Source organism: Odontesthes bonariensis, chromosome 22 (assembly GCF_027942865.1).
Source record: "Odontesthes bonariensis isolate fOdoBon6 chromosome 22, fOdoBon6.hap1, whole genome shotgun sequence".
NCBI lineage: Eukaryota > Metazoa > Chordata > Actinopteri > Atheriniformes > Atherinopsidae > Odontesthes > Odontesthes bonariensis.
In genome coordinates, this window is record NC_134527.1 from 7659190 (window position 1) to 7803368 (window position 144179).

General features: G+C 39.4%; 1 protein-coding gene across 1 annotated transcript; it reads left to right on the top strand.

Annotated features, from left to right (window-relative positions):
* The first annotated feature begins 13645 nt into the window (after window positions 1–13645).
* Window positions 13646–121477, top strand: LOC142372884 (leucine-rich repeat transmembrane neuronal protein 4). The gene is made up of 3 exons (XM_075455886.1): window positions 13646–14536; window positions 23972–25533; window positions 116001–121477. Exons 1-3 carry the CDS (start codon window positions 14533–14535, stop codon window positions 116322–116324), a joined length of 1890 nt encoding a protein of 629 aa, XP_075312001.1. The 5' UTR covers window positions 13646–14532; the 3' UTR covers window positions 116325–121477.
* Window positions 121478–144179: the final 22702 nt, after the last annotated feature.

Consider the following 144179-nt stretch of genomic DNA (forward strand, 5'->3'; position numbering starts at 1 on the left):
TAGTTTGCATATTTGCATTTGACTTGACTACAGACTGCATTATATTTTGATGACTTATGGAGGGATGATGCATGTATAATTTTACAGATTGCTACAGAGCAATCAGTGTTTATTCTTACCAAGTTCCCTTTGGGAATATATTTTCCACAGCAAATCATTTCAAGCCATTTACGACGAGACATAAAGTCATGGCCAAAATGCATTCTTTTCAAAACTGCCGTTTTGTATTGCTCTTTTAATTAAGATTGATTTTTTTTTACTTTTTTGTGTGTGCATTTAAATCCCTGCATAAGTGGTTTAACCAATCTACAAAACATGCATATTATTAAACAGTCCCTGAAGTGTTCCTGTTTTGCAGAGTCAGAGAAGCCTTGGTGAATGTGTAGAATTCGTAAATATTTAGTTAATTAAAAGCACTGAAAGAAATGTCTCTTTCAGCACATGAACAACATTAATTTTTACAAAGAATGTGTATGAAAAGATTCTCTAGAGATAACTGTCTTGTCTGTCAGATTCAAGCCTGTAAAGTATGCATGCTATAATGCATTTATATGTATATTTACACGTTTGTTGCATCTACCTGCATTCAGTCACATTGATCATCTCATTAAAGCACAGTGGTCTGCAGGGAAGCCATAACCCCCGAGATTCATATAGATGGTAACTTTGTCACCTTCAGCGTAACCCCAAAACCAATCCAGCCTTCAAGACTCCCAGATCTCAGTCAGATTGAACTTCTGAACAGACCCAATCATTGTAATTCTCCTGGAAAATTACAGCTCTGAGACATAAGAGACATTTCTGTGTGCGTCTGGTCTGTTCTTGTGCTATTCCACAGAGGCCCAGCTAAGATATTAGCAGTCGATACTTGCTCTAAGCATATGAAACCATTGCAATTTATAGGTCTTGTTTTTGCTGATACAGCCTGCTGTCAAAATCATCAGCGTGTGCACACAAACACCGGTCCTTCTGGAGGCACGGAAATGCATACAGAGCAGACACACCACACAGCGCATGAATGAGTAAGGGGGAGAGTCTCCCTCTATTTCTTTCTCTCTGCCTCTTTTTCCCTGGCTGTTTATCTTTCGCTGTCTCTCCCACTCCCCAATACCTCATGCCATTCAGAGATTATCTTGTTTTCCTCCTCTTGCAAAAGCGGCAAACCCCATGAAGCTGGGATTTATGTTGGAAGCAGTCATTCACAACCATTCAGCTGTGTTTTTAAAAAATATTCTGTTGCTTCAAAGGATATAACTGTTATGTTGAATATTGCACGGTTGTAAGAGGGGCAGAGTTTTATATAAAAAAATATATATATTAGTGATTGAGAATATTCCACACATTGGACTAGCGTGTTGGACTAACTTTACAGTAGAATTGCATATTTCTTGCATAAAAAGTTGTCCTTATTTCTGCCAACCTGTGGCGTTACTGTGACAGTTTTGACTCAATGCATGTATATTTCTTCTTCTTTTCCTCTTAAAGGGGATAGAGAATCAAAATCGTCTTTTTCACGTTTTTGGTGTTAGTTCTGAGTCTCCCCGCTGTGGGGAGTACACACGAAATGCCAGCAAGTGCCAGAACCTCTGTTTCAAGTATTCCCCTTTTTTGAATATCCCCCAGAAAAAGTGCCAATCCGTTTTTGTGAAAAAGTGATGTCACTTTTTCAGCAATCGCCCCCCCCCTACACCCAAATCCACAGCCACCCCGTTTCAGACACGCCCCTTCGGCGAGAAACATGAACAGGTGAGCCTTCCAAGGCTGTGAAAGCGACTACGATCGTTACATATTCTTCCCCCGGAAAGCAATGTTCGCGATTAATGGCTTTTATTTATTTTTAACAGCATCCCCAGTACACAACCGCCGACTTTTCCTTTGCACTGCACATTTCACGGAGTACAGTTTCACAAACCTTGCACGATTCCGAGCAGGCTTCAGTCGGAATTTTGCTCAGTAGATGGTCAGTGCCGACAGGGACAGACAGACTGCAGCGAGGTGTGCACTCCGCTGAGAAGGTGATCGGCTGCAGCCTCCCATCTATCCATGACCTGCACGTCTCCAGGACTATGGGGCGAGCAGGTCGGATCACAGCTGACCCTTCTCTATTTGCACCACTCCCCTCGGGCAGGAGGCTTCGGTCCATTCGGACCAGAACCTCCCGTCACAAAAACAGTTTTTTCCCCCTTTGCAGATGGACTTATGAACACTTCATAATCACCTCATAACCTGCCCCAGTCACTTTACCATCATTAAAATTGCACTAATGAAGCTGCACTCTTGTTGCTCTGTATATACATTTTATATTAATATATTTTTATTCTTTATTTTTTATTATTATATCCTATGTTACATGTTTGCACCTTACGCCGCAGCAAATTCCTAGTTAGTGAACACTGTTCACTAACAATGGCAATAAAACAAATTCTGATTCTGATGAGCTTTCTTTTCAGTCAGTGTATTACTCTATAGCTCTGTTTTCAGTGAGAGCAAGGGCAGCCAATCAAGCAACGGCAACCGAATAGCGCCAACACCTACGTACATTTCATAATGAGGTTGCCAGATAAGCTCTGAAACGACGCCAATAAGGGCAAACGACGCATTCTAAACCCAGCATAGTAACAGCTGTTTCAGAGAGCCTTTTAAGGCTGAGTTATACTTCTTTTAACTGCCCTTGCGCTTGCGTCTTGCGCGTATGTTAATGGCTCGAGACGTTTATACTTCATTTTACTTTGTCGGCGGTTGCGTGTGCTGCGTGGCGATTCACCGCCAGGACAGTAGGTGGAGTAGCGGGTTTTTTCAATGACAAGCCTACTACGATGAAAGGAAATTCACCGCCAGGAGCTCTTTGGCAAGTCTCTCTTCCATAGATTCATGCTTCTTCTTCTTCTTGTAAATAGCCAGTATTTTGTCAGATTTTCAACACCTTGGGGGTCTAAACGACTACTTTCCCGCCTGAAAATGTTTCAAATGTTGCTAAAGTTATATATTTACAGTGTTTAGCCTATAGCTTAAGGGAAATCAGCTTTTCAGGCCGGCTGATTTCGGCTCGGGCAGGAGTGAAGTGCACTGTGTGTAAACGCTCTGCATTCTGTCAGATCGATCAAGTAGTAGGCGGTTTCGACCACAGCCAGTGGCTTGCGCTTGCGCTTGCGTCTTGCGTGAAGTTTAGAAAATTGAGATGACACGCAAGCAAGCAAGGGGGGGCTTGCAACCGCGCAAGGGCTTGCGTTGCTGCTTGCGTCTTGCGTTGCGTCTTGCGTTACCGACTATAAACCAGGCTTTAGGGAGGTTCTGAGCCATTAGGCTACAGACCCAACCAATTTTTTTTGGGCTACATATCACATCACAGAACAAGGATTAATGCCCCATTCAACTATTCTCTATCACCTTTAAGTTAGATTGTACCTGCCTCTTACATGTTCCAATATTATAGAAGCACTTATGTCCCTTTGGGTAGGCACCATTCTTTTAATTTCTAATTTAACCATGCCTCAGTGGATTTCCTTGTAAATCATATGTTTCTCATTTAAAAATGACAACTTTCAATTGGCCACAATGTGAATGCCAAAACCTTGATAGAGAGAGAGATAAAGTACAGGTGTGAGATCTTAAAGCTATCAAGGACTGATAAGTCAAACTGATAAACTCCACAGTCGTTCCTCCGGTGGCCCGATCTAACATACCTGTTTGTATCAAGTCACATTGTCAATAGCACACAGTGATTTGATCTCTGCCTCTGGGTCCTGTGATAATTACACTGCTATAGCATCAATGAGGATTTATTGGGCTTCCCTCCACAGTGCACAAAAGAGCTTGCCCTTAATCTTTGTGGGGCAAGATCCTTCGACTTTTTAGGGACGTGTGAAAAGCTCCATCGTTGCTTTATCCTCGACTGATCATTAGCGGAAATTAGCATGAGCTGGGATGAGGTGAGTGCAGGTGCTGCATGAGGAAAAACCAGAACAAGAGAAATACTTGCAAAGTTCATTCTCCTGGACAAATAGCCACATCATGACTGAGGGGCAAAGGACAGGGTAATCACCTGAGCATGGAAGGAAAGGTTTTCCTTTAACTGAACAAACTCATCCAAATTGATTTCACTTTTCACGTGAATGGAATAAAGTAACACTCACTCGTCTACACGGATAGCATTTCATTGGTCTGTGTCATGTGAAGCTAAGAGGACAAATACAGTTAAATAACTGCTCATACATCCAAGACTGGGATGGGAAAGCTTTTTTATTTTTTTATTTTTTGTGTTTTGACTGGAGATAAGCTGTACAAAATCAGGCAATGGTTTGTCAGATTGTGTTTCAACTTCCAATTGAATAATAGTGTGCTGACACACAGGGGAAAACTGCTGTACTACTGAAAGCAGAGTCACACAATCTAAGTATGTCATCCTTTTACATTTTAAAAATGCAGCTCATGAGGTTTTCCTTTTCACCGAAGCCATCCATGCTATTTATTCCTTTTGCCCCCAAGCATTTGAGAAATAGAGCCTAATGAAGCTGTACGTCTGTACATTGTTTAAAATGCTGTTTTCTTCTCATTTTACTTATTCTGTTGTGGAAAAATCCTTATCTGACATGCTTTTGCTTCACTGGTCACTAAGACACAAACAGAAAAAAGGAGCACCAGGTAAGAACGTGGCTCAAAATTAATGGTGATATTGCTATTTTAGAGTATGTTCGTCAAAGTAACTTTTACTTGCATAGAAGAGTTTACAGGTTAAAGGGTCTAATCGAATAGCCTGTCTTGCCTTAGAAGGTTAGTTACCAAGTCGAATGACCTAGAAGTACCTAATCAGCAGACATGATAAGAGAGAATCAAATTCTGTGAATGCAAAGGAAAGGATCCTCAGTGCTTTCTTTGTTATCTCCTTTAGCATACCGTAAGACACACTGAAACATAATTTAAGAAAGGAAAATTATGTAAATCTGTCCCACCATTTCCTGCAGCTGATATATTCACATCATGATATTTATTGTCCATACAGCCATACCAGTTGGAATTAGTGTGGAGACAATACATCTGAGGACAGGCGTGAAGTGAACGGCACAGGTGAAGAACATCTGATAACACATTTTGTGACTTACCTTTACTTTTTCATTTACCAACCATGGATGAAGTAATAATTAGAATTATTTTTACATAACAAAGCCTCAGTGAAACAAGACGACCATAGAGTGTCTTCAGTCAGGTTCTTCAGGTTCAGCTGCAGGACAGACGGCACAGGAGGTCATCCCTGCCTACAACAATAGCCACTGACTCTTTATAATTCAAATTAATTTCTTACTTATTCTTATCTTATTCTGCAAAGACAAATTTTCCCCTTTGTACCTTTCCTCAACCTCGTGATGCGTTCCAACAAAGTTTAGGAAGAGAGCACAGGAGCATTCAGGAGGTAATCTTTTCGACTATTCAAGCAAACCTTCAGTGTATGGCTAAAGGTCAAAATAGTCTCAAGGGTGTTGTGTTTTCAGTCAATACATGGTCCTCTTAAGCATGCTAAACTATCTATGTGCTTGTGTCTTTGTACATCTGTGTCTTATTCCCAAACCATCCAGATATAGGTCATAGGAGCCTGTATGTGGTGCCCTTGGCCTAAGCATATGAACTCTAAGGTCTGAACAAGGTGACTCCCACAGTGTGTAATTAAACAGCAAACTGCCTCACTAAACATGAAGCTGTCCTACTGAGCGCCTCCTCGCCCTGGCATCTGTTCCCGACACCAGGCCGGCTTCCTTTGCCCATTTTTCAAGTCTCTCTTCACACTGTCAAAGAAGTCAACAAACTAACAGAGGAGAAGAGGTGCTCCATGCCATCACACTGACAAGTTATAAGTCAGGAGCTCTGCGTGGAACTCACAAAAAGGATTTTGCTTCCCCTAAAGTGACACATTCAAAAGTGCCTCATTATACTGAACCTGCCACAACTCTGTGGTACCACTTATTAGACATCAGCAAAGAGCAGACTTTGAAGTTGAGGTTTAAGTATTCTTTGGGAAAAAATGTCGTGAAATGTCAAAGACAGCAACACGGAAATAGGAAGTGGTGTTCTCTTAGTTCTGTTAGCTCCACTGGTTCATGACATGTAAGCCATAATTCAACTTATAAATGACATCAACTTATAATATTGGGTGGACATATGAACATTTGAGTTTAGTTTAACCCAGTGTAGGCACGCGTTTTTTCTTCATACAAGAGCAGTCCTGCAGTGTAAATGTTTTTGTCAGTCTGTAGTTTGCCAATTGGAGCTGAAGTCATCATCTTTTGTTGGCAAAAGGATTTTCATAGACACTCATATTTCTCACTGTTTTTCCAGTGCAAGGAGTTTGAGTCAAACTTTGAATTATATCCTTTATTTATTTCATTGTATTTTCCTTCAGACAGATCAACAGTAAATAGATTTAGAACGACGGCGTGTGATGAAATTTTGGTAGGGATCATTATTTGGGAGCTTCCATGCTTCAGGGGGAAACCAGAAATAAAGCCTTTAAGAAAAATCTGACATATTCTGCATTCATCGATAGTTAATTAACCTCTACAGAAATCTTCTTTGAGGCCAAGCCAAAAAAAAAAAGTGCTGCACATGTGGCCTGCTCCAAGCATGCGGTGCCGACTTTGACACGACAGAAAAAGCCACAATGCGGGGTTTCAAAATCAAACACTCTCACACTCTGCTACAAGTAATGAAACCTTATATTTGTGTGGGTTTGAAAATGATTCCGTGCATTGGTGTTTAACCACAGTCACCCGTATGAAATAGCCTGAGACCATCTGCGATTTATGATTCGCTCCCAGCCTCTGGCAAGCCAGGCTGAATAATTTACATTGTGCTGCGGCGTACGTGCCCAGAATGTTTAATGCCAAAAATAGAGGAATGAGGGGAGAGAATAGGATGAGGGGACGGAGTCAAACGAGCCACCACTAAGGCTGGAAAGTGGCACAAAGTGGGTGGGTCGAGGGAAAGGGAGCGAGGACATGCTGAGTAATTGGCCAAATGTTGCTGAGTCACATGGAAGTCTTCTTGTGAGCCATACTAATCAGTGTGCCTCCAGTGTGTCACCAAGACATGATAAACACTGTATGCAGGACACTTCCCACTTCCTCTTTGCCATGAGAAAGTGATGTTTGCACTGAGTCTGTAATCAGTAGGTGAAAAGAAAACTAAAGTTGGTGGAAAGAATGGAAGCCATCTTTTTTTCCAGCAGCTGTCAAATTCTATTCATTCATGCTCAGATGAAAGTCGTAAATGGAAAACATCAAAAGAACAAATGGCTCCACAGTACATAAGCTTCGGAATAACAAATTAAGATGAGAAAGAGGAATGAAAAATAATGTGTTCTGGACTTTTCAGGATATCTGTATGGGGGTGTGGGTTTCAAAGAGTACATATTTGAAAAAAGGCCAGTTTTCTCCCTCTGTGCCTCCTGGCCATGAACCATGGATGGCTCCGACTCTCTCACAGGTGAATGCACCTTAACAAATGTTCAGCCCCACAGCTCTCCATTCTCCCAACGGCCCACCATAAACTGCAAGAGGAGGTGAAACCAAAAACATAATAACCCCTATTTTATACGGTTATAAGCATGCGCTCATTTGAAAAAAGGTCGCAAACACAAAGAGTCATTAACATTGCTAGAATTACAGAAAAATAATGACAATGGCTAAAACAAGGGACGCCATTTGTCACCGACATAAAAATGTGTCCTTGAGGATGCTTTTCTTGTGTCTTTGCTTGCTTACTTTTTGTGTTCAAACACAGATTGTGTTCTGCGATTATCTTCAACTGGTGCCAATCAGTCGACCTAATCACACTGGGAATTTAATGAAAGTGGAGGACCACAGGCAACACAAAGTTAAAGTGAGGCAGATAAGAAACTCCAGTGGCCTGTAATTGCACCTCATTGATCTGCAGAGTTTATAGATCCTTATCATCTCACATTATGTAAATTCTTCCTCTTTGCAATAGCATTAGTAGACACACTTGTGTCTATACTTATGACTGGAAATGGGTTTTTAAAGGTTACGTGCAAAGAGGCAAGAGTGGTAATTGAATCTTGATAAAAGACTGTACTTATTCAAATTATTATTTTCATTTTAAAAACTCTTTATTAACTTAATCCACTGCAAAACATGTCTGCCGTTTCAGTTTTTCTATGACAATTGAATTGAGTGTGGGTAGTTTGAGAAACCTTTCTCTTCTCTTCAAACACATCTCTTTTTAAATGTGCTTTATCCTAGAATTTTTTGTTCCATATCCCCTGAACTAAACTGGAAACTCTCTTGCTACCCATGTTCTACCCATGTGAGCTTATGTCCACAGAGACCCCATGGGCAGTTGACAGATGGCACGGTACTGCCAACACAGATGCCCACCTCTTATCTCCCACATCTTTGCCAAGATAAAACACACGAAGCAGGCATGGGATCAAACAGTTGGGGGAAACAAAATCTGAGGAAAATGAAAAAGCAAAAATATAGTATGTCTGACCAACAAAACTCCATAAGGTCTGTATTGTCATCCCAGACAGTGCGACACAACAGTACTTTGTACACTACATACCTCGTTTTTTTCAATTCAATGAAGATGTCAGACACCATATCAATGTGGATAAACTGATCTAATTGCACCGTTTTCAATTTCAGAAGTCTCGGGTGAATGAGGAGTATTAAAGTATTAGGTAGCCTAGCATAACTGGCAAAAAAAAAATCCCACAATTCCATTATTGGTTGTTCATTAAGTCATTCATAATTGAAATCTGCCGCAGAAACTGAAAAAGAAATATGAGCTGATACTTTAGAGTTGGCTCGAATTCTGTGGTCAATTACCCTTTACATTTTTCTTTTAATTATAAGGGTAGTTACATGAGCATTTAATGGAAAATCCAAAGCTGGTGTGTAGTTTAAGTGTTATTCGAACACTGCAGTTCAGCACTAACAGGTAAAAGAAACTGAAACCCTTTTTCCCTGATTACTTATTCTATACTATAAATTTAATGTATACTGTCTGACATAGTTAAATAAACACTTTTACATATCTAAAACCCAAGCCCAGGGTTGGTTTATAACATATTGTATAGAATTTGAGGGTACAAATTTGCAAAGGCACTGGCCAGGTTCTAAAACATTGACATAACACTTGAATTCCACTTCTCCCCTGTGCAACCAATACAGATACAAGTCCTGTTAATTGCTTGTTTGACATGTTTCAAGCAATTATTATGTCTGGTATTGTGTATATCCAAGCCCAGACACCTCAGCCCAAACCTGAGCTACAGTATGTGAAACACAGCACTCCAGATTGGAAACCAGCTTGGGGTAAAGGTTAATGGAAGCGACCTGCAAAACAGAGATTTGCACTAACCACATCTGCTGTGGAAACCTTGGCATCATTACATCCGTCTTCATTTATTCATTTTGTTTTAGAAAAAAAAAAGTTTCATTTTCACACCACTCAACATCCACCACATAAGCTGTTACTGGATATTTGTTTGATGATTCACAGTCTTGGGTGAACCTTAGGCACGCAGCGTCAGGCTGAAAATTGCCTTGAGGCAGGTTGAGATGATTCCGCCATGCTTAAGATCAGAGGAAATTAAAAAAGAAAAGAACACGAGAGAGAACAAGTCCCTGTCTAATGTGAACACGGGAACGACGGAGCAGAGCTGTCTCTCACCCTGGAGATAGCCAGAAAATAACTTGTGGTATCAGAATCTCTTAAACAGAACACATGCACCTGAAGGCCATCATTTTCACCTATTCAGGCTGGTCGTTAAACCACCCACTAAGGTTTCATCTGTCTTCGGAACTATTTTGTCAAATCCTTTCTTATTTTCGCTGTATTATGAGTTTTTTAACATTTGATGTGGAGTTTTTGTTTGTCAGAATGGTGCAGTGTTAGTAAAACAAGATAGATGGACATGCACACACTTATTTCTGTCTGACTCCACACAGACATACTTATGAAGCTGATCTCAAGCAATGAAAACAGGAAAAAAAAATCTGACATTTATGAGACTAACAGTGCAAAAATGTATTAAATATTTGTTAAACCGTATACAGACATTAATGTGTGTAGAATTTATAGATTCATTATATTTGTTACTAGGGCTGCACGATTATGGAAAAAATCATAATCACGATTATTTGGATCATAACTGAAATCACGATTATTAATCACGATTATGGAACAACGATAAACAACTGAATTTTACTGCACTTCTTTCCAAAAAAAACACAATTTTCAGTGCAGAATGTAATTTAAAATCACGAAATGAAATCTAGCTAAGAATGTACTATGTAAGGAATAAACAAAATAAAACTGAAATGCAATTATTATTGCATAAACGTTATAGCATGACGCTTGGTTATACAGATTAGTTGTGTTGCCTTGCGGTGCCGACACAACTCTTCCACAGTCTTTGCACAACACCTGCTTTTGTTGGACATCGCTAGCCCTGAATCCGAAGTAGCTCCACACAGCCGAAATTGAGCCCCTTCGAGGGACGAGCTCGTCCTTCTCACCAGAGAGACCGGCTGTGGGCTTACCTTCTGCCACAGCTTCAGCTTGGCTCTCGGTCATTTCAATCATCCTCACCACCAGTTTTGATTATTTAGAAATATTGTGGGTCATTTTATAACGATATGGGAAATTTAGTGTCTGAGTATTTGTAGGACTTGCGTTCCATTTGATTTCAACAGTTGTCTGAAAGACCTCTATCAGCACTGCCATTGAAATGACTGAAGTCCTCAGCAACAGCGACTTGAAAAACTTTTCCTCATTCGAATGTTGCTCGGCAACAGACACAGTTCCAGTTTGGGGAGTGTTTTGGTACATATTACTTTTAAAAAACTTTGTTTTGCTCCTGCAAGTCACAATTACTCATGACAGGGAACAGCTATGGTTGGTTACATAGTGTCAAAACAAAGATTTCCTAATCTTTTTTAAACAAGCACAAAGGAAGAGAGATTTTTATTACCTCAGAAAACCAACTACTTTTTTGCCTTCCACTTTTCTTTTTTTTTCCTGCAAGTGTTGAATAAACCAATGAGCAATTCATTGGTGGGGTAAAGAGATGGGGGTAAACCACACACTTATTTTTCTTTAGAGGAGACATCACTTCTGTCGCCCACAGGCTGGCATTGTCGGTATCTCCATAACTTCACAGGGTATTAATTGTTTCAGCGCCGTCAGCAGAATGGCCTCTGCTTGTTGAACTGAATCCAGAAGTAAAGTCATCTGCCAAATTGCACGGCAGCGGATACAGAGGCTGCCGCAGTGCAAGATGCTGAATTTTAAGATGGTTTTGGAGATTGTCTGGCTTCTTTAAAAGGTGCTGTGTAAATCGGTAGCCAGCACAGAGTGCAATGAATCGGGAGCCTGGTCAATACGCAGCGGGCAGGTGTATCACAGCTAATTACTAATTATCAAGAATGGCTTACTGTAAAAAAAAAAAAAAAAAAAAAAAAAAAATGGAAGGACGGAAGGAAAGAAAAAGAAATTGACCAAGCTGTCTGGGGAGTAACTCTCATTGGCATTTATATTAGACACTCTTAATGTTTGAGAATGCAGTTTATAAGCTGATCAAAAGAAGAGGGGTGTTTTTGGGGCTGTCATGTACTGTTAATTAGTGCAGGAAGGATTGCAGGAAATAACACCCCCTTCTAGATGAAAAAGCTTTTTGAAGAGACTTCCATTAAAAAAGTCCCACTTTCCACAGTAAAAGACACGTCATTATAATAGAATTTGCTTTTAGCGTATGAGGGATGGCCTCAATAACTTCCAAGGACAAAAAAAAAAGACTATGTGGATCGTGCCAAGCAACAAGTGTAATTCAGACTGGGTTTTGAAATAATGTGCTCCAGTTTTGATGTTGTTGCAGAGTTTATATAAAGATGTATGACAAACTAAAGGAGAAACAAGCAGAAGGTGTTTTGGAGAGGGGTAAGGTTCCTATGTGTCCCCTGAAAAGCTGCAACGCACCTTATAATACTATTCCTCCAAAGATATCCCCTTTTGCAGTGTTTCTGATGTTGGTGAGGATTAAACTCCACCACAAAAATCTAAATCTGTGTCCTGGTGAAAGCGAACGTTTGTCTATTCTCACAAAGTAACATGAATCAATGGTGTGTTTTGTCTGTTTTCATGTGTTTCACTGCACACCATACAGTGTGAAGAGTTGACATCTGCTGCCTGATGTCATGAAATAGCTTAATCATAATGTGCCAAGTTATGTCATCTGTTGTCACGATACATCCTTTTTAATTTCTCCTGTCATTTCATGCTATGTACAGTGAAAGGGATGATACCCGGCCCTGTATTTTGAGCCTTACCCCCACCATTTCCTGTGTCATTGTAATGGCTCAAAAAAACTTGAGATTTGTCTAAATAACACACAGAGGTGTTTGCCCTAAGTGGAGAGTTATTTATCCCACATTGTCGGTACATCGCAGAGACAGTATCATATGATTAATGTAATTTCCATTCTCATCGAACCATTCAGCATGACAACATCCCTTGTCTTTATATATTGTGGATCCAGGGATCTAAATGAAGATGCCCCTTTATTCACTAATTCTACTAAAACAGTTGCCAGCTAAACAACTTTGTAGCTGAAGCTCCTTCCATCTGTGCCCCAACTACAAATCATATTTCAAAGTCACTTAGATCTCCTCCATTTACCATCTTGATACAAAATCAGAATCAAGTCGGCCTGTTCAGCAATTTTCTACATGCCACACAGTTTAATTGGACCATACAATGCACCTGTGTGGGAGCATCTGCATTCATTGTGCCTCTCCACTCACTGATTTATTCCTTTTATTCTTCAATTTGTCACCCATCTGTAGCTATATCTGAAGAAAGGGACAACATGGATTAGTAAGCCAGAGCAGATGCAATGCACATTAAAAATTTAGCTGCCTATTTCATCCCTAAATACACCCAAGCTTAAAAGGCATCTGGGCTGACACAGAGGGGGGCATTGCATTTTCAAATACAAGTTAGTGCAGAATGTTAAGAAGCATTTTATTCCCCACTTTTCGATGAGGAGTTTGATGAGGAGAGCAGAAACTGAAAAAGCACAGAAACAAGGTATCAGCACTGGACAGTTCCAGGAGTATTCGTCGCACTAAAACTAACCAGTTCAGCACCATGGACAGCGCCCTGCAGCAGTGTGCGTTTGTTCACTCCATACGCAGCTTTATGGTGTGGTGGGTCAGACTTCTAGGCGTTTATTTGTCACTTGAGGAAAATAAATTCTAGTCTCTAACCACTAAGTTAACAATAACACCTTCAAGCCAAACCCAAACCATAACACAGACCTAAATGTAACCCTAAAACCACCCAAACATCCCCAAAGATTGTCCAAAATGCCCCCACGTTCCTCAAATATATTCAAAAATGCTCATCATAAAAGCGATCATAAACTAGTCAGAGAGGGGGATAGAGGCAGACAATATTAAGATCCTCTGGTATTCAAGACATTAGACACACGTGTCCTTTTCATTTTGAACAGCGATGATATTTCTTAGATATTTCCGCACACTCAAGCAGACAACGAGTCTGCTGAAACGTGGTTCTCTAACATGTGGGCGAGGATCCACGGTGGTTGCCTGTCATTCCATTTTGTCTAAGGGAACATTCCTTCAAACCATTCCACCATCACACTCAACTCATGACGCACCCGTGGACGAGCTCCTGGATCGTAGTCTCACCAGAAGAGGGCATTCCGATTCTGCCTGACAAAGTTGCTTTGACATGCAGACGTGATTAACAACAGCGTCACGTTGCATTTCAAACCGAACATCGGCGTGAACGAAAGGAACATTGGGATTAAAATGTGGCCGTTTGGATACCCATCCCATGACACTCGTTGACTGCGTGTCACAGAGACTTGGGGATAACCTGCTATTACTTTCCTTTGTGCGCCATGCGCGGATCGGACTGAGCATCCTTTAAGAACAGAAAACGAACAAGGGTGACTGGGAATCGTAAGGCTGCTTGACTTCAGTGGGAAATAACGTCCTTTCTTTTTTCTTTCCTTCTTTTTTTTTCTTCGCATCGAGCCGCCGCTTCTGTGAAGTTTTGTGGTCGGATTTTCGCGGAATCGCTTTGCGCATGCAAGACTGACATGACTTACTTGGATGTGGCTTCCTTACTGTCTGCGCCTACTGCAGTGCTCTTTTTGGCAGTTACTTGAAAAAAAAATAGAGCGACCCTTTGCTGCGAGGGCTTGGAAAAGGAGTTCTGAAGCCGGATTTGTACGCTTTTAATCTGGAGTTGGGAGTAAATGACATTCGCTCCGGTTGAGTTGTACGGTTATAGAAGCAAAACTAAACCGCATAACATATCCAGGTCTGGGAGAGTAAAGGGCAGGTGCGCTTTGGAGTCGGCGGCTGCGCGAAGAGACCGGACTAGTGGATTAGGACGATACCTGTCTGTGGAGAGCGCATCATGCGGACTCGGATGTCGCGCACCAGGAGCCATTAAAACCTGTAGGCTGGAGCTAACAGATAAGCCGATATGGGTAAGTTTGTGTTTCAGTCTTTAAGGGTAGCGTAGGCTGTTGCGAAAAATTCTCCACTTGACCCCCTTTTTTCTCATAATGCACCGCAAAACGTATTTTCCCTTCCGAGTGCCCAGAATGAGATGATTGCATTAAAAATAGACAAATCCTGAAATACGTTCCTGTGTGATCTTTTGAGCGTCTTAGTGTTTCTAATAAACTGGTTTGGAAAGCTTGAGGAATGTGACTGGAACCTGCCAGTCGCAGAGCTGCAATGTGCCCCCCCCCCCCGCCACCTCTAACACCCCCATTCGTTTCCTGGTAGCACGGTTTAGTAGAGACTCGGATAGTTATCATTTGTTTTTTTTCCAAGACTGCGCGATGAAAGATTCAACCCAGAAAACGCGACTAAAGCAACGAATCCTGTTTCATTAAATGAGGACCGTCGGTTGTTTTTCTTAGTTAGAGCGGCTGGGTTGATTGATATGGACCGGAATGCAAATGACCGTACATGTTGGAAGCCAGTCAACTTTATAAAGCGTGGTTCTGCATAATCATTTGCCATTTGTCCTCTCAGTATGCACGAATCCGGCTATCCAGTAGCATCCCGGTGCTAAAGCCTGACCCCCAAACTCTTCGGTCGTGGGGGGATTTTCTTCGTGGACTGATTTTCATCCCCGTCGTGTTCTGCACCTGCTATCAGGGGAGACTCCTCAAAAGCGAGCATTGAACTGTGCGCCTGTGTCCGTGCGTCTTAACGCATTTTGATATCACATTTATGTGTTCGACGCGCGTGCACGTTTTCCCCATCTTATTCTCACTTCTAATCAGAACTTAGCCTACCATTCCCCCACTCATCTGTTTCCCGCACGCGTGCGCACAGTCACCCACTCACGAGCCACTCCGCATGCTCCCTTTCATTTAGTGTGTAACCCTTTATCCCGCGAGCTCCTTCTGCACCTCTTGCTTTTCCTCCTGGTCCGACTTATTCTTCTTAGCCTTTCTTAACCCGCATGCACATAACCAAGTTCAATGGTGGTGCTGCGAGACCGCATGATATATCGACCCACTGTAGGTTACTGCACCACATCAATATGAACTACAACAGCACACAAAGCGGCTAAAAATCACAACTTTTGGCAATGTGTAGCCATGCATTTGCTAAAAATTATTTGATGTTTATGTGGCGTTGTCGTCTCTGTTTTTTTCCACCAATGTAGCTGGCTGGGAGCCTCTTCATTAACACCGTGCTTGACACTTATGTTTCATGGACCAAATCATTAGAGATCTGGCTCTCAGAAATAGAACAGTGGGTTGGAGGTGCAGTCTGCAGAGCTTTGAGAGGAAACTAGAGATCCAACTGGCATTCCACGCAACATCTTTGCATTTAAACAGCAAATTGGCTGTAACTGGAAGAATGTCTTCATGTCTTTGAAAATACAAATTAAAACAATTTTGGTTTTAATTTCCCACAGTGGCATTAAAATTCAAGAAATATTTTCAGTGGTTTGTCTGTAGGTTCAGCGTAGCTCAATAATGGCAACAGATGACATTCTTCTGGCCCTGCAGCGTCCAACAAGCAGCACTCTGCAAATGTCAGGTGAAGCAAGTGTACAGATGAGATCAACAGGCCCTGTGAGGGCAGTCTCTTGGCTTTTTTTATTTGTACATTTACCTATTTTGAAGAAGGAAACAAATTCATGCATTGTGAGAGACTTCAGAGAAGATATACATTATCTGCAGTGTTTGTGCCTTATTTTGGAGTACGGTGGTTGAGTACGCACAGAGTTGGAATTCAATTATTTCATGTATTTCAAGGTTTCTAGAAATATCCAATCACAGCAGTCTATTTATCACTCAGTGTATATTAAGCCTAGAGATTCATTTTTCCAAAAGCTATATTTACATGTTCTCAAAATACTCCTGATTTGTAACCACAATCATTTTAGTTACACAAATCTGGTGTATGTCACGTAGCAATATGTTTTTGTGTACCCTCGCCATAAGGAAAAATAACCAAATTGTATAGGAATTATGGCAGGCTTTAAAGATATAACAACATTACTTTTGAGGTAATTTGGGATTTTTTCACAAATGCAGTTGATAATCCTTTTCGATTTGTAGTTTCTTGAAACTCATAAGAATGAAAACATTTTAAATGCAACAGACATATCCAAATATTCACGCAATATGCTTGATACAAATATACTTTTACTTGTTGAATCTCACCCTTTACGATGGTAGCATTGGAGCATTGTGAGTGTGACACAAGGCATTTGGGATATTGCATGCAGAGAGGTCTATGGAAAAAGCAAAACATGAGAATTAATAAATACATTTCAAATAGCATCCTCAATTTTGCAAAAAAAATATATATTAATCACTCATAAAGGTTTTTAAAAAACTACTTTTCATGAGAAAGTTGATATATTTAATGTTATATTTAAATAATTAATATTTAATAACTTTAAATGTAGTACACATTTTATTAAAAAAAAAAGACTGGTAGTTTTCCAAAAAAATTAATCTGAAGACCTCTTCATTTTCTTGTCAGAAATGATCATGTAGTGTTTTTTCATTTTCCTGGAGGCTTTGCTTCTGGTTTGCAAACTATGAGCTCTGTTCATTACACTCATACGGAAACATTTATTTTTTCAGTCTTTAGAAACACTCCCCAAGTTTTCTTAAGATTCAATTGGCAATTACAGTGAAACATGGCTATGGTTTAATTGGGAAGTGTGTTGTGTGAGTAATGCATATTGCAAAGTGTTTGCCGACAGAGGTGTTCACACAACCCGTTCTGATGACAGAAAGGGAAATAGCCACACTGATCAACAGCAGTAAATGTCTTACACAGTTACGCAGTTACAAACGTTGACATGGTTATGGCTTGAACATTTTTATATTCATGCATTTTGATTCTTGTCATGTCATTGAATGCTGTCCTACAGAAAACAACATCCCAGGGTTTAAACATCATCTCATAATTCATAATTCACAAACATTGATTGTGACACCATTATATATATATATATAAAAATTGGACAAATGTACATGTTACATGTTCTGGATTTGATAGCTTGAAATCAGCCATATATTCCCAATCTGATTTCCCAGCCTTCTCCCTACCACTTGTCCCAACCCCTGTAATCAACAGAGGCATGGTGCTGATATATTTTTAGGCATTCAGTAGAAGTGGTCATCTAGCTCTTAAAACAATGTGTTTGGGGCCATTTAAATAGCAAGATAACCACTAACCCTCCATGTCCAAAAGACAAGGGTTTGAGCTTCAGGGCCAAGAGGAGAAATTGAGTTTGTACTTTTAGATTTTAGGATGAAAGTAATGTGAACTTTGTGAAACATGTTCCCTGTCTCATAAGTGGCAATAAAAGCCTGGTTGATGCACAGTTATGACTTTCTTTGCCTCCTCATTGACTGTAAAAGTAAGTAGTATGAGCCAGGCATCAATAAGACACTTAGGGTAAAGCCAGAACTCTCCCTTATTAGCATTAGCACCGGCAGATCTAGAGGTTGCTGTACTTCAAGTTGTAAGTACCTGGAACACAAGTGCTATTTTGCAGTTTTCTGCCAAGCTTATGTCAGTGTGTCTAGTTTTCAGCAGAATACATCCAGCCCACTCCAGTGCCATCTTTTCTTCTTCTTCATTTTTCTTTTTGTCTGCTGGAGAGTAGTGGGGTGCATTACAAACACCACCAGGAATGCAGGAATCACTTGCATTAAGAGCACTACCTTTTCTAACAGCGTTAATATGAGGTGGCGTTAATGTTGTAACATTGTCATATAACGCTTTTATTATCACATTACCTTTGACAGCCTTAATACTAAAGCATATTTGTGCACAAGATCCATGATATTCCCTACAGTGCTGTTCTAGCTAACCAGAGTAAGAAATACAAGACAAACAGCAACAGGGCAGAATGTTTTCCAACCATTGTTGAAATGGGTCTAGCTTGGCAGGCTTCACTATCATCACAAAGATAATTGGAGACTAATGAGTTGGCTTCGGCTGATTTGGGGGACATCCTTCCTTATGTGTTCGGCTGCTGTCCAGCCTCTGTGGAGTCAAGACTGAGACTGGTAGCAGTTTTGTCAATGACAGACTGCAAACAGCAATGAGGCACTCGTGTGTGCTCAAAGTGCACCAGTTAGTGAGTCCATTTGCCAAGTTATTAAGCTACATTTGGTTTTATTTTAGGTCAGCAGTAAAGTGCACTTACTCCCTCTATGTGTTAGGGTTGAGAGGCAGAAATAGCTATCTTCTCCTGCTGAGGACAGCAAGGCTGTCTGCTACAAAACAAAGCACTGCACACATGCCTTTAGACATGGTTTAACTTCTACATAAAAAATTAAAAAAAGATTTATCATCTATCTGCCTTGGATAGCCCCAAAATGTGACATAAAGATGATAAATACATTGATATATTTCCATATATGATACCAAAAAGTAGGCCAAAAGAAATATGCATAATAAAAGGTCGATTTAAAAGCAAGCAAGAAGGAAAAAACATTGGAGAAGAGTTCAAATGGAAATCAACAAGAGATACATGGGGACAGAGAATGCAGCTATGACCACTTACATAAAAACAGACGTCACATTATAGAAACATCCTCATGGCTACAAGGTTGAAGGGGTGAAAAATTCAGCGTGATGGATACCAAAGGAGAAACTCCATGTAGGAGATTTAGCAAAAGAACAGCAATGATGAGAGATGCATCAGGTAAGAGGTAATACAGACACAAACCCCTTGAGTGACACCTCAGAGGATAACTTGTGCTGCTTTGAGAATAAGATTAGAGGAAGAGTGGGGAAGGAGATGGCTTACAAAGGTATTAGTACATAGATCTCTCATTAAATCGCATACAGTGTCAGTAAGGGGGAGAGGCGTGTCTTGTGAAGCAACCTCTATCTCCAAAAGATGCTAGAATCACTCCTAATAACATAAGTATGTTCTACACATGGGAGAGTATTTTTTTTCTTTTTTCCCACAACATCTTGGAATAGAAGGACAGCATTTAGAATATATTCATGTCTAACAACCAAACATTTTATTCTCCAGTCAAACCTTTTTTTTTCTTTGAAAGCACCACACATCAGCATTGTTCTATTGCTCAGTTCTTCTGTTTTCTGTACCTACTTTTTCTATCAATTGTAAGCCTTTGAGGCAACAAATTGTCCCAATGCAGAAATGCTGCATCTTGCGATTACCGTCTCACTCTTTCTGCAGTGTGGAAGTTAAAGTTTTACAAAAGTGTGATCCAAGATGAAGAAATGTGATTGATGTAGCTGTTGGTATAATCAATAGCCAGCGCAAATCATCTGCACAGTACCATGGTTCCCTCCACCTGTAAGGAATGATGAAAGATTCCTCTGAAAAAACAAACAAGTGTTTCTCTCTCCATCACACCCTTAGACTCAGACAAATACACATACAATACCCATATGGGCTCAACAGATGCTTGGTGATGAGTGAAATGGCTGTATTCGATACCATATGCTGTATAATGCCTCTCAGCCACTCCATGTCAGACACTTATTGATTACAAATGCTCAAAGGATTATTGAAATTTTACAAATTTGAGGTCATGCTTAAGTGCCTCAACTGTGCAACAACTATCCCCAATGCCAAGTTTCAGGCTGAAATTCAGCGTCAGGGTAAGACATCTACATATGGCACATTCATTTTAATGAGGTGGTGGATTCACTGTGGCGCCTGCCAATGCATTATGCTTTTTGTAAGCTAATTAAAGGACCGACCACTTCTATCTAGACATATTAATCTTATCTCAGTCTGATGATGGTAATAAAGTCCATACTTGACGATATTGCCCTGAGAAACACACATAGGCAGCGCATCCCCTCATACTACCTCCTCAAGGGGAAATCAATGTATCTTAATGACAGATCATTAGTTGCTCTGTAAAGGGGAACCATTTTAATGGAAACAACTCAGTCTCACCTCAGAACAAGAGGTGAAGCAACCGGCTAGTTTTTCTTAGCTTTTCACACAGATATCCTCATTTTTCTATCTTCTTGAGGTCCTGCCAGACATAATGCATTCCCTTAGCCCATACCATCACAAGCAAACGCCCAAACCAACCCTAATTTTAAAAGATAGTTTTAACCCTAAAGAAAAAACAAACAAACATTTAAATCCATGGAATTCAGCACCTGAAATCTAATGAAAATAGACAAGCTGATTGAAATTGAACACACTGATAAAGAGGGCTGGCGCTTAACTGAGGATTAATCTGGAGCCACTGGAGCTGATTATGCAAAAGAGGAATGCTGCAAAAGCTCAACATAATGGTCAACACTGCACACCATCTTCATAATGTAGTGGTCAAACAACATAGTGTGTTCAGTCAAAGGCCTCCTACTGCAACAAAAAAAACAGTACAGAAGGTCATTCTTGCACACAGCAATTATTGAATCTTTACGCTGGAAAATCGATATCGCCTTTTGGGATTCAATTTGGGAAGCAGTTCAAGTATTGTGGGAACTGCCAGCTTATGTATCCCAGAAAAAAAGGCTATACACACACGCATTGTACATACGTAGCACACAAACAGAACTGGCGATCAAGTAGTTGTTTGCCACGCCAGAGAAGAGTTGTGTAATTCCACAGGGCTTATAGTGATTTTTTATTTGGAGCTCTGGAAAGCAGGAGTGATGATTCAGACTGAATCTCTTCTGCTTTGGTTTGGTTAAACATGAAATGGTTGGAGTGTAAATTGAAACGCCTCCGGGATTGTAGACACAACCATCAGTTCTTGAACATTTATTTTTCCCGTACAGAATAAAATCTCACTTTTATTACATATCTGCTCCTGCAATTGGTGCAATGATTGCCTTTGTAAGGGCTGAACATATTTTTGGATACAGATAAGTCTGAGTAAACTTGTGTGTCACGGTTTGGCAATGGAGACGAAGGAGAAGGACCCAGATGCAGACACGGGACAGGAGCCAGAAGGAAACTTAAAGGGTTTATCAATGACAATCACAGCCAGTGCTGGAGAACCACAAAACTAAACTAGAAAAACAACAAACACCTAAAGAAGAAACAACAAAAACTTCATTGTACAAAAACAAGGAAGCTGAATCTTAGAGACGGGGAAAATCATGGGTATTTTTGACAGAGGGATTGACAATGACTGAAAAGAACTGGTAGACTAAATACTGTGGGGGGAGTGATTAGTGAGTGGGCACAGCTGAGGATGATTGATACAGGTGAAGGGAGTGGAGCTGATGACTGGCAGGAGGGAACTGAGGAAAGGTGAGGAAATGTTAAGGCTAAACTAATAGGAGACTAAACAGACTAACTAGAAAAAAAAAATAAAATATGGATCGTGACACTGTGAGCTTCATTGATTGTCATTGTGTGTTTACTGTAAACATGCGCTGCAAATGATATCAGTCCAAACACATAATGACAAGTAATTTAGTGTAAGGAGTCCACAGGATGCGAAGTTTGCTTAAAAACCACATATTCAACAAAATATTTAGTCATACAAATTAATACAAAAAATAGATTGTATTCTGAAAAGATTTCTGGGACAAAAAGTTATTGTCACATCTTATCTATAGATTAAACTATTTGTAAGTATTACTACAGTTGCTTATTTCCAATAGAATCAAATGTTAAAAATAAAGAAATGACCTGTTAATACATATTAATTTTTCCTTTATTGAAGGGCAACTCCACTACATCCTACAAAAAGGTTACAATACAAAATATTGTAGTCGTAAACTATTTGGGCACTTTATTAAGGTCAGCATATTGATACTGTGCCAGACCTCCCTTTGGCATCAGTTAGTCATGGCCTACAAAAAGATTAATTATGTATTTTATTTTATGGACCTCAAAGAAAAACTTGCAACACTTAATTTTAGCAAAAATAGCCAACTGTAAGTTCATGGTATTAATCTCTTATCCAGCCACATACAATGGTGCAATGTTTGGTTAAGACTGCCTCTACCTGAAATCACCCCCAAAATCTACAACAATGTTAAAAGAATATGAAACCTTGAGCACTTTAAAAAATATATATTTTATCAAAAAAACGTAGATTTAATTTTACTCAAATGACTTTCATGTATAAAACCAACAGAGAAGTGATTAAGTATCATTGCAATTTGTTGTGTTGAAATATTACCATGGTAACCAGCAAAGTGGTGTCCAGTGAGGTGATTGTAAAAAGATTGTAATGTAGTCCTAATGATGATCATTTTCTAAGCCCAATCAAGTAATGTTATTACGTAAACCTAACCAGCAAGTGACAGTAGTGTTTCAGGAAGGTGTTACATTACTTACTGAAAGTGAAACATAAATGGAAAAAAAAACAGTTAAAGTGTCCCACCACTTTAAGCTCTGATGTGGAAATGTTTACATGAGTTTATTTACCCATTGCCAGCTCTAGGGGCAGTAGTTAGAGGATGGGTCGTTTTTAGGACTATTACTAACACACAATCTGTGTGGTCATTTCAATTTGAGGACTCTTTTATTAAATTCAGCTCTATTGATGACAAAGACTGTTGTAAGTCCACTGACTGACTGTCATGTTCATGCAAACAAGTGTGTAATGACTTATGCTCACTGTTAGATTTTATCGTTCTGGATGTATCTTCTTACAGATGCTAAAATGTGGCCTTAAAGGAATGCACATTGTCAACAAATATTTCGAGCCTCAAAAGGTATGAATTATTACATCATTGCTGTGATAGAAAAGGGGCCACCTAAAAATCTGGAACCAGGAAAGTATTATATCAAATTCAAAGATAAATCATATATGCAAACAACACATAAGCCTTGAAGAGGAAATCTGACAGCCTTGGATATAAGTATGTGTGTTTTAGTCAACAAGGGCAATGTCGTGTCCTTTCAGATGCACAGGCATTAATCGTTAGACTGCATAACAACATGAATATAAGTCTCAAAATGTACAAACGCAGATACTAGATGCTTCTCTCAGGACACCATTTCAGAAGTAAGTAAAACTGTCAAGATTGATGGGATAAAAACTCCTGCCTGTGTGAGCATGGATATAAATTCCATCCTTGATCTTCCTTCCATAGAACAGAAACAGAACGGGGAACTGGGAACACAGTGCCGCTACATCTAACTGTTCACTGGCTGCAGGCCTGGGCCAGGGAGGGAGCAGAGGTGGAGGACCCCTTTACTAACCACTTCTTTTATTAACACAGTTATTGGAGTTTTTTCTCAGCGTCGCCCTTACAGATTTCCAGAGGGAAACTGTAAGAGTTTTAGGTCCCAACGTGACCTAAAACTTATTTATTTTTGTGACTGAACAAAGACAAGTTAACAAATCGGGGTGTATAATATATTTGTTTATAAAAAGAGCCAATTTCAGCCAATTTGCTTTACATTTAACTCTGTTTTCTTTTGTTTCTCTCTTTCTCCTTTTCCCACACTGTAGGCTCTGCTCTGCGGCATCGCTGGCTAGTGGTCCAACTCTTGATGCAGGTGTGGCTGGCAGCAAATCCATCCCTGAGTGAGCGCCAGTGTCCCAAGAGTTGTCGTTGTGATGGAAAAATTGTCTACTGTGAGTCAAGCGCCTTTCGTGATGTCCCCAAGAACCTCTCAGGAGGCTGTGAGGGCCTCTCTTTACGGTACAACAGTCTCTCTGGTCTTCGTGCAGGCCAATTTGTAGGCCTCAACCACCTTATCTGGCTCTACTTGGACCATAATTACATTGCCTCTGTGGATGGAATGGCCTTCCAGGGGATCCGCAGGCTTAAAGAGCTCATCTTGAGCTCCAATAAGATCACATCACTCCACAACACCACATTCCACCCTGTCCCTAACTTACGTAATCTGGACTTGTCATACAACAAACTGCAAGCCCTGCAGCCTGGGCAGTTCCAGGGTTTACGGAAACTTCTCAGTCTTCATATACGCTCAAACTCCCTAAAAAGCATCCCAATGCGTCTGTTCCAAGATTGTAGAAACCTTGAGTTCCTTGATCTGGGTTACAACCGTCTGCGCAGTATCAGTCGGAATGCATTTTCAGGCCTTGTCAAACTCACTGAGCTGCATCTGGAACATAATCAGTTCTCAAAGATCAATTTCTCTCACTTTCCTCGCCTCTATAATTTGCGGGCTCTTTATCTGCAGTGGAATCGCATTCGCTCAATGAGCCAGGGCCTTACCTGGACCTGGGCCTCCATCCAGAAACTGGATCTGTCAGGGAATGAGCTGACAGAAGTAGATGCTGTGGTCTACCAATGCTTACCCAACCTGCAGACTCTCAACCTGGACTCCAACAAGTTGACCAATGTTTCTCAGGAGGTGGTTGATGCTTGGATCTCTCTGACTATGATAAGCTTAGCTGGAAATGTATGGGACTGTGGCCCCGGTATCTGTCCTCTGGTCACTTGGCTAAGAAACTTTAGAGGAGCAAAGGAGACCGCCATGATTTGCGCCTCCCCCAAGAAAGCCCAGGGTGAGAAGGTGAAGGATGCCGTTGAAGCCTTTGGTGTTTGTCAATCAAACCAAGTGACAACACTCACAGTGAGCATTCCTCCAAACCCATCCAGCATCCCTGTACAGACAGAGCATCGCCCAGCCATTCTGGCGTCACCAACAAGCTCTGGAAAGAGAGCTGAGGGATCCCTTAGGGGTCCCACTTCATCAGCAGTTACTCCACCTGTTGTTCTCCCCCCAGAACAAGACTTGGAACCCGTGTCCTTCCATAAGATTGTGGCCGGAAGTGTTGCCCTTTTTCTATCTGTTGCAATGATCCTGTTGGTAATCTACGTGTCCTGGAAGCGCTATCCTAGCAGCGTCAAGCAGCTGCAGGAGCACTCAGCAGCAGCACGCAAACGTCGCAAGAAACCCAGAGAGACAGAGCGCACCCTGAGCTCTCCCCTGCAGGAGTACTATGTGGACTACAAGCCCACCAATTCTGAGGCCATGGATGTGCTCGTGAATGGGAGTGGCCCATGCACCTATACCATCTCAGGCTCCCGAGAATGTGAGGTATGATCCACACCACCCTCACTCATCCTTGACAAAACTGTCCACAGTGAGCAGATCAGAGGTTATTATTTGCTCTGTTTTGATAAATATGTCTATTTGGATTATACAGCAGGTTGGATTATACTGTGTATCCATGGATTATTACTGAACAAAGTGGAGATGGTGTTGTCATGTGTGTAATGTGTGTAAAAATGTATGTTTAACAAGACATTACTTGTTTTCAGATGGGTGTTTGTATGTTATCTTAAACCCTAATCTCTGCTGAGATGCAAATGTTTGTTTTGCCGCAGAAATGTACAGAAACACAGATAAATATCTGTGATTATATATCCTATTATTTTTATAATCTTGAGTTCAGGCTATGTGGTGTGTAATGAGGCATTTGTGCTTGTTCAGGTAGTTTTGCCTTTTTCCTCACTCGTCACAAACTTTGCACTGTGTGTGCTTGCTCTGCTGCTATCTAGTTTTTGACGGGTAGTTCTGAGTGAAGAGAATAGCCGAATGTTCGGAAGATTCTCTTCTGGACAGTGGACGTGAATGCTAATAGAAACTCTAGTCACTGAACGGAGCTTCCTCTGAGCAAATGACTTCACACTCATCTTGACACAGCTATGACTCAAGATAGTTGTTGGAAAATCTCACCGTCCCCCAACAGCATTGCCTTTCTGCTTTGCATTCTTCATTATCCTTGTAGTTCCTCACTTGTTTACTCACTTGCCCATTTGATTAGTCATGCATAACCCAAAATTAATACTTTCACTCACCGTTTACACTTTTTTCACACAGGGATAGATTAGTTAAATATTTCTTTCAGAACAGTATTTACACACTACCTCAGGATGGGAATACCACTTTTTCACCTCCAGCTTACACTTGTTACACTCTTATCGTACCAGACATACTGTAAATAATGTTGGTTAATTTTTTTTTTTTCTGTTATAGTTATCCAATATTTTCTAAGCAATAAACAGTATAAAAACAGGTTCGGTAGAAATGTATTGCCAATTCATAACACTGACTCTAGGTGTCAGATGTTTCAGCATTTCGGTGGAATACAATTCTCATGTTTAAACAGCAAGGAGGTGGACTTGATCATCCACAATTTTACTTATTACTTATTTTACTGTTTATTATTTGAGTAGTCTAAAAAGGTGTGGGCTTAAAGGGGTATTTTTTAAAACAAAATATAAAATCAGACAATACTGTTTATATTGTGTTATTATTATTTCTTGTAAAGCCATGCCAGTGTTTTCTCCTCAGTCATGGCACAGCCACTCCCCTGTTTTGCCTCTGTGTTTGGTGGTGACACTGTAAGTTGATGAGTCACTTACAATTTCTTGTCATTGTTTGCCATTTAGCCACTTTAAAAGCATACTTTACACAGAAAGTAGCAAGAAATGTCAAAATGTGTTGAACAAGCTCTCTATCGTACCCCTGCTTCAGCCCCCCTGTCCGGTCCATAGATTCACAGATTCTCCCCCACATGCTTTCTTTCCAGGTCCCTGCTCGTAGCTTCAAGAATGCTTTGCGGTAATAAATGGGCATGTGTTTTGATGGGATGGCCTTCCATATTAGTTTCTGTTGTATCTGTTTGTGCTGATGGATAGGCTGTTTGCTCCATCAGCAGATCAGTTGAAAATGTGTTATGATTACCAAGAGATGTACATAAATTTAATTACAATCTAACTTTGAGATTGTTTTTTTCATCCAGCCCTAACTGATGATAATAAACATTTGTAGAAAATATCGTGATATATATTTTGCATTGCCATTTTGTCTAAAAATACCGAGACATAATTGCCCGGTGATGCTGTTGAACAGAGGGATGAGTTGAATTGTGGCACTGACACTAATAATATAAGCAATTTACTAGGTCATTTGCAAAGACACACAAGATAAATGCCCAATGAGTAATCTGATCAGTAGGAAATGGTGGTTATGCTATGCTAATCATAACAAAAACAATCACTTTGTTAATATTCACCTTTGCACTGGTCATTGAGCAGATTTTGTTGGTTAGTTCCTGTAAATTGTTTTTCTTGACAAACCAAATGACTCAGTAATCTCCTGATTTTTGCTGTTTGTCCAATGAGGGGACTCCCACATTTTGAGTCAGACAACATGCTATCAGTGTTTATTCGAAAATTCTTCATGTGAGCGGTGTGAAGAAAACAAACGAACACTGTTACAATAACAACACACAGGAGGAAATGACACAGTCACACAAGATGAAGGCAAAGAAAGGAAATCCATTGGTTGCCTTCCAGTCTGTCGCATAGGCGATAAAATGGCTGAATTTCATTCTTAACACTTATTTCATTCCTGATACTTGGTGCCAGTTGGATTGACTATTATCTGAAGCATATAGCAGCATCTTGGAAGCGTTGATATCTTTGAAAGGTATCTTACGCCTCCACTGTATGAAAGCTCCATGAAAAAGCCACACAGGATCTCTCAGGGTAAGTCAAAAACTAACTTAACCTTACCATTAAAATCACAGTAGCCTTTTATTTTGACTTCAGTGAACTTGGCAATTTTTCTGAAACTTCTTTTACCTTGTAAGCCAAAAAAGAACAGGAATCAACCCACCCTGATGAGGGCAAGGGCCAATTCTACATCACAGGTCTAGCAGAATGTAACAGCTTTGGGAATAACTGGTCCTGTGAATATTTCTAGTTCATTAGTGTGCAAGGATTTGAAAGGGCTGCCGTCAAATTTAAAAGAGAGAGCAAATATATATATAACAGGGACACATAGAGAAAATAAAGGAGGGTGATAAAGAGGAGACTAAAGTTAGTCTGGACTTTAATGTAAAAGATAATACCTTGCAGTAAAAAAAAATAAAACATATCACATCACATAGATCCTGGGCACATTCACCTTTTCCTCCATACACTGTGAATAAGATGTATACATATATAAAGTTGGCATTCAGTTACAATCTGCAATTTGCAAATTAATTGAAAATACCAGTGGGCCATTATTGTCAAAAAGATCACAACTTGACTAGTAAACTTTTAAAAAATGTAGCTGCCTGGAGTGAAAACTGTGTAAGCATGTGGAGGAAAGTGAATAGCGGCCGAGCATTAAGCAAAATCTAGCTGTTTCCCTGAGCCTCTTTTATATTCTCTGACTTCCCTTGACTTTCATGTTTTTTTTAGATATTCCTGAAAATACATCCTGTCATGCCTTATCTGTGCTTGTGTCTCATCTTAAGACTGTGTTGTGGGGAGACAGGAGCTATCAGTCAGCAGTCCAGAAAGTCCTGAGTTCATCACAGAAGGTGCTCCGGTCTTGTTTCTACATTTTGTTGCTTTCTCGTGGACATAAATCACCCGACAGAACGCAGCAGCACCTGCTGCACTCTGCACACTTCCTCTCCTCAGGCTTGAGAACGCAGCAGCTCCTCCATTCATCCCTGAGCAGGAATTGCTTATTGCCTCTTGTGTTACTCTTATAATTTCTTTCATTTGGATTCTGTTCCTCAATATATAGCAACCTCTTCACATGATTGTCCTTTATGATCTCCCAGGTCCACTTGGCATGAGTCAAGATATTGGCAACCCTTTTTACTGAACTGTGTAAAGATGGTGCAATCATCACCTCCCTGTCACTCAAACCAACCCACATTTTATTTTCTTCATTTTCATCTTGCTTTGATCTGTTCAATTCTATCTTTCTTCCTGATGTGTGCAGTGGACTTCACCCGATTTCGTGTCGAATGTCACCATTTTATGTGTCAGAATATCGTTTCATTACTCTTTCCACTTTTTTCTAATCAGTCTTGTAGCCTAGCAACAGCACATGGTAACATGTGTAATCTCTTTCTATGATTACTCTATTACCTATTTTCACTTTGCAAAATATCCATGTGTCTACCAACACTATCATCATCCTTGAACATATATCACCTCTCCTTCAGATCGGATTTGTGCCCCTTGGCAGTCTGAATTCAAGAAATCTTTACAGACATCAATTTTTGCAGTGGACACAAAATTGCCTGAATTTTCTTCTCTGGTATCGATTTTGATTCAACGCCAAGTCCACTTTGTCAGCTTAATTTAAGTCCTTCCTTAGCATAGCCAGGTTCGAAAGATTTTTCTTTGCCAGCAAGATTACCCTTTTGACTTTACCTCCTCATCATTTCCTCTGAAACACATTCCAAAACATAATATTACCTAATATTGTGTTGAATTTTTGGAAACCAATCTAAATCCAAAGTGTTTCATGATACGTTTTCGCAAGTTTTACCTCGAAACATTCTAATGTTGTGTCTTGAGAAATCAAATATATGTTTTAGTGTTTTTATTAGATTTTCGTTCTTGTACTGTACTTGACCTTTGCATTAGTAGGTCTCATGACAATAGGTCTATTTACACGTGCTTTTTAAGCTGGGATTAATGCGCCTTTGTTGTGCATCTCTGTTGTATGTGTCGTAAGTACAGAGCCAGAGAAGGAGTTAGTAACAGGCGAAATGGGCCGTATTCGTAAGCGCAAGCCAGCATAGTGGAAAACATCAGCCTAACCAGCGACGCTGTGGTCACTCAGCTGGTTCTGTGACACCAGCCTGATGTGTGTAAGTGCACACCGATGCAGGGCTGCGCAGCCTCTTGTATGGCATGTGTGAATTACCAGTGAGGGAAAGTGGTGGGTTACTGAGATGCACTTTTTGTGCCAAAAATCCCATTGTACACATCAGTGCAACAGATATGTGAAAAAGACTAAAGATACAAAAGGAATGTTTTTGGGCTTCTTCACGAATTTCACAGTTTGCCATTTCCTTGAAAACTTAAATTTAAAAACGCTGATCATTCCTCCTGCACAATTGTTTTGTACAAATCAAATGAAGCTGACTAACTACTGTAAGTTGTTTTTCCGGGGCAGTAGAACAGCCTAATAAAAAAATGAAATATGTAACTATGCAAGAGAAAATAGCAGAAGCTATAGAAGCTGTTTCAAGGGCACTTTAACATGAAGATATTACAGTGAAGTTTCCCCAATTCTATGCTTACACTGAGCATTAAGCATTGCTAATACTCTTGATCTGAAATCGTATGTTTAAATATGGAAATAATGCAAAAAAAAGCAATGTATAAAAGGTGCAGGACCAGAAATCTGAACTATGGCTAAATCCAGTTTCCAAATTCTTCTAATTATATCGACAAATATAAATCAAAGTTTAAAAAAGAAAGAAATCTTTATTTTCAAGGCTTTCAGGAACAACATGTAAAACCATCTAATATGTAAATAAGACAATTAATGAACCATGAAGAACTTTATTGTAAAATTTACTTGAATAAACAAGCTCTTATTTTCATACAACCTTTAATAGTACTATAATTCAAGGCTCTCACTGTTTGTGGACAGTTCCATGGACAGTGCACAAGAGTCAGGTGATTATGATATGTGTTGTATTTAGAAAAAGGAAGAACGAAAACTATTTTAACTTTCCTAAATGCCTGCAGTCTACATCCGTCATTCTTCGAATATTTGTGAAACAGGCGGTGGTCTTCAACCTCTGCTTGACTTTCCAGATAGCATCCTGGCAAATTGCAAAGAATATATGCCTCTTGGCAATGCCAAAGCAGTAACTAATGTAAGCATTAAAAATACATGTTTTTATTTATCAGACAAACGATTTGAAAAATGGCACTTTTTCCCTCTGGAATTGTGACATGCACTGTTCATGTCCATCTGACATTTTAAAGACAATTAATTTAAAAAAAAAGATTCCTTCTTCAACAAGAAATATTTTTTAATCATCTATTGCGGATGATTTTGACAGCATTGCTTGTACTTTCAATATATTGCTTGCTTAATAATTTGTCTTACACTAATTACTCTGAACTTTGGATTCCACCAGGTAGCCTACCAGGAACTACCAAAAAATTATTTTCACAAGAAACAAATATTACTGTAGTTGAAATATGTCTACACATAAATCTTTGCTGGCAGTGTCAGCAGGCAACGAGTTAAGCCATTCATGCCTCTCCAGAATATCTCCTTGTTTGGAAAAAGTAAAAAACAACATTTCCAAATAAGAGACTAAATATTTTGACCGTTTCCCTCACTGCCTGTCTATTTGTCCCTCCATTTCCCAAGGTCATGTTGTCAAATTGTTAACTGATCAAAAGAGTATTACGGAAGCTCTGGGTGGTTAGCCAAGGGCAAGTAAGCTATCTGTAATTCAGCGGGGAGGCTGAACATATCTATACTGTGTCTTTAGTCTACAATTAGCCATGTGGGAATCTTCAAACATGCACAGTGCATGAGAGAACATCTCTCTCATCCACTAATCCTGTCTGTTTCACACTCTGATTCCACGCTGCTGCTTTCTGCTCTGCTGTTTGATCCATGCTTAATGAGGATGTTAGATCACCAATACAGCAATTACATTACCTGGAGAAGAGGCAAGGCTCTTTTCTTCTCCTCAGTTTTGGCAAAACAGCCCAAGTGTATCGTTACTGCTAAGCTTCCTAAGGTGCGCTTCCTCTGTTATCTTTTCTTCTCTCCGGTGATTCTCATTTTAAAATCTTCTTCAATTTGAAGCTCATGTACTTGCCTTCTGTCGGCTCGCTTGGCAATTATAATTATTTCCCCCCTTCTGGTCTTTTTGGTTTCAAAGCCGTTTTTTAAAGCTGTGTTCATTTGTTATACAGAAGACTCCTGTTTGCTTTATTACATTGAATATGCTTCACGATCAACTGATGAAGTACTGCTACTCTAAACAGCAACTTCTACTGAGCCCAACATATGGAGGAAGCAAGTAGTATGACATTATGTCACTGCTTGTGAGAAAAGAAAAAAAAGTTTTCTGAGAGAGACAAAATGGTAATATTTTTGTGCCATGCCTGAAAGTGGACTGTGTTTGGTTTTCTTGTCATTTTTGACACACATGTTTTTCACATTTACAGAGGTAAATGTATGTTATATGAGATTTTTTTCAACAATGACGCATTTATCATACCTGTGATGACAAAAACTATCACTTTTGGAAAGACGGTCCACTAAAACTGGGGCAAGGTTGTAACAGAAATCATATCAAATCATCATCTTCATAAGTCACACACAGGCGCCGGCAAATTACACAGACCACACCTTATTCACATACCTGATGGTGATAAGGTGAAAAAAAAATCATAGTCACACAAAAGTTCACCTCAAATAAATAAATAGAAATTAAAAAAGAAGAAGAAACCTGGACATTTTGGACACATGGAAAAGGATATTTTGTGATATTCTTTTTTCTTGCTTGTCAAATATGTTTGGCTGGGGCATTACTGGGGTAGATCTGTTTTTGAGATAAATGTGTACATTAATGTTTATTTTGAGAATAACTTAGTGTGGCTTTTCTTCCTTATTTAAGATATTCTAATGGCTCTCATTTTTCTTCGCCCCAATGGTAGAATGTTATTTTTTTATTCACCATCAGATATGTGACTTGTTTGTGGCGTGTATAACAAACCAGTGCCCCAGAACTCTGAGTCCTGAAGGCTGAGAAGTCGATCAGTAATGTGTAGAGCAGGACGAGAGTGCAATACTATTTTCATATCCCTGTATGTAAGGACGTACGTATGTATGTGTGTATGACTTCATTTTGTTTTGGCATCATGTTAAACTATGTTGTAGGTAACAGACGTAAAATTATAACATTTTTAAATTCATCAATGTGCATGCTTTTCAATTTTACAAATTTTTAAAAACTACAAAAAATATTGTTCTTTTTTAGACTTCATGAATAATATATATAAGAGCATACAGTGACATCACCCATTGGCTTGTTGACTCACCCTTTTAAGGCTCAGTTTCAGCACTTTGGCTTTTGCCATCTTTTGAAACTGTGACCGAATTGTGTATGCCCATTTGGTTACAGCTTGTCAATGTAGCCCTGATCGCAAACTGTATATGTTTGCCTGTTGAATAAAACATGGAACCAGGAATAAAGTTTATTGAGAGGAATCTAGAATCATTTGCCCTGCAATGGATGCCACCCCTTGCTGGCAGATTTGAACCACAGAAGAGTGTGCCTCTTTAAATTCTATTTAAAAAGGCACACTTTGATTGTGAAAAAATTACCATTTCCAACAGACAAAATAGTTCATATGTAGATGGTGAAAAATATGTCAGTTGCACACAACTGCCAACCAGACAACTTGGGTCTGGCTCCTATCTGACTTAGTAAATCCTACATTTAGACATTCTGTTTTAAACACCATTTTCATTTTCACTCACCGATTATTTTTACATCTTTTTCTGTTTGTTTGATCATTTTCAGATGAGTTGGACAGCCATATCACCCTTAGCCTTTCACTTGGTAACAAATTTACTTCAGAAAGTGCAATGGATGAGTCATTCTTTCACCTGCATCTAAGCCTATTGTACTTATATGTGCAGACAAGCTGGAAAGTGCTGGAAAATGAACAAGAAGAACAAGAAGGCAACCAAGCCATCCATGTAATAGGCACTTTCAAGAAACTTTATTCAAATGTACGACCCACTAATGGTCGAAGGAAGCACTGCCATTGTAATTCTGTGGACTTTTCACCCCAAAAAATGATGTGTTTTTGAATAAACTGACAATGAGTCATATATAACTGGCCTGTCATCCTTGAACAACACTGCTGTCAGACAGAAATATCCAATCTTTCCAAAGGTAGTTTAGAATTTAGTTTTAATAGATTCTGTGACGTTCAATGACAGGACTCTTACTTGGAATTCATTACTGCACCTCTCAAGGAACTAGAGTCTTAATTCATTACTTCAAAAAAGAGTTTTTATAGCAATGTAGCTTTGTCCTAATTAGCTTACCACTGTAATTAAAAGACACTATCCAAAAAGAGAGGGTGAGAGCTTTGTCTTTGCACTTATGTGTGGGTGGACAAAGTATTAAGAGTCAAAAAAGATTGTTGGCTATTTTTTTCATCTGCTCTTCATTAAATAGTAATATTTCTGCTACATTACCTCGGAATCCAGGAAAAGTAGAAAAAGTTGTTTCTGTTGGGTAAACATGATTTTGTTTTTGAGAACCTTGTAAGGCTCTGCACTCTAGTGTATCCTCAGTACACCCTGTTTCCCATAACAACTCCTCTCAGTGATATGGGGATGTACGTACTGGGCTCGAATGGCAGTTTCCTGAATTTCCCATTCATTTTTTTTATACTCATTAGGATGTCAAAACTTTATTAAATCTTAAATCTTTATTAATTAAACTCCTAGCCTTTCGCTCTTTAAAATGAGGCCTTGTCCAACCATACGTTGATTTTGCCTTCTAAAAGTAATTGAAAGCAAAAGATTGGGTGATGAATTAAAAGAGAAAAGTGACAAACTATTTTCAAACTGCAGGTATAATCATAGAAACTGTAAGCTAATGGCCACACTTTCCCAAGTTGAGGACCCTGTGTGCCATTACTGGTTCTGACGGTATTTCAGTCAACCTGTCTCACGAATGCACCATGCAGAAAGGATAGAATGGTGCTCTGAGCTGAAGTGGAGTGAGAAAGTTAGGCAGGTGAACACCTGGCAGAGATGCACGTTCAACATGACAGAGCATTCGACAGGCATAAAGGAGAAGCAGTTAGAAAGCGAGAGTAATCGGGAAGTCATCCAGACTCCTCAGATTGGCAGGAGTCTGTCCACAAAGACACAGAGGCCTTCCTCCACAGTCAGCCGTCCACCCTCAAAAAGCTTAAAGCCTCTTGTTTGTTTTTTTCTTCTTTTGAAGCAAGATAATAAATCAGGGGCAACACTCAGTGGATTTGCAGTTCTCCCACGTGATCAGATCAATGTTGACGATGACTGACACCTAACAATGAAAGGGTGCTTTTGATCAAAGCTTGCTTGGTTAATTATGCAACTTAGACTAAAAAAGTACATCTACGACGAAAACACAACTGTAAGACTGAATTGGACCCAAGAAACCAGTGTAAATGACACTGAAGCTGTTTTAATCAATATCACAGAATTTCCAGTAAAGAATCAAACAACATCTTTACTTACTGTTATTACCAGGATTAAAGATAAATTGATTAAGAAAAACAATATGTGGGAATGTGAAAAAGAAAGTAAACCTTTCTTTTATGTATTTGAACATATTGCTAATGATCTGGCCAGGTAAAATTCTTCTCTCTAAATGAATTGGTCTTTTGTTACAGCAACAGGACCTGGGTACCTTGCAGTATTTCAGTTAATCACAAACTCCTCTGTATACCAAAGTCCTCTAGAGTCAAATGTAAGGCCATCTGTTCGTCAGCTAAAGCTAGTCTGAAATTGGGTCATGTAACAGGACAATGATCCCAAACCTACCAGTAAATATACAGGAGAATTACTGAAAAAGAAAAGCATCGAGGGTTGCAACGGTCCAGTCAAAGGCCAGACCTCAACCAGGTTGAAATGTTCTGGTGGAACCTAAAAGAGAGCTGTGGAACAATGTGAGAGACTGATAACATCGTGCAGAAAATGAAGTTAACCCTGCTAAAGGGGGTTCTACAACCAACTGAAGCATGGGGAGTTTGAAGTTTCTACCACACATTGCTTCTGCTACTCAGCCTTGGTTTTGTCAGATAAATAATGACACAGTCACTTGCTGTTCATCTGAGGCTCCATCTACCCAATTTTAAGACCTGGTAAACATCAACATTTTTTCAGTTTCTGATTAATCAATTAAAATCATGTCAGATACTTTACATAAATCTGCATTTACACATGTTACTGCAATTCTATTTGTACTTGTTACTAGGCCATCAACACACATATATATATATATATATATATATATATATATATGAGTAGATATGTGTAGATATATATATAGACGTGCTGCATCTTCTCATGCCGGCATACAAAGTAACTGTCATCTCTCCAACAGGGCTATTCTCAGAGGTCTCATTCCATTGTGTATCCTATTTCTTTTAAAGTCCTTTGCTCTGCTGTGTCAAGCACATTATTTTTAGTTAATTACCTGTCTCTGACAGCCTCCAACATCCCACTCACTGTGGACTCAACGCATGAGCTTGATGCAGGTTGCCTTCTGCTGCAGGAAAATGCATACCGCTCATGATTGATGACTTCTTTTCTCAGCAGCTTCACTTTAGTATTCTGCTCTCACATGTCTAAGCTGTGAAGGAAATTATATGAACACATGTTCTGAGAATAAGTCCTGTTGGATTGTTCACTTTCCGACCTGCCGGGATGAAAAAAGAATGACATCATGTGGCATTTGTGAAAAGAGGATGGCAGAGGGCGAAAGTGTCCATTGCATAATTTCTCTCCAATACACATACTCTGCTTGAGCAAAATCTGCTTTACAGTGCAACAATGCTTGTGTAGCAAAATAACATATAATTTGAGGCGGTCTTTAACTGTAAAATATAATGGTCCCTCTTATTGATCGGATTAGCTGGGTAATAAAAGCACTGTATTGACAAAACTGACAATGGATACGTTGGGGATTGATTGTGCCATGAGGCTAGTGAGACTACTTAGGGACCAGGGCCCTGCTCTGTATTCATTGACTATCTCATGAAATGTGAAAATGATCTCAGATAATGATCATAAAATGAGGAGAAAACCCACCTGAGCCTTGTGTCTTCTGTCCAAAATGGAATCTGATATTTCACTTTTCAAAAACCTTAGACATAGTTTACTGATTATGTTATGTAGTGTTTTTAGTCAATTTAAAGTTCTCTGTTTGTAATGTATTTAATTATTTTCTTTGTTTGTTTTTTGAGAAAAAAAGGAGGTAAGAACCGCCTGCGCTTTGATATGTCTGTTGCTGCTTTTTCAACAGTATTCATTAACCTCTTTGCTGGTCCCCATCTCTGTTAATAGTTTTGGGGAATTAGGGCAAGGTCTGAGCAGGCTTGTGGCTACATTAGTTTAAAAAATCACCCACAACAAAACTTCTAGTATCTGTCAGATTGTCAGAAGTCAAGATACTTTGTTGGTTGTGTGACTGACATAAAAGAATGAAAGAAATAAAATAATAACTTTGGCGCTACCGTTGTTCCTTTAAAAGGACATTTAGGGGTTAGAGTGACTGGAAATTATGCATATACCCTCTTTTAATGTCAGGCTGTAGTACCTTTTACCAAAAATTATACATTTTTTGAAATTCCATTCAGGGAGATGCCAAAGTGCCAGTAATTTGTGCAGTGGTTCTGAATGAATCAGACTCTATAAGAGAGTTGTAGTGAGTGGACTGGACCTTAACTTCATCATAACTCACGGTGAAAGAATGTGTGTTTTCTGGAAAAACAAAATCAATTTGAGCTATTGAGCTGTTGGTTGGAATATTGAAAAAAAACAGATTTATCCATCATGAAAACAGCAAATGGATTAAGGCTAGTCCAAGAAAAGATTCTCTATTATAATTAATTCATTCACTTTACCTGTTGTGCAGCCTCCCAGATACAGTTATGCTTTTTTACTGCCATGTTGCCTCTGATTATGACCATTAAAAACTAGTCAGTCTGAATGGACAGGGTCAGTGCCCTCTGACTCATCATCAAATACAATAATCTTGATGCACTCACTATGTGACGGAAACATTTGAATTGGGATGTATCCCAAAGTGCATGATAGTCAAGGAAAAAAAGAACATTTTCATCATATTCTGCTTCAACTCATTTCAAATCTACTGAACAGTTCATTTCCTCTGCAAATACATACCTGATCAGCCTGAAGCCCTTTTATATTTAAAGAAAGATTCCAATATTTAACATTGTGCTATTTTTAGAGATCCATTACTGGAGTAGCTGTGTACTCAACCCGTGAAAATGAATTTCTGCATTCCCATGTATTTTAAGTAATGAACTAGTCACAAATTAAACAGTTAAGCAGATTTTTTTTCGCCTCTTTTTAATCAAGGTAGGTGGATTTTTTTTTTTTTTTCAATCTCCTCATAATAAGGGCCAGTGCATGGCAGTAATCAGCATCAGGCTAACCAGATTTGCGTCAACAAATTGATGTTTTGGACCTATGACGGTTCTAGTAGATGGAGGTTGAATAATCTGCACTGTGTGCATAAGTGCTTGAGTGAGATTAAAATAGTTTGGCGTCAATCAGGTTATCCATTCAGCCATGGATTAAATCACCTGCAGAAAGGATAAAAGTACAGAGCAATGAAGTGAATCATGGCAAATAAAGGAAAGGTACAATGACACACACTCCCATGCTACTGAGAGATTCACTCTATATCGCAGACTTCTTTCTTTACTTTTTTTTCCCCAATGGAACATTTTACGCTGTCACCTAAAATTTATCAGGTCAGCCGCAGAGGAAGGTTTGCCACAGAAAGGGTAGAGAAAAGCAATGGAAAATTACAAGCTGAGTCAAAAGATGGGAGTAGACAAAAGGAAAGAGGAGAGAGAAATGGGTAGGTGGACCAAGAGTGATGTAGGGCTTAAGGATTGAGAAAAATTGATAGCTGGAAGGGAGAACGGAGAGCGCACACACAGATACGCTCTCGGCTCTCTCTGACCTGAGAGGCACAGCCTGTTTGATTTAATGCCAATCAGAGTTTTTAATGTCTGTGCAGCGCCTCATAATTTATTAGGATTATCATAAACTTGTGCTGGGAGAAGGAGCGGGGCACTTGTGCCTCCCTCTCAGAATGAATTACTTGCTGCAAGCTGGGGCGTCAATCAGGTCAGAAATGGTGAAACCAGCTTCTCCCACTTTGTTTTTCTCCAGCCTCTCCATGCACCCCATAACAGCTAGAAACCACAATAAATATTCATCCCATCATATTCTACCCGACAAGGATCCAGTAATATTGGGTGGTGGAGAGCTTAAGGCAGGTTTTAATTATTTTCTGGCTTGGAGGATGTGCCCCTGTCATCATCCTCGAGGAGAGGAGAATTTTGTGGCTGCAGGAATGGGTGTATCGCTGTCAGTACTGAATGAATAATTCCACAGCAGCACCCCAACACCACTCCCTTACTGAACCCCATATTGATTCAATAAGATCTTTTGTCATTTTTGTGGCTGCTGGGCTCCCAGCTTAATTTTAAGGCTTTGTAAAGGGGACACTTGTCTCTTTTTTTAAACTTGAAATTGAAATGAACACTGACACTGATCTCCCATCATCTGCTAAGCCTTTTCACTCTATTTCAATCACGCAGAAGATGGAAAGAGGCATTGAAGGTATTGGGTTGGATTAGATGGTAAAGCTTTGTTGTATATATCCAAGACTGTGAACTCACCATGATGAGCTCGTATGCTGGTCTTGAATAAACCCACTTAGGACAAGAAACGGGTAAATAGGAAGAGAAACAGAGTTTCTCGCGGTTGTGATCTATACCGTTTTTTTCCCCACTTTTTTAAACTTTTTAAAGATGTTCAATAACAATCCTGTCCTTGTTATTTGACACAACTGAATGACACATTGATTTTCAAAAAAAAAAAATTCAAGTTCATGTCTTTATACTGAATGTATGAGTATTTCCACCAGAATATCAAAATATCTACACATAATAGCCACAGCAATTAGACTCTTTACGGTTATATTGAGGCACCGTCCGGGTAACCTTAAACAGGGTTTTTCTGCTCAAACCTGGATGGAGCCTGATCACGAACCTTGGTTTGTGGTAAGAACCACTTGATTTGTATAATAATCAACCACCCCAACGTCCTCCTGCTGATCCAGTTCAATAATGTGGCACCCATTAGAACTCTTATGAATCTAAATCAGTCAGCATTTAAGACTTAATGTAACCGAAAGCAAGTGACTGTTCATATGTTAAAATTGAATTGCTAAAATCAAATTGATGTTCACATGCACATCACACTTCAGTCTGTGACAGCCCGGTTTCACAAGAAGGAGTTCTTCATCGTCTTCTGGTTCGTCCAAAAATAGTTTGGGCATCATGATGCAAACCTATTACCATGTAATTATTTATATATATGTCTAACCGAGAGTATTTCATCCCTGACCCTAATCATATTTAATCCTCATTTTAAATTAGAAAATTGTGGGATTTCTGTGATCACTTTACTGTGTTCTTGAAATAGATGCAGCTTAAGTTTTGGTTTATCAGCACCTCAACCTCCTATGTCTCCATACTTCTTCCCAAATGACATCCACTTTCCACCTCTCAAAAGTTTTCATTCGGCCGCAAACACTAATAAAGAAGAAGGAGGTGATGATCAAGGTCCGAATCCACAGACCATGATGCAGTTAATTCATGCAATTAATTGCTGTGTCAAGACTTGTCCTACTTTTTTCACATTGTGCTTTTCTACCTCCCTTCCATCCATATTCCTCTAAGTGTTCACTCATGAATGGTTACGGTTAAGCAAGCAAAGTTCTGCAGTGCATTGGGCAACCTAACAACATAAGCTCGGTATTTGAAAACATAGGTCCTTCAATCATACAATCTGTTACCCCTTGGCCTTTTTAACCAAATATTGCCAGTAACGCATCAACCACATGTTCAAGTGCAGTATATGGAAGCAAGATTATGTCTCTTCTTTTTGGGTATCAATTGGATTTGGCAAATTTACAGTTTAGGTTTAAAACCCATGGTGGCATGCACTGATCATGGAAACACACATTCCAATGAATGAATGGAAAATCTGAGGAACAATAGAAGGGCTGGCTTTTGGGAGTTGGTTTGTGTCCTGTGCTACCATGAAGCTCAGTGGGAGTATGAGGCATACAGACTGGAAGCCTAATTAATCCAGCCTTCCTTAATTAGTCCCCCTCCCGTCCATTACGCTCTCGCCAATCTTCAGATGCTTACTTTCCCTCCTCTTCTCTTGTCTTTCTAACATGTGTCCTTCTTTCTCTTCCATCATATTTATTTGTCTCTTTCTCCTATTCTCTTCTGTGCTGTCTGGTTTGCCATCTTTTCAGGCTTGACTGAATGATGACAATATGTTCCAAGGTGATAAACAAGCACATGGTGCTGGAAAGGGCAGCTTAGGCAAAGCTATGGATTTCTCTGTTGTTACTTGTCCTGCCACTGGAGAACTAGACAAAAGCCCAGCTGTAGGCGGCAGAGAGTGCCTGTACCACATCGCCTTTAGAAATATGTCGCGTCTCACAATGCAGGTGGCCACAGTGTGGTGGGATGGCACGATGCCCCAAGCACTGCATCTCCTTCTTATAGATCATGACAGTAATCTGCAGACACTGGATGCATCCATCATGGCTGGATACCAGGCCACAGCAGCAACTGTAAGAAGTGCCAAAGATGCTGACTTTAGTCTAATGCTGGGCTATGAGGCCCAACCCACTCGTTCTGTGCACAGAATAATGAGGGGGTAATTCCACTAGTGTCCATGACCATTCAAAATGACTGCACCGTGAATACTGATCAAGACCAACTGTTGACTTTCTCACGCGCCACACTGAGTCCATATATGAGCTGCATGATTAACTCATCAGAGTTTGTTTGTCCATTTTGTTTGAAAGATAAATAAACTTTAAGGTAGAGATTAGTTAGGAAGCCTCATTTAGCCTTTTTATGATCAGAACACATTCAAGTCATTGACTTGCAGTGGAAATTTTGGTTGCATGATTTTTACCTTTCAATGCAGAAATTGTAAATGCACACATATATGACAGATCACAGCCTTATGATAATGAGCCTAAAAGCCTAAAAAAAGACCGAGAATGAATAAAAATCAAGAAAAATAATGTCCTTCATACAGAAAATACTTAGTGAGGTGAGGATAATGGTCTGAGACCGATGTGTACTGGTGAGTTAGTGACATTAGCTAATGATTGCTACTGTTGTTTTTCACAGTACTGTAAAGTTTACCATCACACATCAGTGTGTAAAAAATATAGGTGGTGGTTGGTAACTGGAAAATTAAACAGGACTAAAAACAGAACCTAATGCTAATGCTAGTAATAAAAAGGGGCTGTCATGTTGTATATTGTATTACAAAGCAAAGCTTCTTTTTATGATGCTTCTTTTTATGATTTTATGATCCTGCTCAGAGATGCCTGAGCAGGAAAAGGTGCACAAGTCAAGAGAGAATTGAAAGACAAACTATAATACCCGAAAACAAGACTTGCATCGTAAAGTTCGGTTCTATGTTGGACTGTATCTCAGCACCCTGTCTATGTGGATCAAACCAGAGTTCTGTCAGCTGATGCAGATAAAGACATTGAATAGAAACAGCTGAACAATGTGAACAGCTATTTGCAATCAGTCTCACATGATTCTGTCAACTTCTACATTCAGTCTGGTAACTCCATAAAATTGCTGGGTTAATGTCTAAAATGAGCAGCATTCACAGTTAAGTTGGTTGTTACAGCTGCATCAGTTAAGTCTCTCTTCACCTGAACAAAGCAAATCCAACCAGGCATGCTTGCTACTTAGCTCATTTAGGTTACAAAAACTATCGACATTTTCTTTATTTGTAACACTTCAAACACATTTCCGTAAAGATTGCAGGTTGTCCTGCACTTTGTTACAGGACAGTCTCAACAAGATAAAGTACAACATAATGTCATCCACTGGAAAGCATATTAGTCACAAGTTAATTAAGTAATGTTTGATGGAATTTAACAGTGCACATGCATCTTCAGAGTCAGTTCATTCACCACATTTACTCCATCAGGTGCATTAAACAGCTGGTGAAAAATGATGGGATACAAAGTGATAATTACTTGAATCAGATCTGTCTAACTTCCAATGGACCATAATGTGATAAATATCTTGAGGGATGATTCTTCATCTTTTCCCCTTCTATGCCTGTGAAGATGGGCTATCAAGGTCATCTCGTATCCTTGCTGCACTTGCACTCGACACAAGCTCATATTTTCTTATTCCTCTTCTCGACATCTTTCATTGTCAGCCCACTCTCTCTTCAGTGAATTTTTCTTCTTATAATTCTTCCTTCCAAAGGAAGTACGACACATTTTGAAAAAGACAGGTTGAGGAGAAGTTACCAAGCCACCGCCCCACCCCCGTATATTGCTTCAAATGTCAAACCTTAGTTATGATTGCGTTTGCCGTATTAGATGAGGCTATGGCTGGCATTCTGCAGTGAACTTGCTTTCAAACGAGAAAAAGAATCCTTCTGGTTATTTCAGATGCCATGTTATTTTCTAAGGTTTCAGGTGGAACCTTAGACTTTTATGAGTGATGGATGAGAGTTTTCAGCAGTGTGGTTTGTCCTGGTTTACTGTAGCGTACTGAAGACCACAGCCTCAGAAAACCATGGATAGGGAGAATCCTTTAAGGAATAAATGAGGCCAAAAAAGGTACATTTTGCAGCTTATTGTATGGTTTATCTGTCAAAGCCATTTGGTCTGTTTCTCACTACTTACCTGTAATCCTAGGCTACTTCAAGGCTGTAAAGGACTAAGATCAGGGAGCAGTGACTCGCCACTATACTGCAGTCTGCGAGCTTTACCACCACAGTCCTTGAGCAGTTGGCATAAATCTGTTTAGTCTGCTCCATTTTAGTTCCTTTCTCCCACAATTTTTCCTTTGCCGTTATGATTCACTGGCTTGAATCTTCTCTTTGAGAATATTTTTTGGCGCATTTTTCTTTCTTTTTCTTCTCTCTCTCTTTTTTAAGTCTATTCAGCGTGGCCCATTTCTTCCAAGTGTGTTTTTGGTTCTCTCTATGTCTGTATTTCTTTAGCTTTCTGTTTCCCAGGGCCTCTTTGGCATAATTTGCATGGCCTAGTTTCTGCAGCATGTGGTTTGGTAAATACCCAGAAGTAGACACTTGAGCAGTAAACACTCCCCTTGCTGTGGTCAACAGTGGGCTTTCCAGAATTAACTGTTTCACTTAAGGCTTAATCTGTACAATGCCTGTTAACTGTCATTACCAACAACTGAACACCTCTGCAGGGTCAAAAAAGTTCACGTGAGAGACACAGTAAAGTAAATATATCAGTTCAGGCTTTTGTATGTTTTTCAGTAATATCTAGTCTATATTCACATATTAATAATCCATCCATCCATCCATTTTCTATACCCGCTTAATCCAATCCCCTGTCGGGTTGCAGGGGGCTGGAGCCTATCCCAGCGGTCATCGGGCGATAGGTAGGGTACACCCTGAACAGGTCGCCAGTCCATCACAGGCCACACAAAGACAAACGAGACACACAACCACACACACGCTCACACTTACTCCTAGGGACAATTTTAGAGACCATATTAATGATACTGCCATTTATTTAATTTAGATATCCACCTTTCACAGTACAGAGGCTGACACTGAAGAGTGTAAAACCTACGTTTGTCTTTTGTATAAGCAAGAATTTCTTAAATAATAGTGAGTGAACTTAGTTTTCCATGATGGATAAAGCCAGTTTTTTAAAAATATATATATTAAAAAAGGTCATTAATCTCGTAAATTCCAGCAAAAATAGAACAATATTGTGAACTTCAATCCAAATCCAAATCCAAAACTAACACCAAACACTTCAGTGCGAGATCACTGGCCTAATGGCCAGAACACACTGGTAGTGTACTGCTGTCGCAATATTGGCCACATCTGACCATTCAGATTAAGGGCTGTGGGAAAGTTCTCAGTTGTAGTTTTCATTTCTTAATAATAAGTCAAAAAATGGATGTTATGAGCAACGAAATTATGTCACGCAAGCAGCAAATTACATATTTTGGTAAGACACCGTATATAAGTTGTTTTCTCACTTAAAATAACCTATTTTTACGATAACATTCAGATATTTCATATCCAACTATTCAAGTGACACAGGAGGGTGCCTTCTGGTGTTGTCAGCAAGTGTGCATAGTTGTACTATTCATTAACATTACATACGTTACATTTGTATAACATAACAAAATGATTACTATTAAACATTTTATATGTAAGTTCAGATGTTAGTTTAAACTTCTGTGAGGGATCACACTATTTAAACTGAGTGACCTAACTCAAGAGACACATTTCTTGGGGTTTATTGATAGGTTTGTAAGTTAATTTGGAACCTCAGTTTTTAATCTCTCCTCAACAATTTTATAAATATGTTTAAGAAAGAAAACAGCAAAAGCAACATAGCAGATAAGCCACTTGGGGACAGGAGCGCAGATGTACATGCATTGATTGATTGGAAATTGTACTTGAAAGTATAACATTGTTGAGAGGTTATCTGGGTGCCAGATAATGAGGGCTCGGATTCGGCCAGCCGTTGCAGATTTTTTCAATCACAAAATAATAGGAGGTTATGTTTTTATGTGCGTCATATAGCAGCAGTGTGTTCATTCCATGGCGATGCTCAGTTTTTGCTTTGAGGTAGTATTGATGCTGTGACCATTTTGACCACCAAGTTTGAAGAAGATAAGGTCAACAGGGTGGAAGCAGCATATCATAAAGGAGTAGAAATTTAACTTCCGGTAACCACCAGGGGCACTGTGTTGTTTTCTCATTATTGGCAAAATTAATTGTTTTAGACAGGAGACAAAGCATGGGTCTCCTGGATGAAAATGTCATACCACTGTCACTCCTGAACTGGACTTTGTTGACCTTTGAAGCTTGTAACAATACCCCCCCCCCCTTCCTCTTGCATCCATGTATGAAGAAACACAATATAAAAAGAAATGGTATGATATGGTAGAGTAAACTCAAAAGCTGTTGACTTACTTCTAGCACCCTATACTGCCGTCCCTTTCAGACACGAAGCAGCTGCATGTACTCAAGCTAAGTCAACTATGACTCTTTTACTTGAGAGGAACCAGCATTCCTGCTGGCAAATCCATTGTTTCCTTTCACATGTTTATAACGAAGTTAAACTTACTCAAAACACATAAAAATATGAGCGTATGAGAAGATTTTTAGCCTCATACACTGATTCTCCAAATCCTTTCTATACATTTCAGTGCTCAGCACGTCTTCTCCTTTTGATAAAAACACACACACATACACGTGTATGTATGTAAATATAACTACTTTCAGCCCATGTGCCATCCTATATATACGTACATTCAAAAGTATCAGATGCATAATTTCATTGCGACTCATCAGCAACGTTCATACATTTGCATGCATCTGCTCAGCATGTGGAGAAAAAAAAGATCTCAGAAAGCTAATCTCACAACATTTGCAAGGCTTTCTGGGACACCAAAGCCCCAGGAGGAAGTTGTTCACTATAAACAACTTCTCTGAGTTTGTGTTGGGGAGTCTTAAAGTGAACAGAAGATACACATTGAGGTTTGACTTCCTAAGATGGGAGCAACAAATAAAAGAAAGGAAATGGATGAGAGACATGGTAGGCTGAGCTGGGTTCATATATAACAGCTGACTGGTGGAGAATGAGAATTGCCCATTTTTCATTCCACCTGTCGTTGTAAAATAAGTGCCTGTCACAATGAGGGCAATGTCACCAGGACAGTGGATGTTTCCATGACAACAGAGTTGCTTTTTTCTCTCCTTTTGATTTGTGAGGATGTGTTGTAAAGAATATATAGTCTTTAAGGAAGTTCATGTATGCACTACACAAGACAAAAATGAGAGGAATGCTTACTTGTTTTGTTCATGCTTTGTGAACGATAATGTATCTTTCATCTCTTCCTGTGAGCTGCTGTTTGACTTTGCCTATATCAAGCTGGGCCTTCGATCGCCACTTTGCTTGTTCCTCATAAAACACTGGCAGCAGAAGTAAATTTATAGTCGGTAATTTCATGGTGCCTCTAATGTCCTACCTCCGGGTTTAATATCTTTGCTAAAGTCAAAACAATCAAGTTGTCATTCCCACATTCTCAGACTTTTGCCAAGTGTGTTTGGGAAGCACTTAAAAAATGCATTTGATTTCCCAGTTTGTCCAAAAGAAGAAAAAATAAACAAGTTAATATGTCAAAGTTCTATAAAAAAAAAGAAAACCAGCAATCCAATCTTTGATGTTTTTTGTGCTATTTATTGAATCCCTGTATTCCAGGATAAGGCGCTGCTCCATCTGACACATAGCTGCCATTCATCTAAGTGGTTACGAGAGTTTTGGGCTGAAAGAATAATATCTTATACCCTCTTATCATTGCTAAGAAAGTGTATCGAAGGTCAGTCCAGTCAAATCAAATGGTTTCCCCTCTCAACTTCCACTGTATTTGACCGCACAGATGGTGTTACCTTTATATGCCCATATGCTGCTATCCATCTGAGACATGTTCAAGTGGTGTCTGATATCTCTGAGGCCAATTTCTTAAAATGTCATCGGATAGTCCTAAAAATCTGTCTTTAAACTGTAATCTGGTCATGATGTAGGTCAAAGAATGGGCTTTCTTTTGTGATTTGCATCAGGTAACTCTTTAAATGGGGTCCATTATGCATGACCTTTCATTTGAAAGGTAGTTGGAGGGGATAACTGACTCAGAAACCATCATACCGTAGGTTTTTTGTGTTCAGTGTTCTAGTGGACGTCGCTTGTACACATTCAGACTGATGTAGAGAGAAGAACAGTGTCCTAGCAAAATCACAGGCCACTTTTCTATTGTCACGCAGTTGGAGAATGATGAGGCCAATCTGTACCATGCAGGGAGAGACAGTCCCCTGTAGGCTTACAGATTATGTGGCAGTGCATTTATGTTAGGTTCCCCCATATCTCATTTTAGAAGCTGCAGGTGGGCTTTTTTCTAGAGCACAGATTCGAACGCTTCCTCTAGCCCTCCTTGGCAAGGTACAAGTAGACCTGCAGTAGCATACATTGTTTTTAAGCTGTACTTGCTTTGGGTAAAGCCATTGTAGCAAAGGTCCATTTCACCTTCAGTGAAGCAGATTATTATGTGCTACATCAATTTATTGCCATTTGTTGCAGAGTCATTTCTGGAGTAACACATATATTTATTTTCTATAGTAAATAGCATTAGTAAATGTCACTGAGTCTATCAAATAATGGTGAATTTAATGGTATGAATCCAGGGATGAATGATATCTCATAGCTCTAACTCCTCAGACATCTTAGACTCAGGTTCAGTGACTGTGGAAAAGTAGATGCTTGGGAAATGGAGAATTCACGTTCCACTCTCACAAAAATGTTTATATCCTGTCCCATCCCAATAAAATGTAAAAATACCTTCATATCCATTAAAAATAGAAAGGATTTTGTATTTATTTTATTCTGCCATGAGCGGCCAAAGTTCGGATATCCTCCCTGTGAACCTGCATTGGTTCTTCCTTGGTCGTTTGGATTCATCCAGCAGTCCAAAGGAACACATGACACTTTGGGCTCTGCACCAGACCTCTTACCCAGTTGTCAGATAGAATCATATTCAAGATAAAGAAGGAATAGTAAAATAATGGGGGAATGCCACTGACTTTTCCAAGATGATTTAATTCTTGTTCCTCTACTACAACAAATGGTCTTCAGGCTTGGCTGTACATGTGAGTAGTTGTGTTAGTTAGTTGACATATAACCCCCACTGGCATCTTTGTTGTTTAAAGCTTCAGACTTGACCGGAGGCTCTGTCAGAGTAATACACAAATAAATGTCAACACTGTCTCAGCTAAATCTAACCATACCTCCAATGGTGATTGAATGTGGATTCAATTATTCAAATAATCATAATCATAGTAATTTGTAGTCTTTTTTTTTTTTTTTTACACGAGAGTTTGATTAACATTTTGAAAAAGATTTTAGTATACAAGTTGGTTTTGATGTGTAGTCCCCCATGCTTATCATTTCAAACACACAAAGAGAACATATATATTATTCACCAACAAATTGTACATTGAATGAATGGCGAAGGTTTTTAGCATTCTTTACCAAGAAAATTGACAAGAGACCTTTTCCACAAAAGCCAAACTAGAGTTGAAATAAGACAAAAGCATTAGTCATTCCTAAAATCAATATACTATTTGATCCTTTATTGATCATTTTCTATTTTCATCATTATATCTATGGATTTCTATTTGAAGGAACATTAATTCTATTTGATTACAGAGATTTTAAATGCCCATAGTGCTTCTTCTACTCATTCATCAACATGGATTCTCAATGCAAATGGCAGACTTGTGTCTTTCTGCACCAATACGTAGAGGTCATCTGACTCTGTTGAGTCCAACCATCCATCATCCATCCATTCATGCATCTATCAGTCCATGGATCCATCCATCTATTCATCCATCCATCCATGTTGGTGCTTATCTGAGACCACGTGAGGGGGTCTACAGTTTGTGCAGGGATCCCCAGACATCCCACTCCACACCAAACTTTTTCAGCTCTTAAGGGAAGACACAAAGGTGTTCCCAAGCCAGCAGAGAGGTATAATCTCATCAGTGAGTCCCCCGGAATGCCCTGAGGGCCTCCCCCAGTGCATGGAGTGCATATAAAAAAATCTATTTAAGAGTTTTAGATTATAAACACTGTGAATTTACTGAACTTTAGAGATTGTGATCATGCAGTCCATAACAATTTGACATTTTGTTTACGGAATATGAGACTTCTAGCAGTAGTTAAAGCAACAGCATGTGACGTGTCAAATCAATTTTTACATTTGAGAGACAGTGGCATAGTACAAAGAATGCATTATAGTCCCAACCATGATGTTGTTGTTTTTTTTAAAACCCAAATCAATTAGTTTTGTTTTCTAATCCTATGCATATTATATTATTACCTAACAGGAAAGACACAATGGTGTAGTGGAGTAAGTATAACTCCTGAAGAGGATTGTGGCTTGTTCAGGGAAACATTTGGGAAAGAGATTCGCTCAGATGTGGAAAAACTAATAGGACTCAAATGTGTACCTCATGCCTCCTAGGTCTTATTAAAAAATATTAGCAAAATACCTTTTTTGCCATTTTCATTGGAGGACTTATTGAAACTTTTAATATAGTGACTTAGTTTCTGCTTGGACATGAATTAAAGTGTTCATAACATCCCCTCCAAATATGACACAAACATAAAAAGAGGTTTGACATCACATGACTTGAAAATAACTGTGTTTTTGGAATCCTGGTTGCTTATTCATCTATATTTTGTCAAAACTGTTCATTACAGTTCTAGTCACACTCTTTTTGTCAATGGTGGGTTTACCCAAACGTTGTTATGCAATGCCAAACAGGTTAATTCACTATATAAAGTCACTTGGCTGTCATAAGACAAAAATACTAAGTATATTACCTTTCCATCTCCTACACGGCAAGTCATGCTTGTTAGATTCCGCCTCGAGCGGAGTTGTCACATCGAGGGGTCAGAGTTGAAACACAACTCTTAATGACTCACAGCAGACAGCATTTGACTGTGGTCCATCAGTTCAGCATGATGCAAATACACTGGAAGTGTGCATTGATTTTCTCATCATGTCAAGACCATTCAGCAGTTCAGAATCCTTTCCCAGTCTCTCCCAATTAGCTTTCAGCCTGGAAAACACTGTCGATCCCCATCTTCCCATCTGCCAGTCAGTGGCTTCTTTTTACTGAAGGAGAGACGTAGGAAAGCGGAAGAAGGGAAGGAAATGAGGGAAAGAGCAAGTGGGCAATGGATAATTCTGTGTTTGGCTGTTACAGGCGAGAAGGCTTGGCAGATCTGTCCAGAGCTATAGCCAGTAGGGATGGCTTCGAAACGGAAGGACTCCCTGAGAGAGAGATACTGTTGTTTGTATGATAGAGAGAGGCACAATTCCCACTCACTCTCTCTGCTACCATTTAACAATGAAAACAGAGGACTTCTTCTCTGTATAGCATTTGCCAGGGAGGGATGCAGATTTCTCATTTCTCCCTCCGTTTTATAAGTCTCAGTTTCTGCCTATCTTCCAATCTCCCCTTGGGATGGAGCAATCACTGCATGCGTTGCTCTGAAGGTTAGAGAATCGGGTCTAGATAATGGCCTGTCTAAGAAGACTTCAGCTGAATCTTTCACTCTCCCAAAAGGCTTTGGAACTCGGAGTCTGCCGAGCTAGATTCTGCGTGATTGGTGCCTCATCATTCTCCTGTTTTTTTCAGGTCCTTCCCCTTAAACAGACAATACTTCCCCTCCAAACTGAAATGAGTGACAGGACATGGCTTCACAATTCCCTTCACAGTAAACAGCATCCTCATATCTTCAGCTGCCAAAAAATGGCCACATTCAACAATTTAATTTTGGGAGCTAGAATGAGAAATCTATTCACAGCAAATGTAGCTAAAAATAGCCCTGTCAGTCAAACTTAATTTGAATTTAAACATTCTCTTCATGGGGTCTTTTGTCTCACTCTATAGCAGAATAGAGTGTGATTTTATTTGCATGGAAAACTGTTATATCCCACTGACTATTAGTGGTTTCATCATCAGGAACTGGCTCCTTGCTCATGACAAGGTTTTGTCCACATACATATAAATGAGAGTCCATGCTGTTGTTGCAGCTTTGTTGTCCTCACTCTTCTCACTCATTGATATTCCTCTTCACTCTTTGTCATGATGGGTGGTGTATTATTTAAACAGCAGGGAAGCAGCTGGATTTTTGAGTTTGTCGGAAACCTGCTGAGAGCTGCCCACTAGTGGGGAAGAAATTAAATACATACCACTGCTTTGTAACCTCATCAGCCAGTGCAAAACAGCCGATAAGAACCTTTCTTTAATGGAAAAAAAAAAGAAAATGCATGTACACGCACTGATGGTGAAACATGGTTGGACACACACACACAAACACTCCTATTAATGCATCCTCACACAGCAGGACATGCAGACACACATTGTAGAAGCGGAGCTGTCCGCCCCTGCACACATACAGATAAAGTTGCCATTGCTGCGGGCTGCAGGCCGATAAATTTCTCCCCACATTCTTTTATGGGTTGTGCTTTTTATTTTGCTGCTGGGGTTTTATCTGGGGGCAGCAGTAACTGAATCCACATATTCTGGCCCTGGCACAGCCAGGACTTCCCCCATAGTGCATTGGTTCCTACATGAGAAATTAGCTTTTTGATGAAACGTCCCACCATTCTCAGACCTGATGGAACACTACTATGGCCTTGCCTAAAATAAATGACCCAGCTGGGCCCAGGCATCAGCTGATATACTAGTGAGCAAGCAGTGAGAAATGTGGAGTAAGACCAGGGGATTGAGCCAGAATTAATAGGATATAATCTGTGAGGAAAAACAGAGAGGATCTTCTATTACAGAGTCGATGTTTGGCACAAACCCTTTTGTATCTCACCAATCTCTCTGGCAGATACAGTACATATCACCTTGCATGAATGCAGGCATACTTGTGGGTCAGTATCATGTGTTTAAGGGGGTAGAGTGGGATAAAAAAAGATAAATAGCAACAACCGCAAGATCCAACAACAACAGCAGCAGTAGTAGCGTTGACAGCGGCTGTAGTGTTGTGGCAAAAACCCAATGTTGAGGCCCGAGAGGAGCAGAGTCTGTATAAGGGAGTGTTCGTATGACTCATTGGTGGGCTGTAATGTCCACAGATGGCCATTAGCAAGATATGAGGTAAACAGGGTAAGCCTGAGGTCCCCAGCGCCTTAGAGGTGTACACTGCTCAGTTATGACAGGCTCAGACTTGATGTGCATCTAACGAGCCCCCTGGTAAATTGTGCTTGTGAGAGGAGCATCACCCCCATGCACCTGCCAGAGGAAATTCTTACATGGTCACTGCTGGCAGAAGCCACAATGCTGGGATCATTTACTCACCTGAACATCCAGAGTACACTATCAAACTATTTCCTTATTTTGTGTCTGTGCCCACATCTAAAACATCACAAATCAACGTAGAGTGTACCTTGTAGTGTGAAATATTTTAATGGCTGGTTCTTCACAGCACTGCCGCTGACAGAGACACCACAAACTTTGACAAATGTAGTTAGTGTCTAAGATAAGCTGTAAACATTAGCTGGTAGCTTTTTTTCCATGTCATCTTAGAAAATTCTTACCTATGGGGAATGTCAAGGTATGCTGTGATGAAAAATGGGAACGCCACATCCATTTTGAAATGCTTTCACGTTACTTTTGCCTACAGTGTATTGGTAATTTCAATGTCTTTGTTAGAACTGCTTGAGAAACCCCCAGAACATGCTTTCCCATCTGCACATCAATTGTTTTTTAACCATTTACCTCTTAATTATCACCAAGATACAACATCCTGCATTCTACCCCAAGTGTGACTTGGGTGTGTTGGGAGGTGACGGTCAAACCAAAGGCACCCAAAGATCAAAGCCCCTTTCCTTGCCTCCTGAGGGGCGTTTCCTCAGGTATAAATGTTTTAGTCTCCCCATTGTTTGGGGTCTTTCTTCACCGTAACCGCTGAAATGTGACTGATCTTTTCTTTGCAGAGAAAATAAAACTGCAAAAGAACGGCAAAAAGAAGTCTCAATATTTCATTTTTCATCAGAAGTAACAGGAAGGAAAAACTTCCACGACACCATATAAAGTCCAAGACTGAAATTCAGCTTGCACCTGTAATCCCTACTGAGTTTAGTGTTCATCTCAAATTTAACGCACAATGGTTAGTTTTCCCTGACTGGCTAAAAAAAAAATTTTTTTACAGATTTCCACTGATAAAAAGGAATTCACTGAAACATTTATTGAAAGTAACACAATTAGCTGATGAAAGTAGCAAAATGGCTGCTCCTATGAAGATCTCAAAGCTGGATTGTCATTCTACAGCATTTCTCATATGATACAGAAACACAAGAATAATCCAGATTTTCCATAATACTCGAATCTGTAATGAAATCTCAATAAATTATTGTGCAAGGAAAGTACCAAACAGCTAATAAGTTTGCTTTTGAATTTTGACTATGGCTGGCTGTATTTTCATAATTCAGCATTTTAATAGCAGTCCCTCTCCTCTCACTCTTCCTTCTCCTTGCTATCTGTTGCTGTATAAGGAGAGAGTCGCTGCTGCTCAGCTTTTTTATGGTCTCAGCGGGCTCTTATCCCCAGGAGTATTCTGTATTATTGCAGAGGAGGCTCTAAACCCCCTTCCATCTGGGGAGTGGGTGTTCAAATGCTTGAAGGAGTTCAGGGGAATTTGCTGCAACCTCTGTCATTTGTGATGCATCCCACAATTCCTCCTCTCGCCTCACCTGTCTTTTACAGAGAGTTTTTTTGACGTGTTCAACTGTGGCCGAGCTGGACAAACTCCAGCATTTTTTCCAGACACATTCTAGAATAGTTAGATAATACAGATGGATGGAGAAGTGGCTGAAAAAAGTTGGTGAAAGGGTTCTAGATGATTTGTGTATATATGTCCACACTTATTACTTAATGTCACGTACTACTATCAGTAGCCTCAAGTTCATGTAACTGAGATGTGAATCTACCACTGACACTTTCTGTATGCCTAGGTCACATGACTTTTATGAGTACAAACTCACGTAAATTTGGATAGAACCTCACACTGTTAGCACTATTCTAATCTTTGTCAAACAGTTGGTGGAGCAATGTATTATTGATAGGCCAAGGACAAATCTGACCAGAAAGTGAGATGTTACAAGTCCAAGGAAACAGAACTCAGTGCATTCCGGTGTGCTACCTCTTTCTCTTAGCAGTTTAGATATATGAAAGAAGGTATGTGTGTTCATCTTCTTATATTTAGGTCTGCAGTGTATGTAAATAATCACTAAATGTAAATCTAGAAATATCTGTGTATACAGTAGCACTGTGCACAAGAGCCATGACAAGAATTGTATTTGTTGAAGAAACAAACATGACTCGGGTTTAAGACAATTAAAGTCTCCTGTTCAGAACGTGACTTTTTACTGTTTATACTATTTTACATGTAGGTTTCTTAATTAAACACACTGTACATTTACATGACAATTGGGGATAAGAAAAAGAAAACATTTTTGCTTTTATCCAAATAAAACAAAACTATTAAAATACATGTTAACATGTTAGTCTTACCAAAATTAGACAAAATTGGAGAAATATATGCAGTTTTTGCTTTTTATACATTCAATGAGACTTAAATTTCCATGGTTCTCCTTGCGAGCTGCATACTTCCCTTTAGTACAGAAAAGAAGAAGCCATTAATGACAGACACAAATTACCACAGGGGACAGCATGCATTTTTTGTAAAGACAGAAAAGCGTGAGCATATATTAAATCCCTAGTAAAATTGCTCTCTTTCAGCTATATTTTAGTGTCTTTTGCCAGTCTGTATCAGAAATTGTAACCAAAAAACAACCAATAAAAACTAGGTCACAACACATGGTTGCACTTCTTCTTGAAAAAAAAGAACAAAAAAAACACCCTATGCTCTAATCAATTCCTCATAAAAAATATATATTATCACCACAGCAACATCCGACAAAATCATCAGTTATTAAAGTAACCTTAAGACAACGACTGTGCAGTGAATTTCGCTGTAGTTAGGTGCTTCTTCCATGGAGAAAATTAGAGGCGGCAGAATGTCTTGAACTTTTTTATTCCACAATCTGGAAATAACTGTAACAGTGCTGACTGTTTACTTAGTTAGTTTTTAAAAAAATAATCACGGCCTGCCTTAAAACAGACAGAAGCAGATTGGTAGAAAGTGTAAGGAAACCAGAAAAACCAGGCAGCAATGTTAATGAATTAAAACTCAAATAAAAAGGCCAGTTAGTACAGAGCCCCCTAGGGGACAAGGGGGCAAGAAAAAAAGGACAGACTTTTTAGGAACATTTCTTTTCTTTTTACATGAGTATACTTAACCTTGTTTGGACCTTGTGCAGGATCAAACCATCCTTTTTTCTTGAAGTCCTCCTTAAAGACAAGTATAGCATAGCAAGACTCTTTCCAAGTTTAGACACAAAATTTTTTATAGTGTCCTTTCCTGTTGCCAAAACAAGAAAATCTGGTCCATGAATAGCTACAATGTGGTCTGGGCGTCCTTTGTGGTCCTTTATGGTGCATCAGGCTGGTGATGGAGCGGCTTTGCTCAGCTCAGCAGGTTTCTGTTGGAGCTGGATACCACGCACATAAACAACTTGAAACCCATGGCACGGCTGGAGAAAATGGATCCCATAAAAACAGCACAATCTGACTGTAAATGAGCAAAGGAGCAGACTGACGAGTGTAGAATGGAGTTGCCCGGGTTAGGAAAGAAGTCAATAGGCCTCACACCAGAAGCTCTAATTCAACATCTCCAATCATTCACACTGCCTTGAGCCACAGCAGGGGTATTATGGGATCCTTCAGGAATTTTTTTTTTTTCTCATCGACTCTCTCTGAGACTGACAGCTATCTACATTTACTGACACTGAGGTTACTATGGAGCCCGCAGAGAGATGGGAGGGGGTGCCAAGCTAATTGACTGCCTTCCAGCTGGTTGATGGCTGGCTTCGGAAGAAACGGCTTGCCTGCAGCCCAACACCATTTTTCTCTTTGCAGTGTGGAAATCATGAGCGGTGGAATGTGTTGGCAGAGATATGTGAAATCGGTTCGTCAGTTCTCTCTTTGTCTTTTCCATAAACATGTGGCTGTGGATGTGTGAGTCACTGTCACCACCACCCTGGGAGTCGGGAGTTTTTGTTGCTATTATAAATACTGTCTCCATGCTCCAAATGCAGAAATTAGAATTAGATGGAAATGAGGGGGTCCACTAAATAAAGCATTTCTGACATTGAATTATGGAAAAAAAGGAGATGTATACCTACAGCAAAACACCATGATCTACTAGCCTTTTTAACACAACAGAAGAGTTTGAAATGATAAGTGCCCATTATTTGCTTCAGCCTACTACATTTTTCTTTTAACTTTTTACCTTTTCGTTTACACTGTGATTATTTAGAATAGATATTGCACAAAGCTGTTACCAAAGTAGATGACACACTATGGTCATCAGGAAAGCCTTGAAAGAATTTTAGCACATTTGAAGAATAAATACATTTCTCGTTAGTTTAAATAACAAAACGATTATATTTTATGTTGAACATGTGAAGGGTTAACTTCATTGTGACTTTTTAATGTTCTGCCACACTTTCATAGCCTTCATTTGACAACATAACTCAGGAGAACAACAGGACCCAAACAATTCTTGTCTCTATCGATTTGAATTTTGAAAAAAGTACTTCTTTGCAGACTAAATTTCTATGTCTCCCAAATAATGAACATTTTAAAACTGTTCCCAAGGATATTACTCGGGCTACCATCAAAATGCCAACAGAATTACAAATTTGTCATTGTTGTCCCAGTCACATCATAAACAAACATTTCGGGAGGTTCATTCAATTTGCTGCTAGACACAACAATAAAGAAAGAATAGACAGGCTCTTATAATTCCACAGTAATAATGTTATAGTTTTTAGAACAAGCAAAGCTTATTTGCTGTACTCGTCTTCTCAGTTATCTTTTGGATGAACTTTGAAACAAACTTATTGAGTCTGGAGATGAAAGCAACAGCACAGTTTCAATATATTTTAAATATCCCCTTGAGTAATGCTGATAAACAATATCTGATACAAACTTAATATCCATTTCAATTTGCAGTATATACACACACAGTGTTTGCACTGAAGTCATCCTATTGATTTAATATACGCTGCCTGAACTGGAAAAATGGCATCCACTGAAACCAATACACACTGGGTTGTATTTGGAATCGATTTTGTAAGAAGAAACAGTGAAATGTTTCAGTGCAGTCCAACAATGGAATATTTAGGACAAATTAATACTTTGATTCAGCTATGGCTGTGGAAGATTAACTGTTAAGGTGAAGGCTTGATGAACCGTCTTAGTCATCTTGAATGCCATCCACATAACATTCCAACTACCAAGCTAGAAGGAGAGAGGACCATTTGGATGGGCCATCCAATTTTCTGCTTCAGTTGATGTCGGGGGGGGGGGGGGGGGGGGGGGGTTCAACTATATGTTTGGACAGATATGATAGATATTGTCACAACACTTGGGTGCCTTAGCTTGAAACGATAGATAGATAGATAGATAGATAGATAGATAGATAGATAGATAGATAGATAGATAGATAGATAGATAGATAGATAGATAGATACTCATGTCTCACTTTTAAAAAACTGTCCACATCTCACTATAATTTAGGGACCATCCATCCATCCATTTTCTATACACGTTGAATCCATCCACACACTGGAGCCTATCCCAGCGGTCATCGGGCGAGAGGCACAGGTGGACAGGTCCAGTTTAGAGTTTTATATCTTGCTATTTAGCTTAATCGCAATCACTGACTGAAAAAAGTATGTTTGTGATTATGTACTTGCTTGGCCCACTGGCAACAATGAGTTTTTGCTTCAATGCTAAACTGCTGTGTTGAATTTGGCCAACTTTATCAGCTGGCTGGAATTGTCAAACTTTTAGATGTGTTGTCAGATTAATTCATGATAACAAATTGATTGTCCTAGTTTGATCATGATACGGCCACATATCTCACACCCTGAAATCATTTTAGAAGGGCAAATGTCCAAACTAAAATAGACATTATTTGAAATGTAGAAATCAGCTTAGAAGTGAGAAATTCTTCCTGTTTATGAACTATGTACCTTTTCTGGCTGTCAACACAAGCAGTGAGAGTATTATTACAAACACTGTCAGTACATTCCATTTCAGTTCTCCCTTTCCCATAATTGAAAGGAAAGTAAGCTTTGAAGCTTTATTTCTCCTTGTAATTGGTAGTAACTGTACAAAGACTTCTTCTTCTACTTCTTCTTGTTTATTGTTGTTGCTCTCAAACTTAAAATATCATACCCCAGTGAAATGTGAAGGTAGTAAAGTAACAAAAAAAAAATATATGTACATACACATACATATGTAATTTAAACCCTCGAAATTTTCCTCAAAAGCTAAATCTATCCTCAGTGGTTTGAACCTTCTTTGAAGCATATGTATCCAATCACCCCAATTCCTTGATAAGGTTTCTCTCAAGACCTGTTGGTTTCTTTACACATGACTTAGAAAGCATTACAGTAAATGAAAACGGACATTCATCTGGACACTTCAAAGGCAGTTTATTGCAACTCTAATTTCATACCAATAAATTACATTGTAATTGCACCACTGCTTAAAAAACGGATTATTGTAAAAAGCTTAACAAGAATTTAATTGAAGAAAATACACTTCAAAGAAAGCAAGGTAAGATGGGAATTCGAGAGTCCATCAGTGATGACATTTCCATCTGACAGCAAAAAAATTAAGACCAGCTACTTTAGATGCTAATTCAACAGCTTACTGCATGATTTCCCTTTCTCAGTAAAGCTTTATTCCTGCCATAAAGCTGTCGCTCTGGCTTCACATGCCACTTTCATACATGCCACAGTACAGAGGTGCACAGTAGTCCTCTCCCCCCAACTGAGAGGAACAGCAACCTTCATTATGCTCAGTTTTAATCACTTAATCCATGGTTGGATACAGAAGTAAACAAATAAAAGCACATCTAAGTAAATGAACAGTTGGGGTCGTTGTGTAATAGCTCGTAAATCTTTCTGAGTTCGTAATGAGCTCCTTTCTCCTCTGGGCTCAACTGCGAGAAATCAGCGCTTCACACACGAGTGAGAGCGCTGTGCAAGAAGACTCCCACTCTAAATATACCACTGAGAGACTTGGGGGAAAATTGGATTGTTTGTTTGTGGAAGTTGTATTAATCCATGCAAGGATCTTGCACTCATTTCGATGAACAAGGAACACCTCAAGAAAACAGCACTGAACTGTACTGGCGCCATATATAGCACAACAGTTCATTCCTGAAAGCTACAGTATAATAACATCCATAATAGGGGTTTTATAACGTTTGTGTGAGGAGATTCTGCTGTGAAATGTGTTTCAATTTTAGCATTAGATACAGTACCTAACAGTTAGATGAGATGACCATCCTTTTCCCTGTATCCAAGCAACAAGAAAACCACATAACTTGTCTCTTCCTCTCTTTCTTTCTCTCTCGCCAACTCTTTCTCTTTCGCTTCAGGGAGCACACAGTCTTACCTCTAGAATTAAAGGCTAACAAAGAATGTTTTTGTATCTAAATTTGTGCAAATTTAATCGGACTTCCTCCTTAAACTCAAAATGATGTACAGGTGGAATATAGCTACATCATGCACTGAGTAGGGTTTGTGTTTTATGGCTCTCCTTGAGGAGTGATAAAATGTTTACCAGTGGGTGAGGAGCAAATAGGGCCAAGGTGGGAGGGAGCCATGCGATGTGTGGGAGGACTGCCTCACAAGTAACAAAACAGGAATGGGGAGGAAGGAGGAGGAGGACGACCAGATATAGGTGGAGTTGGATGTCATCAAGGCTCAACCCCTAACGAGCTAAGGCATGTGTCATTAGAACACTGTGCCTTTCTTTATGTCTGAATCTATATAATAATGCGTGCCATGTTTTTGTTCTGTGTCAACGGACTGATTTGCTATTTATCCTCCTTTAAATTTTTTTCTGTTTTCTGCCCACCAGTCTTCGATTTAGAATAATTTCCAGGCATCACACTTACATAACCTTCATTTATCCTGTGATGTCTGGCATTCAGCGCTGATGCTTTGAAATTGAGTTGCCACAGAAACAGGACTAGATTTCTACTGCCGTGGAAAAAAAAAATGACAGCCTCAAGAAATAATTGGTTTTACAGACACAAGGGGCTACTAATTGTTCTGATCATTCTGATTAATTCCTCCATTGCCAGTTTTACAGTAAGAAGGTATCATTTATTTGAAAATATCATCATACTGTATTTCATGTGATAAAATTGTGATTTTTACCCTTTCATTATGCAAATATGTATATGATTTCTCTATAATTAGCCCTTAAGGATCTGCCTCCTCTGATAAGTCTTAATTAACTACAAATCTTGATTATCTTTTCAATCCCTCCATTATTCTTTCTTTGCATTTTCTTGTTTGTTTTTTTCAGCCCACTCTTGATCTGGTAAATCTAGAAATACGCACAAACCATTTTTTTCTCGACAGTTAAATTTAAATATTTTGAAAAAGTATTATTTTATGCAAAAAGCATCGTTGTGTCTTTTTCAGAAAGGGAGGGGTTGTCAGACATGGAGCGAAAAAAGGGAGTTCAAATAAGCAATAGTCTGTGAAAGGGTGGGATTTAAGGAAAGCCATAATGTTTTCCTAACCTTAACCATGGTGTTTTTGATGTCTAAACCTAACCAACCAGTCAGTCAAAGCTGACATTGAATAATAACAAAAGTAGCTTACAATGTACACCGATAACATGACTGAACAGCATCAACCATTTAAGATATTTAAATGAGTGGTTGCTGTTGGATGAACCAGTATCACTGCTAGTTATGCATTAAGAACTAAAGGAGGATATCGCTAAGAAACTTTGTGTTTGTAGTCTCTGCAGTAAATAAGTGCACAACCTGCGCAATACTGTTATCATGCCTTTACACATTTCAAATTCTTTTTGCTTTGACAATATACAAAATGAGCTATGTTATATAAAACTGCTCAACTGTTGAGAAAAATTAACTGAAATGTCTACAGCTCACAAGGTCGAGCGTTCGCCCCATGTGCAGACGCTGAAGTTCTTGCTGTAACCAAGCTTTAATAGTGTGTAAGATAATCACAACCTTTTTAATAGTACAAACGTGTTGATTTTAGATACGATTTTGAAGTTAATGTGGCAGCATTGCAAACACCAACCAATTTTTTTTGCCCTACCGTTGATAAACAAGGATGTTTTCCATTTCTTTTGGGTATCAAGGAATCATGGTTATCCAGCTTTTCAAGCTGGGAGTTGTAGGAAATTTTGACATTTAGATGGCCACTACTCTTTGATCACCAGTAGAAAAAGGGGACCTCGTTCCTGTGAAATGGAGAGGTAGGAACACGTGTCAGTTGTGTAGCTCCACATCATGCAGTATCAGTAAGTTGCGCAATTTTTTTGTATTTCTGCGAGACCTGCCATAGGATCCATACTTTAGCATTGTCTAGCAATGCCTACACCACGCTTAAGACAACCCAGACTCTTTTCGTGTGTCGTTCTACGATGGTGGAATGACCTACCGAGCGCTTCCAGAACTGGGGCGCCCTTGAATATCTTCAAGAAACTCTTGAAGGCCCAGCTCTTCAGAGAACATCTCCTATCCTAGCACTTACCCTGTACTTCCCTACCCCCTCTACTGCACTTTATCTTTCTGTACTTCCCTCTCTACACTGTCACCTCTGTCAGAGTCTGACTAGTGTTTTCGTTCTATCTAGCTTATTGTTCTTGTTAGCTTTGATGTTAGCTGTAATGTTATATTTTTCATTTGTAAGTCGCTTTGGATAAAAGCGTCTGCTAAATGTGTCTGCTAAATGAATAAACATAAACAAAATAGATGGATCAGCAACACAAATGAGCAAAAAGGTCCAAAGTACTTCAATAAACTACTTCACTATTTGTTTGCTATATTATTTCAAGCAGTTTTAACTTGAGGCTGCACGGTGATGTGGTGGTTAGCACCATCACCTCACAGCAAGAAGGTTCCAGGTTCAACTCTCAGCTGGGGCCTTTCTGTGTGGAGTTTGCATGTTCTCCCCATTTAAGTGTGGGTTCTCTCCGGGTACTCCGGAGAGAACCCACGCTAATTGGTGTCTCTAAATTGTCCCTAGGAGTGAGTGTGAGCGTGTATGGTTGTTTGTCTCGTTTGTCTCTGTGTGGCCCTGTGATGGACTAGCGGCCTGTCCAGGGTGTACCCCGCCTCTCGCCCTTTGACTGCTGGGATAGGCTCCAGCCCCCCCGTGACCCAACCGACGGATTCAGTGGTATAGAAAATGGGTGGAAAAAAAAAAAATGGATGGACAGTTTTAACTTGGTTTCTGTGGACTCAGGAAACAGGCAACACCTTTTTCCATCAAAAAAGCTGTTATGATTAAGTAGATAGAAAACAGTTGCCAATCTACACATCTATTTGAACAAAAATTTTGTTACAACCATTTTCTTAGGTTAGATACAAAATGCTTAATGTATCACTATCTTTATCAGCTAGTTACTGACTTTGTGTGGTTGTGGAGATGTTGTGCAAAGTGGGCGTATTAAAACTTTTTTCCCCAACATAAAAAAAGAAAGAAATTAGCAGTCCACTTAAGCAGGCTTGATGAAATGAAAACATAAAATACATAATAAGTTTCTTCACACAAAAGGAAATTACACTTGGAACTTTTGTTTTCTTTTTTAAACAAGACATTTTTTTTTATGCTCAAGATTTTCCCATAGTACGCTGCATACTTTTCACCCGCACTTACTTGTCCTTCCCGACCTCAGCAAAGCACTAAGGTAGCACAGGAGTTTGCCACAGAGAGATTAAACTCTGACTGTGGCTGATAGTTCCAAATGATGGATGTGGCCCACAGGTGACAATTCATGCTGACACCTCTGGTGACAAAGCCATGCTTTATAGCGACCGACAGACTCCTACCTTCAGCCCTGCCCCTCCGCAGATGTAGCTTGATATCCGCTGCAGTGTGAAAATCACTTGTGCCACAATGCATGCGATTTCTTGCAAGGACACAATTGAGAAGTGCTACTTTGTAAAGGTAAAGTTGGGTCTTTTCTAAAAATACCCTACACCCAGCGACGCATGACCCATGGTTTGCTTCAGTCTGTGTGCCTGGTGGGCACAGGTACTAATTAGAAAAGGTAGAATTACTGGGCCAGTTGTTAATCATATCTACCCTGCACTCCATCTCTGGGCTTTTAAAATGTGTGTGTGAATCGGTGGGGCATGTGTTTGTGTAGGTTTGCATATGCACATAACGATAGAGTTTAAACAGCATCTTGGTACACACATATACAGAAATACACACACACGCACTTTATGATACCTGGTTTTCCACTTAACTTACATTACAGTGTCAGCAAATTGTAAGACATAGGTTGCAAAAAGACAAAGAGAACAGACGGATGCTACACTTAGCCAACCTTCCCCAGAAAAATTTAGTCTATCATTGATTCCACGACCTTGTTTTAACCCCTAAAATATCCCTTCAATAAGTTAACCCCGAAGGGAGAAACACGTCAACACCATCAAAACCTTGTCTACCTCAATTGTTTTGTCTTTTTCTCTTTGTTTCATGCAAAACCACACTCACACACAAATTATTAGAGGGCATGCAGAGACCTGAGTGAGGAAGATAAGCTAAGACTCCCATATAAGTACCTCTCCATCCATTAAGATAGGGATTATAGCTTCAAAGCTAATTGTTTTTTTTTTTCTATCATTCTTATTCTTTTCACGGAGAACATGCAGGAAACGAAGAAGCAGGAACCTTTCTTTTCAATTTCCTTCCAAATAAATTCCCCTCGCTTTCATCCCTTGTCCTAATATAACAGCAAATTAAAATTCATTGAATTTCAACATGTTCATTAGGCTATGAAGGTGAGCTCTGTGAGAGGAGGTGGTGCTTTAAAGGTACTTTAAAGTACCCTGTCTCCCCCTGTATAAGTGAATGACAAATGGAGTCTCAGAACTGAATGCAGAGCAAAAGTGGAAGAACTGGTGGAGGCTTTCTATTTGCCAAATGATTTTGCCTTAATACACCTAATACAACGTACTATGCTAGTACATTTACTCCACTAGCTAACTGGCAGTCCTTCTGACACACAACTGACATCCATTACATATTTTAGATAATAATTCTTGCTATACTCGTAAGTTTCTGGACCTAATAGTAAAATAGATGTAGATGACTCATAGAAATTAAATATTAACCCTAACTTCCTTCCTTAGACAGCCCTTAAGTAGGGAAAAAAAATGTTCCCCATAAGAAACAACGTATGATCAAAGTGTTTTTTCCAGTGCTTTAGTTTGTATAGTATGTCCATCTTTTATAGCTATATCAAGGTAATAATACAAACATGTAATGTTTAACCTGTAAAACACAGATATGTAAAATGGGTATAAGTCAAGCTTTTTATTGAAAGAATGTTGGCGTACAGTGACAGTAATAGTGGATGTGGGGCGGGGGTTACACGTATTTACTGTGTAATGCTTGCTCGTGCTCTATCAATTGACTTTCTTTGTCTATGTGCTCTTGGGTTTGCTTTTCGGCCTCATTATCCTTAAATCATTTGCAGAGGAAAATTGGGGTTGAGGGCCGTCTCTTAAAAATCAGTCAGATGTTCAATGATTTTTTTATCTCTTCCTCTTTAGTTTTTTTTATATCAGAACAGGACAATGTAGTTCAATCACAGTTGTAGATGCGCAATATTTTAACAAAATCTACAATGTTAATTCATGTAAATCAGCTGAAAAGTTTTTAGGTACCCTATACACACCTGTTGTTCCTAAAATTCATATTTGTAAAAGATCTAGTTTCATTTCCATCCAGCTGTTTTTCTGCTTATTTTGAATTTGCACATAAAAGCCGGTGGAACACAGCGTAGCGGTGCTGTTGTTTGCATTATTGCCTCACAGCACAAAGTTTCCTGAAATGAGCTGTGCCTGTTTAGGATCTCTCCAGGTGCTCTGGCTTTCTTTCAAAGTACAAAGTACATACATATTTGATGAACTGGTTAACAGTATTTATACATGTATATGATGCAAATGTAACTAACTTCAAAGGAGACAGAGGTCTCGATTTCCACGGTCCTCTGTATTCACTGTCAGAAAGCATTCCATTATGTTGGTTAGTTCATTTTGTTTTCCTTAATTTGAGGCCTGAATCGTGCTCTTTCAGTTGTGTCATCTCTCCACATCCTCTTCCTCTGCAGTTTCAGCCGGATAATTAAAACTCTCTACTGCTTAACTTAATGAACCAACCTTTGATAATCACTAAATAGATGTGATAAGGGCTCGGACAAGCTGAAGATAATGGATGGATGGATGTGAAAGGAAACGCGGCAATATTTGCTTTTCATGTTGCAGATTTTTTGAAAAATTTGTTAAATTCTATGATATTGCTGTTGATACAAATGACACACGTAAAAAAAAAGATAGCATGTTTACAGGTGCCATTTCAGTGGGTCGTCATGAAAGTCCGAAACGAGACATTTGTATTTTTTTATTCAATTAATCAAATTTGATCGATATTGAATTACAATAGAATCAGAATTGAACAACAGCGCTGGTAATATGGAAGCAGCATCAGTCATTTGGATAGATCAGGTCAGCTTTCATGATCTCCCTTATAAAAAAGAAAGGGTGGGTTCATTTGGCATATGCTCTGCTTTTATGTCTCATTGTTAATAAGACTGCATGCAACTCTGATTACTGCCCTGTTGAAAGTATGTGATCTCTACTTTACTCAACGACTGGGATCACGATTGTTACAGCCAAGTGACCAGCCTACACACAATATGTTCGGTTGCTGTCGGATCACAGCAAAGGATGTCTGAAAGAGGCTTAAGATAGACATGCTATGACTTAACCAGTGTAGGAGGTTGTTTTTAATGATGTAACCTGCAGTGACTCCACTTTTGTCTTTTGAGACTAAAATTTCGAAAAGCTAACTAAAAACACAACACAGAAGAGAGATAGACAGGGTGGATAGAGGAAACAACGGAGTTCATCAGGTCTTGGCCTACCGTGAATGTTGGAGGAGTTGTGTGTGTGTGCGTGTGAAGGTTAGGTGTGTGTGAACGTGCGTATGTGTGCTGGGGTTGGAGGGTGATGAGAAAAATCAAGGACAGCCGCCTGTGCCTCCCCTAACTCTGTTAGGCCAGACTGGCATTTTAATAAGGGTTGGTGAATACCACTGCTTCATCCCCCGGGGGAAGCCGAACACCCACATTCACACATCTTCTGCCACATGCGTGCAAATTATACGGAGGAAGGTGGAGGCACAAATCATTTGTAGTCATGTATGAATGCTAATGTAACCAGAACGATGCTGTGTATATATAAACGCCTCCGTGTGTACACTTTACAAAGATATAAAGACACACCGGTGAATGTGTTGCAGATATTAAATTACCTCAAAAGTAAATCTATATATGGTAAATTAAGGGGCTGGCAGAGATAGCCACCAGCGAAGCCCTTGCCCACATTGTAATGCCATTACTGTCCAAGCTAGTGCAGCGGGGGCGGGCCATGCGAATACAAGTGAGCTTTCACATTCTCACATGTCAAGCGCAGAGCCGACTGATGATGAGATTTTGGAGGGAAAAGTGAGAAGGCAGCGGCGGTGAAACACAGCACATGGCTTATATCAGTGACTGTTGTGTGACATGCCCTCGGAAAAGGTGGTGCGTCAGGCAAGGAGACTCATCTGGGGGGTGTAATCCAGACCGATGAATGCTGCCTTACATTGACCAATGCAGATGAAAGCAGAATCATGTTCACACACACCAATCCCGCTTCTGATATTGATCTGGCGTGTGGATGTAGTGGAGATGCTGGCTTGCTGTGATGCTCTCATTGGGTTACTGCTGTCACACTCTTTAGGCTCTGAGCCAATCTGCATGGAGGCCAGGACCAGGACCTGATTTAATCAAGCGGAAAATGTACTTAGTGTCATCTGCCACTTTTAGAGAACAGATAACATTTTTAGATCGCATTTTTTTTCTAATGAGAATATGATGTCGATAGGGCAACTTGAAAATGACATTTTCAAGTTGTTTGAAACTAATATGTTGACCTTTAAAGTTGACAAGTGTGTAATGTGGTCTCGTACACTCAGCTCTGTCTCTATTTTCCTGAGATTCCTTTTCACGCAGCAGGCAGAGCAGCTTGCGAGAGGGATCAGAGTGGTTGTGATACCACTCGCCCTTTTAAGCAAGGGGGATGAAACACAGCAACGTCCGGATTGAAGATAAATCCACTCCAATTAGCTTTTGCTTCAGTCCCTATTGTAGTCTCTGCATCTATGGTTATTCTTCCTGTCATTTTTTTTCCTTTACCAGTCCAGCAGGAAATATATAACACTGATAACTTTACACAATAAGCCATGTAAAAAAAAGCTTAATTTTCAACTAAAAGGTTCTTTCAAGACATTGTTATTTTGTTGTGCCTAAAACAAAATAAGTGTGTGAATTGCTTTCAGTCAAGCAGGGACAGGCATGAAACACTCAATAATTGCACACACTACAAAAATTCAATAAATATTAACTCTCTCAGTAAGACAGTACCGCATTCAGCTTCTTTGCTTGAACATATTCATGTTCAATTTCTGATTAAAAGAGATGGAAGCACCACTGTCAGCACTTTCTTTCCCAGCATGCTTGATATTAATGCCTGTGTTTGGTCCTTAGATACACACCTATGCATAACCCCAACACATACAGGCTCTGGCTCATCCCCTTACATTATTGGAATTGCCCAATGGGCATTGACAGCAGGAGTTTAATGAATTAAAGTGGACATAGCTGACTCAGTTTAATCGATAACTGGTCCCCAGCGGAGCCCTCTGCTCTGAGCTCCAGAGACAGCCAAGAAGGCCAGCTAGAAAGACGGAGACACAGCGACAAAGAGAGCATGAGTGAAAAATAAAATAGGGGGCAGAGAGGAACATTCAAAGGAAAAAAGAGGAGGGACTAATCCTCAAGAGACAGATGATGTGAAGGGAAAGAACCAGGGACGGAGATGAATACAAAAATGGATGACGGCAACGAGTGAAATCCAGCCAATGAAAGGGTTAAGTGTTTTGCAGTTCTTCACACTAATGGCCCCTGAGGCTTCTCCTCAGGAGGGTAAGTTTGTACTATATCCCTCAAAATCCTTTGAGATACACACTTGATTCCTGCCCCCCCACCTTTTTTTCTTTTTCTGTAAAACCTCAACAGCAGCTTGTTTGTGCTTCACAGCTCAACAAACAAACTGGGACTTTATCACACATGTGGCCTCATTCAGTCCAGCTTACACGGGAAAAACATTCATCTTGCACTTCATTGCAGCACTGAATTCATAACTGTTTGGGCCTGAGCATTAAACACTTTGCACTGGTTTGTTCTAACAAGCAGCCGTGCATGGAGAACGAGTGAGTTTTGTTTTGTGTAAGAAAGAGATTAAACAAAAGTGTTGACCTGGAAAAAAGGAATTACATAAGCTAGAATGCAAACCACCTTACAAGGCTGAATGATCAGTCTCTGGGTGCATGCAGGTTTATATTAAGGATTCTAATCCCCTACCATTAAAAGGATTTTGTGCGTTATGTGACTTGCTGGTGCACTTCACAGAATCAGGACATTGTAACCGTTTTAACGTGAAAAAATAAAATAAATTTTAGCTTTTGATGGCCTTCAGATCATTTTTGACATTCCTCAAAATGCTTGTGACCAAATGTGTCTTTTTGCTGGCTTGTGCAGGTAAAAAAGCATGCAGTGTGTTAGAGCTTGTTTGCCACGTGTAATGGAGTGAAACCATTAATATAGTCAGCCATTTTAATAAAAATAACTAATTTAACCAGCTAAGTGACTCAAGCTAAAACTACATGACCTATATGCAAGCTCTTTGGTGTTTATTGTCCACCAGTTTAGTGAATTCAACTGTCACCCAAAGTCTAAAGACAGTTATTGCAGATTTTCGCAAACATTTCTTGAGTCATCCAAACTCAGGGTTGTTGATGTTAGTTGCATAATTCAAGAACTCTTTAGGTTACAGGTTAGCCATTATCATGTTACCTAACATGGTCTATGCTTGCATGTGTTCCAACTCTCCAAATATTATAATCAGTCTCAGTTTCAAACATGGATTTGATGACAGGGAAGATTGATATTAGGGCTGAATACAACAGATAAATGAAGACCAGCAAAAAGCTTCATAGCTTAAGAGGGAAAGTTGCAGGCTAATTTATCTTTCTTTTAATTTAAAGGAGCGCCAGCGCATGAAGCTGTACAAAAACTTTGATCAGCACTGTCTGTGAAAAAGTGAAAAATGTCCGTGTACCGCTCTTAAATTTGGTAACAAATGATTGCCAGTGTCTTTGCTCGTTCTATGCAGGTCGTCTCCATTCAATTAGAATTTCTCTTAACTCATATTCTTTTATTTTTTGTTTTAGTTTATCACGGGCCCTGTGCTCGCTTCTTATATTTTTCTGCCTTGACAAGGAACGGTTTCGCCTGTCATGTCAAACTTGTGACTGACTGTGTGATGGATGGTATTCTGGTTAGAGCTCTGCTCTGTTTAAGGCACACAGTGGGGCAGAAGCATCCTGCCACCTCCCACATTACCTGTCACGCACCGCACCCCGCTCACGTCACACTGTATTACTGAGATTTCTCTCACTGCTTCTCTGTTTTCACAGCAACCTTGTTCTAGCTCTCCAACCATTTGTTGGCTTTTCACTCTCTTGAGGCATTATTAGTCTTGTGCTCTGCATCTGGCTGCAGCAGACGGTTAAATTCTTTCCAAATTTGCCACCATTTTGTTATGGAGTAATATTTTGCGATAACACAGTCTCCTCCATTTAACCTGTAAGCTGTCTTGTGTTAAGTCAAAGAGTTTGTACATTATATTTTTCCTCAGATTAGAATTCCTCCACATTACAACTATCTTTCAATAAAAGCAATGTTCAGTGTTGCCCTTTTACTTTTTATCATTTTCCATTAGGCTCTCTCCTCCTCCTGCCGAATTATTTCTTTGCTTTAGCTCTTAGCTCTTCCAACTAATCATAGTGTGCATGAATAGACAAAGTGTTGAAATTTAGTTATGCTAACAAGAAGCAGGGCACATGCAGCCTTCTCCGCTCTGGTAATGGGTCCTTGACTGATTGGCAGGCCTATTCTCTGCTCCTCCTGAGTGACAAGTCTGCAGTCGCTGGTGCAACGTAGGAAATGAGAGTGGAATTACAATAGCAGCCATGTCACCTCCTGAGGGGACAGGAGAAAGGAAAATACAATCACAGTCCCCATCAAACAGACACACATACACACACAAAGTTGCAGCCTCCATTTAGAAAACACACATACGTGCCCACACACACCTTGGCTCTGGCAATGTTTTTCCCTCCCATTATACTGGCTTGTACTTGAGTTTAACATTTCATCCACCCCCGCTGTTTAGGCAATGAAAATGAGTGAAAAGCTGCATGTTTTTGGACCTATCATATATCATGCTGGTTTAAGTTTTACAAGCCTTTCCAAAGCAAAGTTTAAATCCAACGTGACAAAATTAAGTTAATCGATTTCCAACATATTTATATATTTCTGCATGCTCAAGTGGCATACAGAAATAAATGCATGGTCATGAATAATATAAGTTTCTTTTTTTTTTTGAGGAAGTGACAGTGTGACTAAAGGGGAAGCTCATTTATTTATCCCCGTCCAGCTGAGGGGAAATGTGTAGCAATGCGCTTTTCAAAGTGTTGACTGTGAAAACATTCTGAATAATTTCGACTGTCCCGAGGATTTGTTTAAAAAAAACTGAGAAAAGGACTTTCTTTTTGTGTCTGCACAGGCATAAAAACAAGAAACATGGAATGAAAAGTAGTCATAGTCAATCCTTGCAGGAGAGAGTGATGTGTGTTTACGCCACACAAGAAAATGAAAAATTAAATCATCATTTCTACCTTTCAGTGTATTTTAATCCCTGTAAGCAGTTAAGACAAAACATAATAAGAGACTTTGACTGAAGCTTCAACCGCTATCCCAGATTTGTGCCCTTCGTCCAGTTCATGCAGTAATTTCAACATGTGCATTACTTCGCCTGTGTCATTAGCAGGTCTGCTTAATACGATGCTTGAGTAGATTAAACTTTAAGTGGGAACAGTTTATATTAAAAGCTTTTCTATTATGTCTGCTTTTACTTGGAGGGGGCCACCCGCCTGGTTTCTGTACTGCATTTACTGTCGTTCCTCTGTCTCTCTGCCTTTACTGCCTATGGTGCGAGTGGGGGTGTTTATGAGTTTATAAAGGCTCATGATGCATCATCATGCTTTTATAAATTGCAAAAACTCAGACTGCACTCCCTTCCTTCTTGCTCCCCAACATCAAACCCCATCCCCCCATCCCCTAACCATCCCAGCACACTCATTTAACCTTGTTAAAGCCTTTAAACTGGGCCGCTCATGGGCTGTTACATGCCACAGTAATCACTAACAGGGGATTCATTCCTGTCGCTTTTAAAGAGGGAGATGTTCACATCAGCCATATACAGTGTAATTTACAGACACCAAGCTGGAGATGTTTAGAGGAAGAGGAGTAGCTATTGTTGCAATGTTACTTTAAGATGTGGCCTTGGGGGCAGAGATAAAGACAAGAGGCAGGGCAGTTAGCGCTGAGAAAGAACATAGGGGCCTTTCGTTGCATGGTAGGTCAAAACAAGGCAAAGGGTTTCAGGGCTGTATGTGCTCAGCAGAGCCAGCATTGGGGGCAGAAAGACAGATCCATGTCTTCAGTGTTAAGCAGCAGCTGGGTGGACGCACAGCCGCCATAATGAACCCTATTGAAGGTGAGCAGGGTCCAGGTGGCCAGCCTTTCAAAGATGGACAAAAGGTAATCAGCCTCGTGCCCCCTTTGTATGTGTGGGTGTGTGTGACTTTGTGTGCAGTGAAAAGGGGATAAGTCAGAGAATAGAATGGTATATGGCATTGAGAATTGCTTTCAGGGGAGCAGGACTCATGCTGTGTAGATGGACTCGTATCATAACCTCAGCAGACATCTATTGGAAAATCCCCCTTGAATTTGTTGTGGTTAGAATAAAGTCTCAGTGTCAAGCACAAGACCAGTCAATAATTCTCTAATGTAAATTGATAGTTTTGAGTGTATTGCCTCTCATGCTGTCATGGGCTTCTGAAATTGTTTTTCTCTGAGCTATAGGTTTCCAATCCAGAAGTTAATAATACTTGTATTTTATTCCTCCAACTGCAGCCATATGTACTCACTGTATGTTTCAAACTGGGCTCATGGGTGTACCTGTTTGAATGAATTACAGCCGCTGCAATATTGCACTGTTAAGAGGCGTCATGTGGGGAAAAAAATGGTGATTGTTTCCTTCCCAGAGATGTTCTCTACCACCACAGCATGAGGCCCACTCTGTAGATAAACCACCAGATGTGTTAGAGCCATAGATTTGGCTACAAATCTCCTTAACTGCGGCTCAACCCACAGATGACAGAAGGAATATATTGTCAAAGCACTGTTTGTGACAGCGCCCTAAGATTTTTGTGCTCCTAACCACTACCAATGGCGATGGTTTTTTCCTTTACACATCTCCACCCCTTAATTTCACATCTCCTTCATAGGTTTTCTTTTATAGGGTTCAGCTTCTGTGCCATGTGGCAGTATTTCAAAATGTGGTTTGCTAGTGCTAATATATTTAGTATCAGTGGCTAATTAAAACTGCAAGATCCCTTTGGTACTTCTGTTCCTCTATTATTAAGCAGGGCCTTCTTGAAGTGATTGCGTGTCATTAAGTGCTGATCAAAGGATGCTCATTGGTCAATGCTGGTAAATGGTGTTGAGCAGTATCCAGTGGACTGGAATTCAAAGACAATCTGTCCACAACAATCACAGTATTCCTTTTCTTTTTTTTTAATTGGTCTTTTTTCTGCCGTTGCAACTTCTGATGTGCTCTTTGCTGTCCTTTGCGTGCAGGTTGTTGCTGTGCATCCTTACATATCGAAAATGGGTCGAAAATGGGCAATTCATAACTTTTTTATCAAATTCTACGGTGGACAGGAAGCATCTAGTTGTGTTGATTTGCTCGAAACTGATGGGAAATTGAAGCATGTTTCAATGCATATTTCAGTATAAGCCTGGGCTCTAGACAAGCCATCGTAGCACCTAGACTCTTTTACTAAAGAGCCATAGAGTTGTAATACATGCAGAATATGATTTGATATTTGCTGAAAAGGGCCTTCACTCAAAAAGATACTGTTGCCTTCATTGATGAGTAATTTACCCAAGCCATATGTACTAATGCCTCAAATATAATCAGGGATACTGGCTTTGGAGTGTGCACCAATAACAGATTCCATTATTTTGCCTGGTTGATGCAATGTACATTATTTCCAAAAATGATTTAACATTTTCCTTCATTAGATGGTTTTCTACTTTGCCCAGATCCTTAAATAGATCTTGTCAAAAACAGTATACAGAAGCCCTTGAAATAATAATAATAATAATAATAATAATAATAAGCCATCAGTTACTATCACTTTTGATTTCATTATTAGATATGATGAACCATAGTTTACGAATGTCCTAGATCTGTTTTTGTCTTGAGAAATATATTAACGTGTTGAGCCACTGTGTTAGCCTCGGGAACTCTGGGATGCTCTTTTTTACCACCAGCCATATTGCTGACCTGTAGCAAATTAACTTAATAATTAATATTGTTCCACCACATCTTTTTGTTGGTTCGTTTATAACCCAACACAACTTCTTTTCAGGCTTTTGTTGACCATGTTCCAACTTTATTTGAAACACATTGATGACATCAAAATACAAACTATATAAAATATAGCACATATTCTTTTCTAATACTATGAAATGTCTCCATTTTAACATCTGGTATTTTGTCACTGTGCTAATTCAAGTGCAATATTAAGTTTAAATGATAGACTTCCACACATTTCTTTACATTTTCCACAGCATCCCAACTTTTTTGGGAAACAGGGTTGTGTATAAAAGTTTCAGTCTAAAGATCATTTAGAGGGTACTTAGTTTGATGTACTTTACTAAACCATAAAAAAACTAAGCAAGTTATGTAAAGGTTTACAGACTCCATGAATTTTATTACACTAGTGATGATTCTTTTATTAAAACTTAATGGACTTGGCTGGTACAGGCAAATCTCAAAGGCTTTTCTGTATCTACAGATATTCTTTCTTAACTCTTCTTTTTTTTTCTCCATTGCTACATCCCTGGTTTCACTCTGAATTTCTGCTTTACAGACTTCAATTTTTTTCCCCCATTTCATTTCTCTATGCAAGTGCTTTGTTGTTTGTCCCCATATAATGTCTAAAAGGCAGCATTTCGGGTTCTATTGTATAAAGCATTGGTGTGCAATGCTGAACTAATGGCTTTTAAGATGTCAAAGGGAAATGTAGCGCACAGAAAAAGAAAACTCCTAGGCCTGTGTGGGTTTCATCTAAAATTGGTTCCCGTGCACTGTACACATGGTCGGCCACCATCTATTCAACAAAACACAGCTGTCTCTCAATCTCAAAGAATGGGTAACAGCAGCAGGCACCAATGACAATTCAAGTGGATAGATATAAATCCATTAATGTTCACACTGCTTTGTGAACTTGTTCTTGCATCTCACTGTCTGTGTTTTTGCTCGACACTATATTTTACACTTGGCATTTGCACTCTCTGGCATGTTAAAAGTGGATTTCTGACCAAGAAAATGTGGCAATAGGATTGATCCATTCCCATTATTTCCATGGCCAGCTTTGCAGGTAAACAAAGAAATAATGCTCCTATTTGTTTTAACCGTAACACATCCACCCACTTATGTAATGCCTCTTTGCTCTGGCAATCTTTAACAGGGCAAATAAAGGACTGTGTTAGTTTTATCAGCACTGGAATGCACCCTCTGAAGGTTTCCTCTCAGGAAATGGAGAAGGAAGTGAGGGGTTGTGCACCGTCAGTTATCAGATATACAGTAGTTGCTCTGGGATATTGCTCCCTGATAGATTCTGAATGAGACATCTGCCAGAATACTTGGAGACGAGTCATTTCTCGCGTAAGTGCTCCACAGAAGCACCGACACCATTTCATTCCAAGATTGGAAACCATAGTAGTTGCATTTGTCCTGTTTCTTATCTGTGAAACATAGTGACATTGCATATAACACACCTTCATTTAAAGAGCCATGTAGGTTAAGAGATATGTAATCAACAGAGGAGAGGACAAGAGGGCAACACTGCTTAATCCACAACACTTGCATCAACACATTTGACAGGTGCTAAAATGAGACATAAGGGCCTGTAAAGCCAGTATATGGAGAGCAGGGAAGCTGAGAAATTGCAGATTCTGAGAGAAAAACACGGAGATGCTGCTCTTTCAGGCCTTAACCCTGACGGCATCACGATCTGCCATTTGTCTTAATGGATGGGGCAGTCCTTAATTATTTCCAGTGGAGACTGAATGATTTGTATTTCAGTCAATAAGCTATATGTCTTTTATTCATCTATTGTCAATGATTTTACTGAGTGCCACTCAAATGTTTTATCTGCATATTTAATTTGTCAACAACATAATAAAGTGGAGCATTTTCTCACTATCTTCTCTTTGACTATCATTAGAGTACAAAATAATTGCATTGTTACTATTGCTGGTGGTGTAATTGGTTTTATCACATGATCTATATTTTTTCAAAGATAGATGTCCTTCAGTCTTTGAAGCTCTGCTTCTCACCCCACTGTTCTTTGTTATGTTTGTTTGCCTCGTACATTGGTGAAATCTTTCCTGAAGCTCTTTTGTCTCAATCTCTTTCTCATTCTGTCCCAAGACAGTGGGGCTCTAAATAGATTTACCTTTCCCCATAGCAAAGTCCTTTCTGCATGTTTCCCTCCCCAATCAAGCCTTTCATCCCCGACTCTTTCTTCCTAACTTGAAGCTAAACTAAAGAGACAGAAAGATTCAAGGTGTCATGCAAATAACAGTTCCCCTCTCGCTTCTCAAAGCTGCCCTCAAGTTTGTTTCCAACTATATTCCTGGGCCTTTCATATTGTTTTATCTGTCTGTTCAGTTTATCTATTTCATTAGAAAACAGCGGAAAAAAAGAAAAGCATCCTGAAATATAAAAAAGGAAAAGAACTGCATGCATTCTCTGAAAATGTGTAAAAAGAATAGCCTGCTCAAAAATGTTTTTGCATGTTCTGCCATCATTAGTGCCTTACAAAGCCGACAGTGTTACCTTTCTATACATAGCATTGAAATCTTGAAGCCATTCGACAGCAAACAATGTAGAACTGTCCTCCAAAACCTCCACAAATCAATCTTCACAGCGATTACCGCAAGAACTGGCTCTTAAGTGCTTGTGACAGCCAACATGAAACACTGAGACAGATGTCATAAGTTATTGTCGTTGGCAGTCAAGATGCATTATGCAACTTTAATGATGACTTTCATCAAGCTTCACAAAGCCCCGTCAACTCCAAACGAGGATGTTGGGGCGTTCTGTGTGATTTCTCTACAGCTGCAACCCTCAGCTGCAACTAAGAGTGTGGCTCCCAAAAGACTAGGGAGCATGGCCTCGAGCCACCTTGAACCACACTGCTGCTCCTCAAATAACTCAAATGGAGGTCATTTGGCAGAATGAAGTTACCGTATGCACAATGAATGAACTCAGTCGGCAGCAATGGCCCGACTAGTCTGAGAGCATAAATGAAGTCTGGGTCATCAAACAAACCCAATTTTCCGAAAAGATGCGATACTTTTGAAAATATAATAAAAACTTTAATTTGTTATGTGTTAATTAATTTGAACCTTTATTTCGCTGGCACAATTCTAAATAAATGATTTTCAGTGTTCACTGACCAGCTTAATTGTCTTTATAAAATGTTATAAAATCTCAAATTTGATGCCAAAAAAACAAACAAAACAAAAAAACACTGGATTAGAGTTATGTTCACCGTTGTGTGCACCCTCCCTTTCAATTGCTTGTTTTAATTGTCTGGAAAGGGAATTGATGGTACAGTTTTGCAAGGGGGATCTGTATCCATTCTTGCTGAACACACTGTTTCAACTGCTCATCAGTCTGTGGTTGTTGTCTGATTGTCCTGCTCATAATGTGTCAATGCTCACATTTTCAGTTGCAGTCAGCTATGGACTGGAGGGCCTGAGGGCTTAAATTTCATGTACATCCTATAATGATCACCATCCCTGGCCTTTATACTGTAAGATGTCTCGAGACTCCAGGAATATTTTCACTATGCTCTATTACTTTTGAAAGATCAACCTTCTTTGCAACCTGTCATTGAGAATTCCAATTTAAAAATGAATTGGTGATTCTCTGACCAAGTTTGGCACAAAGTGGTGAGCCACAACCCAACTTTGCTTGGTAAGACTAACTAACTCCAGTTACCACAACTTCTCCATTGGACTTGCAAGTCCTATTCTCTCACACTACCCCAGCCTACAGATGCATAGAGCCACAAAAACCCACTCATCTAGGGAAGGTTTCCTTTTGTTTTTAGTCAGCCAAAGAGACACCATCCCTTCCGTAACTCTTTAGGCTGCTGATAATGGTTGTCACTCCTGCCAAGTCACTGAGAGAAAGGGGGGGTAAGGTGAGCAGTGATGGTATGGATGTCCTTTGGGATAATCTGTTTTCTGAACTGAAGCAACAAAGAAAAAAGAAAAAAGTAATTTGCGAAAGACAAGTGTGCCGTTTTAATGAATGGGAATTGCAGATGAAAGACTGGCATGCAAACACATAGACTGCCTGAATTATTTCATTAGAAAACAGTCAATGTTCATTTGGGCCTTAATTAGCTCCCCTCTCCCTGAGACATACTGGCCCTATTGAAAGTCAAATTGCAAGAGATTGTGTTTACCTTTTTTTAGTCATATCTATTTGGAATTCTTCCCTCATCTCATGTCCCGCGTTCTTTCTTTTATCCCTCCTCAAAACCCTCGTGCATCTCATGAATAAACCAACAGACTGGCTGAGGGTTGATTCATAAGAGCAGGATCTGCAATTATTGTGAGGTGCATCTCTCTGAAGTATGGATAGGGGCAATAGCACAGGCATTTCATAGTGGTGTGTTCTCTGATGTTCATCTGTTTGCTGACTTTTAAGCCTAACAGTCCTGGGTCATTTTATCCTTTCAGACTATTTCAGTGTTCAGAGATTTATTTCAGAGTTTACAAAAAAAAGATCACTAAAGTCATCGTTTTACAGTTGTTAACAGTGTTATTAATGGTTTTAATCTGTCTAAAAACGAAGAGGCCTGACATTATGCTGCCATCATGATCCTTGGAATCGTTTGCCTGAGGGCAGCACATAGTACTTGCTGTGCAACAGAGGTTTTGCAGTATTATAGTGTGCCCTCCAGTGCAGTTTTGTGTGGTAAACATATAATGCATTGCTTCAGAGTAGCATTTTTTATCTTTCTTTCAAAGTGGGTGGCATTGCCTTTACTGCTATGCTAGATGACATGTGCTGGTCTCAGAGCTCACCAAATAATGATTCCTCTCTCAAAGTACCCTTGACTGATTGCATCCGGTTGTAAAGTAAGTCAGCCTGTTGAAATCAAGTGATTGTAACAAGCTGCTGTTAGCTTGTTTCCTGGATTTAAAAAAAAAAAAAAAAAAAAAAAAACTAAAAAAAACATCAATCTTGGTCGATTTCTGACTCTTACCATATTTATGTGAGAAGCAACACAGAGTATAATACTATAATTTTATGTTTTTAGCAGCCCTGGGTGCATAATCCAACGTTGACATTTTGTATTTCTTGAAGTAGCAACAGCAACATTCAAAGATGCCATGCCTTATCCTGTTCAAAAATGAGTTGCATTAACCAGCTAACCACTGGGTGCAATAGATGGTACACGTAGCACTTTCAATATCAGGATTCGAGTTTGACATATGTAAATGTTTTTTTACTACTAGGTTACATTCAATCAATAAGATGATTATAAAAAATTTGTGAATTCCTGATTGGGTTTAGGCAGCAGCATCACTTGGTTGGGATTATGAAACCGAACTGATGTGGTTGGAGTCACGATTGAGGATGAAATACATTCTTTTTACAATGTCTCCATCACTTATGAACGCCATTGTTGCTGGTCACCTGTGCAACACACCAACACGTTACAACAACAGTTTGTTTGCATTGATCTTTGGTTAGGTTTAGGTAAGATAACTGGTTAACTTTAGGCACCAAAATGGCTTGGTTATGCTTAAGAAAAGACTGGTTTGTCATGAAATACAGTCCCTCAAAACCTTAACAATTCCTCACCAGTGTCACTAACTGATGAGGTAGGAAATAAATGGGGTTCTTTTAGAGATGCTGAGATATAATGATGTGACATATATCCAGCATTTCTTAAAAAAAATTCTGGGCGAGTGGGCTGCAAAAATGAAAAGGATCGTATAGCACTGCTTACTTTTCTTTAGACCATTTCATTACCAAAGGGCCTGTGCATTTTGTGAGTGCTTGTAACAGCAGTTTTGTTTTCTTTATTGTTTACTCTGGAGGCCGCTCTGATGAAAAAGTCAGCCTACATGATCCAATAGGAGCACACTCACCCTGGCAGTCATGCGCACAATCAGAGTGTACTGGCACCGCCTGTAGCAGTAATGACTTAATATCAGTCGTCCTGCCGCAGAGCAGATGAGAGCACAGGTGTGCCGATTTCCTCTGTCATATGGCACTGCAGGGCCCACACACACCATTATCCATTAGTTAACCCCCCATCGGGTCATTAATATACACATCGACATTAACACACGCATGCACACACAGACACACATACATGTTTATACGATAAGACAGACAGCATGCACATTTCTGTTGTTTTTGTCAACTTTCTCTCTGCTCCCTTGGTCTCAATCTCCCTGCCTCCCACACTAATGCGTGACTACATAACCACATTGTCTTGTACAAACACAGCAGGGGAGGAAGACGGGAAGCGAATGTTGATGAGTTTTGATATGAACATGGTTTGGTTAGAAAAACTTCCAAAGCCAACTCAGCTGCCCAAAGCAAGGAAGACAAACCCAGCTACCATCACAGAGGCACTAGTATGGCTGTCAACAGGTCAGGCCACATCACTGTCACTGACTTTGTTCTCCCTAACTGTTGCAACATTTACACTTAAGACCAAGCCAAAATTAGTTTCATGTTATGTCTGCTATTTTCCAATCTGCACAACCCTAGATCTTAGAGAATGATTCCTGAACTCAATATGAGTCTATCGCCTGCACCAACTACACCAAGTCAAATTCCTTCAAAGTGCAAACCTACTTGGCTATAAACTTGATTCTGATTCTAATTTAAACTATTTATGTCTATAATGACTTGAGGCACTTGTTGATAGTTTTTTTTAGCATTATACATTAGAATTAATTTTACATTGTGTTAGCATAATTGATTAGAAAAGTTTAAAATGTGTGTTAAAGAGTTTAAAGCATCAGGGATTGTGTTGTTGTTTTGACACAGTTGCATGAGAGATGGAGATGTGAACAAAGTACACGGTGTAATAGAACATAATCTTATTACACCCAGAAATATATGACTCGAGAATTACAACAACAAAAATGCGTCAAAACTGGGATGTGTTATTTGAGTAATTATGGAGCTTGATATATATTTCTCCTCCGGTGCTGCACCTCGTGAAAGCAGCAACAGTGGTTGGTCTCTGATGATGCTGTGGAATGACTGTTTGAAACCAAAACATGTCCCGTATGATACTCAAAAATAAATAAAGAGATCAAATATACGAGTGTGCTTCTGCGCTCACAGGTGACAAATCCCTAAAGTCAACCCAAGACAGAGCTGAAAATATGAGAAGCTTAAAAGATAAAGAAATAAAAAAAAATAAAAATTCAGGCAAATCATGTGGAGCTCATCAAGTGAAAACTGTACTTGTTGATTCAAGTGCTTATAATTGGTTTTCACTATTGTAAAATTACGATAAATTAAACAGGGAAGCACAGATTAATATTTTGACACAAGTCTGTATCACATGCACATAAAAGGAGCATGCATCTGTTCCAAGAACATGAATTCTTTGTTTCTGTCCCTGATTTTCTTTTAACATTCCAGTTAAAGATTTTTTCAGGATATTTTAGAATGACTCTGAAGTAATCGTTTAGTAATCAACAGATCTTAGCCCGTCACAAGCAGAGACTCAGCCAATGAGTCAAATATATGCTGAAGCAGAAACTTTACTTATTTTTTTTAAGGTTGATAGGTCCACTGGATGTTAAAAATAGGAACAGCAAATTTAACCCTGTACTCTGCCAGTGTTTTTCCTCTCTTCCCATGTATATTACACAAAACTTTGACTTGAAACTCAATCCCCTTACCTCTCTGAGACAAAGCAGCAACATGCTGGCTGAACATTTTCCACAGTTTTGGGCCATTCATTTAGAGGCCTGCTCTTTGAGCTGGCTGCAGTGCTGTCTGTCTGTGTGTGTCTGTGTGAGTGTAGACGACCGCTCTGTAACTGACACGTGTTGCGATGCTGCCTGTGTTGTTTCCAGACAAAATAAAGATTTTTCTCAAATACTTTTACTGACTTTGTTCTACCTATCAGTTGCATCATTTGCACTTAAGACCAAGCCAAAATTTCATGTTATGTCTGCTGTTTTCCAATCTGCACATACCTCGATCTTAGAGTCATATTGCGTTCAGGAATCATTCTATATGTGTTGTGATGCGGCATGTGTTGTTTTCAGACTAAATAAAGACTTTTCTCAAATTGAACAGTACAGCAGCATACAGTTTTCAGATGGAAATAATATTAACATTTAATAAGCAACTCCTAAAACACCTGATTCTTGGCAAAAATCTAAAAATTCCAAATAGAAGTATTATTTAAATGGTCAAAAGAAACCTTATTTATATCCTAAAACCTGTGAGGGTGAAAAACATGAACAAGTCCTTCCTACTGATCTGTGCAAGTACTGGTACTCAAACAGTATCTTTTAATTTTGCTAACCTTATGACATGTTCAGTATCTCATGACTTTACAGAAACGTGAGTCACACCATTCGTAGCAGAGCTGAGTGGCTTGTGGGTGTAGAACCAGAAAAGAGCGAGAAAAGTCTATTAATTCATTTATCAAACAGTTTATTTGTCAAGAAAACATTTTGATAAATAATTTGTTAATAATTATTAATTGATGATAATTTTGATAAATTTGATTAATTTTATTTGTCAAGATGCACATTGAGAAGTAGCCACATTTGCTTTGTATTCAGGAGGACAAACCTGTTTTCATAAAAGTTGGGACACTTTGTGAATCATTTAAACCTAGTTGGACAGATAAGACTGACAACATATTAAATGCTTTAAATAAGAATGATTAATACTTCAAATGCTTTGAATAAGAATAACTATTTAGAACATTTAAGCTCTATTTCTTTGTCTCAGAATATGTATCATTTTTAGAGAATGGCTGTACAGACCTGCAACCAGTTTCAGAGGCTAGACTTGGTGTATTCTTTACCCCATTTAGAATCACACAACCTTTCTATTCTTTTGTTGTTCCATCTTTTTTTTTTTTCACGAAAGTGCTGCATCAAATTCAAATTCAAATTGAGAAAGAAAGTGCAACGTATGATTTAAAATATCAACAATTGCAACTCTTCACAGAAAAGGGTTGTGGAATATCTTTTTCCAATTTAACAAAAAAGAGATTCAGGGTAGCTTTATTTCTAAACACAAATTTTATCTATTTTTGTGTTGAGATGATGGAATAGTTGATCGAGTTATCATACAAATTAGCAAGAATGATTATCTGAAAATACATGATTTTTAACATTTATGTGAGATGGACAAGGCAATGGCAAGATTGTCTTGGTTCACTGTTGGGCTACACTCCCTCCAGCGAGGGTACTGGGACCAAGTTCATTTGGATTTCTTCCTTTCTTTTTTACCCATTTGGTAGATATATATATATAGATATATAAAAAGAATCAGGCTCAGCAGTTATGACATATTGTACCTGCTTCTCTCAAGGACTTGCAGGAGGAGATATATTTAGTCTACCCACCATAACCAACCCATATTTGTTAAAGACAGAGCTGCCACAACTGAGATTGACATTTAATGAAAATTAGCTTTAGGGTTTCAAACTTAAACCTAACTTTAGATTCATGCTTGAGAACTTCTTTTAAAAACCTTTCTATATCTTTGTCTCTTTGGATTTTATTTGTCAACTGTAAATAACCACACAGATCTTATATTTCCTTGAAGGAAAATGATTGAGACAGTCTGTTTTCTCAGGGTGTAATAAGATTGACTCAGATGGCACATCTGCTTCATCAGGCTAATTGCCCTTTCGGCAACAGAGGGATTTGTAGGAGCCCAGGGGACATCAATGACAAGCATCGTCTGCTCATCCCTATATCCTCTGCCTCTTTAACATCCGCTCTTATAAAAACACTGGTCTGGCTTAATTGACTTGGCCCCAGCCAGAGTAGCTCTTTCATAATAGTGAAACTTAAGCTGCTTGTGAGTGTCATGAGGCAAGCCAACAAGGCCCGGAAAGTGCTCTGTGACATCTTCAGTCCCCTGAGCCGGTGTTGTTCCTCCACGAGCACCACTGGATGAGAATGGGACATTTGGATGATTAAAGAGATTTTGTGGTACACTATGTCATGTTCTTCTAATCACTCAGATGATGGATTAGGGGTGTGCCCTGTCATACCTCGCTAATCTAGCCCCAGTGACTTGATGCCCAGACCCTTCCCAGGGGCCTCCGCTGCCCTTGAGGAGAAACAATCTCAATCCTGAATACTTTAGCCACTCAGACAGGCTCTTTTCTCTCTTCCCCTTGTGTTTTGTCCAAATATCACTATTCAATGTATCACTATTGATTGATTTTTATTTATTTGTTTATTTTGCCATTTAGTCATTTATTATTATTTAGTTAGTTGGTAGTATTATTATTGTTGTTTTATTGTTGTTAATTCAATCATTGTAAATATTTCAAAAATGTTGAGCTACTTGACGAATTTGAATTTCCCCCATTGGGGGATAAATAAAGTATTTTTCTATTCTTTTATTCTATTCTATTCTATTCTTATCCGTTAGAAAGCTGGGAATTAATATTCATATTAGTTTTTTTTAACCCATCACATTTATCCATCTGTCATAATACACTTTCTTACCGAACACCATTAACTTGGCTGGAGTGTCTCACAGGACTTTAAATTTCTAAAGCAGGAAGATGTTGAAATTAATAAGCTGAAATAGACAGATGTGAGCCTTGGCCTGTGCCTTTTAAATGACAGTCATTGCTTTTTGACAGGTTTCATAAGGAGAAAGAAAGAGTACAAGGGGGAAAGAGAAATAGAATATGGACTGAGGGGATGAGGCCGCCGAATAGCTTTAGACTACCGCTGCTCCTAACAATAGCCCTGTCATCTCTCTCCGAGAGCAGATGCCCAGGTTCCTGGTGGCATCTCCAGAGAGAATGTCACGGGAGAAATGAATCTCCCAGCCAATTTATATGAGGAAGGTGAGCATTTTTTTTTTTTTTACTACCTCTCCATAGTAAGGGCAAGAGGGGGAGATCACTGACAGCTCAGAGTGGAAATTGTCTTTCTTCTTTCCTAGTTGACATGGCATTTTCATTCAGTGGGCCTCCAGAATGCACTCTTGTGCAACGTGGGGGTGAAAGAGAGTCAAAAACAGTCCATGTGAAACTCCCCTGGCAGCAGGGTGGTAAAAAGTGAGAAAGCCCATCTGAACAGAAAGTTTTTTCTTTCTTTCTTTTTTTTTTTGCAAATATAATAGTAGAGACACGCTGTAAACACTTATGCAAGTGGCGGAAAGAGCACATTACATTTTTGTCCATATTACGCAACTCTGCAGAACACATAATGTGGCATTTACCTCAAGCCAGGAACAAAAAAAACAATTTGGCATGCAGCCAACATCAATGACATTTGGAAAAAAATCATTGGCAGCTGACTTGTTTCTGAGTTAAAACACTTACTTGGTTGATGCAGGTTTAACTGCCTTAGTCGTGCCTACAATCGAAAGATACACAGTATCAGATGAGAAGAGTACATTGAATTCAGCTCAAGTGCAATATATTCATGGTTCATTTCATGCTAAATATGTTTAACAGATTTGAAAAGTGACGAGAGAAGCAAGAATCCTTCAATGGAATAAAAAGCAGAAGTACAGATGACAAAAATACAATGTGGATTCAGATGAAAATGACACTTTAGAAAAGCTATGCATTTAAAAACACCCATAGCAGCAAAATACTTTGTAACAAGCCTAAAAGTTTACAGAAATGCTAGCACGTCGGTGTGGCTGTGCTACGCGGTAGTTTAATATTAGTTTAATATGTTGACTTGCAAACTTTTATTTATGATCATTTAACGCACAGTGCAGTTACGTTTAAGGCGCAAATATCCTCATAAAGGAAGGTAACGTAGAGGTTAAGTCATCCATGAGATGTCAAGACATTTCACTCAAATGTCAGTCTCTTGACAGAGGAACGACAGATGATTACGAGAGTTTCAGTCATTTGGCTTTTCTTGGCATTTCCAAGTTATTTCAGTCTTGATGAGATCCATGGAAGCAGTTAAAAAGTAAAAAACACATGGCTAGTATAGAAACTGATAGTTCCCGCTTACAACAATGGAGGTTTCTTACAATATAGAAGCCCGTTGTGGATATAGATTTGTTTTCATTTAGTACTTAGATGTCAACAATTGGACTGGCGGCCTGTCCAGGGTGTACCCCGCCTCTCGCCCATTGACTGCTGGGATAGGCTCCAGCCCCCCCGCGACCTGACCGATGGATTCAGCGGTATAGATAATGGATGGATGGATGGATGGATGTCAACAATTTACATTCAATAGACAGTGATCAGAGCACCCTCAGTTTAGAGAATCAGGAAGGAATTCTGAAGGAGAGTCAAGCTAAAAGCTATCACCTTAAACAACAAAAACATCAAAAAATTTCACAGCGGTTCAAGCAAACACTATAATGTATTAAATTCTACTCAATGTCACTATTTCCTCAACTGAGAAATGCCTATGCTTCTCTGCAACTTAGCATGTGCAGTATCCTGCCACTGATCAGCTGTGACTCAAAATTCTGTTAGTTTCATTCTAAAATGCCAACTAAGAGAGTAAAAGTTTGTGAAAAATGTGTAAAAGCACAATAACTGGTGGCTGATCGGTGGCAGGATAGAATTAAAAAGTTGAGTGATCAGAGGCTTGATGTTTCTTCAGCCAGTATTTTTCTTGGACCATAAAGGTGGAGTAAGACTCCATTAAAGCAAGTGGTAAACTATTACAGTAGTCATTTTCTGTTACTAAGTGGACAGCCTTCTTCTGTGGCATCATTTTGAGTATCTGTTAGCTTAGCTCCTCAGTCACAATTCCGCCCCAATTCTCCATATTGAAAACGCACCAATCTAATCTTAGAATCTTTGGAAATATTTAAACTTACCTAAGCTTTTCTCTAAAATACTGCATCCGTCTTTGTGAATTTGTGTGTGCATATGTTTATGGTGATGTTTCAGTGTGCGTCAATGTGTTTTCATGTAGAGTAAACCAGGTGGACAGCCTTGAATTGTTCCGGCGGGACTCTTACTACAGAGGTCAGCAGCTACATTTGTTCAGTGATGACCAGATTTTGCACTTAAAAGCATATATCTCAGGTTTCTCCGGTCAGTGCACTGAAGGTATTTTTCGACAAGTCACTACATGAATATGCAGATGTAGGTAGAAATTTTAATGAGAGAAAGTGCTTCCTCATCTGCCTTAGAGATGACTCAGGGTCAGTCCCTGATGCAAAAGGATGCAGTGAGTGGGGGGGAAAAAAAGCTGTTTTTACAATTTCCTCACAGGAAACAATGAAAATGTTGCAGGGCCTCACTTACATTCAGGAAAAGTTAGGCATAACCTCGGAAAAATCATTCATCATTGCGGCACTTAAAGCGTTCAAGTGAGAGGCTGGTGCGGAGGAGGTTTTACATCCATCGTGCTCCGTCTGTCCTGCTCGGTGGAGTGTCCTGGCCTGATGGGAATTTGCCCACTAGTGTCGCATAACAGTTCAAATCAGGGATCTGCAGTGCCTGCTGATTGTTGGGAAGAGTTCAAATCTATTTCTCTCTGTTATGGTGCATTTAGGGATGTCAGCTATACCTATAAGTAACTAAGCCTGCCAAGGTATTACTGGAATAGCCTGTTCTCTTACTGTTTTAATGAGACCAGCCTATGAACAGGCACATCACCTCCACTTTCTTGCCACGAGGACACTCATTTGTATGTGCATAAAACATAAGGTGGCATGGAGATGTACAAATGGTATGCTGTCCCTCCATGCAAGGTTCTGTTATTATCTACATATCCTTTGCTTCTCTGTAAATTGATTCAATATAGACCATTTAAGTGTATATTAAGTTACATTTTGTCTGCCTCTTTCACCTTCTGAGACTGTCCCTTTCCAACTGATTAGAGGTTCTCTTTTTCTGTTGAACATTGTGGCTAAATTTTCAAAGTGAGCTGGACGCCTTCAAATTTGAATATGTAGTACTGCCAGTTCATCATTCGGCATTTCTTTCCTTGATGTACACACGTAGTGGTAAATTTGCATGTTGCAAACAAGCAACAACCTCAATCGAACATCAAAGCGTGTAGCAGAACCTATAAAGGACGTGAACATTTTTTATCCCGCTCCACAGCCAGCGTTTGCTTTCTTCATTCTTGGTCTGTGAAGAAACATGGCTGAGCTACACTGCAAGTACAGAAAGACTGTTCTTATCATTTTGTAATACTGCACAAAAACTTTAAAAACTCAAGTACTGGCATCTTTTCTATGAGAAAAAAGACAGAAGACACAAAGGTAAGCGATACTCCTATAAGGCTGACTTACTCGAAGTATACATACATGTATTATCTAGTAACATTCTGTGGCCCAAAGATTCCTGTTTAATGAGTTGCTGCTTTGGCATAGTCTGAAACTGCAGGAGGCAGTTTCTTGGACCCTGTAGGGACATGAAGTATCTACGCCAAACTCGCTTTCTGCACTGGACCATTTCTACGTTGAGAGAGGAAACAAGTCTTTAGAGACATCTTAAAAATGGCAAAAACAGTAACTTTATTATTCCTAATATAAACAATTTAAGCATCCACATTGATGAGCAATTACTATCTGTAAACGGTGACAACAAGTACGTGCTATGCACTGCATCTGTACCCGGGCCTCAAAATCGATCATGATGAAATGTTACTGCTGTAGGTTGCACAGAGAAAGAAGGATGGTACATTTTAGTCATACTTGTGTATGAGTCAGCATCTGCTTTGCAATAAAAATGATCTGCCCTGAGACCTTGTCTTTAGGTTATGCAAAGGGCACACAGCTATAGATATAACAGGGTCAGTCTGGGGTTCAGTGTCTTGCCCAAGGACACTTCGACATGTGGTATAGCTCGGGGATAGGATCACAGAGTTTTCAGTTGCAGGACAACCACTCGACCCACGAAGCCACAGGCGCCTCTGGCAACTGTCAATGATGTGGAGAGGCATGTATTTTTGTTTTCATTGAGGCTTTTTCTCTTCCATATTCACACAATGCTTCAAACATGGAATCTACTGTCAATCTCCATCCGATAGTGGAGTAATTTTATAGACTAAGCACATTAAATGTAGCAAATCTGCCATGTGCTACATTCTCAGCTCTGCTTTTTCCAGCTCGCTATTTTGACATAACTGTCACTTACTTTCAGGTCACATCATGCATGGCAGAGCAATTTGTTCTAATTTTAAAAAGTATATTGTTTGTGTGGCAGTGAAATGCTCACTATGTCGAACCATCGTCAATACTGTTGTAGGGCAATACATTTTATCCAGTATATGTATGTAAGAGATGTGTAAGAGAACATGTCCATCTCTGAATGATTGTTTATGAGAATTTCCCATTATGTGTGTTTGGCTGTGTAAGTGTGGACGTACATTCTGGGACCAAGCTCAGCTCTGGACATGCCAGCGGGCGGCTCAGGTGATAGGATACACCGTTGCTGTCGGCCATCCTTCTGAGATAATGTCGTAATGGAGTAGGGGAAACGGAGGCGAGCAGGGGAGGCATTGGCAGGGGGGGGTACAGCTGGCAGCTTCGTTTCCTGTCAGCGCAAATTTTCTCCCACATCAATAATAAGCACCGCAGCCAAGCCATGAGCGCTATGGCTCAGTAGGCCTATGACTGTATTCTCATGTGTCCTCTCGGTCTCCCTCCCTTGTCCTCCACCATGTAATTCCCCCTCTCTTGATTTACCTGTCACAATTTATCTTTATTCCGTCTCCTTCACTTTTGTTTTTTCTTGTTACTCCACATGTCAATCTCTTCCTCTCACAGAAATCCATTTGTCCTAATTTCTGTTGATACTCTGACATGACTTTACACGCTAAATGAAACAGCAAGCCAGGGAGATCTGCTGTGTCTCAAAGGTTTCCAAGCTGCCTGTATGCATTCTTTCAGTAAATATTGTAATAGTTCAAGGCAAAAACAATAAAGCTTCCATTAACCCACAGACTATGTGACCCATGTTTATATGCAGCTATGCAGGCACCATCTAAGTGGAAAACACAACCGAAGTGGAGAAAATGACTAAGAATACCCAAAAGCCATTAATAAAATGATCCATTTTTGTTTGGATTTAAATGTTCTTGCTTTTGGCGTGCTCATCTAATCTGCAATACTCTTGGTTTCCTAATGTAATTTAGCTCAGTTTACTTCAGCCTTGGAAAATATATGCTGCGTGGTAAAATTTAAAGAATGGGGGGGGGACTTTTAAGTTATGTACAACAGCATTATTGCTCTGAAAATGATTCGTATAACTACAGGCTGAGCATATGACAGGGTAGTTAAACGTAGAGGGTTGGCAAATGCGATTGGTGACACGTTGCGGCACTTAGGACCAACGAGTGGAATGAGTGACACTAAAATGCAGCTCAAGACTTCATTTACACAGATCAAAACACAATGGAATACCATAATAGCTGTGTGACACAGAGAAGGAACTAAAATAAATAAATAATAACAGAAAACACAAATGTTAGGTTTGTGTGATCTAATTTTCTATAGTTCATCACTGTGTGAGAACCATGAATGCTGTCAGTGTAATTTATTTATTTAATTCATTGAGTTTTGTGTGCATCTGTTTATGCAAAGCTCTCTGAGGTCATTCCAACAACCTATTTTCTTTTACAACCATTCTGTTGTAGATTTGCTGTTGTGTCTGGGATCGTATCCTGTTTTATAACCTAATTTTGACTGAGCTTTAGCTATCAGACAGATGGCCTCACATTTGACCCTTGAATACTGTGGTCTACACAGAAATTTGGGGTTGACACAATGAGTGGAAGGTCCCCTGGTCCTTTGGCTACAAAACAAGCCTAAATCACTACCCCTCCACTGTCATGCTTTACAGTTGGTGGTTGTGCTGATGTGCTGCTTTTGGTTTTCACTTGTCTCATCTGTCCAAATGACACATTTCAAAAAGGCTTGTGGCTTGTTCAAATCTGGCTTTTGCAAAGCTAAGCAAAGAGCCATGTTCTTTTTAGAAAGAAGAGGCTTTCTCCTGGCAACCCTTCTAAAAAAGCCGTACTTATGCCATCTTTAACCCTTTCAAGATTTATGGGCAACAACAGACGCGTCTGAGCTCAATGCTGATGTCGTTCCTCTTTGGCATTGTGTTAATACACCTGGACGCTTTAGACCAGCAAACTGTCAAAACTTCTAATTTCTTTTCCTACTTCTTCTACTTTCAGTAGAAGCAGTAAGTATTTACTCTTTTTTTTTTACACACCGATTCTGAATTTAGCTAGGTTTTGATCAAACAAAATAACAGCAGTGTCATATGCCATGCGTTGTTGCATGCTAAGATTTGCATTATGCACAAGTCAGCAGAGGAAGAATGTCTTCCACTCCACATCAGCATTTTAATCTGAGTTAATGAATGGCCAGGAATGCTACTCCAAACCCAGATCCCTTTCATCAGCAACCTGGTTTCAGGCACTGATTATTCAATCATTTAGGCAGTGTTGACACATTGTTAGAGTCATTGTTGTAGCTTCATTACACATCATTCTCACTTTTTTTGCAACATGCAATATGTTTCCACTTTGTTGAGTGTGTAATCTGTAGAAGTGTTTAAATTCTTTATTATTGAGCTGTCAGTGCAAAGCATGCTGAAACCTGATTTCCAAAGCACTTCATGTACATGAACTCTTCATGATTACTGTTAGCCTTACACAATGAGAAAGTTATCAATATTTAGTTTTAAACTGTATTTAGTAACCTCATAGCACAGCTCATTGTTAATGAATACTGGGAGAATTATAAAGTACTGTCAGAAGTCTGTTTGCCTGTAATACGTAGGCCTCCATTCCAGAGTAATTCCTTGCTCTGAAAAATTACCCCATTAAGTTGTTTGTATATGCAGGTAATAAAGACATATAGTTAGGTTCAAATGAGATGTAACATCTATAAATTTAGATGAATCTATCCAAAACATGGGTTTTAACCCTAAGCAAGTAGTTTTAGTTTCTAATCCTAAAACAAATAATGGTATTGCCTGGACCCAATCGGCAAAAGTGTTTTAACAATGTGTTGCCAAGGTTGACTGATTAAAGCAATACTCCGGAGTAGATTCAACCTGGGTTCATTTGAACCGTGATATCCAGCCAAGTAGCCCACCCGCAGTTTTTTCGATATTGGCTGAACATCAGCTGAGTTACTGAGTTATCCCGAATAGCTTCATACAAGGGTTAATGGATCCTGGCAGTATCTCCAAAATTACCACACTAAAATCACATGCCATGACACCAAACTTCTACAGTAGTACAAATATGGCCTGTACACAAAACAAAACGATGCATTTGGAAGTTTGAAAATAGTCCAGGAGTTTATTATTATCAACACAAGCCTGATAGCTTTTCTGCTGCTAAAGCTGCGTCGACGTCACTTCTGGGAGCTGGGAGCTTCAAAGTAAGATGAGGGTTGGTCTACTACTGTAGACAACAAAGCAAGGCTGCTCAATTTCTCCATTGATAAAATAATTTCACAACTCTACAACATAAAAATTCATAAAAAAACATGTAGAATATAGCATATATTTTGTTGTCTACAGTAATAGATCAACCCTCATCTTACTTTGAAGCTCCCAGCTCCCTGAAGTGACGTCGACGCAGCTTTAGCAGCAGAAAAGCTATCAGGCTTGTGTTGATAATAATAAACTCCTGGACTATTTTCAAACTTCCAAATGCATTGTTTTGTGAGTAGGCTACAGACCATATTTGTACTACTGTAGAAGTTTGGTGTCATGGCATGTGATTTTAGTGTGGTAATTTTGGAGATACTGCCAGGATCCATTAACCCTTGTACGAAGCTATTCGGGATAACTCAGTAACTCAGCTGATGTTCAGCCAATATCGAAAAAACTGCGGGTGGGCTACTTGGCTGGATATCACGGTTCAAATGACCCCAGGTTGAATCTCCTCCGGAGTATCGGTTTAAATATATAGAGCCAATAATTTAGAGGACACCCATGTGTTCTTTTTCGTTTTTTAAGGTTATGAACAAAAAAACATTTTTAGAGGGCTTGTTAATTCCATACATATTTCATTCCTGTTGATGCACATGCACCTGGATAAATTGCCATTGTATGCAATGTGAAGACCAAAACTCCTAGTTTTACTCCAGTAAATACTAATTTCACATCTTCACTACCATTATTGAGAATTGATAGCGATCAGATGATCTGAGATGTAATGTTCTATTTGTCATCTAATCTGCCTCTTGTAATAAAACAAAGCATCGTAATACAAAGGCTTAATGTCTCATATCAAACTTAGCTAACTCTAGCATCTAGAATCACAACGCAGGGCTTGCTTTGCATATACAGTGTTATAATGACAACTGCTCCAGGGTGCCTCATTCTGTGATTCCAAATCGCATTTTCACAGCTAAAGATGACATAAATCAACACAGTAAGATGGCATTACAAGTCCTCATAACCATTTTGCGTTTTTTATCCCCTAAGACATTCAAATGAACTTAATGCTTTCCAGCATCACTGAGACTTGTGTAAATTTGGAAAAATTTGAAAGAAAAGTAATATAGTATACGAAACGTGTGCATTTTCCGTGGTCTGTTGTTTCTCCGACGTCAGAGGAATAAAATACTGAGGATTAATTGAGTTGAGTGTGCATCCGACACTTTTTGAGATGTGCCGGGAGAAATTGCCAAGGAAACAGACATTTTAATGTCCTGGACATGACCACACAATCTGACCACTTAGCAGAGAGTCAGAGGAAGGTGATTCTTGGCTCCCTCTCCTCCCTGTAATTCAGTTACCACTAGCCTGTCATTTAGTTCAGACAGACTGGCTGGGCTTTAAAAGTAAGGAGGAAACTGCAATTACCCTGAGAAAAATGCACTAAAAAGGCAGAAGCCATCAGGCTGCTTTCATGTCTACGCCAACATGCATCACTGAGGCTGAAGAAAGTGTCCTCAATCCTTTGTTTCCTTTTTGTTTTCTCCACACAGTGCAACGTGCTGAATTTTGAAGGCTTTTAGATATGATAAGATCATCTTTCAACATCATCAGTAGACAGCATGTCATGTACACCAGACTGCGCCACATCAAATACAGCCCATATCTGGCATTTGATAAGGAGCTGATTCCCATACAGAGATGTGTCTACCCGTTGGCAGAAATCTGACGCACTCTGTCCAGTTGATGATGGTGTCTGAGCAGATTTATCTTTGGAGCTTTTGCATCACATAATGGACCTTTATAACTTCTGGGTTGTGTTTCAGTTTGTTTCACTTCAGTTTTGTATTTTATTCAGATCAGTGTTTAATCAATGCTGACAAACTTACACTGCTGTCACATAAAGGTATTAATTCTTAAAGACTAATAAGCTGTCTAAAAGTATGCATCTTATCACTATTAAACAGAAACACACAAGTATCACATACATTGACACTTTGTTTAACGTCAATGATGTTCAATGAGAACCAAAAAATTATTAAGGTAACAATTTACATAAAGTGAGTCATCTTAAGCTGGAATTTCTGTCACCCATCACAGACACATTGTACTTCCATATGTTGATCTTGTTTCTCACATTTTTGCCTGATCGCTGTCATTTCAGCAAACTCAACATCTGCAATCAGATTGAGCACATTAGATTCCTTTACGGCAACAATGCAGAGTTATATTTAATGACTTTTTTTACTACATAGAAACAATCTACAGACCACATAAAATTATGCCCTGTCACACAACAACCAGCCCAGTCTCGTGTAATCGGCACGAATTGAGGGTGTAGTAATTTTATGATGGTAATGCCAATTCCTATTGTTTAGGATAGGGGAGTGTTCATGCAGTGCCAAACTGACATTACCGTTTACTACCTCTTTCCTCATTATTAACATTTTTGGAGCCTTTGAAATGTAGTACTAATTCATCATTTTTGATCATGCATAACAGTTCAACTATAAAAAAAATGAAGGCATGTTAATGATTTTAAAATATAGATTTTGGCATGCAATAACTTTTTAGCCCAGGAAATATGGTAATTTTGTTAAATAGCCAAATTTTGCAAGGTGGGCCAATATAGCCATTACATTCTGGTGGGAGATTGCAATGTAAAAACCATTTCGCTTTAAAGCAGCCTGACACATAACATACGTAGCTACAGTAAAAGATGCAACTGAGTGAAAAGTAAATGATCCCAATGACAGTGAAGCATTTTAGTCAGGCTTCCGCAAACACCCATCCAGACTTATGGGGTGTAATTAACCTTAAATTCTACAATGGTAACTGCCACTGGAATTAAAACAAGGTCAGAAACAAGAATGGGCTTGAAACAACCCTACCTGAAACAAGCCCCTAAGGCTTCAACAATACCAAAATGTTAACACAGAAATAACTTTGTCTCTTTTTTTCCAGCTCTTTAAAGGACACTCCAATATTAAACATCAGCTGCATTTAGTATCCCAGTATTACAAGATCTTGCCTAAAGACACATGTGGCTCTATAAGTAAATTTTTTTATTTCTCTAATCTCGATAAACAATTAGCTTGACAAAATTCTATGGCAGAGGGATAACTAACTTAGCCGAGATCCTTAAGGCCCATGAGTACTTAGCTCCAGATTTCTGTCATCTCTGTCGACCCTTTTGAAAAATGTGCTGTTCCTACAGAGTTGAAAATTAATGTGGGGAATGTTCGTTTCAAAATTCATGGACTAGCAGGTCAGATCTTTTACATCTTTCAGCTTTAAATTCTGTTGAGGTTAATGCCGAGATACAAATCAAGCCTGCCTGCTTGGTTTGTGTTTTTTTGATTTATGTGCCAGTCATTAAAATGTAAGTTTGAATGGAGCGAGGGAAAAATGTTTGGGATATAAACTAATCAGAAAACATGTAGTATAACAGAACAGACATTTACAATAATACACTGTATGAATCTGTATTAGAAATAACAACAATGCAATACAAAACACCTGTACAGTTTGGCTGAGTGAATGACTGGGCGAGTATTGGCAAGCCGTCTACCACAATTAGCCAGATGGACTCAAGAGTACTACTTTGGACAGACTGGGCTTGAAGAATTCAGGCAAGCTACACCTCAACAATGTATTGTTTCCAAGCACAAAAGGTACGACAAGGTTTACTCACTGCAGTCTTTATTATATCTGATGTTTCTCAGCAATATGTCAGATGTGTCTGCAGTCTGCCAGCTCATTAGGCAGCTAGTCAGTAGAGGATTGGCTTGTCAGGTTTGTCCCGAATTTCTCTGAATTGAGAAAATTAAATCATGACAACAATTTACCTCAAGACAAAGCATCGACAATGCTGTCAACACAAAACGTAATGGCAGCTTTTTTTTTTTATTTTTGTGTTACAAGGTTTGAGGTTCACTTCTAACAAGCAGGCACAAAATACTTATATGGCACATTTGAACAGCAAAGAAAAAAAATTCAAAACAAAATAAGGTTGCCCGCTTGAGCAACTTAAGGGAGTTCAGTTAGACTCACTAATATGAATTGGTTTTAATTAAATTCCCTTCAAATCACATCGAGGATGAGATGATGACCGCAAACTTCATCATTAAAGTTTTCTAAGCACTCTCCGTTGACTTCCCTCCATTACTTGTTCAGTTGTGCATCCGAAAGGAAAAGAACAAGATGACAAAGGTAGGCACAGATGAGAGAAAGAGGGAAAAAGCAAGATGATGTATGAGAACAACTTGAGGGCGTAGGAGTGGCAGTGACAGCGAGCCTGACAGTGCATGGAAACATATCACGGCAGGCTTGGATAGACTTCTGGTCATAGTGTGTCAGACTGGGGTGTTTTGCTGTTAGAAATTCTGTCAGGTTTGGACTCCCCCCGGATCCCCGTTGCTGGTTGTGTAACCTCATCTGTTGAACGAAGTGCTTTAAAATCCTGTAGAGCCCCTGCCTAAAACTCTGCACGTGGTACCTTTACGTTTTGCAGGAAAAAGCATAATTCTAAAAATAATAACAATTAAAAGTGATGTGGGCTTAAGAGGATCAACACAAAGAAATGGTTTGTGATTTTTTTTTTCCATGTCAACTATATACTGATTTTGCATACACAGTTGGAAAAATGAAGTAGGCTTGGGAATCAAAACCTGCTGCAGTTGGAGCTCGTCCATGCTGCCACTGGGCAAGAGGCGTGGTACACACTGGACAGGCCACCAGTCAATCACAGGACCAATACAGCGACAAATGAGACGAACAAGCATACATGCTAACAATCACTCCTGTGATCAATTTAAAACGACCAATCAATCTAACATGCGAGATTTGAGACTGTGGGAGGAAGTCGAAGTACCCAGAGAGAACCCATGCATGCATAGGGAGAACACAGATACACACAAAATGGCCCTAGCTGAGATTCAAACCAAGAACTTCTTGCCACCACACCACTGTGCAGCCATTTTTGGTGATGAAACTGGTGAGAATTTGAATCAGCAATAAAAATTGGAATTAATAATAATCAAATGATTCCTAACTTTATATTTTAGGGCTTGTCCCTGCATGCATTAGGCCAAAGACTTGATGTTTTTCTTGTTTTCACATAAATTCAGTGTAAATCTACAGATTGTTCTACAGATTGTTATATATAATCAGTTCTTCAAAACGTATGGGGTTTTTTTTCTCCTGAATTTGTAACTTACAGCATTTTCTCCAATTTGATCTAGTTTTCATGTGCAGCTGCATCTAGAAATTTGTATTTGTTCAAACTGAGATGATCGTATTTAGATGCAAAACATTTTTTTGTAACAATTGCTAGTAACTTCCTGTCAATATGATTTTTTTTCCATTAACAATGGCAATTGCACTGTATGTGGATTTGTGTTGATGGACAGCACATTCTGTGTGTGGATGTGCAAGTGTATGAGAGGGGTAGTGATAATCTTAAATGGGAATGGGGCTCTGATGGGGGTTCTGCAGTAATTTTACTCAAGGCAATTTAACATCAATGTTGTTGCTACATTACAATAGCAATCAACAAGAGCCACCTGATAATATAGTTATCTGGGATGCAGGGATTCAAACTGTTTTAATTACCATTTGCCAAATACAAGTCTTACTGTGGTGAAATCAGTCCTGTCAGTCAGTGACAGCTTGCAGTGTGCATTACAAGTTTAAAAACATGCTTTAGTATCAGTCCCCATTCAACTGAGAGGCATCTTGGATAACCTAGAAAAGAAAATTCCAGTTTGATTCAAGGCCTTAGGATTTTTCAACACGTTGAAGTTGGGGTTTGAAACGATAACAATCCAATTGAAGGATGACCACTCCTGACTAACAGCGTATCCATACACAGCCTCTTTGCCAAGGACAGACATGTCTTGGTCTTGGTCTCAAATGTACACAGCGAGCAGAAACACCAAATGTAGAGTTTCAGTGCAGAGAAATTTTAATTCCAACAGCTACAGCAGCTGCAAGTAACCAGGAATACGAGCTAATCAAAACTTAAACACTGAGATGGATTTTCTGTTTGTCACGTTGGAGAAAAAACCTGAAGATATAAGGCTGAATGGCAAATGACTGATGGGACACAATGAAATGTGGGTCATCCTATTCTTACAATGTTTTTTAGGCCAGTCAGTTGATGATGTCGGTAGATAAATAAATACAAACACAGACAGGCTGAGTTATAATTATAGTCTCCTATGAACTTACATTTCTTATATAAAAGCTAATAAATACAGGTGAATCAAGCATCAGAGTTCACTTTTAGTCAAAAAATTGTAAATTGATAAAAGAGCTTGTTTACAACAAATTCCAAGACTTCAAAATGACTACATCTCAGTTCTATTTGCACAGCTCCTGATTAAAATTCAGACAGATACGTCATAGCTACAAAGGAACTGTCAGGTCAGACTTTCTCTGTGGAAAAGATTTTTTTCTTCAGTGATTTGCTCTTCCGCAAATGTATGCTAAACTGCCCCCCAGGGATCGCCTGTAGCGACCTGGATTTGTTTTTTTCAGATTTTTTTCCTTTGGCTAATTACCTTTACAGATGAAAACATACGCCTCCTCATTAATTCTACATTCCATCGTAATTACTGTCAAATAAGTTATTAAATTGAATAAATTAAAATAAATAAATAATTGTTATTAGTTTGATTTAAAGTAGTGGCTGACCAACCCTCATGCATGCTTGTGCCCTTATTTGCACGGAACAACTATTTACTGTGAACTTGTAGTAATTTACTGGATTTAGAAGGTATAGAAAATGGATGAAATTGATCTTTTTGAACAATTACACACGATTAAAAGCAGTGTTTTACCGTAGTTTTACATGCATTTGGACTATGTGAGGAACCCTGAGCTCATGCAGAAAAAAAAATTAAAATCAACACCCAGCAGCTAAAATAAATAAAATAAAAAAATAAAGTTTAAAAAGGCTTCTGCTGCACAATTTTCTCTCACTGACTCAAGACGGTCTGCTGTTTCCATTAAAGGTAAATGATAGTAAATGACTGTAGGCTATGACATCATCTTAAATTGTTGTAACTTGTTTCTCCAAGAGTGAGTTGCAGTTGTACAGCACAATGAAAATCATTCTACCAGTGGTAAATATGCTGCATTTAGCATTCTCACTCTAACCCCTTGCAATTTTCTAATCGTACTGCCGTGAACTTTAACATTTAAGATGCCTTTGTCCTCCTCTGTTATTTTTCCTGTTCCTACACGATCAAAGTAGCCATCTCATGGCTTGGTCTCTCACAAAGCAGGCCTTCAGAAACATATGAATGAGCTAGAAGGAACATTTTGTGAAGCAATTATTAAAACAAACCAGCATTTCACACTTTTTTTTATTCTAAATAGAAAGCGTTGATTTGAAAAGCTGGCACTGTGTTGACCTATTTTCAAATCAAAGAAGAAAAAGAACAATTTTTGACCTTTTATTTTCTTTTAAAACAGCCAGAAAAGGCGAAGAAATGTAAGGAGAGGCAAGAGAGAAAAGAAGAGAAAGTGATTAACAATGCCTTAAGCAGCTTTGAGATGTTTTGCATTTTGTTTTGTTTTTTGCATCAGTGAATATCCTACTTTGTAAAAAGGCCAACTGTGTCCAACTGTTGTTGCTGCTGGGTGTAGTAAGGCAAGATAGGAAGCCGATAGGGAAGGTCTGCATATCAGTTCTGGCTGCTGCCCAGCTCCCTTTGACATGTCTTATTAGTCAGGTCTTTAAAAGCCTCGGCCTGCTTTCCTCGGCACACTCCTCCCCAATATCCCTGATTAAAGTGCGACTGACGCTCCCAGTGCAGAGCCAAGTTGGCCACACAGCGTTTATGTTGGGTCATGCTCATTACTCAGACACACCGCCTGTGCCTCCATGACTGCAAGCCGAATAATGCAAAACGTCACCAACCAAGAGCTTTGGGAACTTTGAATTCGTAATGGGACAGCAGAAATGAAACTACAAATTGTTCTCCGTTGAAAGAGCCCGTCGTTCCGACTTCTTAATAAGCATTTGGACACTCTTCAATGTGTGCAGGAGATTTACAGAATGAATGGAGCTGGAAGCAATTGAGGATTGTTTGTTAGGCCATGAAATAACATCAGTGTCTCCTGACTTTGATCATTTGCATGTATATAGATATCATAAAATAAAATGCCACAGATGGGTTTAGCTGCTTACAGTTCCTGCTATGAGATTATCCCATTACACCAGCCAGATTTAATGTCACTCTCTCTGTCATGTGTTGGGCATCCAGTTGAACACTTACTTCACTGAATCACTTAGCCGTCTGCAATAAATGAATATAGAACTAGAGTGAACATTATGATTAGTAATTTTGATGTTTAATTTCCGCTGATTACAAGGGTCAGTTCATGGTTTCTATGACGTAAATATCAAAATCTATGAGAGTCAATTGGAACCCCTCCACCTGCAGCCTATAATTTTAACTCTACAGGCTTGCCGACTGCATATGATCCTGTGCCAAAGTCAGGAGAGCAAAAAGAGTAGTTTAGTGTAACTTTAGTGCTGTGAGCCTGCAGTGAAAACAGAGTGTGCGGGGAAATTTGCCATGAACCGCACATCATTAAGAGAGTAGATCTTTACTGACACACATAAGACTGTGCTTTTTTTAATTCACCTTTTCTTGTTGCTCTCCCAGAACAGCAGCTTTCTATTGCTGACGTAAAAAAAATGCAGAGGAACTCATCCATAATTTGTTTCGTGACTGGAACCGAGTGCTCAGAATAATTAAAGGTTTGCGGACACTGTCGAACGGCGTTAATACTTGCTCAGTTTTTGCCAAGCCACAAGTCAAGATTTCAGCCATAGGTGGTGGGTGAAACGAAACAGTGAATAAAAGAAAATCAACAAATGAATAGTGGTCCTATAAATGACAATGCTTTTTTTTCCACCATGAGCTTTAACATGACTTCTGGAACCATTTTTTGTCTTTTCAGAAGAGATGGGTCCTGGTAAGATAGAAAATAGATTGTGCACATGATTATACATTAACATGACCAGTAAGTGAGGCTAAAAGAAACTGAAAAAACTGTGTTGGAGATTAAAAGGATAATATACGACTTTAGGAAACTACTGGCTATGGTGCTTGAGCAGCAGGAACTCAGACCAAAACACACAGAGCCAATACTGAAAGGGAAACCTCTATAAACAGCTTATCATCCTCTGTTTCGGATAGAGCAGACCAATATGGACTACAGAGCTGCCTACAGAGCCCACCTAGTGCCAGCTGCAAAAGAAAGTAGAGCTTGTGGATATCCGTTCTCTAAGTTTATATCCTGTGTCCTTGACTTTAGCAAACCATGAATACATTTTTGTAAATTGCACCCAAGGAAAGATTTATTTTTGTTGGAGAATGTGGAAACCCAGCAGGGTGCGCTGTTTGTAAAACCTTGAGTACAATTTAGAAAGAGAAGAGGATTCCATGGAGTTGTTTTTTTCTACCTCAAGTACTCGGACGTCTCCGTAGAGGTCGTCTTCTTCTAACTGAACAATATTGTTTGTTAGTAAAGCAAAAGCTACGTTCTGACACAGTTTTGTGTGTACAATAATGGAGTATGCTATTCCGGCTTTAAAACATGAGACAGAAATACGACATTTAAGGCTGAGTTATACTTCTTTTAACTGCCCTTGCGCTTGCGTCTTGCGCTTGTGTTAATGGCTCGAGACGTTTATGCTTCATTTAGCTTTGCCGGCGCTTGCGTGTGCTGCGTGGCGATTCACCGCCAGGACAGTAGGTGGAGTAGCGGGTTTTTTCAATGACAAACCTACTATGATGAAAGGAAATTCACCGCCAGGACCTCTTCGAGTGGTTTCATGCTTCTTCTTCTTGTAAATAGCAGGTATTTTGTCAGATTTTCAACACCTTGGGGGTCTAAACGACTACTTTCTCGCCTGAAAATGTTTCAAATGTTGCTAAAGTTATATATTTACAGAGTTTATAGCTTAAGGGAAATCAGCTTTTCAGGCTGGCTGATTTCGGCTCGGGCAGGAGTGAAGTGCACTGTGTGTAAACGCTCTGCATACTGTCAGATCGATGAGTATGCCGTTTTCAAGTAGTAGGCGGTTTCGAACACAGCCAGTGGCTTGCGCTTGCGTCTTGCGTAAAGTTTAGAAAATTGAGGTGACACACGCAAGCACGCAAGGGGGGGCTTGCAACCGCGCAAGGGCTTGCGTTGCGTCTTGCGTCGCGTCTTGCGTTACCGAAACCAGGCTTTACAGAGAGAGACAGATAATCTGATAAAATCCTCATTACACCACCATTTCTTTACATTGTTTTCTACTGTGTGAAGGTTTACCATACCGTTTATTACCGCTGTAAAACATCAATAATTGTAGAAAACATTGGTTGGTTCAGGAGACAAACACATTTTGACACCCCCTTTAAAGCGGCAGTCGGCAACTTTTTTTTAGTCATATTAGCTTGAACTGTCATGGGATTCTGGAAGTAGAATATTAAATAGGCTGTTTAGGAAAAATAACGAAATCTGTAGCTCTCTCTGAAGCCTGTAATCATGCTTGCAAAAACCGAGCGCTCCCGGCTGTTTTTAACCAATCAAGTTAGGGTGGAGGAATCCTACCTGTCAATCACAGCTTGTGCACATGCTGCTGAGCGTGAGTCTGCCCCAGCTTGTGTGCGCTCACACTGGTGTGAACTCACGTGCACAACCTCGTCCACAGAGGGGGAGGGGTTTGGGGGGCAATTCGGAGCTTGTTAGAGGTTGGGGTAGGGACCTGAAAGTTGTGTCAGTTCGAATTTTCCGACTTTAGACTCGTAATTTTGAAAACTTGCCGACTGCAGCTTTAAGACTTTTTGGCCAAATGCTTTTTTTGTGACAGTTTCACAAAATCACATAAAATTGAATTCAAATGTTGTTCATTTTCTTGTCCCAACCAAAAAAAAAGACACATTTACGCCATAGTAAGCCATAGACTGCGTTTCATTTTAGCCTCACAAGACTGCGTTGTGAAGTAAATGTAGCACAAGGATGAATTGATATCTTTGCATCTATGGTTACTGCTCTTTACTTACGTTTCATTGAGACGTTTTTCACTTTCGGGACAATTGAGTGTAAGTAGAAGTAGAACAAATGTAATATATTCTCAAGAGATAAAGCATATCGTAGTCAATTCAGTATCGGTGTGTTTGTGCTGCCGGTCATGCAAAATAAACTATAGAACTTCTACAAAGTGAAGAAGAAACTGATAAACTGCGAAACAATTGTAGAGTAACTGTCAGTAGAAGCCCCGATTTCAACAACAAAAAAAAGGGAGACTACATGAGACCAAAATAATTTGGACCTTCACCGAGTTGATTCTGAACACTGAAAGCTCTTTCTCATTTTCACGATTCCACTGATTCTCAGCCTCCGCCTTCATTACTCGTTATAATTGTGTATTGTTCCGCGCGTATGTGTGAAAGCAAACCAGGGCGAGGAACATGTTGAGCATTGAGTAACATTTCATGGCCCATTTGCTGCAGCCTGCAGAAGCTCCTTTACTGAACGTGGCGTAGTATGGGAGGTGGTTGTGATGAGCCGACAGTGCGCACCCATCGGTGTGTGAAGGGGCCCTCGATCCAATGCTCTACTTCTCTGCCTTTCCCCAGCTTTCTCCCTCACTTTTCTCTTTTTAAAACAGCTTACCGAGCAGAGTTGTGTATGAGTTTGTATAAGCTCGTCCGTCAGCAGTGTCAGACCTGTAATCAAGAGTCACTGCACATAAAGGGGCCTCCAGTCATTAAGGAATTAGTGGGAGGCTAACAGCTTGTTTAGAGATTCAATTAGTTTAGAATGTGGACATGTGGGCTCATTTTCTCATGCAGTTCTAAGAGGAAATATCACGTGGTACACTCTACGTTTGAAGCCAGTTGACCCTTTATGACTCTTAAATTCCTGGAAGTGGATCTTGATAAACAGCAGTTTGAGCAGCTTCTGTAATGTGACGTATTTTTCTGAATTGAAATTAAATATGAGGGCTTTCATTTAGGAAATTTTGGTAAAATTTCTTAAGAGATTACATATGCTGTAATATGATACGATACATATGACAGCAAAAAAAACAATAAAAAAAAAACATGTCATGTCATGTTAAAACAATTTGTCTTTAGTAAGCAGTTTTCACTAGATAACAATGGATTGACCAGAGATGGCCATCGGTGAAGTGAAAGCTGATTTTGAGAAGTTTGCATTTCTTGTTTGTGACATGCTGGATCAAGCAAACTTGAATTGTCAATATACTGGGAACATTGACAGACTGCAATTAAGCCAATAGATTAACGCTCCACTTGCAAATTTAAGTGACTTGGAAATTGTTGCCACAAAGATTTTGTCAAAAATCTCAGGGAAGACATGCAAAGAGCAATGGTATTGAATCCTGTGATGGCAAATAAAAGGTTTTATCTGCGGAAGTCTACATTTTTTCCATATTTTTCAATTGTCAATATGAAAAAAATTTACAAATTAGTTTACCAATAACATCATTGTCTGAATATCACTTGTGAGCTATTTTTGTCATTTCCTGTCATAGGAACATGCATTGGTCAAACAGGAAGTAAATATGAATCAGAATTTGGCATGGACATGAATAATTTGTGTTAACACACACACATTTACACATGCAACTGGGTAAGTGTCTCTCTCGGGATGGGCTGTCTGAAAACAAACTGTTGGTGTTTAGCTTCACACCTCCTCAGACACACTACGCTGCTGAAAAGCTGACTGGTGGGCTCTGTGTCATTGATGCCCGCCTAGCAACATCTGAGCTGAGCTGACAAACCCCCGCACACTAGAGCAGCATGCATTTTAAAGACGCTCACCCACATGGCAAAGCGCTGTTTGTGAAAAACCACACACACACGGTCCCGCACATGTTTGCACCCCAAAATTCACAATATGCAGATGATACATAATTATGGTGTTCTGGTTTGAATTAATAGAGGGTTTATTGAGTTAATTAGCAGGTTTATGATCTCACACAGTGACACAGATAAAAACATAATAAATACTCCTACCTCCAAACCTATCAACATATATCTATACTACGGGATGTTGTGCGCTGCAGCTTTTCAGTTTATTGGTATTTCTCGTGCCTGTTTTACAAATTAAACTAGTTGAATGTAGAGTGCTCACTTGGTTCCAAATATTAAGTTAAAAGATACTTACACTAATACAAGGGAAATTATATAAATAATCTATAAAGCACAAGAATGTTTCTCTGAAACATTTCTGTATTTCTGAGACTTTTGATGGATTATTGTTTTCAGCCTTCTTTTCTTTTGTTAGCACTCATATTTATGTATTTATTTATGAATTCATTTATTTGTTGAAATGCAGAGGAGAACAGCGGTAGCGACAGATTGGCAAATGTTATAATAGGAATAAAATGCAGAAATAGACGTCTAACAGAACAAACAATTACAAGAAGGCAAATGGAAAATAATACTTGTCATGATACAGATAAGAGTGAAAGGGTCAGAGTAATTGTACTAATGATTACCCGTTATCTGTTAAAGCAGGTGGAAGTTCCTGGGTGGCTATCTTGATGGAGCTGATTTACCTTGCATGCACTCTGTGTGCATTTGTGTGCTTATTAGTTTGGGTTTCACAGGTAGCCAAGTGCTATTGATAAATGGTGTCTAGAATCTGTTGGAGGAGTCAATTATTTTTCTCTGGAGATAAGATCACATAATAGAAGGTGCCTCGGTACTCTTGACATCTTTTCTCTGTCTGTCCGTTGAAGAAGGATTGTTTTCTTGGCTACTGTTTTGGCAATAGGTATGGGTTGCTCACAGGTGGGTCAACAGATGAGAGAGATCGCCCCGAGATTGGAAGTTTGCTGGTTAGATCCCCAGCTTGTCATGTCTACATTTCAAAATGTCATAAGTACATGAACAGAGGGCAATGGGACTTCTTTTCTTGGTGCCTAATAAATCGTTATTGCGGAAGGCTTCTTTAGTTCTGACTGACCATTGAGGACTTTTCAACTAATGTGTTTACACTTTGAGTCGTTGAAGTCATACCTACGTCACCGACCCACCTGCCTATTCTGTGGGTCATTGTCACCTTTAAAATGTTTATTTTCCTGACCAATATGTTTGCCTCAGGTGTCACCTAGCTAACACTTACAATGCACTTGCTCTCGTCCCCAGGCGGTTTCACAGTCATTCACACTTTGAATATGTGACCAATACATCTCACATCTTGGTCAGGCAGGTCAACAATCCACTGGTGACAATGACCTAAATGACTCAAAGACTTCGTGGGTGGGTCAGTAACACCGACGTTACCACTAAAAAGTGTGAATGTGCCAACAACAGCTTTCAAGCATAAGGTCATTTGCATCTTTGGTGCAAATGGGGCATTTGCAATTCCTATTATTCAACATGGGGTGCAAACTTGTGTTTTGATCCTCAATCTTTTTCTTAGAGAAAAAAAAACAAAAATAAACAAGAGTTCAACTTGTCCAGTTTACAGATTAGAAATGGACCATTTTGCTGTACAGTAATCACCGACTAAAAACAGAACATATAATGCGTGGACTAGCTCATGATAAGTGACCCTGTTTTGCCCACTAACTGCAGTCATACTAGAAATGTACTTAAAGTAGAAATATAGAACAAATATTAGTCTGAGCCAACCAGCCCACCCGTTAATATATGACAGCAAAGTCGAACAAGACTGATCGATGACGTCGCCGAAGAAACAGAGTCAGCACATTTAAGTGTTGTGATAATGCTTTCTTGGTGTCACTGACCGAGAGTCAGAACAGGGGAGCAAACTTTTTACAAGTGAGAAATATTCACAGCTCTGTAAGAACTGTAATTTATTCACCAACTCAGATGAACAGCTGTTTAATTTTCTCTTCTGGCGACGCAGATATGTGTAGGTATGTGAGCGACTGGCTCCCCATCTTTGCTGAACTGCTGCCATGTAGCACATACCAGGAAGGTTCTGTTTCTCTAGCATAATGAAACTTTCTCACAAATCTTAAAAATGGCTTGTTGTGTAAAATCATCTAAGGCAGAATAAAGAATCTAAGCTCATTAATGATGAATGATTGTGATACAAAAGTATAAATTTTATGCAAAGACATGGACACAGTAATCGGTCTTTCTCACCAAATGTGTAGCCTCAAAGTCATTCGTTTCCTAAAATGTGATCATAATCCAAACAGAATATTCACTATTGTGAGAGGATCTTTTTAATCAATTGAAGGTACAAACTAAGAAAACAAGTCCAGTTGCCTCTCTATTGAAGCTTTTCACACTACCATGACCTGTATGACCGAGAATCTACACCCAAACCCAACACACACAAGCATGCTGCAAATTATTCTACAAAATATAACTACAAGTACTATTTCTGCCATCTGTGCTACCACCACTTCCATCCCTAACAAAGCTTTGACTAAATTAAGTCAGAATCAAATTGGACCCAATGTGGAGAAACCATTAAAGCGTAAGAACTATGCCAACTACTTTTTTTTCCCGATCTTTCATAAATTAAGAACCTGCAGCATTACACTCAGATTACATATTCAATTTGCAGTGAGAAATTGAACATTGTTATCAACTGCACCAAGTACTTTGTACAATAACAGAACACTGTAGACATTTGTTTTACTAAAACAGTTTCAATATAAACACAGAACCCCAACATCAAAAATGAATCACTACCAGCATTAAATATAAATGACCCACAATGAATTATGGTGATATATTACAAGTCTTCCAGAAAGAGGAATACAGGAAAAAGGCAAAGACGAGAAAAGGGCAGTTTAACAATTTCCAATAACTTGGCATTTCAGTAATTCCTCAGAATGACTTATGAAAACAAGAATGACGAATGATAACAATAATAAAATATTAAAGATTTATGTACACAGAAAGAACAACTAACTGTTACATTTTTGAGAAATTACATCTTCAAAGGAGGATGGGGAACAAGGGAGATTTCAGTGCTCAAAATGGTGTAACGATATACTTCAAGGGTTTACAGAAATAAAGACTACAATGTAATAAGAATTTAAGAAAAGTAAAGCCAAAGCAGCATTTTAGTGGGAGTCTTCTCCAACTCCTCTTCCCTTTGTTATGCTTATGCGTGCCACAATAGAGTGACTAGAGTGGATCAAAGTATTTGGCAGGGAAAGCGGCAGACTTTTGAACCGTAATGCTTCTAAAGCCCAGGGAGGCATTAGCATTGTCTGACTGGAACTGTTACTGCCTCCTTCGCTGCTCATAAAAGCATAAATGCAAAGAGAAACAAAACTTCTAAAGGGCACTGGAAAGCTGTAAAAAGGAGGTTATGGTATTTGGGGCGTTTTAAGAGTCGCTATTGACTCTAACAAATTAGAGCTGCTGTGAGAATGTACACAGTATAGACCGAAGTGGTTTTACAGTTGCTGGTTGTGGAACACACACAGAAGTGTCTCTAACGAGAAAAATATTCTCACAACTTCATTTGACGAGCCCTAATAAAAATTACACTAAAGAGTATCACAAAGTTTCTAAAGCATGCACAGTTAACACAAAAGCAATTTCAGAGAGGATTTCAAAGATGAGACTGGAGTGACTGGTTTAATCTCCTTGAGCAGACTGTGCAAAGTTTGAAGGCTTGAGGTGACCCTCGAGAGCATTGAAGCATACTTAGATAAAAATCCACTAGAAGGCAGAATGCCATTGTCATTGTCAACTGTAACACGTGAAGTTTAATGGTGGCAGAGTTCCCAAGAAGAAAAAAATCCTTCCTGTGGTGCTGCATAGGAAGTTGGGAGAGTTTTTCGTTTTTTCTTTTATGCTCATAGTTTCTGACAGTTAGGGGCCACAGAATACAATACGCAATGAGGGTGAACCTGCTCCAACTTAAGCTCTCAGACTTGATAAACAACAGAATTTCTGAAATAGTCTTTTGTCTTTTTCGAGACTTCAGTCAAAGTTGTATCCGTAGTGGTGTCCCATTTGACCTTATTTGTCAGTGGATATTCAATGGAATGCTACCTATCCATAATGTAACCCGAATGTGACCTGAGATAAAATACATACACATGTTTCGGACCCCTCAAGTCCCTCATCCCTCTTAAATGCCATCTTCTCACAGGGAGAAATCCCTTCCTCTGACTTAATCTCAAATTCACAATGATCTTGCTTTTTAAACATCTCTCTGTTTTCCTGCTGACTGGAACATCCATCTATCTATCCATTGATTTTGTTTATCCTTCATCCATGATTCAGAGAGGGTGTGGAGCCTGTGCCGGTTGCCATAGGTTATAACATGGGTAGGTTAGCACTCCATCATAGGCCTGACACAGAGAGGCAGACAACCAAGCACAGTCACGGTTACACCTACCATCAATTTGGAATCACCAGTTAACGGAATGTGCGTGTTTTCGGACTGTGGGAGAAAACCGGATAGCACAGAGAAAACTGGTGGAGCAGAGATTTGAACTGGGCACTGCCTCACTGTGACTTGTGATATAGCATGGGCTGTGCTGCACCGACTCCCTCTCTTCACACACTGCTCTTCTGTCAGGGCCACTTGGCATCTTTAGGGGAGGTATACAGTGTTCTTTGGCATCAGTAAAACTCCCAACTTCTTATGGCTTACGCGTGCTTACTTTATGAGCAGATGTGAAGGTTTGCATAGAAAAGTTAGGGCGGTATAAATCAAAAGTTTGACACTGGATTCGGATGTGATACATTTGTTTTTTCACTTTGTTGTTTGGCATTTCCTTTTATCTCTTTTTTTCACCCAGTCTTTGCTTTAATTTTCGCTTGCTGTTTGGTTCCAAGTAGACATCAAAACTAGTTGATCGTGTTTGGAAAACTCTTTGGAGAGTTTGTTTGAAATATGCCATTTCAGTACATCCACCCACAATCATTGAAGACTGATGCTTATGGCCTCTCTCTGTGTTTATTTAGGATGCTAAGGGGATCCTGACAAAATGGCTGCATGTGACACAGTTGGAGTGAGAATGAATTGGCTGTAAAGTTGCCCAGAGCTGCACATACCGCAGATGACAAAAAATAAACAAATATGAGATGAGAAATGAGACCGCTTAAATGCTTCTGTATGTTAACTATGGCAGCCATACTTCTTACATTGAACCATCTGGAAAGTGCTCCATGGAAACTAAAAATACTCATTTAGTGACTGGATGTAGCATCTGTCTATCACCACTGATCAAGAGCAAACTTCAATCCATCAAATTGACAAAGTACTAGAAGCAGCCCATAGCTGCCAGCAGAGGACACTGGATGTTTCATTGTGTTTTAGCTACAGGCTGATTTGATGGTTTTAGCCTGGTAAGATACACATGTAAAAAGCATCAGTCTAGCTCCCATACCATGTCCAACAGATATGTACCGTTTATGCCAGTCAATAAAAAAAAAGTGTTCATGGATACGTTTTCACTTTAGTGGAAATATAATTGGATGCAATTCAGGATTGAATATGTAATTGTTGTGCTCAGGTCGCAACAGGACCAAGAATATATGGATTCACTGAATTAGAAATGTTTTTCTATCAGACATAAACTTTGTGTGGCATGTTCTCCCTGTGTATGTGCGGGTTCTCTCCACATACTTCCTCCCACTGTCCAAAGACATGCATGTTAGGTTATTTGATGGTTGTTTGTCTTGTTAGAGATCTATCCAGGGCATGCCCTGCCTCTTGCACAATGGTAGATGGGATATGCTCCAGGTGAATTGGATTAAGCAGGTATAGAAAAAGAATGGATCTGAGTGTGGCTAACAGAAATGTCTGATATCCCCTGTACATAAAAATAAAACTGACTAATAGAATAGGCATGGCAGAGATACTTTTAAAATCAAGACATGACAGGCAACTGCATTTACTGCTAAAATCAGTATCCTATGTAGAAAGTGACTTTATACCAGTACATGGCCTACAAAATTAAAGCACATGGCTTATGAATTAAATTAAATTGCTCAGGAAAAATTGCAACTTCTATGGGATTTTTTCCCCTGCAATTTATTTTAACTCTATAACAATATGGTGAGCGGTGATCCAGCTGGCAGAAGAAGATGCCAGCAGTGGATAAAGGATAAAAAGAGCATGAATAAAAGAAACAGTCTATTTTCAAATTGGAGGGAAAGGAGGGTGGTGGTGTTAGATAAGATTCAACCCTTTTCCTTCCAACTCGAACTACCTAGGTTGAGAAGATTTGGAAAGCGAAAAGAAAGTGTACGTCTGTTTGTTCAGCCAGGGGCCAGATGCATAAAAGATGCATAGACATCATAAAAGTAAAATGTGTGAACCTCACATTGTTCTGACAGTGTGTAAAAATATTTGCGTAGCAATTTAACTCCAATATTAGGAGAAAACAAGGTGTTTAATTTATTTATTTTTTGCTGACGAGTATCTCAGTATTATATTTGGTAAAACTGCTCTTCTTTATTGATGTATTCATTATAATGCCTTTAGTTGTGGTGCAAATAAGTCTTGATATGCCAATAACAAACACTCATATCTAAAAATTGGAGTGGAAATCAAGTTCTTGTATGCGTGTGTAGTTTCTTCATTATTGAGATTTATAAAAGACACCTATGGGATGACACGGGTTTATAAATCTGATGTAAAAAATACATATGCATATTTCTTCCTTTGTGTGTACACACAGCTTTAGTCATGACACAGTTTTATGCATCTGGCCCTAGATTTAGCTAAGTTGCATTTTTTGTTGTTAACAGACTACTGGGTGTCCTAATACGAAGAGGTAAAAATGCAGATGAAAAAGGTCTAGCTTGCAAATATGTATGAAGAAATTGCACCTTTTGCTCACAAAAAGTGACAAAAGGAGCAATTTGGAAGTAATGCTGTCTCATATGTCAGATATTCAAGTCACAGCCACACAAAATTTAGACGATTATTTTTGTAACATTAAACTGTTTGCCATTTTCCTTGAAGTTTTGTCTCTGTATTTTCTATCAAACATTCACAGATTGTCATTCCTGTATACTCATACTTGCATGTAAACCTGCAAAAAACTAGATTTACACCCAGACATTTGATAGAAAAAACTGAAATGGCTAGGAGATACTATCGGTCCATTAATTCACTGAATGAATGTGGCTGGGGAGTGGGAGGTGAGGGGGACTGAGGTGTGTGTGACAAGAGAGGAGGAGGTGCTGGTGTGGCAGCAGCAGGGTTGGTGAGGGGGTTTGAACTGAGAGCGGAATGAGGGAAGTAATCCACTGAGTGCCCATAATGTAATGAGTCAGCCTCGCTTAATGGAGTCCATTTGAGGAGGAACGAGGTAGAGACAGTAGGTAGGGTGGCGGTTCTGGAGGTGCACAGGCATAATTGAAAGAAAGGCTGGATTGGAGTTCTGAAAAGTGTTTTGCAAAGATGTAAGCACTACTAATTAGATTATCTCCATATGAACAGAAGCTTTTTAAACCAAGTCCAGGACTCTGTGCAGTTTGCAATGCTGCTCTGTATTGTGACAAAGTGTTACAGTATAGCATGAAGCTACAAACAAAACTTTTTATTATCTAAAACAGAGTTGGTATTAATTCCTTCGGAGTGGCTTCATTTCAGCCCCTTGGTTTAGAGTAATTCCTGAACTGCCAAGCTGCGTTAGCTCCGACTTTGAAATCTGGAGCTCCTCACACACACTGCTCCCCCTTTTCCACACGCATATATCTGCATTACATTAACAGTGAGTTGGCTTTTTGAAAGAATCATGGCTTAAATTCTGTTCCCTTACCTAAAATAATATTTCTCTTATCAGGGTTATTTTAGATGCTACGTTTGATTAAAGTAGCTGAGTTTATCAAACCTTTCTTAATTTTGAATTTAATTTGTTTGCATCTTTTTGGGGGGCTGCACGGTGGTGTGCTGGTTAGCACTGTCACCTCACAGCAAGAGGGTTTAAGGTTCAATTCTCAGCTGGGGCCTTTCTGTGTGGAGCTTACATGTTCTCCCCGTGTATGCGTGGGTTCTCTCCGGGTACTCTGGCTTCCTCCCACCGTCCAAAAACATGCATGTTAGGTGATGTTCATCTGAATTAATTATTCAGTTAGTTTAGATTTTATGCAGCAGCTGTTTTGAGGTTTCTGCATTTGAAATTTTCTACATTTTAAAAAATATCTGTCATTCCTTAAAGAAGCATTGTTTTAATCCACTTCAAATTCTTGAAGAAAAAAAGAAACTGGAAATATAAATATCCACATCTTGCGGCTAAAAACAATATAGTCTGCAAAATTCTTCTTTGGTGCAAGAAATTCTATTTTTCTGCGTGTAAAATTTTTCAGTGTACAAGAATGCGAATGGCGTTCTGATCAACGACTGGATAACAACTTGTTCCAATCACTCGATTAGTTTAAAAGTAAAACGTGAAGGTTCTACAGGAGAGATGGTGCGCGTGTGACTCTTGCTCTGCCTTCGACACCTCCTCAAGAGTCAGTGGTTGTATTATTCATGTCTTCTGTGCTTTGTCACATCTGTAGCTCCAGCAGTTGTGTGCTTCTTGTCGCCTGTGTGTACAGATCAGATGATCTGCCTCTCTGGCAGCCTGTGGTGTTTAATCCAGGTCAACTGCCATTTTACCCTGCTGTTTTCACGGCCTGCTAGAAATCTCTTAATTGGCGAATAAGTGTGTGATTTAAAGTTAGGGAGACAGAGTGTCGCGAAAGTCTCATCTGCTTGTTTTGCACCGTGTTCAGGTCTGTTGGGGGAACACAGAACCAGACAAGTCAGCCAGATGTGATGAGGGCTCCTGGCTGTGACACAAGTGGCCTGGCACTGGAGGGAGATAAGGCTTATGTGTTCCGGCTCTTGTACCAAAGGTTGAGCACAAAGGCATCTGTGCTGTTGTCATCTGCAGCATTCTTTGAGTGAAAATCATACAACATGCCTTTTTTACACTTGTGAAAAGCAAACAACAGTGAGTCGTCACAGCAGGAAGACAATTAATACTTCCACAAAAAAATGTATTTCTAACAGCTGGAAAGTGTTATTGTAGTTTTTGCAGATGCTTGACAGTACAAAGTGTTTTTCCAAGTGACTTTGGTTTTGGATAAGTGGAGGTTCAGGTGGTTACCATGTGAGGACATTCACAGAGAGCCAGAAGTGATCTGCCAAACTAAGTGTAGGTTTTGAGTCGCACAGGCACAATGAACTGTGTAACAAATTAACTGCATGGGATAACTTCAATATATAATTTAAGTAAGTGAAAATCGAAATGACACAGCTGTGGCTGATGTTGCTGGATTACATGGGGCAAGCTGCCCTGGTTACCTATATTTACCTTTTAAAAATACAGGTGGTTTAATGTGGAAAAAAAACATGGCAAATGAAAGAATACATTTTAACACAGATTAGCTGGTGTTTCCATTCCAGTTTTGATTTGCATTTAGAAGATATGGACAACAGAAGGTGAACAGTAATGATAAAAACTGAGAAACCTTCCACAAAGGCTCAAGAATGTTTCTATACTTGCTGGAGATGGTTTTCGTCTTTTCAGGAAAGGATTGATTCATTAAGGGAAATTTAATCAATTTTGGTAGTCATGTCTGACACAAAGACTAAAATGATGTAACTCATCAAATGTTTCCAGTCTGAGCTGGCAAACAGTGAATTTATATGACTGACCGGCATATTCCCATATAAGATATAGCATCCCAGATTCCTGCCAAAGCTCTCTCCATTGGATGTCCCCTGCAGTTGTTGTTTTTTTATTATTATTTTTTTTCTATGCAGCAAAACTACCTCCTACATGGTAACACCCTGTGGCGACACCATGCGGTCTCATTTAATCACTTCAAACCAGTTAATGAGAACCTATCCGATTCACGTTTCTTTCTTTTTTAGCTGCTTTTTTAAAGTATATATTTTCTGTGTTTGGTGATGAAACAAGGTTAAAACAAGAGTCCTTAGTCTGGTCTCCTGATTGTAAGTGCTGAAAGTTATTCTGCCACCACATCTCAGACACTGAGATAGATTTTCTGGCTGTGAACCTATGTCTAACCGATATCTCTCTTTCTTCCTTTGTTCCCTCTTCTCTCTCCGTTTCCTTCACTGTCCATGTGTCACCATCCATCTTTACTCCCTCCATCGCCTTATCTGTGTCCTCGTCTTTTCTGTCCTTCCAAACAGGTCCCCCACCAGATGGGTGCCCTGACCTTCTACCGGTACGAACAACCCATTGTAGACTACTGCCAGGCCCACCAACCCCTGCGGCTCAACATGGGCTATGAGGGACCACCTCAGGGCCTTGAGGGACTTGACGACCTGGGACCATGCGATAGGGGCACTATACAGACAGTGGCCCTGCCTGCTGTGCCCTCTGCTGCCAGCATAGGTGCCTCTGTGCCAGGGCCTCGCTCCCCTCCACCACCCCTCAGACCACAAACTGAAGGTCCTAGTGGTGTTCCTTTTCCTCCAGCTGAACGCACCGGCACGCTCAAATTTGGACGCTAGTGAGTTCAGGCGTTAAGAGGTGGGGCACGGGCCTGCAATTCACAGGGACTTTAAAATGAAGGGGCAGGTGAGGTGGTTATACAGTGGAGCCTTGTTTTCAGTACATGAACTAAACATATTCAATTTTTGTCAGGAGGGATTTGGTACCTGAAACACAGTCTCACCATGATATTACAGTGATGATACATCATGATACAACATTGTGAGACGTCTCTGCCATTCATTTTGATTTTCTTTTTGAAAGCACCTCTTAGAAAACCCCTTATCAAATGACTTATGGAAGGTCACTCCGAATATGACATAAAACATTACCTTGTTCCCAAATCTGGTCTCCCATGTCAGGATAATGGTGGACCTGTCCGCAGCAGCAGTCAAAGTGTGTTGAAGTGAAAGGGAAAGTGCAATAAACACAATGTCTCAATCACAAAAAGTGGGCAGAGTAACATAAAAGATTTGAGAAGTAGAGCCAGGCGATATGAAGTGCAGAGGGATCCTACTGTGATTATTATTAAAAATCTTGACTTATTACCTGTTGAAGAGAGACCTACTGTATGTCATTATTTAACAAAATAGTAACATACGGATTCTGTTTCTTTGTTTTTTTTTTTTCTGGGTGTGGTATTTCCAACTGGATACCATTTATGTGCATGTCAAACCAAAGAGTTTATTCGTAACTTTCTTTAATGCACATACATTAAATATCAGTTGTACTGCTAAACAAGCCTCTGCCAGTTCACATTAATCACCAAAGCCCCTGTTGTTATGAAATGAGCTGGGATCATCCTTGCGGACTTTCAAAACTCAAGTAAAACGGCAAATAAGTTGGAATTTTTAAGGAGATAGTTATCACAATTACACGATCAGCTGGTTCTCCCAAAATCAGACTGGTTGTTATCCATGTTACCTATATTCTAGTGTTGCCATGAACGACAGTAACTAGTATGTTCCATAAGAACATACAGATGCCCTTTACAAAGCAGAAAACAAGTAACTGTAAATGATTACTTCCCAGCTGAATGACTGCTATACTTTGAAAAGGAGATCACTGGGGAATTTATGTGCAAATAACAACATTTGAATGAAAGTATTGTACATATTCCTGAAAAGGACCACTTTACTGAAGGTCAAACCACTCTCACTGCCCCAAAACAGTCATTTGAAACATTGTTGAGTCAATGTTTTACTTTCATCACACTGGACTATTTGAAGAGCACCGTCTTGCTGGGCTGGCAGAGCTCAGTCTATGTGCTCCCATCCGTCCCCGCCGCAGAGAACAATGATGCCTAGTGGGGGAATGTTGAACCAGCACGTTGACTCCTCTTTGACCTACACATGAACCCATGGACTGTACTGGGAATATTGCCAGACATGCTTTTTTTTTTTCCCTGAAAGCGTGCCTGCAGCACTGGACTTTTATGCACTCAGTAACCCTTTGGCCACAGTGTCAAGCACTGCTACTCAATGTCCTGTGGTGCTGTTGAGGATTTCACATACGGTGGGGATGGCCTGTCAAACATCATCTCCTGCTTAATATGAGCAGTTACTGGGGTGGTTTTCTACATGTCTGTGGTCTCACTCCAGGGAGTTGTGGAACCTGTGCTTGGTCCTCCCTCAAAACAAGTGACTGAACCGCAGTTGAAACTGCAAGGGGCCAAAAGTGGATGCACCCTCGAGTTAAAAGAAATAGGGAATTATCTTTTAGATTTCTTTTCTTTTTTTGTTTTAAAAAGAAAAGAGACTGTTTTTGAGGTGTTCAAAGATGATGTCAAGAAATTCTATAAGACTAATCAAAGGACAAAAATCGCATAGAACTTATTTATCGTGTAAATAATAAATCTTTAAAGAAGAAAAAAAAAAGTATGAACTACACTTCTTCTGAAACAAACTGTGGACAGAAGAGGAGCCTTATATGCTTTCCAGGGGGAAAATATTACCAAGACTACTCGGTGAGGAGGTTCCTATTGTAACGCTCTTGTTGTTTCAATGATAAATATTTTTCTATCTGCTCCCTTCATGACTCTACCATTAAACTAATTATATTGCTAAGGTTATTTCTCAAATCCAATCATTTTAATCACATGAGGAGAGAAACATTGGGAGCCTCATTCGTGGGATGTTCTCAAAGCGCCAAACCTCACGTTTCCATATTTTCTGTTCCGACATCAGACATGTTAGAGAGCTCATGTTGCAGTTGGTGGTCAAACGATGTGTTGTTAGCTGCATCCCAGTCCAGTCCTCTTGTTTAGGAATTTCAACACAATCTGCCGTTTTAAGGTTTACTCGGGGAGAGGGAGTGTGCTATTCTTTATACCAAGACTTTAACTTGTGAAGGGTGTTATTTTCGATGTGCCATGACTTTGTTCAATGTTTTACCAAACATCAGACCCAAAACAACAAGTGACGCTAAAATCTAAGGAGGGTTCAGACCCCTTCGTGTACAGGACATTGCATAAAAACGCAGTCAATTCGCTCAGTACGGTTGCTTAATAGTGCTGGTGGAGTTTACTTTATAATAGCAGCTGTGCCAATGTCTTTATAGTGGGAGCTCTCTTAATTCTATCCATGTATTGTCTTGCCTTGCTCTATATCATCCCTGATAACTCCTTGGCCTGAATTTCATGTCAGCCGCTTGGTGACTCAGGTGAACCTGTTTAATGATGTTCTATTTCTGTCCGCATGCTGATATTTTGGGAAACTTTCCAAGTTAGGGAGGAGCACTGAGCCAGAGACAAACAGTAAGAAAGATATTTCCCGTCTGGACTGCCCTGAAACCAGCCACCCGTGTCATGAACAACATCACCGCATTGAAAGCAAGTTGTTTGCTAACACTTTCCTGCTCTTCTGTTGGAGAGAGGTTTCTGCTGGGTACTGACTCTGGGGTCTCGTGCTAAAGCCCAGCTCCCCTTATGTGTTGTAATTGCTCCAGGTTTCAGAGCAAAGATAATGGTTAAATTCAGTGTGAACACAGAGATCAAAGCTACTTTGCTCTTCTTGGGTAATTAGAAAATGCTTATAAAATCTCTTTTAATGTTCACAATTAAATCACTTGCTAATCAACATTCGATTAATGATGACTACCTCCCTGATAATATCGGATATGTTCAGCGGAATGTTCGAATTCCGCTGCCAGTAATTATTTAGTCTTTTGTCCGTTTCTTTTGCCATCAGGGAGCTGGAAGCACAAGCGCTGCATGCTAATGATGCATGTTTGAGCTGAACTCCAGGACCGTCTGCGCTAGCCCCGCAATGCCAACAGGCTTAATTTTCTCTTCTGCTGCATTTGTTTACAGTTTTGTACACCCCAAGCTTCCCAACCCCTTCCGTTCTTTGAGTTCGGGCTCCTGTCCCCACGGGGATCATTCCTTTTTTTTTTTTTTTTTAAATAATTCTCTCCTCTTTTCCTCTTTTGCTTTGGGTGGGGTGAATCAAGGTCTGAAGAATAGCAGTAAAATCTTTCATATTCCAGTGTTTATGCTGAGAGGAAAAGCTAAATGCACATTACTGATGGGCGACGGACAGCAGAGGAGATGAAAAGAAGGGGAGATGGAAATGGTGTATAATAGGAAGGTTGCCGAGGGATGAATGGGTAAGTGCGAGGACTTTTTATTGTAATGCAGCTTTGTGATCTTTCTGAAAGGCCCAGGCAGCTTTTTTTCCACTGTAAGAAATTACACAAACAGCTTCAGCCAGGTTCTGAATCACGCGAGTCACGCACATAAGTACTATATAGAGTTACACGTGGCACACTGCTTAAACAAAATGGCATACTTGTACCTTCAGAACTGTATGTATTATGCATGCCCTCATACAAACATACATAAAGAATAATTTACCCTATTACCTAGAATCCATTTTGAATTGTCAGTCTTTCACTGCAGAAACAATCATGCATAAATACATATACACACACAGGTTACACAGGCTGCGCACATACAGTACCTTGATAAATGATAATAAAGTACTGCAGGTTTTGACACACCCATCCATTCCAGTTCACCCAAGGCCATCTGCGACGGTTCAGTTGGCTCTAATCCATTACCTGATAAATAGATTTGAAAAATTAATTCCAAGCCAGACGTGGATTTGCAGCTTTTCCTCTTCTGCCATACATCTGTGTCTTACGAGCCGGCTGTACAGGGGTATGCCCATAGAGCACACAGTCCTGGCTCTTTGGAGTCAGCATGTATACACACTGAGAGGGGGGCTAGGAAAAAAAAAAAAAGCTAATGCTCTTCATCTGCCAATTTTAGTTTCTGTTACTGTTGGTGTCATTAGGGTGTGTACAGACTGAAAAGTGGTAAGAATTAATGACTGTCATGCTTAAAAAGAGACTGGCAGCATTGCTTCTGATTGGGCTACCCATCATGTACCCAGATGGCCTGTGAGTGCGTGGATGGGTGCGTGTGTCTCTACAGTGCCGCACCTACTCCTCAACCTCCTTTGAAGCAACGTCACCATTAGTGATGTTCAGGCCAGTTCCCCATTGATTGTTATTGTTCCACACTGTTTCACATTAGCAGGAAGTCTTTAACCTTCGACCTGTTTTGTCCCAGCTCTGTTTTTCTGCCATTGCTCATGTCAGAGGTGGCACAGAGAAGGAAGGCATGATCATTAACCTCTGTCGAGGAAACACACTTTTTCGTTTGTCTGACAAAGCCTATTTTGCAACCTTAATTGGATTTAATGTAAGCACTGAATAAAAGAGAGTTTTTATTCAAATGGGCTCAATTCTTCTACTGCAGTTGGCTTGTGAGAACAAGCAGAGGATACCTGAGAAAGAGCAATGTCAGATTTAGATTTTGTTTCCTTGCAGGCTCAGACACTTTCACATTTTTTTTTTTTCATTTTGCTGCCTCATACATGCTTTCTATTCAAACCACAGAATCCTTGCTGTCTCCCTCACATCCATTTCCTGCAGAGAGCACTGATTTCTGCAGGGTGTAAATATGCGCTGCATTGTTTTCTTTGGTAGCTGGTTTGTTGTTATTTTTTTCTTTTGGATTTCTGTTCTTTTTACTGTATTCAGACCTAAAGCATTTTTGTGGAAACCTGGTCCAAGCGCAAAAATATGGCTCTTCTTTGAGTATATTATTGTCAGAAAATGTTTTGTAAAAATTTTGATGATGATATCAGAAATAAAAATATAAAGATGGGAGTTGTGTTGTGTTGTCTTGTTTCTCACAATTTTGTGCTGGTATGAAAGAACAACTTTACAGACTTCTCACATTAACTTGACTTCACAATTTATGGGAAATGCTTCTCATCCCGTGAAAAAAAAAGTAATAATAAATGGGCAACAATGTTTGCACAAGGTCTAAGGAGTTTCTTATCTTGTGGGCCTCTGGGGCTGCAACAGTGATAACACAGAGAATCGAGCCAACGTCATGTTTTAGTGAACTCAGCACTGAGCTCCGTGTGGGTTTTCTGTTTATCTAGGTTGGAAAATAAACAGACTGAAAATGAGCCAAATACCTCTGGGAAGTGGGTGTTTTAAAGTGCCAGCTTTTGGTGTTAGTTGTCGAAGATTTACCCTGAAAACACTGATGGTAAAATAAACTTGTCTCATCAGTTCATTTCAAGGGTGTTTCTCTTCCCTTTGCAGGATTTTACAAGCCCTGTGTTTTTTTACAGAGAGCTCAGTTGTTTGGAGCTCCCTAAAGTTGAAGCAGGGATTTCTTTAGCCCCCCTTCACCCTGGTATAGTCTTCTCACCTCAGTGTGCTTATTCAAGATTGTTTTAAATCAAGTTGTGGCTCAATTGTGTTATTTGTGTCAGTCAAGGTAAGATGTCCAGATGAAAAAATAAATAAAAATCAAAGAAATGTCTGCAATCATGGGGTCCGAAGGGTGGAAACAAAAATCCCACTCAGCAGCCTTTAAGAGCTGGTGGTTAGTCTGACTTGCTTTCCTCAAAATAGCAACATAATCCGTGAAGAAACTCATGAGAACAACTCGCATTGTGGTCTGATCACATTGTCACAACAACTTCATGCTGTCTAAAGAGATTTTAATCCCATGTACAATAGGCTGGTGTTTTTAAGTCTACAAACCTATAGAGACAGTGATTCAGGCTCACTAGTGCCCTTCCTGCAAAAACATCATCTAAACTGCAGTGCATTTAATCCATAGCTGAGTAAAGAATGCAATCAGGAGCAAACAAAGAATTTTCATATGGAAGAAAGGTGTTTCTTAATCTGTGTTAAGGAAGCCTGTGCGTTAAAGATAAAGGAAGTATGGTGAATAACATACAATGGAAAAAATAAAAAATCCCTGCTCAAGTGAATAGATGTTTGGGTGTCTGAGGTGCCTACCAACTCAAAAAGTCCAAAATGCCAAACCCCCTGTAACTTTCTCTGAGGCTGTTGTGTTTCATAACAGTAACAACTCAGCGTAGAATCATCCAACATCAAATGCAGAAGTCGGAGTTGATAAAACTTATACAAGTTTCTGACTAGAAAATTCTGCTTCTTCTTATTTTTCCTATGATTAAAAAAATTAAAAAAGAAAAACAAACTCTTGGTGAATATCTGTGAAATGTTAGTTATCTAAACAATTCCAAATATTAGCCTAAAACCTTAAAAACACTGAAAGGAATGATGGACCGGAAGCGAAGCTCAGGGTTCATCAAGCTGATGTGAGATAGAGGAATTACAATTTTATTTTAACTTGCCAACCACTTTCCTGTTGGCTTCTACATTACTACTTTAGCATTACTATCAACAATGCAGTGTTGTAACAACCTGGACCAGTTCAATAACTAGCTTGCGACCAGGCTGATCAGAACCAACTGTCTTGCCAGAACTGCATATAAAGGAAATTTAAGTAATGAAAATAAAAAATGATTTCCAAGTTTGGTGTGTGCTTATTTGAGGTCTTCAGGCTAGGTATTGTATATTCTATATATGAATGATGGAGAGCAGGCAGTGCAGTTTCAGAAAGATGTTGCTGAGGGACTGGATAGAATAGATAAATCAGGGCTTCCAGGAAAGTTGAAGCTGTGGTGTCTGCAGTTTGGATTGTTTCCTCGGTTGATGTGGCCACTGTCTGTGTATGAGATTCCATGGTCTGCTGCAAAAAAAAAAAAAAAATGGAAAGATTAGTTAGATTTTACATTAGGAAGTGGCTAGGTGTTCCTAGATGTTTAAGTACTGTGGCACTGTATGGGAAAGGCATACTCCAGCTCTCAGTATCTAGTCTAGTGGAGGAGTTTAAATGTACTAACGTTAGGACAGAGCTCCTGTTAGCTGGGAGTAAAGATTTGTTAATTCTGTCAATTGTAAATAATGTACTTCTAAGATTTTAAAGTGCAATTTGTGACCCAATTTACATTGTGTGTGTTAGCTCACTCTCTCCACTGATAGCTACTTTGAACAGAGCTGTAAACACAGGGTTGGAAGAGAGTGTGTACTACTGCAATTCTTTAGTATTTTCTACTGCAGGATCTCACAGACATGTCATTAAGACCACAGTTAATTGTGTCTTAACTTGAAATTAACCAAAAATATCTCATTTAAGTTTTCAATTCAAATTCTGATTCTTACCAAGCTCTTTTTGTTTAAGACAGTTAAAAGTATGATTAGGGCCCAATGCCCAAGATTGAACCAGTTCCTTACATTTTGACCTTCATGTGTAATACGTATGAATATGCACGTACGATAGATAGAATGATAAATAGGATTGGCAGATCAATCGATAGATAGATGGATTTACTCTAGCCCATTGTCTATCTTGTGACTTTTCTGCAACTATGCCTCTCCTGTAACTCAAATGTATCATCTAAGCTGCAGTCTCTGTGCTCCTCAGATGATATGCTTCAGTCAATAATGAACAGACAGGTACAATAGGGAGAAGAACTTTTAAAATAGCCAGACGACCTAAATTTGAGAAATTCTATTTATTTTTTACAAACTTTTGTGAGGTAGTCCCGACATCATAAGGTAATGTAGCTGACTTGTTCACAGTGAACCAAATACGCACAGCAAAGGAGCCGAGTACCAAAGAGAGAGTAGATCTGTTTGCTTCACCCTGCTGTCACTTTAGATTTACATATCATGCCATCACCGCCTTGGAGGAACATGACAGGCCTGCTCACAGTCCAGCTCACAGCAGTTTTCGGGACATGAGGTCCCGCTATCTCTTACTTTCTCCTTCAATGATCACATACCCTCTGGAGTAACATCAACACAAAAGCCAGGAGATTATCCAGTATTTATTCATCAAATATTTAAACCTGTTGTCACGCAGGACGCAGCATTAGCCTTTAGCTAACTGCTAATGGCAACTGATGATTACAATATAGAGTTGAGCTATCGCTTTTTCTAAAAGTTAAGTTTGAACAAATCTGAAATTAAAATGCATCTCTTTTCGTGTATTTGAATATCTCCCCGCACCCCACTACACAACACTCTGAACTCATTGTCCGTGGTGACGGCAGCAACCGCTTCACCGGAGATGTTAGATTCATTCAGTCTGATGAATTCTGCAACACGGGTAGCTATGCGGCTACCTCCAAGCTCCTTAGTACACAGCGCATAACTGTCAAGTCCACAGGAGTCTAAAAGCTGTATGTATACATTGGGGTATGTGTGGCTTGCAATGTCCATCTGTCTGTGGTTGAAGCAAGTGTCATATCCTCTATCATCTTAATGTTTTCACATGTGGTGTTATATATGTACTATGTGTGATGGCATAAAGTGATTTGGAGTTTTACACTCTTGGTCCAGTTCATAAGTTCCTGAAACTCCTCTCCTAAAACATTACAGGTAGGCCACAATTGTAATCTTGTAACAGAATGGGCCGATGACCAGGAAATTGAAGAAAAATGCCAAATGTTGGCTAAATTTATGTGTGGTATCGTTTTAGTGACAAGCTAACAGGGGAGTTTGTAGATTTGTTTTAGTTTTAGAATAACCAGGCTGCTTTGTTCAAAGTCGACTGCTTTGTCTTTTTTCATTGCTTTTCCATTGAAGATGGAAAATCCAGAATACTTTAAAACATCGCTTCTAAGATTATTTGATGTCATGACTGTATGCTCAGGATGGCTCCACATTTTATCCATGTTTAAAGCATCGTAGCAAACATTAGCTTATTTTACCAGGGCATGCATTAGGTCAAGCTGGCACTAAAACACTGGATCATAAGGAAAACTACTTCTTATATCGATCTATACAAAGGTGTGGATCTATCTGCATTTATCTCATTCAAATGGGCTACTGGAGTTTGACATTTCCCTTCATGCAAGAGGTTTGAACTCCAATTAAAAAAAAAAAAAGTAGTAATGTTTGAGGTTACTTCATGTTATGCAAGACACACAGTCATTGGTTAAGAAATTAAAAAATAAAGTAAAATAAGGAAAGAATTGAATAATAACTAATGATAATAAGATATTGTACACTGAACCATCAACAATTAAATTTTTTGACAAACGTAACCAAAGAATACATAATTATGATCTTCCATTTTGTATGCTACGATATAGGACATACTGAAACGCGTCGATGGGAATCATATCAAAATGCACTAATTTACTATGCTATGGAAAGGTAACACCTTTTTCTCACGAAAGGACACCTTATGTTAAAGGTTAAATAAAAGGTCTGATATGGCTGAGGGGTCAGCCTCTTTCAGCTGATTGCACACAGCCCACCTCTTCTTCTGTGTGAAAACGCCTGTGGCTGCCATTTGATTGGCCAGGTCAGGAGGTTCTGGAAGTATGCAGCATCTGATTCTGTGACCTTTAAAGCAGTATGATGGTGGTGTGTGGCCGAATACTCCCTACTGGAAGTGAGTGGAGAATGCATTGACTTCAGATGCTCTAAGGTCTTTTCTCAGGGTTTTGTTACCACCCAGTCCCCTACCCCCACCAATCTCTTAAAGCCGTCCAAAGATTTCTATGCCACTGTTTGCCCCACACCCACTGAAAGTAATGGAACTCCTCTGGGATATGAAAGGTCTCGTCCTCATGCAACCTACACTTGCTTTTCTGTGCCTGCCCCCCTATCTGGAGCCAGCTTTTGTAAAATTCATCCACAATTGGAGGTCCAAATAGAGCCCTTTTCTTGTTCCCTTTGGCATTTTCTTTTTACACACTGAATCGTGTCTTCCCCTTGACCTGAAACGAGTAATCAGCAGCATTTAAAAATAGAGTTTAACTTCTGCTCTACTTGCTCTTTTTTTGGTTTTATGCTTTCATTCAGTCTTGCCTCCAGTGATTCCCTTATGAAATACAGCTTCTTTTATAGCTCTAAGATTTTTTTCTTTTTCATGAGAATTAAGGAAAAATATAATTTAGTTTCTTTGGCAGTTTCAAACTAATCTAGTTTGTACCAGAGTAAGTATAACAAACCAGGCAACACAAATTAAGAATAGTGTGACTGCAGGAAAACATTAAATAGTATCCCAGACAGCTCCAATTGAATGAACAACTAAGCTTCTAAAATCTGAGCTAAAATGACTTTTTCTGAACGATCAATTAAGGAGTAAATTCATTTTAAAGTCAGTAAGTATGATTTGTTGTTACTGTTATCACTGAATACTGTATGCCATTGAAGTATGTAAAGATAATGTCCTATTTAGATTTTGACAAAAAAAAAATATATTTTCAAGAAACACACAAAAAAGCAGGCCGACAGGTGACTTTAAGACAGCTTTACATATTCTTTTTCACCAAAACAACTCACAAGAATTCAAGGATGTAGAAACTAAGACAGCTCTTTTCAAGATGGTGTCGGTGTAAATATTTGGCACATGATTTCAGGTGTGTACGGAAGAGTTCATCCTCTCAATGCCTCAGTGAGCTTGACAGTCTGGCTTGACAAAATAACATGAACTAGATGTGAATCACTGATGTGCTGATCTGTGCTGAAAAGTGAGAAAACAGCCCAAAAGCCAAAGATTACACGATACAGACACGCTTGGTGGAAGGGTCTCAATACCTTGGGCATGCTGTGACACGAGTACTTGTTATCACAACCCAGAGTTTTGGTGTGTTTCTTCATATGTCAGGTTTTAGGTGAAGGTCCACAGCTGGGATTACTCTCGCCAACAGACATTGAGAGTTTTCAAAGCTTGAAATCAACAGGTCATTCTGAGCAACAAAAGTTTTCATCCTCCACTGGAGGCAAATCAGGAGCACCAGTTTCCTGAGGTACACCTGAGGTACACTTTCTTCCTGTGCCTCCACCATCTTATGACCATTTTAATTTCAGAATTTTTAAATTATTAACAAAAACTCCACTTTTTAACAGAAGATTGTCAAAGGGAATTAATTCACAGAATACAAAATATCTTTACAAAAAAAAAAAAAAAAAAAAAAAAAAAAAAAAAAAAAAATCAAGCAATAAAAGATCGAGGGTATTCATCCCACTCATCTAACCATGTTGAAAGCACTTAAACCCCTCGACTGGGATTTTCGTGACTATAGAATCTGTGGACATTAAATCTTGATGGAAATCCAGTTTCCTGTCATACCAACCTCTATTATGTGTGTATTGAAAACTGTAAGCATGGATGAAAGTATTGTAAAGTATCCACTGTTCAGCACAGGTTATATGTGAGCACAGTTGTCAGACTATTGTAAATGCAATATTTTTGGGTGACACTATTTTGCCACATTATCAGGGTTTCTAACATTTCCCAATCGCGTCACTGGATTTATAACATTAGCTCTAACTTTAAATATTAAGTCACTTTCTGTGCAAATTTCACTTGCAGATTAAACCTGTCATTGTTCCCAAAAGGTTATACAACGAGCTGCAAGCTGACCCAAAAGGAATGTCTTTACATTTTTTTTGTAGTCGTTTGTTTTTTCCAACACATGCAAAATCACTGCAGTTATATGGAGTATTATTTAGGTTTAATCTTGAAACAGATCAACCCTCTACACCTAAGTTAACTTACTCGCTCTTTTCATTTTTTAGAGCTAATTCCTTTGCACATTCCATCAGGGGCGCTTTAGCAACACCCGTGGCCCCGGGGCTACATTTTTTTGAGGCCCCCTCACAGGCTACCTGTCAACCCTTATCTTGCCGTTATGTCGGGAAAACGCCCTTAGAATATTTGCGGTGCAAGCGCACAATTGATGCTACATTTGGTTCAGCGCAGCTACAAAAGGTCCGACCACAGAGGACTGCTGCTTGCAAAGGACTGCTGGTAACCTCCACGAGGCTCGTAGCCCGAGATAAAAACCACACACCGACACACACACCAATGTAGGCCACTGAACTGCCACAGCCACTGACGCCAACACACACAATATAAAGACAGAAAGGTCTTTAAGAATTAAAATACATGAAACGCAAACCCCATGGTTCTCTCAATCAACAGACCGAAATCCACAAACCCAGCAGTCCTACTACTATGCAGGGCTTAGTGTTGCCAAAATCACTCTCGAGCAGGCAGCAGCGAAACCTTTGAGACATACCTACAGCCGTTGCTATACATAGTCGATTGAATCCTTCCCAAAGCTTTAAGACTAGTTGCAGGTTACGTCTCATATGCGAAACATTTATAAATAAATTGTGTATTATTAACCGATCTGTTTTCAAGCGTCACGCAACTCTTCCTTCATCTTGAAAATGTGCACTTCGCTGTCGTTTTGACGTGTGCATTGAAATACCATTTGCAGCAATATTTCACACTGTCCAACAAGAAAAAAGTAAAACATGATGAGCGCGGACACACCGTTTTAAGTGTACGGTTTTGTTGTGTGTGTTTTTTTTTTTTTTTTTTAAGAATCAAGCTAACAACTACGACAAAGTCCATCTACATAGCGCAATAAACCAATCCAATAGCGCAGATGATCCCAACCCACTTCAAAGCAAAATCATATGGGCCCAAGTCAACATGCCACAGCGGGCAAAATTAATAGCTAAATAGCCTTACCTTAAAACGCTGTCTTGATCACAGGACTTCTCACAATTATTCCACTTTAATCCACACGGTTTAACACACCAAACAATGTGTGCTTATTGTATTGCTAATTTCAGAATCAGAACTGTGTAGGCTACAATGTTTTCTTTCGTTTCTTCAGACTATTTTTCTAAACTTTATCTAACAGTACATTAATGTAGGCCCACGATTGCGATAGTTTATTATTTTATTAATATTACAAGGCCCCTCACAAAAAAAAAAAAAAATTCTTTTTTGTTTTGTTTTTACAAGGCCCCTCACGAGGCCCCTGGTTGGCTGTGGCCCCGGGGCTTGAGCCCTCCCTAGCCCCCTCGTTAAGGCGCCGGTGCATTCCATTTAGTTTTAGTGAATTGTCAGTTTGTAGATTTTGTTCATGCATCTCTGGTTTCCTCCTTCCCTATTTCCTGCCCCTTGCTCACATGTTTTTTCTTTACATTTTGGCTATAGCCTAAGATAAATCATTTGTCTTTCATGCCAACTAGCTTTAAAAGGATATCTTTACTTTTAAACTCTTAGTAATGCTATCAAAACTAAAACTTGCTTAATTGTATGTACAAATCTCCATCTATTATGAAGTTCAATCATTCTATAGAAATGTACTTCTTAAATTTGACTTAAAGCACCTTTCTTAGCTGATTTGGTGCTTTGTTCCCGGGCAGTCTTCCATGGTAGAACACACTTCCATAAATTGTGCAAAATTTGAAAATTTAATGAGGACCGGCTGCACTAAACCCCCCCCTCCCCGTAGGACTTTTTCTATCAAAAGGGTGGAACAGACTTCATTACAGCATAACAAAGCAAGGTGGAGCTGGTCAAATACATGTCGGGCTCCTATATGGTAAATGAATGGTCTGAACAGGAGCATGGTAAGTGAATGATTTTATGAAAGCAACAAAACGGCAGGGGACGGTTTCATTATGTAATGGACACGCAGACTTCACATAGAGCATGTATTCCCAGTAAAAAGCCGGTCCAGTATATCATGAGATCAGGCTTTATACTGATGTTGGGTAAATAGCTCTTCAAGGTTAGAGTGAAAGATGGATAACTTTGCCCCTCTGTAGTTTTAACTTTTATACTGAAGACATTTTTTTACAGTTGATTTAACAAATATCCCAAAAGAATTTACCAAGTTACCAGAATCTTCTAGCAGTCTTTAGTTACTAGTATTTTGGTAGATATGATCAAGGATTACACAACTTTCTATAACCCAGATTTAGCCTTCACAGTGTGAATGGTTTGGGGGACTGGAGGCAACAAATGATTGCTAGTATCTCGTAGATAGTTTATTATTTAACAAACAAAAAGGTACTGAACTTGGGAAAACAAAAGACTAAATGATAAGACAACCTGACAAGGGGAAAAACAGAGCTGCAAGGAACCAGAAACTGAGACAATATCAGATGAAGTAATGGCAAGGATATGACAAGGAGTGAGCTTCACAAAGGAGTAAATATACTGATAATATACAGGGAACTAACGAGGAAGTGTCTGCAGCTGTGACTGATTGAATGGAGACAGGTGTGAAAGTGGAGTTGAGTGACAAATAGGGGAACTGAGAATAATTAAGGGTAATGACCAGAGCAAGAATCTAAAACACGATACAAAGTATGAGCTCAACCAAGAACACAGAACCACAAGACTAAAGAATTATTAAACCAGAGAAGAGAAAACTAGGAAAAATCAAAATTTAACAACCATGAATCATGAAAAAAAAAAACAGGAACCCAAAGGTCAGAAAAATCAAAACATAAAGTAAATCAAAGAACAAAATTCTAAATAATTAAACTGTAAAAAAGACCAGAAAACTAAAGGATTTAATACTAAACTTAATATTAAAGGTTTTGCCATACAATCCAGAAGTAAGCAGTCTAAAAAGAGTTGCTATGACCACCCTCTGCTGAGCAACCTCCTCCAGCTTTTCTGAAGGAACACTGAGGTGCTCTTAAGCCAGCTGAGAGACGAGGGAAATGTGATTCCGACTGGATTAGATGAGTTCGGATGCCCTGTTTGCTTAAATCAGATTTCTTCACTCACAACGTAACACACTGATAATGTCAAACCTAGAGAATAGTAATATTTTCACTGACAACTGCAACCGCATCAACCTATGCAGATAGGTTTGGAAAGTCTGGGCACACAAACTAAAGCCCCTCACTGGCAAATGACAGTATGAGCAGTTTGTCCTAAAGATCAGATATGACTATTTTCATAATTGTACCCGAAGGGTATCCAGTGGAGACAATGGACTGACACCCGAATCTCCTCAACTGGCTACTTTTGATGTAGGTGAGACTAGGGATGGGAATTGATAAGATTTTTACGATTCCAATTCCATTTTCGATTTTGCTTAACAATTCGGTTCTTTATCGGTTCCCTTTTCTCATTTGGAGAAAAAGGACAACAAACCGGTTGATTAGCATTAACTTTGTTTATTTTAGAAGTACCACGAGTCATGACCTTACAAACCCAACAACGGTGAGGTCCACATTCGTCTCTCATGGCCTGGGTAATTTAACTCTGCCCTGCTCTGGTGAAAGGAGAAGCTGGAGGTAGACGTGAACTCGGGGTAGTACCACCAGCCTCTGGCTCTGAGCCACTCAGACTCTGTCTCTCATGATTTCATCTAAATGTAATGCATGAGAAGGCATTCATTTAACCTTTACCGTTACTAATAGCAGGTTTTACAATGAGGCAAATGGCGCTAACATGATAGGCAGTGTTAGTTAGTTAGTTAGTTACCTGCTGTGTTAGCCGAGGACATGCTAACGTTGCTGCTGCTGCTGGGTTCACATTCACCAACGTTAGTCCGGAGCAGATCGAAAATGCGACATTCATTCATAGTTATTGCATGTTGGTAGTATTTTCTCCCTTTGGTGAAATATTCACTTTGCAAGTTGCCCTGTTGTCGTCTTTTTTAGGGATGTGTAACCAAACTTTAGAGAGTTTGTACCGCTTGGGCGCCATGTTTACTGTTGACTGCTGGCTGCACTGGACTCGCCATGCAACGTGCGTGGTGACGTCATTCGCACCCACTGGAATCGATAAGCGAATCGTTTGCAAAATTGCCAAACGATTCCAAGGAATTGAAACACTGGGAACCGGTTCTCAACAAGAACCGGTTTTCGATTCCCATCCCTAGGTGAGACACTGTTGCATAGCTGAGCTCTTCATCCTGTCTTGGATCAGAGGTAGCTAATTTCCACTGCTTGTGTAACAGAGGGTCCTTAAACTGACCAGGTAATTAACATATATGTCTTTAGATTAGCTTTCTCTTAGCCATTACAACAATACAGCATCTGTATTACAGTAACCACCTTTAAAAGGTTTTACTAGATAATTAAATATCCATGTGGTACCACCTTCTTGATCAGTTCTATGACTCAAGTCCTCAACACATACTTATTTAAATAACACATATTTAATAGGATTATAAAACTAAAAACAGGTGAAAGTGGAGGTGTTAATTATGAAAGTGCTCATATACAAGGTTTAAAGTATTTAGATATATGTTCATATTTACATTTACGTTTCAGTAAACTCAAGTGACAAATTTGAGTTTGGCAGCGTATGACTATTTTGAATTCTTTTAGTGATCATAAATGTTTTTTTTACCAGATCAATTCAGCCAATGTCCAGTAGCAAAACAATGCACCCTATTGCCATTAGGGTTGAACTAAAACATCAGAAACAATAGTATCCGTGCTTAGATAATAACTTTAAAGGTTGATTAAAGATATATGGACAGCATACTTGTTCACATATCCTCTTTATAACAATACTGTGCAGCACTTTGATCCATTTTCAATGCAAACATTTGAGGAGATGGAAAATGTGAGTTCAGCTGGTACTGCTGGCATGTAGTTGGCTTCTTGTTGAATTAAATCAGAGTTTCCCAATGTGTGTCCACATCTATCTAATCTCTGATTTCAGTGTGTATAGCCAGACTGTGCTGGTTAGAGGTCAAGGAAGAGGACAGGCAGCACAGCTGAGAAAAATAAGAAATGGGAGAGCTAATGGCAGGAGTGGTCAGAGTCATTTGAATTGGTTGAGTGCCCAGTACATAAGGCTATTGGCAGTGCGCTCTTGTTTATCTTTTATTTGTATAAAGCACTTAAAGTACAAATCAATCTGTTTGGTAAAATGACTCTTTTAAAGCACAGAAGAAGAGGAGAGGAAAGAAGAAGAGTGGATAATCTCAACATGATCGGGTTAGATGTGGGTTTATGAGAAATGTCTGACCTTGGTAGGAGACTAAATTCTCTGAAACCTCAAAGGAGGGATGAATACTTTAAAATTACAATTCAGAGTTTAGCTGGGTCCTTACTGTTAGAATCGAATAAGTGATCTTTATAATGCTTATATTAAAATTTCTGTTGTTATAGCCATTATGTTCCAACTGAGCAGCAGGTTGTGTGGGTTGCCTTTTCCCTAAGCCACACTCTTCAGATTACCTGAATCAGGATTTTTTAGTTTTTTTTTTTTTTTTTTAAATAAAGTTAAGTAAATCCATATAAACACACAATATGCTATTTGACTGCACAAATAAAACAGGTCATGGGTAATTACAATTCATATTAAGACAATATTGACTGTCAGTTGGAAACACTTTAAAATTAAAAATAAATATACTTTATTTGTCCCGAAGGGAAATTATATAAACCTGATACTTGTGTCCTGTACATTCTAGTGTATGTTCCTCCATTTGACATAATGTCTTCTCTACATGGATAATGCAATGCTCCTCTATAGATCTTCTCTTTCTTGGTTTCTGTCATAACCACTGTGGACCTTCAACAAAAACATGTTTGTTTTTTAAGAATTTTCTCTGAGGCTGACCCCATGCAGATCAACCTCCTGTTCAGAAACATCGTACACGACAAAGTAGACGGAGCAGAAGAACAAAACATAGAGGCTTGTTTCGAGGAGAGACTCTGCAGGAAAATGGCCGTGATCCACACTTCAGCAATGCTTCATTTACAAAGCGCAAGATGGCTGTTAGGAGTAGGTTTTGTTGACCTATCTATCCACTGATCCCATCCTTGCATGGATAAAGTAGCTGTGTAATAATGGGACCCAATTTAATTTTTTGCTCCCATTGTGATTATGATGGCCACAAGAGAGCTGTGTTATTTCAACCTGAATATTTGCTGTTTTTGAGTACCAGCTGAAATGAAATATTTCATCTCAGGAGGTGGTTTGGTCATTTTGCTCCCATTAGAACATGCTCTTACTATGAGCCAGGAGTTAGGTTAGGTCTCACAACCTGCTTCATTCTGTTGTGCTTGCAGTTTCACGCCAGAATGGTCACCAAACCTCCACTGATCTGCATAAACACAACCTGTGCTCTGCCCCTCTGCTCCCCAAAGCAACAACAAGATTGATTTGCAGCCACCAAATTAGCAAATATGCACAAGCGCCAAAAAGAGGTGTTGTCCCTGAAAAAATGGCATTGTAGATACATTTTTTTGCCTTCAGGGCTCAGCATGTGTATATGCTGATAGCTTTCTTATTCCAGGAGGAATAATGTCTTTTGGAATAATGTTTGCTGTGGCCCTGTGTGAGCCAATTCACAAAGAAAATGTGATAAATAGTGAATATTGATAGCAGCAAAACACTCCAATAATATTGTGAAATCTGTATTTGTACTGTTTATTTTATGTTTTGTTTCTATCAAACACGATCACACAATCTTAGTTTTCCTCAAAGGGGCAATGAAATAGATGTGTTGGGTAAGAGCCAAGTATGAAGATGTATGAATGAATCTCACAAACAGCACAGCAGTCTTGAATAGTAATCAAGCTGAAATACCGTTTTCCAGCTCTACGAGCAAGCCCAATAATAACATTTCTTATCTCTAATTTTATCATACTCATTTTCTTGTCTACATGTAGTCAAAATCCAGAGTCCTGTTCTTTAGAATGGGTCAAATTAATTTACTTGGTGCTTCTTCCATTTCCATCCTCACTTGTTTCTTTCTTTTTTTTTCCTGTTAAGAGAAGATGGGCTCATAAAATGGCATTTAGGCAGGGTAATGACAGACATCTTGCTCTCAGGCACCAGCCAAATAGTGGAGTGCAAAGCTGTAACAGCCCACTAATTTATCTGCATAATGGGCAAAATTTATCAAAGCGCATTGGGCTCTGCAGGGCAGGGACTGTGCTAGCGGGAGTTTAATGGCCAGATGGGAGAAAATTGTCAAAGAAGACGATGAGGCAGTGGCTGAGTCTCTGACCCCTGAACTTTAGCAGAGCTGAGTTTTTTTTTTTTCACTCATTCTATGGGGAATTCTGGATGTGGAGGCTCAGGTTTTTAAAATGACTGCGTTGAAAATACCAGTATGTTTCTGGAAAGAAGAGAAGATTACCACCCTTCAGACTTGTTAATTGGTCATTTCCAAAACAAAGTACATCTTTCAATTCTAAGGTTTTGTGTATAAGAACCCAATCAAAAATCATCTGGTCCGTATCAAATTGAAAAATTAGATAAATACAACCCACGAGAAACAACACATTACATTTTACCTCGTGTCATTAGTCATAAGGAAAAAAAAATCATTTAGTCTATTCGTTTAATTGAGGGGTGTGGGCATGTCTTCATGCATGGCTCTTTTAAGGTCCCACCACAACATTTCATTCTGGGTTAAGGTCTGGAATTTGACTTGGACATTGCAATACTGTGATCCTTTTCTGTTCAGCCATTGTGTTGCAGATTTGCTGGTGTGCTTGGGATCATTATTGTGCTATATAACTCATTTCGTCCATGTCAGACCTGGAGTTGAAAGAAGACTCAGATGCAGAGTATCCAATTAGGCAGACTTTATTTATATTTCTCCAACCTCCAATACTAAGGTATAAAATAAAAAGCTATGAAAATGTTTATCTATTTATTCTATAAAACTTAATAAAGAAAAGAGGAAAAAACAACAGAAACTCACTCTAAGAGGAGGGCAATTAACTATGAACTATAAAACCAAAAGTCACTCCCTAAGGAGGAAAAACAACTTTGTACTTGAAAAAAAACAACTAAAAGTACTAAAAACCGGAGGCTCTACAAAATCTATGAATCGTTATCTATAACAAAAAATCACTCCAAAAGGAGGCTATCAAAAATGGCCATGAAAACCTGAGACTAGTTTATATAAATTACAAACAAAAAATCACTCGCAAGGAGGCAAAGAATTGTTGCTTAGGGATCGAACAAGCAAGGCAAGGATAACTATGACTGTGGCAGGCTTGGGTGAACGAAAAGACGAAACACTCAGGCACAAGACAAAGGGAGACGCAGACTATAAGGCTACGGCTACACGAAAACGTTTTTCACTGTAAACGATACTTTTGCTTATCGTTTAGCTGTCGCGGCCACACGGAGCCGGCGTTCCCACTACCCCAAAACGATAGTTTTGGAGAACGGGTTCCAGAGTGGGAAGATCTGAGAACGGCATTGTTTCGTTTCCATTGTTACAGCCAAAACGGATTCGTTTACATCTGCGTCACAGCCACATGGCTAACGCCAGTGACGTATACACATACGTCAGTGACCAGAACAAAAAGCGGCTTCCATTCAAAATCCGGAAGAAGAAGACAACACAACAAGGACAGACAGCGATCATCATGGACCCCACAACATTGATAGCAGCACTGCTACAGACACTGCTAACTACACCGGCGTTGTTGAAGGAACAACGTGAGCTTCGCGCTGGTAGAAGTAGGGGCGTACACTCATGCACATTGCTTCTTCTATTGTTCTGGTGTAACCGGTGGGGGTGGCTTTCAGCGCACCTAGAGGTGTTTCGTGTGTACTGCATCGTTTTCAGCAAGCGTCGCGTTTCCATGTGGACACAGAAGCTTTCCTGTGGGGTCGCAATCATTTTCGTACCCGTTTTCAAAAAAACCCTCGTTTCGTTTTCGTGTAGCTGTAGCCTAAGACACATGAGGGTAATGGGAAACAGGTGGACACAATCAGAAATCAGGGAAGACACTCCAACGGGTGACACATGGGGAAGTGCAAGTGACCTGAAACGAGAGGAGAGTTACTCTTCGAAATAAAACAGAAAATGACAAGACATGGAGACAAGACAAAAACCCAACTTGACCTCACAGTGTGACAGTCGATCTTTAGCCATCAGACAAATGTCCACACAATTGGTTTTAGCATACTTTGGTAGACAGAGAACATGATCAACTAAATGACTACAAGGTGCCCAGGTCTGTTGGCTGCCAAACAAGCCCAGACCATAGGCCACCTCTGTGCTTGACCGTTGGTATGAGGTATTTGTGCTTATTTTTTGTTTTTTACAAAACGTGGCACTGCATTGTAGCCAAACATCTCTACATTGGTCTTATTTGTTCAGATGTGGTTGAGGTTTGTTCAGATGCAACTTTGCAAACCTAAGCTGTACTGTAATGGTCTTTTTCAAGAGAAGAGGGTTTTCTCCTGGCAACCCTTCCAATAAAAACAAAAAAACTTGTTATTTTTCTGATTCTACTGTCATGAACTTGAATATTCAACCTAGTGACAACCACTTTATGTCTTTCCCTCTGGTGGATCATTAAACATGTTACAGTGACCTGTTTGAGACTGATGGTTTCAACATTTCCTCTATAGTATTTAGGTGTCACATTCTCAGAGTGCATTGTGGTTAAACCTTTTTGCTCTCATGTCATGGAAAATCAAATTTTAAAAAATCTAAGCTAAAGCAATAGTGTCGAACTAAGTTCTCCTTTGAGGGTCCAGACAGCAGTCTTTTACTCAGTCATGGTCATCTATAAGGGCACAAAGAAATTCAAATCCCATCGCCCCATATCTGTCTAAGCCAGCAAAACTCTTCTCTCCTCTTTCGAGCCATCAAAAACTTTCTTCTCTAGAAGTGTATGAGCTCAGTGCAGGAAATAGATCAATTGAGAAAACAAACACAAACTTTATCTTTGAAAGTTTGTAGCATGTTATTTTGGTAAAGCTCTTGTTTGCATCAAGGCTGCTAACTTCTAAAGAAATGAATCACGCCTCAAGAGAGTAACAAGTAGAAGTCATCACTTTACCATTTAAACAGTTGCAAAGCTCAAAATGAACACTGTTATCGAGAGTGAGCCTCTCTTTTTTGGACAGGCTGAGTTACAAAGAATCTGTGATGTATTAAAAATGGAGACAAGCTTTTCTCAAGTTTTCAGAAGTCAAGGCAAATAATGTCTTAATATATCACAATCCTGAGGGACACTCTTGATTAATGAGCTTTTGTGGTGGTGATGAACTGTAAATATTTTAGATTTCCAATTCCTTTACCTGCACAGTACACAATACTCATGGAAAAAAGTTGACGCCACCCTTCGTTGTCTGAGGATTGAGTTTATGAACCCTTTATTTAATGAGATTATGCTAGATGAGCAACAGTTGAACACAGATTCAGAATAATTCTAGAATGTCTACTACAAAGCTACTTGGTCAGGTTTTGGAAAGCATTGTGGTTTATGACAGTTACCATGTTACATTGGTAATTAAATTCTATTTAAGACACAGACAACAAATACAGAGATTTTATAGGTGCTTATTGACACGCCTGCAAGAGGATGCCCACATAATCTGAATTGCTTTCTGTTTATCACTGGCTGACCATGTCCATCCCTTTATGACCACAGTGTACCCATCTTCCAATACTAATTGTACTTCCAGGATAATGCGCCATGTAACAAAGTTCATATCATCTCAAACTGGTTTCTTGAACATGAAAATGAGGTCACCGTACTCAAATGGCCTCCATAATCCTAGAACATGTAATAAAACCATGGATGAATGTGAGAACAAAAAGCATCATTTCCAAAACAAACAATGTAAACCTTTATAATTAGCTTACATTTGAACTTAGGCTTTGCCTCTTTTGCTTTCACTTTTAACAATGCCTTTTGTTATTTTCAGTCTCAAAACCTAATGTTCCACTGCCACTGTCAAAGCTAGTGCTGAGAGTGGCATTTTTCCCAACCACATAATAGTATATGCGCCAGCTAATAGTAAACACGATCATGCATGAAGTTTTGTTCCTGCAGTGGTGTCAGGCAAACATGAATTATTTGACTGGGTGAAAACTAGTCCCTTCCTAAAATGCAGAGCTGCACATGAAGGAGAGCCTGTGCACGCAGTCCCTGACGCCAAGCGAGGTCGTCTTAACAGAGAAGAGAGACAGTGCGGGATATTAAAAAAAAAAGAGAGACAGGGAAAGAGGAGGAATAGTGGGAAGATGACGCTGACAAGACAAAGACAAACAAACAGATTGACCAGAAATGGAGGGCCATATGAAAGCTACAATCTGAAAGAGTAACAGACAAAATTCCTGATCTTGCAATTCTGATAATCATTCCCCCATGAATAACTTGAGAAAAAAAAGGGAGGAAAAGAATGGGGGAAGAGATTTTTTGTTTTGATGGAAAAAGATTATATATATAGCACAGGATACCTGACGCTGTCTAATTACAGGATCAGTGACTGTTTTAAAACAACAGAATGACTGTCCTTTCGCTCATTACTTGAAACGTCTGTGTTACAATAGATTTTTCAGTGTCTGCTTCTCTGAACATGTAAATCCAAAACCAATGAATTTCTATCACATGGGTAAACATTGGCTCTGAATTTAAACAGCAGTTGTGAGTGAGTGGGAAATAGTGAGAGGAACTGGCTGGCAAAGTCGAAACTGACAAAATGAATTTGCAGTTACTGGGTTTGATATTATGTTTTTGTTGCAGGGTGACATATGTTCCTTGTCTGGATGACAGGGCAGTTTATTTTAATTTTTCCTAAACTCAAGTAGGATTAAGGGTGGGTCTTTTGGCTCAATGACGTACTGTATGCAAAGCATTTTTTCTCCTCTTTTGAGTTATTACTGGTTTATTCTTGTATTCTTTTTTTCAGACTTTTTTTTTATACCTCTGCATTTTGATAACTCTGCATTCAACAAGCATGATTTAAACAGCAGAAGATGTCAGTTTGTTTTTCTGTCTTTGGAAGTTTTTGTTGAGCTGCAGTAGCTTATCAGTACAAACTTAATGCAGGATTCAATTCTATTGATGTTTATTATTATGCAAAAGTCACCCCTCATATCTTAATATTTTGTTACTAAGGAACCAGATTTTTGTGTAATATTTCAAAGGGTTAGGGTTATGGTAGAATTCTGAAGTAGTTTTTGTCCAGGCTTTTTGAGGGTCTTTCACAATGTTTCATTTGACATTGACTGCTTTTTAATTTATTTTCAGTCCCATCCTTCCTTGTACTTGGTCATTTTCAAAGTGCCGGTAACCAGCCAGGATTTAAAGTAATACTATGTAACATTTCTACCTTAAAATAACAGCTTGAAAAAAATTGTGCGGCTAGAATGAGTTTTAATATTACGATTGGCCTGTCTCCTATGCCCTTCGGGGGTCTGAGTTGGAAAAACTGCGCTATGTAACTTTGCTGGACCGGCCCGGGAGCTGAGCGGAAGTACTTCGACTTGCTTTCTGGCACACCTACCGCAAAAACAAATAGACCCCTCTTACGCTCCCAGGTACATTTGATTACTCTTACATTCTCGGTCGACATAGCTTGCACCTTCTGACTCCTCGCCGGTTCGTCAACAAACGTGAAACGTGAAAGCGAAAGGGTGTTGTATTTACGACAGTGTAACCGTACATTACCTCCAAGCCTGTAGGGGGAGCTCCATAGTGGGCTTTTTGAGAAGTTACATTGTATTGCTTTAAAATAAAAAAGACACAAAACTCATGGGACGGACCAGTGTTGTGTATAAACATAACAGACAACTTAACAAAGAACCAATTTTGAATTGTATCTGTAAGCCCTTTATTAGCAGTTGTTGCAAAGATGCAACATAAGTTCCCATTTCTTCAGGTGCAACTACGAAAAAACCCAGACATAATACAATTTGAGATACATAAAATGGAAAATCACCAACAAGCGGATTCACAAAGAGTCATCAACCAAAAATTTGGCTAAACATCTTTGACTACATGTTGTCCTGTGCATCTCAGCGTTGTGTTCAGTGTGTTCTTTGAGGAATTGGGGAAACTGGACACTTGAAGGACAAAAGACGAAGTGACATGCTTAAGAAACTAACTACAGCAGCGAAACAGTTTCTAATGTGTATCAAGAGATATCCAATATTTAAGATTTGGATATTAAGAAATGGGACCAAAAAAAGTAGCGTCCCAACACATGGATCGTTAGCTGATTCAGTGAGGCCTCCATGTAAGGATTGCTGTCAAGGAGCCATTCTTAAGGAATGCAAACAGGGAAAAAAGGCTGAGATATGCCTAATGACACAAGAACTGGACTGAAAATCAGTAGCAATGGTCCTTCAAGAGATCTGAAGAACTCTTCCTGAGTTCTACTTAAAGAAATTACAAGAAAGCTTGTCTAAGCGCGTTCAAGTGTTGAGGAATAAAGACAGTCATACTTATTGACTATCAAATAAATTACACCCATTTTCTGTTTATGTAGGTGTGGTTCTATAAACTCTTGTCAGTAAAACAGACACTGGACTTTATGATAACAATGAACATGATGTATGTAATGTGAAGAATACCTTTCCCATTTGCTTATGTTTGCTGCAAAGGCTAAAATTACTTTTTTCTTTTACTGAAGTGAGACGCTGCTGTGCCTGAAACTATTAATATCTTTGACTATATGTATGTACTGTCCTATGCATCATAATCTGTGTGAAACACCATTGGGCTAACGTAAGAGGCAGCATTGACAAAGCAAACACCTGACTGAACCTCCATAATAGCTTACTTCAGTGTTACCTACCACTCTGTGTGGCAGAGCAGTGGCAGGAGAACACCTGTTCCTATATTTGCTCCTGCAGACAGGTAGGGACTCCAGGGATTTAACTGAGGTCCAACATGATTGGTAATATTATACGGCTAGTTGTTTTTTTCCTTTTACGTTTATTTTGTCTTTTTTTTTTTAATAAGGTGACTGGAATGTAAGTGGTTATAGCCAATTAGTGGGAGCCAGGTGTTAATTAGTCGAGGGGATCGGCTTGGTTCCGATCCATACTACTGTGTTTCACGGAGCTTCAACTCTTTGATCTCCCCTGCAGGGCTGAATGCACCACTGTGCTTGTCATTTCCAATTAGGATGTTAAACAGATTTTCCAAAGTTATCCCACTCGTTACCCTTCTCTTCCTCATCCCAGTCGAATGACTGGAACAAGAAGGATGACAAATTAGCGGGGTACTTTTTTTTTTTCTTTCTGTCAAGTTTTCTCCCTTCAACGGTCTGATGGGAAGCCGTAGTTATGAACAAAAAGCAACACCGGCTGAAGAGAACATGTGGAGAATACAAACACAGCAACAGTTTTTTTGTTACTCTAGATGAAATGGAATTGAATCGCTTCTTGCCATCACTGCCATTATTTCAGAGAGAAGAGGGGAGACAATAGAAACAATTGCCTCAGAGCTTTTAAACTGGCAGCTCCCACACTGAATGTTCTACTTACACGATAGTACAACAAGCTGTTGAGAGCCATTACATGCATCATCAGATCTGAATTTGTCACCAGTGGAATTGAGGGGGTAAATTTTGGCCAGTCAATCTCAACATTACTGTATGCTTTGTTGGTACAGACTACACAAACTTACGTGTGTGCAAAAAGGTCACCAGAGATATAAAAAAAATGGTGTGCATAGTTTAACTGTTTTTGGGACTACACCATGTTAGTACTTGTGCGATTCACAGTGGTGATATAGAATAGCATCACTATTAATGTACCTTGATGAATAACATGAGTACCAGATGCATAATGAATCACTCTCTGCTGATGTTGGATTCTTAACACATAACTAGGGATAATAACTAGGGATTCAATGATATCTCTTGAGACAGATGATTGGCAGCTTGATTGGCTGTGACCAGCAAATCAGGCTCAGAGAAACACCATGTCTTTTAGCAGTGAAGTGAAAACTCCATGCACACAGCGACATGGGCAGTCACACGTTTTTCGGTGAGTCAGGAAAACCCAAATAAAGTTGAAAATAAGTCAAGAAGAACAACCACCAAGGTGTCTGACGGAAACAAGTCAGTCGAACGTCATCACCCTGCTGAAGAACAATTTTCAGCCCAGTCACTCTTGAAAGTAATTAGTTTCATTTGTCCACAGCACGAAAAAATGGTAGTTTCACCATAAAAGCTCAGAAAATGTATAATAGTAAAAATGCATCTTGCTGGTACAGGGCAGCATTTCGGTAAGGACTAGAGTTAACTATGTTTTTCTAACCTTCTAAACCTGATCATGTATTTTCAAATCTTGGTGCATACGCACATCAACAGTCAGAGCCTTCCTTCCCGCAACTTACAGTTGCAGCAAGGCGACCCTCTCGCTCATCAGAAAGAACTCCAACACAGAGGCCAGAGGCTTGTGAGTATGCCCACACCCGCCTGACACCTCTCTGCCCGGGCAACTCAGGGTATGAGAGACTCCGGCCCCTCTCCAGGAGTTTGGTTCCAGGCTGTGTGTGGCGGTGAGCACATCTATATCTAATTGGTGCCGCTCCACCTAAAACACCAGCTCAGGCTCTTACTCCACCAGCAAAGCGATGTTCCACGTCCCAAGAGCCATTGTGCGACACCGGGAATTGGCGGTCCCAGGCCCCATCCTCCATCCAACTTCAAATTTCCTCCCAGCGAGTGGTAGGCCAATGTGGAAGTGGCTTCCAGTTGCTTCTTCAGGCTGAGCCACCAGCAGCAAAGGCTCAGCCACCAGTGGTGAAGTGTTTTTTTTAACTGGTGCCGCTCCATCGAGGTTTTCGAATCGCTCTTAGTCTGGCACCTCCCCTGGGCCCAATTTGCCATGGGAAACCCTACCAGGGGCTATAGAAGCCCCAAAAAACCCCAAAAACCACAGCTCTAAGGATCATGGGGACACTCAAACCCCTCCACCACATTAAGGTGGTAATTCTACTTG

Coding starts and splice junctions, on each gene's coding strand:
- LOC142372884 (XM_075455886.1), top strand. Junction 25,534..116,000: donor CAGGCTCCCGAGAATGTGAG/GTATGATCCACA, acceptor CCTTCCAAACAG/GTCCCCCACCAGATGGGTGC.